Genomic DNA, 143656 nt, shown 5'->3' on the forward strand with positions numbered 1-143656 from the left:
AACCCCACCTCACTGCAGCCTCCTTTCAGGGAGTTGTGGAGAGCAATGAGGTCTCCCCTTGGCCCTCCTCCAGGCTGACCAATCCCAGTTCCCTCAGCAGTCGGATTTGGGGTGAAAAGCGAAGGCAGCTCAGAACTGCTGTGCTCTGTGGAGTTGGTACCTTGGCCATAAAGCAGTGATTTCATCTCAGAGTCTGATTTAACTTCTTACAGCATCTTCCCCTAACAGCTTCACAAACAAACTGAGTTATCAGAAGCCCTGGGCTCCTCTGGCCCCAGTCTCCAGCCATCCAACTTGGAAAGGACCAAAGTGCAGTTCCTGTAATTCCAAGGCATCGCTCCCTGCAGGGAGGGTGGCACTGGGTAATGACTGAAAGCAGATCTGATCAGAGCAGGGAGCTCACTCTGCTCAGTTCTGGGAGGGCTGAAGCAGGAGCTGTGATAAGGGTGGAAAAAAAACCCAAACACCCCTCCCCCCCTTTTTATTTATTGATGATAGTTTGCTGTTTAGCAGCTCAGATGGTGACACAGCAGGAAAGGAATCTCAGGGCAGTGTTTGTTGTTCTAGGGCTGTGGAAGCACCAAACTGAACATCTCTAGCACCCAGGCACAGAAGGGGTTCTCAGCACAGCTCCTTTAGCAGACACTTTTCCAGAGTTTGGGTCAGTTCTGGGCTGTTTGTTTGTTAATTGGAAAGTGACTCCCACGTTGTACAGGGTCCCAGCCTGCTGGCCCAAGGGCATTTCAACTCCTCAGACTGAATTCTCACAGCCCCCAGGATCCTGTCCCAACCCAGGAGCCCCAGTCCCACTTTCAAGCCTCTCAGGGGGCTTTATGAAGATGCCTCCACATGATGCAATCATACTCCCCTTCCCCCCCCCCACCAAACCACCCCTCTCCTGGGGCAGAGCTGCAACTCAAAGTACCCCATCTGCAAAAGGAGGCTTCAAAGGTCACTGAGGAGCAGCCACAGGCCCTTGAGGAGGCATCCACCAGCAGGCTGGGAAAGAGGGTGGCTGAGGACAAGAGAGCCACCACCATCCCCTTTTCTTACTGCTACACCATTTTAAGTTGCAATCAGGGCTAAATATCCAACTCCTGAATCAGTAAGGTTGGAAAAGACCTCAGAGATCATCAAGTCCAACCTATTACCCAATACCTAACACCTCCTGACAACTAAACCCTGGCTTCAAGTGCCACATCCAAGCCTTTTTTGAACACCTCCAGGGATGGGGACTCCACCACCTCCCTGGGCAGCACATTCCAATGGCCAATTACTCTTTCTGTGAAGAACTTTCTCCTCACCTCCAGTCTAAACTTCTCCTGGCACAGCTTGAGACTGTGTCCTCTTGTTCTGGTGCTGGTTGCCTGGGAGAAGAGACCAACCCCCACCTGGCTACAACCTCCATCGCCAAGCTGTAGCTGCTCCATTTACTTCTTTGATGCAGGTGCAGGGTAGGTGCAGGACAAATGGGGGTGGGAAAGGGGAAGATTTCCACCCAATTCTTTGTGGTGTTTTCCTTCCTTCACTAACCTTTTGGCAGAACCAGCTCCCTCCTTCTGCTGGCCACACTGCTTTCCATGCAGCCCAGGCTGCCATCGGCCTTCTGGGCAGCAAGAGCCATTGCTGGCTCATGCCCAGCTTCTCATCCAGCATCCTTAAATTCTTCTCCTCAAGGGCTGCTCTCAGTCTCATCAATCCCCCAGCCTGGCCCGACAGCAAGGGTTGCCCTGACCCAGGGGCAGGACCTTGCACTTTGCCTTATTGAACCTCCCGAGGTTCTCCTCAGCCCACCTCTCCAGGTCCAGCTGGAGAGCACCCATCCCCCCCTTCAAACTGCTGACTTTGGGGCCACCTACCACCCCCAACCAACCCAACTCCAATGTCAGCCCCAACCCTGCTGACTTTGGGGCCACCTAGGACCCCCAACCAACCCAACTCCAATGTCAGCCCCAACCCTGCTGACTTTGGGGCCACCTAGGACCCACAACCAACCCAACTCCAATGTCAGCCCCAACCCTGCTGCCTTTGGTGCCCCCTATGGCCCCCAACCAACCCAACAAATCCATTGTCAGACCCAACCCTACTGTGTTTGGTGCCCGCTATGACCCCCAACCAACCCAACAACTCCACTGTCAGCCCCAACCCTGCTGAGTTTGGGGGCACCTATGACCCCCAACCAACCCAACTCCATTGTCAGACCTAACCCTGCTGTGTTTGGTGCCAACTATGACCCCCAACCAACCCAACTCCAATGTCAGCCCCAACCCTGCTGCCTTTGGTGCCCCCTATGGCCCCCAACCAACCCAACAAATCCATTGTCAGACCCAACCCTACTGTGTTTGGTGCCCGCTATGACCCCCAACCAACCCAACAACTCCACTGTCAGCCCCAACCCTGCTGAGTTTGGGGGCACCTATGACCCCCAACCAACCCAACTCCATTGTCAGACCTAACCCTGCTGTGTTTGGTGCCAACTATGACCCCCAACCAACCCAACTCCATTGTCAGCCCCAACCCTGCTGTGTTTGGTGCCACCTATGACCCCCCAACCAACCCAACTCCATTGTCAGGCCCAACCCTGCTGTGTTTGGTGCCACCTAGGACCCCCAACCAACCCAACAACTCCATAGTCAGCCCCAACCCTGCTGCCTTTGGTTCTCCCTATGACCCCCAACCAACCCAACAACTCCATTGTCAGACCCAACCCTGCTGCCTTTGGTGCTCCCAACGCTCCCCAACCAACCAACTCCACTGTCAGACCCTGCTGACTTTGGTGCCACCTACGACCCCCAACCAACCCAACTACTCCATTGTCAGCCCCAACCCTGCTGGGTTTGGTGCCCCCTATGACCCCCAACCCACCCCCCGGCTGCACTGTCAGCCCCACACCTCTCCCAGGCCCCAGCCAAGCCAACTCCCCACAATCTTTTTGAAGCCATTTAATGAAAAAAAAAAAAACAAAAAAAGCAGGATTTTATTATATTTGTGGTTTTTTTTCTGTCCATTCTTCAGCATCGCTGTAAATGGGCTGACATTGACTGCAGCTTCTGTACAGAGGGGTGGCTTCAGTCAGGTGTGGTTGTAGGGGTTTTTTTTTTCCCTCTTATTTTTTTGCCTTTTTTTTTGCCTTTTTTTTTTTTTTTTCCATTTTTATTTTAATTTTTTTTTTTTTGGTATTTTTAACCCAGAACAGCCAAGAGAAAAATAAACCCACAAAACAAAACAAAAAAAAAAACCAAACCCAACCGAAAACGACGAAAAGGAAGTAAAAAAAAAACTGTTCCAACAATTCCACACAAGCTTTTACAGTCCCAACAGGTCACTGAGGAGGAGGAGGAGGAGGAGGAGGAGGAGAAGAAGGAGAAGGAGGAGGAGGAGGAGAAGAAGGAGAAGGAGGAGGAGGAGGAGAAGAAGGAGAAGGAGGAGGAGGAGGAGAAGAAGGAGAAGGAGGAGGAGGAGGAGGAGGAGGAGAAGGAGGAGGAGGAGGAGGAGGAGGAGGAGGAGGAGGAGGAGGAGGAGAAGAAGGAGAAGGAGGAGAAGAAGGAGGAGAAGAAGGAGAAGGAGGAGAAGAAGGAGGAGGAGGAGGAGGAGAAGAAGGAGGAGGAGGAGGGGGAGGAGAAGAAGGAGGAAGAGGAGAAGAAGGAGGAGGAGGAGAAGAAGGAGGAGGAGGAGGAGAAGAAGGAGGAGGAGGAGGAGAAGAAGGAGGAGGAGGAGGAGAAGAAGGAGGAGGAGAAGGAGAAGAAGGAGGAGGAGGAGAAGAAGGAGAAGGAGGAGGAGGAGGAGGAGGAGAAGGAGAAGGAGGAGAAGAAGGAGGAGGAGGAGAAGAAGGAGAAGGAGGAGGAGGAGGAGAAGAAGGAGAAGGAGGAGGAGGAGGAGAAGAAGGAGAAGGAGGAGGAGGAGGAGAAGAAGGAGAAGGAGGAGGAGGAGGAGGAGGAGAAGAAGGAGGAGGAGGAGAAGAAGGAGAAGGAGAAAGAGGAGGAGGAGGAGGAGGAGGGGGAGGCAAATAAAATGAACCCCCCCCCCCCCCCAACCAAACAAATCCAAACCCAACTCCAGAGTAGAGAATTATTCAGCATGAATAAAACCAAACCAAACCCACAACTTCTTTATTGATTTCTTTCTTTGTTTGCTTTAGTTCTCCTTCTGAAACAGGAGTCACTGCTTCCATTTTTATTCTCTTATTTTTTTTTTAATAGATATTTATTTTTTTACCCTTTTTTTTTTTTTCCTTTTAATGCTGTTTAAAATGACTGTGATAAAAATAATGACTTTTTTTTTTTTTTGGCCTTTTTTTTTCTTTTTTTAAACCTTTTTTTTTTTTTTTTCCTTTTCCTTTTCTTTTTAACAATGCCATACACAGGTATTGAGATACAACTTGTCCCCAGTATATACCCTTTAATATACAAAATAGAATAATGACACGTTGCTGACTCTAGGTGGTATGAGGGGGGGGGAAGGAGGAAGGAGGGGGTAGCTTGGAAGGGAGAGGGGATATAGTTCTTTTTGTCATACACACAGCCTTTTTCCTCAGGGGAATGAGGAGCTGGGGGGGCCAAGAAAGGCCCTGACCCCCCATCCTGAAAAATTTGGTTCCTATGTTAAGATGGATGGCTCAGCAACACCTGGTTGCAGAGTGGGCTAAGGATGGAGCGTCTCCGACCGGGTTCAAGGTGGAGCTTCTCCGTCCCTGGCTTGCAACCCGGCTCTAGGGTCCAACCCTGAAGTCCTCGCTGGCTGAAGATGGGACACAGGATTTGGCTGACGTTCATCCAGGCACTTCCTCCTCTTTTGCTACCTTTCTCTTCTCAGAACGGCAAGGGTCGTTTCTCAGCTTCAGTTGGCACCTTCTCCCCATCCCATCCCACCCTCCCTCCCCTCCTAACCTCCCCCCCCCGGCTGTCGCTGGGGCCGCGCCCAGGCAGCTCCCTCCCTCTCCATCCCCATTCCCACCTAAGGCCATTCCCAGCGCCGGTCCCAGCGGGCGCGGGGGAGCTGCGGCGCGGCCGTTCCTCGGATGCATGCACTTTGTGATAAGGCACTAAGAGACCAAGTCAGAATTCTCCCTGCTTTATCCAGAGTGCAGATTCTACCCACTGCTACAAGGACTAAGGACACACACACACGGACTTCTCACTGCCTACAGAAGCACCAGGGAGGGGGAAAGGGGAAGTTGAAACTCAACAGCACGCACAGGACGATTGCTTCCTTCTAGCATCAGAGTCTCCTCTTGTTTTTCCTTAAATCCACAAACTAAAACTGAACCTACAGGCAAACAGACAACAAGGGGTAGAGAGCCTCTCCTGTGCCACCAGGGTGGTGAGGACTTGTGCTCACTGCAGTCACTTCTCTGCTGGCCAAAAAGGGAAGTGTTGGAGCTTTGTGTGGCCAAATCGAGTGTTAGGGCGCCTGCAGGCACCCACACCTCCACCCACTCACCCACATAACAGAATCAGAGAATCATTTAAGGTTGGAGAAGACCTTTAAGATCATCAAGTCCAACCATAACCCCACTACCATGACCACTAAACCATATCCTGACACCTCCAGGTATCTGGGGATGCAACTCTTACATTGCCCTCTTGAAACAAACTCAGTTTTCCTCCTGCAAGCAGATGGTACCAAACTCCTGTCTGCATCTACCAAAGGGTCACCTTCCACTAGACCAGGCTGCACAAGGCCTTGAGGCCCAGGAGAGCAATGAGGCACTGGAACAGTTTGCCCAGGTTCCAAGCCTGGAAGCCTTCCAAGGGAGGTTGGATGAGGCCCCGAGTAAGGTGGTCTAGCAGGAGGCATCCAGTTCCAACCATGGCAGGGGTTAGAACTGGATGACCATTAAGGTCCCTTCCAACCCAAACCATTCTGTGATTCTATGTTCTCACTGAATTGGGCTGAGAGTTGGAATCAAACCCTGAGCTCCACCTTGTCCTTCACAGTCAGAAAGAGGAGAGTGATTCCCTCTTGTTTATTAAAGGTGTTTGACTCCAAAGCACTCAATAGAGGAAATTCTCTTCTCAAAAGCTGCAACATTCAAAAAGAGATTCAGACAAGGGTAAAAGTTTAGTTTCCTGTTTGGAAACAACCTTCTGCTGAGGACAGGAAGGTCTCAGTGCACTGCACCAGCCCCCACTCTGCATTTACAGATCACAGAATCCCAGGATGCCAGCTTGCAAGGGACCCCAAGGATCATCTGGCCAAACCTTCCTAAGTAACAGAAGAGTTGAGTTAAGCTGGCCCAGCACCCTGCCAAGCTGAGTCTTAAAACTGTCCCCTGTAGGGAACTCCACCACTTCCCTTGGGAGATGACTTCAGTGTCCAAATATTCTCATGGGGGAACCATTTTCTGCTGGAGTCCCATGGGAATCTCCCCAGCAGTAACTTGTCCCCATCACCCCTTGTGTTTTTCATGGGACTCCTTGTACACGGGGAGTCTCCATCCCCCTGGTAGCCAGACCTTTATGTACTGCTCCATGGTGCTGAGGTCCCCCCTAAGCCTGACCACCCCCAGCTCTCTCACACACCCGGGCTTGCAGCCATATTGCTGGGCCCAGTTTGCATGCTAGTGCCAGATTTCCACAGCTATCTTTGCTGTGCTGGGGGCGAGGCTGGGTGTGAAACCAACCCCGGGGACGGTGTGGGTCAAAGCTGGAGGTGTGGGTGCCACACGCCTCTCCCTGGTCACCTTTTTGGCAGCAGAGGTTGTGATTCAGCAGTGACTCCTGAGGGGGAACCATCCAGACAGGATGATCCCACCTCAGTTCCAACTTTTTTTGTTTTCTTTTTTTTTTTTTTGTTTCCACAGTGATTAAGCACAAAGCCAACCCCCCACCAAGTCCCCTGGGCACAGGTTCTCCTCTCTCTGCACTGAGCACTTCTTTGGGTACTGGACACCGACGCCTTCTTCAGCGCTGCCTCCAGGTGAAAGAACAAAGCACGACGTGATACCATTCAGCCTATTGGGTGACCCCCTACCAAAAATAGAACTACATGTATCATGATAAAGCAATCTGTCATCTAAAAATCATCCTTATTATACACTATACAAGCTATTTTACAATCATTTAATAAATTGGTTTTGTCTTTAAAGCTGCAGTAGCCCTTCCCTTCTCGTCTCGGGTCAGCGGAGCACACCGGTTATACACATTGGAAACTCTAACTAAATACAAAAATAGATTAGGGTTTGTGTTTGTTTGTTGGTTGGTTGGTTGGTTGGTGGGGGTTTTTTTATCTTCTCTCTCAGAGGATCTGGCTCATGATTTCTATTACACAAAGGATCTGGCCACTTGGGAGTAAAAATCGAGAGGTCTCTTTTGTTGTTGCTGTTGTTGTTTCTCTTTTTTCTCTTAGAGTGGCTCGAAGCAAATAGCTCATTTTCCAGGTACAGAAAATCGTTAAGGTGCAGGTAGAAAAGGCTACTACAGCTTCTAAACAGTTTAAAGTACAGTTCTTGATGGCAACCAGGAGAAGTTCACAAGAGCTATGGGAACCTTATGGCACGCTGGGGATTGTGTGAGGGGATGCAGCCTTACAAAGACAGAAAAGTGCCACGTACGACGCTAAGACCACGCAAATCAGTAGCGGCTCTTTCCTGCTCTCCAGGAAAGGGGGCTGGGGGAGATTGAAGCAGCTGGTGGCAGGTGGAGATGTGAAAACGGGTCTCTAACCCCACGGGGTGGGAGCTGGTGGGTCCAGCATGAGAGTCAGCCAGCTCCTGAGCTGCTGGGTCCAGAGTCGAGAGGAGTCAGCCAGCTTCTGAGCGGCTGGGTCCATCTTGGGAGGACTCGGCCAGCTCCTGAGCTGCTGGGTCCAGCCTGGGAGGAGCCAGCCAGCCCCCCGAGCTGCTGGGTCTAGCGTTGAGAGTCAGCCAGCTCCTCCTTCCCTGCCCCTGGCCCGCGGTGAACACCTCGCCGAGGAGGAGGAGGAGGAGGAGACTTCTTGAGGGCAGTAGGAGAGAAGAGACGAAACCCAAGGCGCTGGGGGCATCACCACAGGTCTGCCTCCGACGTCCCGGCTGTACTGTTTTCCGTCGAGACTCGCAGGGTGAGGAGAGTTGAGCGTATAGAAAATTCCACACAGAAGTAAACTTGTCTTAAGCTCTGCATATTTTTTTTTTCCTGAAAGATTTCCTGATGGGCAGTCAGGACTGATCTTCTTGGCAGCAGTGCAGCCCGTGACTCCTAGCGTTATGGCTGTTGCAATTCTATGCGAAAAAAACACACCCCCAACCCCCCCCCCCCCCTAAAATCAGGCTCTTTGCGTGTTTTGCTTTGTGTTCCAAGCTACAAAATAACCTGCTCATTTACATCCAAGTGAGGACTGGGTCGGTGAATTCTCTTGGAAATCTGCATATCCAATGCTTTGTTTTTTTTGCACCTAGACCAAAAGTTACTTCGTTTTGTTCACATCTATGTAAATTAGACTTCTTTTTGGAGAGTGTTCTCTCACTCACCCTGGCCCTTAAAGCGAAACAAAACCAAGCAAAACAGAACAGAACAAAACAAAAAGCAACACCCCACCCCCCCTCAAAAAAAACACCTCATCTCTGATGGTCACTTGGGACAGTTCAAAGCTCTTAGGTTAGAGAAGCCCAACCCATTTTCACGTGAATATACTCAAGGATTACTCTCTAGAGGTCACTGAGGAAAGCAAGGAGCTGCCCCACCTTAAAAAACAAAAGGAACAAACCCCAAACAAAGCAGCTGTACAATAGGCATCTTGAAGTAGTACAAAAAAAAAACCCACCCCCCCAAAACCAAACAAAACACCCAAACCACCCAAAATTATGTCAGAAAAAAACAAAGGAAAAAAAGACCAAGCTTAGGTTCAGGGTATATAAAGTTAAAGGAACTTGCTAAAACCAGACAGTAATAGCTATAAAAGGCACAACTTCCCTTTTCTGATATACACTTGTAAACTTTCTTCAGGTTACATGCATAAACCAAAATGCTACCTTAACTTTAAAAAGAAACCAAACCCAATAAAATCCAAACCACTTTGCTGAAAAAAAACCAACAACAACCCCAAACAAAACCAACCCCCCCTACAAAAACCCCCTCCCAAACAAAAAAAAACCCCAACAAAAAAACCCCTCCCAAATAACAAACCCCCAACTCCCCCCCAAAAAAAAAGTCCAAACTATGAAAAACCCTAATGCAACAAAAATAAAACAAACCCAAAACCAAACCCCTATACAACAAACCAAGCAAAAAGCCACCCCAAATGACACCCCCGCCCCCAAAAAACAACCCCCTCCAAAGCCCCCAAAATAAGGACATCCCCCCCTCCAAAAAATAACAACCCTGAGCAACCCCCTCAAAAATAACCAAAACACCCCAAGGGAAAATAAAACATATCCAAAATAATACAAGGAAAAAAACAACACCCCAAGCCTAACCCACCCCCCCCAAAATAACAAAGACTACCCCAAACAAAAAAATAGCTAAAATAATAAATTAAACCCCCCCCAAACCCCCAAAATAACAAAAAAATCCCAAACCCCCTCCAAAATAACAAACAACCCCCCCAAAAATCACAAAGAAAAGCCCAAACAAAACCCCTTCCAAAATAACAAACAACCCCCCCAAAAATAACAAAGAAAAGCCCAAACAAACCCCTTCCAAAATAACAAAGTAAAAACCCAACCCCCCAAAATAACCAAAACTACCCCAAACAAAAAAAATCCAACAAAAACCCCAACCCCCCCAAAAAAACCCCCAACCCAAACAAGAAACCCTCCAAAAGAACCAAATAAAAACCCAACCCCCCAAGAAGGACAAAAGAAACCCCAAACAAAAAGATATCCTACAACCCCCCCCCAATAAAACCAACCCAAACAAGAAACCCTCCAAAAGAACCAAATAAAAACCCCAAACCCCCCAAGAATAACAAAAGAAACCCCAAACAAAAAATATCCTACAACCCCCCCCAAAAGAAACCCAACCAAACAAGAAACCCTCCAAAAGAACCAAATAAAACCCCAAACCCCCCAAGAATGACAAAAGAAACCCCAAACAAAAAACATATCCTACAACACCCCCAAAATAAAACCAACCCAAACAAGAAACCCTCCAAAAGAACCAAATAAAAACCCAACACCCCAAGAATGACAAAAGGAACCCCAAACAAAAAGATATCCTACAACCCCCCCCAAAAGAAACCTAACCCCAACAAGAAACCCTCCAAAAGAACCAAATAAAAACCCCAACCCCCCAAGAATGACAAAAGAAACCCCAAACAAAAAGATATCCTACAACCCCCCCAAAATAAAACCAACCCCAACAAGAAACCCTCCAAAAGAACCAAATAAAACCCCAACCCCCCCAAGAAGGACAAAAAACCCCTCTCAAACAAAAAACCTCCAAGATAACAACCCCTCAACCCCCCTATAAATAACCCAAACCCCCCCCAAACAAAAAAAAAAACCACCTCCAAAGCAACAAAATAAAACCCACCCCAAAAATTACAAATCAAAACTTCCACGCAGAAAAAAACCTCCAAAATAAAATAAACCTCAACCCCAGAATAGTAAAAACTTCCCAAACAAAACCCCTCCAAAATAACACCCCCCCCCAAAAGGAGAAAGAACAACAAGAACAACCCCAGCCCTAACAACAAACACCCCCCCCACCAAAGCAACCCCAGCCTAACAAACTGTCTCCAGCCAACTGCAGAAAGGATTCAGCGGGAAGCCCATCCCACCGCCCCAGAGCTCCTCACTGGCGCTTCTGATGCGGCCATGGATGCTGCACACAAGGGGAGAGGAGCCGAATTTGTGGCCCCTCTGCCTCCTTTCCCTTTCCCTTTCCCTTCTCCCCCTTTCTTTCTGTTTCTCTCCCACCCAAGGTTGAGCCACCCGCCGCTCGGCCCGCCGAAATCTTGGCCCTCTGTAAACCACTGTAGTGCATCATTACAAAAGGTAACATCGCTGCAAGGACAACAGAAAAAAATCAACCCCTATCGACCAGTTCTGGAGGTTTTTACCTTTAGGAGAAAGAAAAAAAAAACCAAACCAAAACACAACCAAAACCCTTCCCCCCCAAAAAAAAAACCAACCCAATCCCCCCTCAAAATCCCCCCAAAGCTATCGTTTGACGTTTTCTTAAGGCAACCCTTTTGTGTTAAGGCAGTCACTTCTGGTGAAACAACAGCTTCTTGATGTTTCCGTTGGAGTATTTTGGTATCTGATTGCTGATGATTTCTGCCAACATCTCTGGGAACTCAATACTCATGGATTTATCCAAAAAGGTCTGGAAGCAAAAGCTCAGAAGGTTTTCAACCACCTACAAGCGAGAAAGCAAAGCGTTACTGACGGGAGCGAAGGCACGCGGCCACCACACAGCCCCAGAATGGCTAAGGGTGGGAAAGACCTCCAAGATCATGGAGGCCAACTGTAAGCTAGCACTGCCATGGCCACTAAACCACGTGCCCAAGGGCCATGGCCACAACTTTCTTGAACACCTCCAGGGATGGTGACTCCACCACCACCCTGGGCAGCCTATTCCAATGCCTGACCACTCTTGCAGCAAAGAAATTGCTCCTCATGCCCAGCCTAAACCTCCCCTGGCACAATTTCAGGCCATTTCCTCTCCTTCTAGCACCTGATACTAGGGAGAAGAGAACAACTCCCACCTCACTGCAACCTTCCTTCAAGGAGGTGTGGAGAGCAATGAGCTCTCTCCTTAGCCTTTTCTTCCCTGGACTAAACAACCCCAGCTCCCTCACCCAGTTTCTTGTATGCCCTCCAAACCCCTCACCAGCCTCACTGCTCTTCTCTGGACACCCTCCAGTATCCTTCCCATTCTGTGGCACCCAGAACTGAACACAGGACTCAAGCTGTGCCCTCACCAGGGCCAAGCGCAGAAGCACAATCATTTCCTTACTCCTGTTGGACACACTGGTTTTGATCCAGGCCAAGGTGCTGTTGGCCTTCTTGGCCACCTGGGCAGACTGCTGGCTCATCTTCAGCCACCCATCCACCAACACCCCCAGATCCTTTTCCACCAGGCTGCTTTCCAGACACCCTGCACCAAGCCTGTGGCATTGCTTGGGGCTGTTGTGACCAAAGTGCAAGACCCAGCACTTGGTCTTATTAAACCTCATCCCACTGGCCTCAGCCCACCCAAGGGACACCTCACACCCCACTGAGAGGATATGTGTGACAAGGGGCAGCCAGCCAGAGTCATCCTTATTTTAATGAGTAAGTCTGCAAATGACATTTTGATATACACCAAGTGAGGCACTGTGCCAGGCTCTACAAATGGTTTAATGCCCATGGTGATCTTAGGTTGATGGTTGGACTCAGTGATCTTGGAGGTATTTTCCAGCCACATCAGTTCCATGAGTCTACAAATACTGAAGAGATTTTGTGTCAGTTCATAGAATCACAGACTGGTTTGGGTTGGAAGGGACCTTAAAGATCATCTGTTTCCCACCCCCTGCCATGGGCAAGGACACCTTCCACTAGAACAGGCTGCTCAAGGTCCCATCTAACCTGGCTTTCAATACTGCCAGGCTCGAAGCCTCCACAGCTTCTCTGGGCAACCTGTTCCAGTGCCTCATCACCCTCATGGGGAACAATTTCTTCCTGATGTGTAATTTCCTCCTAATGCCTAATTCCCTCCTCATGTCTATTTCTCCTTCTAGCTTATCAATCACATACATATGGAGAAGCTTAATGAGATCTTTCCAGGTGCTTGGTAAGGTAACAAGGCAAAAAAAGAGATTATTTTGAGGTCTCAAAGTTTCTGCTGCCTTATCCAGCTTGAATACTACTCAGTCATATACAGCTCAGAGCACCCACAGCAAAAGGAGGCAGCCTGAAATTCCCTGCACAGCCAGACCCCTGCTAACCCCACAAATAGCACTGCTGCATTATTTTAACACCCTTTCAAACCACTCCAATGGGACTTCAACAGTTTGTCGCCAAGATAACCCTGCTTTTAAACCTCACATCTCTGCGCTACTGCAAAATGATTCCCACTTTCCAAGTTCCTCCATTTTTAATGGTTGGACTCCCTGGTCACAGACTCAACCCCACAGAATCCCAGAATAGACTAGACTAGAATAAACCAGGTTGGAAGAGACCTTCGAGATCATCGTGTCCAACCTATCATCCAACACCACCTAATCAACTAAACCATGGCACCAAGCACCCCATCCAGGCTCCTCCTAAACACCTCCAGTGATGGTGACTCCACCACCTCCCTGGGCAGCCCATTCCAATGGCCAATCTCTCTCTCTATGAAGAATTTCTTCCTCACTTCCAGCCTAAACCTCCCCTGGTGCAGCTTGAGACTGTGTCCTCTTGTTCTGGTGCTGGCTGCCTGGGAGAAGAGACCAACATCCACCTGTCTACAACCTCCCTTCAGGTAGTTGTAGACAGCAATAAGTTCACCCCTGAGTCTCCTCTTCTCCAGGCTAAGCAACCCCAGCTCCCTCAGCCTCTCCTCACAGGGCTGTGCTCCAAACCCCTCCCCAGCTTTGTTGCCCTTCTCTGGACACCTTCCAGCAAGTCAACCTCCTTCCTAAACTGAGGGGCCCAGAACTGGACACAGGACTCAAGGTGTGGCCTAACCAGTGCTGAGTCCAGGGGCAGAATGACCTCCCTGCTCCTGCTGGCCACACTGTTCCTGATCCAGGCCAGGATGCCATTGGCCCTCCTGGCTGCCTGGGCACACTGCTGGCTCTTGTTCAGCCTACTGTCCACCAGTAAATGCCAGCTTGGAAGGGACTCCAAGGATCACCTGGTCCAACCTTCCTAGGTAACAGGAGAGATGAAATGAGCTGGCCCAGCACCCTGTCAAGCTGAGCCTTAAAAACACCCAGTGTAGGAGACTCCACCAGTTCCCCTGGGAGATAATTCCAATGTCCAACTGGTCTCACGAGGAAACACTTTCTTCTGCAGTCCACTGGGGATCTCCCCAGGAGTAACTTGTTCCCATGATCAGCAATGTCTTTTCCAACCACAACAATCCTGTGATTCTCTCAGTTTAGAGCCACATTTTCACAAACTGAAGACACTTCACTGAGAGGGTCGTTAGCCATTGGAATGTGCTGCCCAGGGAGGTGGTGGAGTCACCATCCCTGGAGGTGTTCAAGAGGGGACTGGTGCCATGGTTTAGTCATGAGGTCTGTGGTGACAGGTTGGACTTGATGAGGTCTCTTCCAACCTTGGTGATCCTGTGATTATATTGATCATTACATGAATTGCAGCAGAATTCCACTGCAAAAGGAGTCTGCAAGCTCCACATTTGCCTCTTTAGGCTTCAGCCAGCACAGAGGAGCCTGACTGCTCGCTTGTCCCTGCTCACTGCAGGTGGATCGGACTGGATGATCTTTGGAGGCCCCTTCCAACTCAAATCACTCTATGATTCTACGACTGCCTCCACCCCACATTTATCCCTTTTAATAGAAGGGTAGAGGAGATCACTCTTAGATCCCCAAACTTCTTCATCTGGCAGGACTTACATCGTGCATAGAGTCCAACAGCTTCGTCAGTTGATAAAACCGCTGCCAGTTCTGGCTGGAGTTCCCTTCCCTCTTCACGATGGCCTTCCCCAGCTCTTTGATGTAGGTCATACGGATTTCTTCAAACAGAGATTGACTCTTCAGGCCCTCCTTGGGAACTGCAACATGGAGACAAACCTTTAAGACATTATACATCTATGAATTGAGTTGTTATTTGAGCTCTCTGGCACGAGTCACGCAAAAATGACCGCAAAAGAAAAGAACTTGGGCTCAATGACTGGGGAGAAACGAGGGGAGAGAGCAGGAACCAAGTCAGATGACTGGTTAACAAACAGCACAGGACTAAGAAACACCACAGGCAAAACAGAAGAATCCAAAGTTAACCCCCAAAAATTAGAAGGAAGGGAACTCGACCATGGAGGCAACAACACTGAGGCCAGGAAGTGCCCTGAGGAAGAACCACCAGGGCTGGCTCCTGTGTTTTAAGTGCCTGGGGAAATGTGACATTGGACAGATTCCACTAAAATCTTCTCTGTGCTGAGGGGAGAAAAGAGCAAGGATCACAGGGTGGCTTGGCTTGCAGGATCACAGGATGACCTGGTTTGTAGGGTCACAGGATGGCTTGGCTCAGAAAGGATCCTGAAAGATCATGGAGTTCCAAGTCTCCTGACACGGATCAAGTAACCTGTCCAGTCAAGGCAGGACAGAGACACTGGACAACAAGCTGCCTGCCCAAGGCAGGAGGGACTTGGGTCTCTGTAGAACTTCTTGGAATAGGGATGAATCATGGACAGATGAGGAACTGTGGGTTAGGAACCCAAGACATGGAGACTGAGGCCTGTATTCAGACTCAAATACCTGAAGGGATCCTACAGGAAGGCTGGAGAGGGACTTCTAATAAGGTTGTCCAGTAATAGGACACGGGGGAGTGGTTTCAAAATGAGGAAGAGAAGGGTTAGTTTGGATCTTAGGCAGAAGTTCTTCAGTATGAGGGTGGTGAGACTCTGGAATAGCCTGCCCAGAATGATTGTGGATGCTCCTTGCCTGGAAGATTTCAAGGCCAGGCTGGATGAGGCCTTGGGCAACAAAGTCTAGTTGAGAGGTATCCCTGCCTATGGCAGCAGGTTGAAGTAGATGATCTCTGAGCTCCCTTTCAACTCAAACTATTCTATGGTTCTATGAAATCCATGGTAAGTTCCTGTGTCTGTGCTCTCCTACTGGGATGGTCCTTCTAAACACCAAGGACTAGTAAACAAGTCAGGAGAAATCAGGGATATGAACTCCTGTGGTCCTTAAAAGAGGCTTGATTTGAAGCCTTTAATTACCTTGGTGAAGTGAATGGAAAGAGCAGAAGGTAGAGAAGAGAAAGAGCTGAGACAAAGCCAACTGAAAGCAAGAGAGGAGGAAAAGAGCCACTGAAGCACCCTCCCTTGCCTAAAAACTCCATCCCTGGCTACACTGTCAGCATCTGTGAGATGCTGGAGCATCCTGTCTGCCTTGTCTCCACAGGAGATGACAAGATGTCAGCTGGTGCTTCAGTGATTGAAGAGGTCTGCGAGCTCCGTCTGTGTGTCAGCTACGTGTCTAGACCCGCGTGGGATTCCTGTTTTACTCCTCCTCCTACTCCTTCTCCTCTCTTGGGAAACTCAACAGAGAAACACAATAAATAGAAACTGAAGCTGTGGATGACAAAGCTGCACAAATTTCAGCTTTCAACTTGCAGAAGTCCACAATGTTCCCCTCACACAATGTCTGTACTCAGAAAGGCATCTGAGAATTGGTTGTCTTTAGCTGTAAATACGACAGAGGAGCTGGTTAGCACCGGGGCTTCCACAGCTCCCTCATCAACAGGCTGCATTCCATGGCTGTTGCCTCTTCACCATTTCTGCCATGGAAATTCCTTAAAGGAAATTTCCAAGCTCTCTAAGGAAAGTTGGCTTCCACCACATCCAAAACACTTGAGGAATTTTTGGGAAAGATTTCAGAAACTTGCTTGAAATCTGCAGTTTTGGGGAAGGTTCAAGTCTAGCATAGCCCAGGGCAGCGTGGAGCTGAAAGTTCCCTCTGAAAAGAGCTCTTGTCCCAGTTCTGGGCTTGGCAGGTGAGGCTGAGCTGGTCCTTGCCAGGCCACCGAGGCGACAGGCATGGGGAGGAGCCAGTCATGGCACCTCTCCTGCCCACACACATCACCTGGCCTCCTACAGGGCCTCAGTGTTGGGCTACACCAGCCTCCTGCTTTCAGCTGGGAAAAGCCCAAAGCTATCGAGGTGTCCTTTCATTAGAAGAACTGATGCTATTATTGTCTGGGAACAGGAAAGCTGAGGGGTGTTTGAGCTCTTGCTATGATGAACTGACTACAGCTTTTAGAACTTCTAATCCTGGCCTTGAGCAACCAGTTCCAGTGGAAGGTGTCCCTGCCCAAGGCAGAGGAGTCGGAGCTGGATAATCTTCAAGGTCCCCTTCAACCTAAACCATTCTATGAATCTATACTAAAAATCCTTTCTATGTACTGTGGCTCTGACACTTCTAATCCACCCCCATGTCCCTGTCACTACACCCAACCAGAAACCATCCTCAGTCAAGCAGGAGCACAAAGGCTCCAGAAGAACTGCAGTCACTGCTTCACAACTTCCTCAGTCCTGTGGGCCCATGGGCAGCCTAGGCCAGACCTGGACAACCCTTCTGGGGAAGAAATTGTTCCTAATGTCCAACCTTCTCACAGTGAATGGCCCAAAACTGAACCCAGTACTCGAGGTGCAGCCTCACCAGGGACAATCTCTGCTCTGCTCCTCTGCCAGTTTGTGATCTATGCATTTTTGAAGCATTTCAAAGTGCAGTTGGGAGATAGGCCTCTCTGGTGATCTTGGGAAGTTCTGAACACCATTTGTAAGGCCTCAGCATTAATGTCTAAAAGCAGAAGTCATAGAGAAGTCATAGAATCCTAGAATGGTTGAGACTGAAAGGGACCTTAAGGGTCATCTAGTTCCACTCCCACTAGAACAGGCTGCTCAAGGCTTTATCCAACCTGGCCTTGAACACCTCTTCATTAACCCTGTATGATGAGGTACCCAGCAGAACATTTTCACTTTGATTTGCTATCAGACACCTCAAGACAATTTTAAATCACCCTTGTGATGCTGGTGAGCTGGAGGCACACTGCTGAATCATTTGTTTGCGCTGGAAGGGACCAAGGGAAAGATCATCTAGTCCATTGCCCTGCCATAAGCAAGGACATCTTCCACTGTATCAGCTTGCTCAGAGTTCCATTCAACCTGATTCAACACTTCCAGTGATGGGATATCCACAGCACCTCTGGGCGACCTATTCCAGTGCCTCACTAGCCTCATAACAAAGAATTTCTTTCTTATGTCTTATCTAAGCCTCCCTCTTCCAGTTTACAGCCATCACCCCTCCCTTGTCCTATCACTGCATGCTAATGAAAGTCCCCCTCTGCCTTTCTTGTAGACCCCTTTTAGATACTGGAAGGCTGAAATCAGGTCCTCCTGGAGCCTTCTCTTCTCTGGGCTGAACAACTCCACCTCTCTCAGCCTCTCCTCATAGGTGATGTTTCAGCCCTTCAGTCATGTCTGTGAACCTCAACTGTGGCTATCACTTCCCTGGTCCTGCTGGTCACACCACTGACAAGCCTCTAATGTGATGCTGTTCCAAATAAAAGGAGAGTTGAGGAAATATCTTAGAGGTAGGAATAGAGATAAACATAACAAAGGTTCACAGAGGCATTTAACTGTTAACCTACTTGTAGAGAGGAGAAGCAAGGTCTTCATGCAGAGATACTCTTCGTATGAGACTTGCAGGCGTGACAGCTCTCGGGCAACCATGAGCATGTGTTTGCATTGTTCATACATACAGGGTAGATTCATTCTCTGCCTGAGGAATAAAGAGTAGAGAAATTAGTTCAATGTACAGTCCCAAATCTAAGTCTTTTTTCCATGCTTCATTCATGCAGGGGTTTTAGAGACAGATGACAAGCTGGTACATGATCAAAACAATGTTTGGTCTGCCCACTGCCTCCATCGCCATGGGCACTGGCCCAGGACTGCAGCCCAGGAGAGTGATGTATGAAACCCCAGTGTAACAACAGCAGCCTGCTTTTACCAAAGACTGGTCAGCAAGTTCTGTTATCAAGAGACAACACAACATTTCATCACAAACTAGACCTAAATTTCAAGTTCAGGAACTTAGTAACCAACTGCTTGGAGTCTGGAAGTCCTGAAGTATTTAATCTGTGCAGAGAAACAAGACAAGTTTACTGCACTAACCATAGAAGGGTTTGGGAGGGAAGGGACCTTAAAGACTATCTAGTTCCCACCCCCTGGCATGGGCAGGGACACCTCCCACTAGCCCAGGTTGCTCAAGGCCTCACCCAACCTGGCCTTAAACACCTACAGGGAGGGGGCATCCACAACCTCTGTGGGCAACCTGTTCCAGAGTCTTACCATCCCCACCAAAGAATTTCTTCCTCCTCTCCATTCTAAATCTCCTCTCTTCCTGCTCAAAGCCATTGGCTCTCATCCTGTCACTCCAAGCCGTTGTATGAAGTCCCACCCCTACTCTCCTGTAGTCCCTTCAGGTACTGGAAGGTGGCTCTAAGGTCTCCCTGGAGTCTTCTCCAGGTTGAACAACCCCAACTTTTGTGGCTGTGTTAAACCAAATCAAACACAAGTCTAAACTCCCATCATTTCCAAACACATGGTGTTGGACAATTCCTTCTGAGTGTCACAGGACTCTCTGTGTGGCACTGCTTCCCACACAAACGTACCCACAGCTCACTCATGGTCCACAGACACTGGCATTCTGTTAGACCTCGAGAATCAAGGAGAAACAGCCAGGACACAAAGCACACTGGAGGTAAGCTGCATGGGTCATAGACTCATAGACTTGTTTGGGTTGGAAAAGTCCTCGAAGCTCCAACCACTGACCCAACACCACCATGGCCACTAAACCACATCCCAAAGTGCCATGTCCACAAGTTTCTTGAACACCTCCAGGGATGGTAACTCCACCACCTCCCTGGGCAGCCTGTTCCAATGCCTGACCACTCTTGCAGCAACGAAATTGTTCCTCATGTCCAACCTAGACCTCCCTCCTCTCCTTCTTCATCTGATACTAGAGAGAAGAGACCAGCCCCCACCTCACTGCAGCCTCCTTTCAGGGAGTTGTAGAGAGCAATGAGGTCTCTCCTCAGCCTCCTTTTCTCCAGACTAAACAATCCCAGGTCCCTCAGCCACTCCATGAAATCAGAGTTAAGTGCAGGATGTGCTGTTGGGGGATGTTTCTCAGGGCACTTGACACAGAGCCACTATTTGGCCCTTTGGTGTGTTCTCTCTGGGCCGTATCAAAGGGCATCTGACAGATCTCAAATTGAGTAATTTAAACACATTCCAGGCCAGGGCTCAGCAGTTTTCCTCCTGTAAAACTGTTGCCATTTCTGGGCAGAAGGTTAAAGCAAACATTATTAAATGGGTCAGCCTGGCATTTGGGTCTATCTGCTGCAGATGTGATGGCCATGGCAGGTCTGAGAAGCTACATGGAGACAGGCAAGGTTTTGGTAACACCAAGGCTATGGAAATTGCAGTCCTCAAAAAGGGAGAGTGAGGCAGAACTCCCTCCCTTGAGAGCAGGGGAACACAGCTGAGCTCTGCACTATGCCCTCTGAGGGCAGCGGATCCAGGCTGTATCAGAAGCAGAGGGAAGCTGATTCACTGGATAGCCCTGAACGCTGGCACAGGCTCTGGGAAGAGGTCCCAGGCACTGCCCTTGCTGATCTCCTGGCCAGAGCACATCAGATGACCTCAGCTGCCATGGGGCTGGGCGCGGGGAGGCTGTCCAAGGATCTGCGTCAAGTCACAGAGCAAAGAGCCTGCGAGGAGCAGAGGGTTTGGGGCTCTCTCCTTCCCTGTTCAGTTTCACCGGGCCCCCTCCCGACAGCGGGCATTCAGCAGCTCCATGAGTTAATGCAGCCACACATCAACCAGGTGTAACACTTAAATCAGGTGCTCTAATTAGATGATTAAAAGTGGTATTATACCTAGTAATGGCATGAGGGAACTGGGGTTGTTCAGTCTGGAGAAGAGGAAGCTGAAGTGAGACCTCATTGCTCTCTACAGCTTCCATTGGATCAGGCTGGCCAAGGCCCCATCCAGCCTAGCTTAGAACACTGCCAGACTTGGAGCCTCCACAGCTTCTCTGGGCAACCTGTTCCAGTGCCTCACCACCCTCATGGGGAAGAATGTCTTCCCAAAGTCTCATCTAAATTCAGCTCCTTCCAGTTTGAAGCCATCAGCCCTCATCCTGTCACTCCAAGCCTTTGTACAAAATCCCTCTCCAGCTCTCCTGCAGCCCATTTCAAAGCCTGGAAGGCTGCTCTAAGATCTCCCTGGAGCCTTCTCTTTTCTAGGCTGATGTGACCCTGCTTTAGTGATTGTAAATCTAAGTCTGTTTGGATTCACCTTGTTCTACAGGTATCAAACACTGCTCTGCCTCAGAGAAGAGGCAGAGCTGGAAGCTGCAGCTCCATGGAAGCCCGTGTCAGGTAGTGGGGCCGCAGGCATGCCTGCGGTGTGGGATGCGTGCTGCTGACAAAAGCCTGCCATGATTTTCCACACTGCTGTGAGTCACTCAGCTCTGCTAAGTCTATAAAAGAGGAAAAATCAGCAGCAAGATGCTGCTGGGCTGGGGAAAAAAAACACCCAACCCCCCCAAAAACAAAACCAGATGATCCTGACTCCACAGAATTAGTTACCAAAGAATGTTCAGAAATAGTTCCTGGAATCACAGAATCACAGAATGAGAGGGGTTGGGAGGGACCTCCAGAGGTCATCCAATCCATCCACCCTGCCAGAGCAGGATCATCCAGGGCAGGGCACACAGGAACACACCTAGATGGGTCTTTGAAAGTCTCCAGAGATGGGGCCACAACCACAACCCAGGGCAACCTGTTCCAGTATTTCACCACCCTCGTTGTGAAGAGCTTCCTCCTGATGTCCAGCCTAAACCTCCCCTGCTCCAGTTTCAAACCATTGCCCCTCATCCTATCCCCACAGGTCCTTCTAAACAGTCCCTCCCCAGCCTTCCTATAGGTCCCCTTCAGATGTTGAAACACAGCTCTAAGGTCTTCCTGAAGCCACCTCTTCTCCAGCCTGAACAGTCCCAAGTCCAGCAGGTCCATGTCCCTCTTGTGCTGGGGGTCCCAGAGATGGATGTAGTACTCCAGGTGAGGGCTCACCAGAGCAGAGGGGCAGAATCAGCTCTCTCCATTTGCTGGCCACACCGCTTTTGGTGCAGCCCAGGATGCCACTGGCTGGGCTGTAAGTGCCCATTGCTGGCTGCTGTCCAGCTTGTCATCCTCCAGAGCCCCTAAGTCCTTTTCTGCAGCGCTTGTCTCATCATCCCCCAGCCTGGACTGGTATCAAGGATGTCTATCTACATCTATATCTGTATCTATTTCTACCTGTACCTCCATCTATCTACACCTGCATCTATACCAGCCCTACAAGATCCATATATGGAAACTGCCAGCTGACACAGACGTAGCTCTGTTGGAAAAGCAAAAAGGAATTCTTGTTTTGCAGTGTGAAAGGCAGAGTCTAATGAACAATCCCACACTGCTCCATTAAAGGCTATTATCTCTGCCCAGAAATGAAGGAGAAAATGAAGCATAAGGAGATGAAATGAGAACAATTCTATAGATACATTTGGTGAACCTTTTTGCACCCAACAAATGCCATGGAAAAAGGGGTGGGTGGGGTGTGTTTCATCTCACAGCAACTCTAGGATCCACCCTTCCCATCCTTAGCTGATGTTCTCAGCCTAGAATATACACAATATGATGAACATCATTCAAATGTATTGCATTATTTTACTGCATTTTGTTTTCCCCCCAAATAAATGAATCACTAATCACAGCATGGCAGGTTGGAAGGGATCCCAAGGATCATCTGCTCCAATGACAGGAGCACAGACACAAAAGGGGAATATTCAATGCATATTCAATTTTTAGGAGAGGCCTGGTCAAATCACCAAGCTGCCAGCTTAAGACTCAAGAAGAGCAGAGTTTAATTCCCTTTCTCCCCACAGACTGTATTGATGATGCTTGGAAAATCAGTGCTGGTGGAATCAATAAACAGTAGTAATGAATGGTGGCAATCAACACTACCATGGCTACAGCTACCTGAGCACCAGGCCAAACAAGTCCTCTGCCTTCTGAGCAGCTCTGTGTTCAGTCAGGGGAAGAGATTTATCAGTGCCAAGGATCTGCTAGCTGGAGATGCAGCTTGACAAACCTCCTGACGGGTTAGACAGGTTTTTTGTGGGCAGCCCACTTGCCTGAAACCTGTCAACATGAGCTAGCAGATCTTGCTACTCTGTGTAAGTAATTAGTAACTGCAGAGGAATAATGGTGGACAGGGTTGGTGCAAGGATGAAGGTGTGCAAGGCTCGTGCTGCTCAGATGCTCGAGCAGATTACATGAAACCAAAGGAAGTTTTGTCATCAGAGAATCACAGAATGGATTGGAAGGGGCTTTAAAGATCATCCAGTTACAGCTCTCTGCCATGGGCAGGGAAACCTTCCCCATAAAGAATTCAATACTATCCAAATTATTTGGCAGTTATGTCCATCCAAATCACCCAGGCTTGGAGAATCATGGAATTGTTTGGGTTGGAAAAGCCCTCTATGATCACCAAGTCCAAACACCATGAGGGCCATTAAACCGTATCCCCTAGTGCTATGTCCACATGTTTCTTAATACCTCCAGAGAAACTCCATCACCTCCCTGGGCAACCTAAACCTCCCCTGACACAAATCCAGGCCATTTCCTCTTGTTTTAACACCTGATGCTAGGGCAAAGAGACCAACAACCCCCTCACTGCAACCTCCTTTCAGGGGATTGTAGAGAGCAATGAGAACTCTTCAAAGACAGAGTTTCTCTTCCTAAAGCTGAAGACAAGGGAGGTTTCAGTTGGACATTAGAATAAACTTCTGCACTGAAAGGGCTCTCAAGGACTGGCACAGGCTCCCCAGGGAGGTGGTTGAATGCCCATCCCTGGAGGTGCTGCAAAGAGGCAGAGACTACTCTTCCAGGAAAGAAATTTTTCCTACTATCCAACCTAAACCTTCCCACTTCAGAAGCTCCTGAGCAGTCAGCAGAGGGTTTCTGTCTTTGTCCAGTCTCACTCTGAGGTGCCTGCATTGTTTTTTTGATTAAAGGTACATCAAAAGCTACAACCAGAGAGTTCTGTGGAGAACCTGCAGCACACTGGAGGAGCACCTGCAGTGCTCTCAGACCACCAGCTTTACTGAAACCAAAAGTCATGTTGATAAACAACTTCTGTAGCAAAGCAGGGACTGGAATGAATTTGAGAATTACCCTTCCAGCTGGGATTCTTTAGGAGTAGCAGCACACCCTCAGCTCTCAGGCTCTGTGGCTTTGGCCCACTGATAAAACAGCAGGAGCCCTCTGACTGAAAGCAAATTAGATGTTGTTATGCTGCTCATTAGTGACAATAGTAATTATTTCAATCCTACTGCACTGAGACCATGTTACTCCAGAGAGGGAGAATCATAGAACCACAGAATAGTTCAGGTTGGAAGGGACCTCCAAAGGTCATCTCGTCCAAAACCCCTGCAGTCAGCAGGGAAATCCACTAGATCAGGTTGCTCAGAGGCCTGACCTTAAGTATCTCCAGGGATGGAAAATACTTGAAGAACTGTAATCAACAGCACACAGATTGGTCCCCATCTGCCAGATGCTCCTCACCTTTCTTTGAAAACCAATGATGATGCTGATCAATAAATGGTTGCAGTTTATAAAGCCTGCATAAACACTATGAAAAACATAAAGGGAATACATCAGTCACCTCGAATCCTGGGGTCACTTTTGGGCCCCTTGCTCCAAGAAGGACATTGGGGTACTAGAGCAGGTCCAGGAAAGGGTAACAGAGCTGGTGAAGGGTCTGGAGAAGAGCAGCTGAGGAAACAGGGCTTTTTCACTCTGGAGAAAAGGAGGCTGAGGGGAGACCTCACTGCTCTCTGCAACTCCCTGAAAGGAGGCTGCAGTGAGGTGGTTGTTGGTCTCTTCTCCCTAGTATCAGGTGATAGAATGAGAGGAAATGGTCTCAGGTTGCACCAGGGGAGGTTTAGGTTGGACATAAGGAACAGTTTCTTCTCCTTGAGGGTTGCTGAGCCCTGGCCCAGGCTGCCTGGGGCCACAGTGGAGCCCCCATTCCTTGGAGGGGTTTCAAAGCGGTGGAGATGTGGTGCTGAAGGACATGGACTAGTGGTGAGCTGGCAGTGCTGAAGTAAGGGCTGGCCTGGGTGATTTTGGAGGTGTTTTCCAACCACAACAATTCAAAGATTAAATAATGAATGGTGCAGGAGCAGTCACAATATGGCACATTTTAGTACAAACACCTCCCACAAGCCCTTCTTAATCTAAATACATTTAATATCTCAACCAGCAGCTTTTCATTTGTCTGATTTCAAACCATGAAGCATTCTGCTGAAAGACAAAAAGAAAACAAAAGAACAACCAACAAAGCCCCTTCCAAACCCAAGCTGCAAATGCCAGCCTGAGCTGTGATCTCTGCAGGACTTTGCTATCCAGTGATTCACCCCTCAAGTGCAACCCCCAGAAGGGCTCCGTAGAGGCTCATCTCACCCTGAGAAACCTGGGAAGTGACTCAGGTCTTAACTTACTCATTAATAATCAGATCTGGTGCAAAGCACAGGAGGCTTCCATTGGATTGTTTGTATGATCTCCATCCTAAAGCAAAAGCCATCAGGAACATCCAGGAGTACTGCAGAAGGGTCATTTGGTCATCCAGGTGTAAGTTTCGGAAACCTGGGAAAGGAAGAATGGAGGCTTGAGAGGGTTGGCTGCAAAAAAAGCCCCAAAGCTGGCACAGGACCATGGCTAGCAGCCGCACAACTTCTGCACATCCACCTTTAAAAATGCACCACATCAGCGTTTCTGTGACCACCACACCTGAAGCACCAACAGCATCTCTGCCACGCTATGAGCCTCTAACTCAGTCGAGGACTTTAGATTAGACTTTTGGTGAAAGAAGACACAGGGTTCAGAACAGCAGGAGCTGTCATGCTTGCTGGATGAAAAAAGAAAGCACAGTACCACAGTATGGTAGGGGTTGGAAGGGGCCTCTGCAGATCATTGAGTCCAACCCTTCTGCCAAAGCCGGGTCACCTAGAGAAGGTCACAGGAACACATCCAGGTGGGTTTTCAATGTCTCCAGAGAAGGAGACTCCACCACCTCTCTGGGTAGCTTACTCCTGTGCTCCAGCACCCTTAAATTAAAGAAGTTCCTTCTCATGATCAGATGGAACTTCTGATAGAATAGAATAGAATAGAATAGAATAGACCAGACCAGACCAGGTTGGAAGAGTCCTTCAAGATCATCACGTCCAACCTCTCACCGAACACCACCTAATCAACTAAACCATGGCACCAAGCACCACATCAATTCTCCTCCTGAACACTTCCAATGATGGTGACTCCACCACCTCCCTGGGCAGCCCATTCCAATGGCCAATCACTCTCTCTGTGTAGAACTTCTTCCGAACCTCCAGCCTAAACCTCCCCTGGTGCAGCCTGAGACTGTGTCCTCTGGATGTTCAAGTTTGTGTTCATTACCCTTTGCCCCATCACTGGGCACCACTGAACAAAGCCTGGCCCCATCCTCCTGACACCTACCCTTGAAATATTGGTCAACACTGATGAGATACCCTCTCAGTCTGCTCTCCTCCAGACTAAACAGCCCCAAGTCTCAGTCTTTCCTCACAAGAGAAATGTTAGAAGTGTTCCAAGCTAGACTGGATGAGGCCTTGAGCAGTCTGGTCCAGTTCTGGGCCCCTCAGTTTAAGAAGGACATTGAGACACTTGAACATGTCCAGAGAAGGGCAACGAGGCTGGGGAGAGGCCTTCAGCACAAGCCCTATGAGGAGAGGCTGAGGGAGCTGGGATTGTTTAGCCTGGACAAGAGGAGGCTCAGGGGAGACCTTATTGCTGTCTACAACTACCTGAAAGGTGGTTGTAGCCAGGAAGGGGTTGGTCTCTTCTCCCAGGCAACCAGCACCAGAACAAGAGGACACAGTCTCAAGCTGCACCAGGGCAAGTTTAGGCTGGAGGTGAGGAGAAAGTTCTTCACAGAGAGAGTTGTTAGCCATTGGAATGTGCTGCCCAGGGAGGTGGTGGAGTCCCCATCCCTGGAGGTGTTCAAGAGGAGACTGGACGTGGCACTTGGTGCCATGGTCTAGTCATGAGGTCTGTGGTGACAGGTTGGACTTGATGATCCTCGAGGTCCCTTCCAACCTTAGCGATACTGTGATACTGTGAAGGTGTCTCTACCATGGGCAGGAACTGGATGATCTTTAAGGTCCCTTTGAACCCAAACCATTCTATGAATCTACACTACAAATATTGATAGTATTGACATGCTATTAACACTCATTTCATATCTTTCTATATTAATAAGTCACTGAGCTCTCTTCCCAAGCTAACAGCATTGTTTACATTATTTGAGAGCACTCCACTGGACAACCAATGGTTTAGTGCCCAATTTGGGTCTGAACAAGAATTGTACCCTGAACCTACAAAATTTCTGCTGCACTAGCTACCATCATTAACTGCTTCTAATTGTACAAGGCCATGTGGCATGGACAGAGCCAATTAAAGAGTGAGGAAATGGGGGAAATCTGAAAATTGCTCCCTTAAACACCCTTCAAATGTAGGCAGCTTTTAATTGGCAACCCCAGTCCCTATTAGATCCTGCCTACATCTAGCCCAAAAAATACTGTGCAGCTTGAACTCAGGCTTTAATCATTATCAGATGTTAATGAAATTACACAAAACTGACTTGAATTCAGGCTTTAATCATTATTAAATTATTATTCATTGTGATGAAAGTCTGAATTCAAGTTGATTTGGTTTCATTTTATGAAGCATCTGACATCTAAAGGCCGTGCTCCAGCGCTGCCTCCTGGAGATCTGCAAATAGCATTCAGCAGATTAATAAATAGCATCACAGAATGGTTTGAGCTGGAAGGGACCTCCGAAGATCATCTAGTCCAACCCCCTTGCAGTGAGCAGGGACATTCTCCACTAGATTAGGCTGCTCAGAGCCTTGTCAAACCTGACCTTGAGTGTCTCCAGGGATCTGGCCTCAACTGCCTCCCTGGGCAACCTGCTGCATTGTTCCAGGACCCTCATGCTAAAGAACCTGTTCCTAACATCCAATCTACATCTACTCTTCTCTCATTTCAAACCATTGCCTCTTGTTCTGTCACTGCAGGCCTTTGTAAACAGTCCCTCTGCAGCCTTCTTGTAGGCCCCCTTGGGTACTGGAAGGCTGCTATTAGGTCTCCCTGCTGGGATGTCTAACTGCTCCCTCAAAAAAGCTTCTGGTTTTGGAGAGGCAGCAGGAGCCACCAGCTACCACTTCTAAAACACCAGCAAAGTGTTTCAAAGTCATTTCAAACTTACTGGGTCAAATCTTGAAATCTTTGCTCAAAGCCTCCTCCAGGAAAAGGCTATTTTGAAATCTCAGCTAGAGGGCTTGGCAACGAGAGCTGAGCTGGGTTACTGTTGGTGCCTGATCACCTACAGCCAGTTGTGGTTTATAGACATTAAATACTCCAGGAAGCACCTCAGCAACCCAAAAAAGATTAAAAGTTGATATGAAGACTTCCTTTTAATGCCATTATTAAGGAGAGGATTGGCATTAAGAGCATCTGTTGTAACCCGACGGCTCTGTCTAATTAGGGAAACTGTTCAGGAGTCAGAAGTGTTGCAGTGGTATCTAAATTTGTATTTGAGAATAGCAGATGGTCTCCTGAAGACTTGTCCCAGAAGAAAGTGTGTGATGAGAACTTCTCCTAACACACATCTCAGCTGCTTCAGCCTAAACTCCCCAATGCAGAGAAGCCCTGACAGACACAGGTCTCTCTGTTTGTATCTCTGCTGGACACTGATTTCATAGAGTCACAGAACGGTGGGGGGTGGAAGGGACCTCCCAGAGACTGAGTCCCAGCCCTGCCATGGCACCCATCCTCATGGGGCTTGCAAGTCTCCAGAGAAAGAAGACTCCACAGCCTCTCTGGGCAGCCTGCTCCAGGACTCCAGCACCCTCACACCAAACAAGCTGGTCCTCAAGTTAACATGGAACTTCCTGGGTTCCAGTTTGTATGCACTGCCCCTTGTCCTATCACAGGACACCACTGAAAAGAGACTGCCACCATCTTCTCAACACCCAACCCTTCAGATATTTGTAAGCTTTAATAAGACTCCCTCTCAGGCTGCTCTTCCTCAGGCTAAACAGCCCCAGATCTCTCAGCCTTTCCTCATCAGGCAGATGTTCTACTCCTTCATCAACCCTGTAGCCTCTGTTGGATACTTTCTGCTCTACCTCTGTCCCTCTTGAGCTGGGGAGCCCAGAACTGGACACACAGTGCTCCAGATGTGGTTTCACAAGCACAGAGTAGAGGGGGAGGAGAACTTCCCTTGTCCTGCTGGCCACATTCTTCTCAATGCACCCCAGGAGACCTTTGGCCTTCTTCACCACAAGCACACAGTGCTGTCCTGTGGATAACCCACTGTCCACCAGGAGTCCAAGGTCCTTCTCCATGGAGCTGCTTCCCAGCAGGTCAATCCCTAACCTGTACTGGTGCCTGGTGTTGTTCCTGCCCAGAGCTCAGCCTTTTTTTCTTGCTGTGAATTTATTTCCCCTGCCTCCAAAGAACCACGATGACAACTCATAAATAGCACTCTGAGACTCTTTTCCTTTGGCAGACCTGCTCCATGACGTTATTCTTGGCCAACAGAAGCAACAGGGAGGTGGCTTTTGAAAACAGGTAGCCAACAGTACTGACTAGAGGTGGAAAGGAGAAAACCACCAGCCTTTGTTCTGTCAGGATCAAACAGACACTCACCTTGACTTTCATGTCAGGCCTCTCCCAAAGGCATACAGTGACTTATGTCCAATGCTGGGGTTTGACATAATTTCTTCTGTAAGGGAACTGTTGACTGTATCTTCAGGTGGGAGCTAAAATAGCCCCAGCTACTCCCCAAGTGACATCTAGTCTAACTACAGTGCTTCAGAGAAAAGGAACATCTTGACTTCCACCCTGGAACTGACCGCTCAAATGCCTCTTGTTGCCAAGAAAGGTTGGACCAGATGATCCTTGAGGTCCCTTCCAATCTGAGCTTCTCTGACTCTAATCTCAGCCAAGAAAAAAACACTACAGATATGGTGAGGGGTTGTATAGAAAGAATCAGCCATGAATGCAGACCCAGACAAGCCAGTAGAGCAGCAGCAGCCCAGAAGTCAACAGAACCTCACTGCTAAAAATACTCTAGAAACAATTATCTAAGAGGTGGAGCCAGAGTGAGTAAAAATAGTTCTTTTGATTAGCTTTAAAAACAAACCTCTATTTTACTATCAATTTTAGCACTCAGTGTTTTCAGAATCCCAGCATGGTTGGGGTTGGAAAGGACCTCTGGAGATCACCCAGTCCACTGGCCCTGCTAAAGCAGGATCACCTAGGCCGGGTTACGTAGGACCACAATGTCCAGGTGGGTTTGGAAGCTCTCCAGAGAAGGAGACTCCACAAACTCTCTGGCAAGCCTGCTCCAGGGCTCCAGCACCCTCACACCAAACAAGTTTCTCCTCCTGTTCAGGTGGAACCTCCTGGGTTCCCATTTGTGGCTGGTGCCCCATGTCCTGTCACTGGGTACCACTGAAAACGACGATCGCAGAAACACAGAACTGCTGAAGTAGGAAGAGACCCTTGGGATCATCAAGTCCAAGTGCTCACCTAGAGCTCACAATCCCACCACTGCTGCTAAGCCACCAGCACTGAACCACATCCCTCAGCAGCACATTCAAGCAGTTTTTAAATACCAACATGGATGGGGACTCCACAACCTTCCTGAGCAGCCTGTTCCAAAGGGTTCAAACAGAATGATCTAATTTGTAATTGTAGTGGAGAACTTTTTGCATCTGCATTTTCCCCCACTATTGCACTCCAGATTTATCTGAGACATGAATAAGCCCAGGTAATACCAAACCTTCACCTGTGAAAGGTCTGAAGAACAGGTCTGGTGAGAAGCAGCTGAGGGAATTGGGGTTGTTTACTGAGGAGAAAAGGAGGTTGAGGGGAGACCTCATTGTTCTCTACAACTCCCTGGAAGGAGGTTGGAGTGAGGTGGGGGTTGGTCTCTTCTGCCTTGTATCAGGTGGTGGAACAAGAGGAAATGGCCTGAAATTGTGCCAGGGGAGGTTTAGGTTGGACATGAGGAATAATTTCTTTGCTGCAGAAGGGTCAGGGTGTGGGACAGGCTGCCCAGGGAGGTGGTGGAGTCACTGTCCCTGGAGGTGCTCAAGAAACTTGTGGACATGGAACACAGAGACAGGGTTTTACGGTCGTGGTGGTGCTGTGCTGACAGTTGGACTTGGTCATCTTAGAGGAGTTTTCCAACCAAAACAATTCTATGGTTCTCTGACACTTTGAATCCCAGAATGACAGGGTTTGGGAGGAACCTCTAGAGATCACCCAGTCCACTGCCCCCACCAGAGCAGCATGTGAAATAGCATTTGAAGTTGAAAAGCCTGCAGCTGGTGATGAAAGCAGTTGTGCCTTACCTGGTATTGCCTTTGCCCACTTGACTGCAGCCACCACTTGCCGTCCCCCCAGCATGTTGAGGGTGGAGAGGATGCGCCAGCTGGAGTCAGGCAGGGAGCTGTCATAGCCTGAGTACAGCACCTCGGGCTCGATCACCTCCAGCAGCGAGACCAGCGTGGGGGTGAGCTGGGGCAGGGTGGCAGGAACGATGCTCTTGTTGCCGGGGCTCTCGGAAGCATCCCGCGCCCCTGTGGCGCTCGCCTGCTGCATGCCTTTGATCTTCTTCTTTGTTTTTCGAGCTAGGAAAGTTTGGGTAAAGGCAGAGGTGAGATAATGGAATGTGACCACATGGCAACAGAAAGCCAGCAGAGGAAACCCAGCGCTGGATTTCCGGCAGCTGGAGACCAGGGAGGAGAAACTTCAAAGCTTTTTTTCCTTGAAATCTGTAATTAATTTCACATTACTGATTAACAGATTGCAATTGGTTGGAAGAGACCTTCAAAGGTCATCTTGTCCAACCTCCCCACGCTCAGCAGGGACACCCCCAACTAGATCAGGCTGCCCAGGGCCACACGGGGTCTCATCTTCAATGGAACCCGTTCGAGATGTCCCAGGGTTATCAGGGAAGTTGGAGTCAGTGATCTCCAGAGGTCCCTTCCAACCCCTACCATTCTATGATTGCACACTTGGCAAGTTCCTTAAAATCAGACTCACAGACTGGTTTGGGTGGGAAGGGACCTTTCAAGGTCATGCAGTCCAGTCCCCTTGCTGTCAGCAGGGACATCTGCAACTAGCGCAGGTTGCTCTGATCCACAAACAACCTCCCCTGCAATGGTTCCAGGGATGGGGCAGCTACCATCTCTCTGGGCAACCTGGGCCAGGCTCTCACCACCCTCAGTGGCAAACACTTCTCTCTGCTCTCCAATCTGAATCTGTCTCTTTGAGTTCAACCATCATCCCTTGTCCTGTCACAACAGACCCTGCTCAATGGTCTGTCCCCAGCTCTCTGACTGTCCTCTTTAAGTCCTGAAAGGCCACCAGAAGGTCTCCCTGAAGCCTTCTCTTCCCCAGGCTGAGCAAGCTCAACTCTCCCAGCCTAATACTATATTAAGTATAGAAACCATGCAGAAGAAAGGGGGGAAAAACAACCCAAATTGTCTTTAATGGGTAAGAAGTTACTCGATCTCTCAAGCCAGGGAAAACATTTTTTTGGAGAGGCTGGGCAGGAGGAGATTTTTCCCCTGCCAGCTCCCTTGCATATAAATCATTGCTGCGCAATTAAACCATAAAAACCTTGGCCAAATAAATAAAACATCACAGGGAGATGTTAACTGTAAACTACCAAAAGTTGGAACAAGCCTTTTATTAGCATCTTGTCTATACTGGAGGCTGGGCCATGGCTCCGGGCTCTGCTGGATGCAGTCCAGCACTGTTTAACCCTCACCAAAACCAAACTCAGCTCCTTGCCTGGGTCTCATTGAAGTAACTGAGTTTTCTGCTGGAACTTCTGAGATCAATCAGTAGTGCACCAAAGCATCCTGCAATATGGAGTTTCACATTCAGAGGTTCTACTGACCTGTGCAGAATCTATAGTCATAAAGTCATGGAATGGTAGGGGTTGGAAGGGACAAAGTTCAACCCCCCCCCTGCCAAAGCAGGATAACTTAGGGCAGGTTACCCAGGAACACATCCAGATGGCTCTTGAAAGTCTTCAGCGAAGGAGACTCCACAACCTCCCTGGGCAGCCTGCTCCAGGGCTCCAGCACCCTCACACCAAACAAGTTTCTCCTCGTGTTGACATGGAACTTCCTGGGTTTCAATTTGTGTCCATTGCCACTTGTCCTGTCACAGGACCCCACTGAAAGAGCCTGGCCCCTTCTTGACACCCACCCTTCAGATACTTATAGACTTTACTAAGATCCCCTCTCAGCCTTCTCTTCTCCAGGCTAAACAGCCCCAGGTCTCTCAGCCTTTCCTCATCAGATGTCCCACTCCCCTCATCAACTTTGCAGCATGCACTGGACACTCTCCCTGCCCCTCTTGAACTGGGGAGCACAGAACTGGACCCAAGACTCCAGATGTGGCCTCACTAGGGCAGAGCAGAGGGGCAGGAAAACCTCCTTCGATCTGCTGGCCACACTCTTCTTAATGTACCACAGGAGCCCCTTGGCCTTCTTGGACAGAAGGGCACATTGCTGGGAATGGATAACTCATTGTCTAACAGAAATCATCAGAAACACACCAACTCTGCAGCTTTGACAACTCATCAACCCCCTGTTTGTCCCTCTGGTGAGGACAGAGCCTTCAGAAAGCGCTAAAGAGACAAAATCCTCCCTGGGCTCTGTACAAACTGCAGTTTCCCAACGGTTTAGGCACTGGCCATGTTTGCCAGGACCGTCATGTGAGAACAGCAAATGTCATCTGCAACTTCCAAAGAGCTCCTTGTTATTCCCATCTGAATTTTGAAATCCTAGAACCATAGAATAGTTTGGGTTGGAAGGGACCTTTCGAGCTCATCCAGTCCAAGCCCACTGCAGTCAGCAAGGACATCCATTAACACGTCAGACGGCTCAGAGCCCCATCCAGCATGTTGAATGTTGCCACAGATGGGGCATCTACCACCTCTAAGTGCCTGTTCCACTGTTTCATAACCCTCAAGATAAAGAAGTTCTTCTGTAAATGGTTGCTCTCAAATTCTGGCTTTCTTTTTTCTTCTTGTTTTTGCCCAACCACCCTTGTTCTCCAAAGCAAAAGAGCTAATTTGACTTCAATTCCCATGCAGATGTCTTCAGCTCGAAGCAGACACCTGGTATGGAGCATTTCCAGCCCTGCATGTCTAGTAAAATGAGAAACAAAAGAAACCTGACAAGACAATGGATTATGCAAGGATTTTTATGAGGCTGTACTACCAGACCTGGCTCAGATCTACAGCTGTAACTCAGCAACAAAAAAAAAAAGAAAGGTTGAGAGAATGGATTTCTTTACCATTTCTCCTCAGATCTAAAATACCACCCATTTTAAGCCAGCTCCTTAGGGCAAATCACAGAAGATAATCCAGACAGATTAACTCAGCATGGCAAAAAAAACCCCACATTTTCTGTTAAAAAGAAACAAAAAGAACACCCCCCCCAGCCCCTGCAGTCTGGCACCCAGCAATGCCATGCAGGCTCTTTTGTACCACACAGGCTTCCTGCCCATGGGGCTGGCAGCCTGTGCACCTCAGCAGACACTGAGATAATTGTCTGGCTTGGAGAAGATCTCTAAGATAACCCAGTCCAACCATCAACCCAACACCACCATGACCATTAAACCATGTCCCCATGTCTCTTGAACACCTCCAGGGACAGTGACTCCACCACCTCCCTGGGCAGCCTGTTCCAGTGCCTGATCACTCTTGCAGCAGAGAAATTGTTTCTCATGCCTAACCTAAGCCTCCTCTGGCACAATTTCAGGCCATTTCTTCTTGTTCTATCACCTGATACTAGGCAGAAGAGACCAACCCCACCTCACTGCAACCTCCTTCAAGGGAGCTGTAGAGATCCAGAAGGTCTCCCCTCAGCCTCCTCTTCTCCAGACTGGACAACCCCAGTTCCCTCAGCTGCTCCTCACCAGATCTGTTCTCCAGACCTTCCACCATCTTTGTTGCCCTAGGATTTCATACATCACAGACCAAATAGATGCTCATATTTATACACCAAACAAATTCTCTTCTATTTGTTAACATCAGGCAAATTCTATTTGTAAAACTATTTTTCTCTTCTGTTTCTCAAAGCTACCTTCTTAAAGCATGTGTCTCGTTTTGCTCAGCACTCGTGAGGCCACACCTTGAATCCTGGCTTTGGCCCCTCACTCCAAGAAGGCCACAACAACCCCATGCAGAGCTACAGGCTGGGGTCAGAGTGGCTGGAGAGCTGCCAAACAGAAAAGGACCTGGGGGTACTGATTGACAGCTGGCTGAACATGAGCCAGCAGTGTGCCCAGGTGGCCAAGAAGGTCAATGGCATTCTGGCATGGATTAGGAATAGTGTGGCCAGCAGGAGCAGGGAAGTCATTGTGCCCCTGCACTCAGCATTGCTTAGGCCACACCTTGAGTCCTGTGTCCAGTTCTGGGCCCTTCAGTTTAAGAAGGACATTGAGACTCTTGAATGTGTCCAGAGAAGGGCAACGAGGCTGGGGAGAGGCCTCGAGCAGAAGCCCTATGAGGAGAGGCTGAGGGAGCTGGGGTTGTTTAGCCTGGAGAAGAGGAGGCTCAGGGGAGACCTTATTGCTGTCTACAGCTACCTGCAAGGAGGTTGTAGCCAGGAGGGGGTTGGTCTCTTCTCTCAGGCAACCAGCACCAGAACAAGAGGACACAGTCTCAAGCTGTACCAGGGGAAGTTTAGGCTCGAGGTAAGGAGAAAGTTCTTCACAGAGAGAGTGGTTAGCCATTGGAATGTGCTGCCCAGGGAGGTGGTGGAGTCACCATCCCTGAAGGGGTTCAAGAGAGGATTTGACATGGCATGACATTGAGCTACTGGAGCCTGTCCAGAGAAGGGCAACAAAGCTGGTGAAGGGTCTGGAGAAGAGGTCTGGTGAGGAGCAGGTGAGGGACGTTGGGATGTTCAGCCTGGAGAAGAGGAGGCAGTTGCAGAGAACCAGAAGATCTCCCCTCATCCTCCATGCTTCACTAACCTGGGAGAGGCCACGCACCTCACCTTTAAAGTGGGATTTGCAATGCCAGAACCCACTGCAGGTCCAGAGCAGGGCACACAGAGAGAGGAAGCCAGCCTTGGAAAAACTGCCATGAATTCATAAACGAAGAACAGCAGAAAAAAAAACCCTCTATAAACTGCCAAGAGTTTAACTATAAAATGCAGCATGAAAGGCTGAAAAAAATTAGAGATGATTTTTTACAAGCTTAAAAACTCAACAATAAATCTTTTGTTCAAAGACATCAGAAGGAGAAAGAGTGCCAGGGAATGCTGAGGGTCAATTAACGATGGGAGCGGAAATGAGAACTCAAAGAAATGAAGGCACAAAACATCCTCATTCTACTGAATAAATCTCTGCTACCTGCAGCTTCAGACTTTTATGCCTCTCCAGCCCCCTGTGTCCCAAAAAACATGCCATAAAGACACAGAAGTGGCAGAACAGGGTGATAAGAACGGCTTGAGGTATGAATGTACTAGACAATCTTCATGGCTCAATGTCCAGATGGAGATCAGTGACAAGTGGTGTCCCTCAGGGCTTCATACTAAGACCACCACTGTTTAATATTATCCATGCTACAGACAGCAGGACTGAGTGGCACCATCACCAGGTTTGCAGATGACACCAAGATGAGTGGTGCTGTTGATATGCTAGAAGGACAGGATGGTATTCAGAAGGACCTGGACTAGTTAGAGAGGTGGGCCCAGATAAGCTTCATAAGGTTCAGTAAGAAAGACCAAGTGCAGGGTCCTGCACCTGGGTCTGAGCAATCCTCATTATCAGTACAGGCTGGGAGATGAGGTGATAGAAAGCATCCCTGTGGAAAATGGCTTGGGAGTGCTGGTGGCTGAGAAGCTGGACATGATCCAGCAGTAGGCACTTACAGTCCAGAAGGCTAGTGGCATCGTGGGCTGCATCAAAAGCAGTGTGGCCAAGAGACAGAGAGAGGTGATTCTGCCCCTCTGCTCTGCTCTGGTGAGACCTCACCTGGAGTGCTGCATCCAGATATGGGACTCCCAGCATAAGAACAACATAGACCTGCTGGAGAGGGTCCAGAGGAGGCTGTGACGATGATCAGGGGGCTTGAGCACCTCCCTTACGGGGCCAGGCTGGGAGACTTGGGGTTGTTCAGCCTGTTGCATCAGAACTGGACACAGTACCGCAGGTGGGGTGACATGAGGGCATGGAAGAAGTCTCCCAGCAAGTAAGGTCAGGTGAAAGGAGCCTTTGGGGTGAGGTGCGAGGGCGTTTTGATCTCCTGCTAGTCATGAAGTGGCTGCTTCTAACCATTGTTTATGCACTGAGGAGCCACCTGATGACTAATTAGAAATTGCTGTTTAATTTGTATGCAAATTTAAACAACAGGCATTCCCGAACTCTAACTCCAAAACTCTGCCCTATTGAGACCACACCTGGAATACTGTACCCAGCTCTGGGGTTCTCAGTTCAAGGGCATATGGTGGGGAGAGTCTAATGGAGAGCTATAGGATGATGAAGGGACTCGGAACATCTCTCCTGTGAAGAAAGACTGAGAGGCCTAAGGCTCTTTAGTCTTGAGAAGAGAAGGCTGAGAGGGGATCTTATCAATGTCTATAAATATCTGAGGGGTGGGTTTCAGGATGAAGGTGCCAGGCTCTTTTCAGTGGTGCTCAGTGATACGACAAGGAACAATGGGTACAAGCTGGAACACAGGAGGCTCCACCTCAACAGGAAGGGACACTTCATTACTGTGAGGGTGCTGGAGCTCTGAAGCAGGCTGCCCAAAGCATCTGTGGAGTCTCCTTCTCTTAAGACTTTCAAGACTCATCTGGATGTGTCCCTGTGTGTCCTGCCCTAGGTGATGCTGCTTTTGCAGGGGGTTGGACTCAATGATCCTTCCCTTTAAACACCAGCCATTCTATGATTCTGTGGCAAGATAAAAGGAACAGTATCTTAGTCTCTTCTGCACTTCATGCTGTCTTCCAGTTTTCCTTTCTACCAGTCCTTCTGTAGGACCAGTCCACCATCTGTTCAGATCTGATAAATCATCTTTTCCATGGGTGTTTTTCACTGCTTTGCTCTACCCTGAGCTCTCCCATTTTTGCGCTGCTGAGATTCTAGTTCCCTTTTCCCTCTCAGTCCCCCCCTCCTCTTCCCAACAACTTATATAACAATATCCATCCTCCAGAAAGTCCCTCTTTTCTAGGATTCTCTGTGCCAAACTTCAGGCAAACAAACTATAGCTGGAAGGGCTCCAAGCTCCCTGTGGAAAGCGGCAAGTGTCCGACCTCATTCCATTTTCATTTTCTTTGGTGCAAAAGGCAGCTCCAAGAACACATCCCACAGCCTGACATAGCCACATTGGTATCTACTTGAAAAAGAGCTCACACAACTAGATGCTGGAATGGAAATATTTACTATTAGAGCAATATCCATAATGAGAAGCTTTATTTATGTGCACTTGCAGCCCAGAAGGCCCACAGCATCCAGGGCTGCATCAAAAGCAGACTGAGAGAGGTGATTCTGCCCCCTGCTCTGCTCCAGTGAGACCTCATCTGGAGTGCTGTGTCCAGATCTGAAGTCCTCAACAGGAGAAGGACATGGACATTCTGGAAGTCCAGAGGAGGCCATCAAGGTGATCAGAGGCCTGGAGAACATCTCCTGCAAGGATAGGTTGAGGGAGCTGTGGTTGTTCAGCCTTGACAAGAGAAGGCTGCGGAGAGACCTAATAGCAGCTTTCCAGTACCTGAAGGGGGCTACAAGAAGACTGCAGAAGGACTGTTTGCAAAGGTCTGCAGTGATAGGACAAGGGGCAATGGTTTGAAATTAGAAGAGATTCAGACTGGATGTTAGGAACAAATTCTTTGCCATGAGGGTGGTGAACACAGCTTACCCAGGGAGGTAGTTGAGGCCTCATCCCTGGAGATACTCGAGGTCAGGCATGGCAAGGCTCCCCTCTTTCAGCTCCAAGCCATTGCCCCTCATCCTAGCATCACAAGCCCTTGTCAAAAGTCCCTCCCCAGCTTTCTTTACCACTCACATTTTCCTCAAGGATATTATCCCTGATAGAAATAAAACTCTCTTCACATTTGTATCTGCCAAACACATTTCTGACATTTTCACTCTACCTGACCATTTTGATTACAAAGGTATGACCATGCTAACTATCCCAGCAAGTAGTGGTATTCCCCTCTACAGCTCAAGGAAAACAAAATATCATAGTATCAGCCAGGGTTGGAAGGGACCACAAGGATCATCTAGTTCCAACCCCCCTGCCATGGGCAGGGACACCCCACACTAGATCAGGCTGACCAGAGCCTCATCCAGCCTGGTCTTAAACACCTCCAGGGACGGGGCCTCGACCACCTCCCTGGACAACCCATTCCATTCAAGCATAAGCCACAGCTGACACTAATAAAAATGTCTGGTGCCATTTTACAACTGCTGCTAAATCTTTTGTTGATGTTGTCTTCAGCTTCTCATAAGCCATCCAGGATGCAGCAGAGAATATGCAATGGTACATCCCAATGTATTTGTTTAACCTGTCTTTATTCTAGAGATTCTGATAGAAGAATTCACAAGATGAACAAAATTGATTTTCCTTTTCTCCAGTCTGAAGACAATCAGTATCTGAAAGGGGCCTAGAAGAAAGCTGGGGAGGAACCTTCTTACAAGGGCTTGTAGTGACAGGACGAGAGGCAATGGCTTTGAGCTGGGGAAGGGGAGATTTAGACCGGAGATTAGGAAGAAATTCTTGACAATGAGGGTGGTGAGACACTGGAACAGGTTGCCCAGGGAGGCTGTGGATAGCCCCTCTCTGGAGGTGTTCAAGGCCAGGTTGGATGAGGCCTTGAGCAACCTGGTCTAGCAGAAGTTAGTATCATAGTATCAGTCAGGGTTGGAAGGGACCACAAGGATCATCTAGTTCCAACCCCCCTGCCATGGGCAGGGACACCCCACACTAGATCAGGCTGGCCAGAGCCTCATCCATCCTGGTCTTAATCACCTCCAGGGATGGTGCCCCAACCACCTCCCTGGATGATCCATTCCAGGGCTTCACCACTCTCATGGTGAAGAACCTTCTCCTCACATCCAGCCTAAATCTCCCCACCTCCAGCTTCATTCCATTCCCCCTAGTCCTATCACTACCTGATATCCTGAGAAGTCCCTCCCCAGCCTTCAGATACTGGAAGGCCACAATTAGGTCACCTTGGAGTTGTCCCTGCCCATGGCAAGGGGAATGGAACTAAATGATCTTTGGGGTCCCTTCTAACCCAAACCATTCTGGGATTGTATGAATCAGCCTCTCTTCAACTGTGTCTCTGGGCTTTCCCTCTGTTTGGTGGTTTCAGTGTCAGGGCACTCCCTGCCTAAGGAGGAGCAAGCGTAACGCTTCCCAACAGGAGCTCTTCTGAAGTTCTGCTGTCTCAGATTCAGTGAGAAAGCATCAAGATACGTGTGCTGACAGGAAGAAAAAATAACCCTCTTTTGTGTGGATGATTCACTTGTGCTGAATACACAGCGAGGGACAGAGCCACTGAGAATGGAGAGGAAAGGCCAGGAGAAGTATTAGCATTAAACCCCTTTGCTTTGCATTCAAACGCTCCTCCTCCCCCTGCCCCCCAGTGAAATGCATCACTTTCAACATATTGAAGTGCTGCTCAAATAATTGCTTCAGCTTCACAAGCAGCATGACCTTTATTGCCTAGGACTGGAAAATAAGGCAGATGTGAAGTTACCTTCGAGGTTCATGCCAGCCTGGAGACATTTGCGGTAGCGGCAGGCCGGGCAGTTTTTCCTTCGGATCTTGTCGATGATGCAGTCGTTCCTCCCCGCACACAGGTAGTTGTGCTGCCCTGTGGGCACAGAGACACACAACAGCTGTAAGCCCCACCACCAGAGCAGCAGACGAAGTCATTCCTTCAGTAGTGTTAAGGAGCTGGGGACTAAATAACATCTTCACTAACTGAACTTAATTTCTTGTGGAAACAAGATCGGTACCCAGAGCATCGGAGAATGGTTTGGGTTGGAAAAGCTAAGATCATCCAATCCAACCATCAACCCAACACCACCATGGCCACTAAACCAATGTCCCCAGGTGCCAGTCCACACATTTCTGCAACACCTCCAGGGATGGTGACTCCACCACCACCCTGGGCAGCCTAAATACCCAGCAAAGCTTCATGAAGAATCACACAATCACAGCAGCATTAAGGTTGGAAGAGCTCTCTAAGATCATCCAGTCCAATCATTGACACAACACCACCATGACCATTAAACCATGTCCCAAAGAGCCATGGCCACGGGTTTCTTGAACACCTCCAGGGATGGTGACTCCACCACCACCCTGGGCAGCTTGTTCCAGTGCCTGACCATTCTTGCAGCAAAGAAATTCTTCCTGATGTCCAACCTAAATCTCCCCCGGCACAATTTCAGGCCATTTCCTCTCCTTCTATCACCTGATACTAGGGAGAAGAGAACAACCCTCACCTCACAGTGACCTCCTTTCAGGGAGTTGTAGACAACAAGGAGGTTTCCCCTCAGCCTCCTCTTCTCCAGGCTAAACAATCCCAGTTCCCTTAGCTGCTCCTCATCAGACCTGTTCTCCAGACCCATCTGGATGTGTTCCTGTGGCTGGTCCTAGGTGATCCTGCTCTGGCAGTGGGCTTTGACTTCATGATCTCTGGGGGTCCCTTCCAAGCCCTACCACTCTGTGATTTAGGTTCACATCTGACTGCTGCCCAGAGGATGTGCCAGCTGCACAACGAAGGACATCAGTTACCTTTGCCTCTCAAAACCCAAAGATACTTCATTAACAATGCACTGGTGAAACTGGTAGTGAGCAAACAGAGCTGTTTCCAAGAGGATTTATGGCAGGAGATTCCTCCCAGAGAGGTTGGACACTCTCAGTTTTGCAGTGCCCATAGTACAAGTCGGTGCCTGAGGCTCTGAAGCACTGTGAGTCTTGGCCCACTTGAGGACAGCAGTGTGTAAAAAGGTTAGAAATTGAAGACAAAGGATTTGGGGAAACAGAATTAAAAATGCTGAAGGGCAACAACAATCTGGAGCAGAGCAGGAGGCAGAGGTGTTGGGGGTATGTGTGGAGGGGAGGTGTGAGGATCAGAAGCAAGGTGAGGAAGCGGAGGTGGGGAGGAGTGGTGAAGATCTGGGTTGGCAGCAGGGTGAGGGTAACATGCAGGGAGGTGAACTGGGTTGGGTCTGGGATGGGAGAGACTGAACCATCAAGGCTTCGAAGCACCACAAAAATAACAACTAGAACAGGATGGCTTTGTGCACTCTGGGCTCCTGAAGAGTCACAGAATCACCAAGGTTGGAAGAGGCCTCAAAGATCATCAAGTCCAACCTGCCCACAGACCTCATGACTAAAGAAGGTCCTGTTTGCATGAAGAATCACACAGAAGCATGTATTGTTGTCCCACCTTCATCCTTCCTCTTCTCCTCTGGAGTTCTACTCTTTGCTGAAGGACATACACTTTGGACTGATTTTCTAGATACTGCTACTTTCAGTTTCTGTGCTTATTTCCAGCACAGCACACGTGTGTGAAGGTACCAAGAAGGGCTGCAGGCTGCAGGCTGGGTAACCAACGTGCCGAGTCAGCTTGATCTGTACACTGACAGGTGTCTGGCAGCTACTAGTGGAAAGGATATTGCAGAAACAAATTCTCTTGACATATGTTCCTAATAAGAAACATGGCTGGAAGAGACAAAAGGGAATTATTTATTCCTTAAAGTAAATACTAGAACTAGGAGATCCTGGAAGAGCTCCTGAAAAGCTCCACCATGTCAAATGGGAAGGATTAAGGTTGGGCTCATCTGTGGGACAATAAAAATTAAAGCCTTGAGGAATTTATTGCAGTTTTTCACCATCAAGCCTGCTTATATTTTTAACACTACTACAGCTGACATATGATGGGGCAAGTAGCATCACTGATCTGAAGGAATCATTGGGATGATCTTGGATTTTGGTGATGTGATGCAGCTTGAGGATGGGCAAACCCATTGCCATCAGCTACATCTAGCTGGCACATATTGCTGCTTCTGAGGGAGAGCCACTGATCTAATTGTAACCAAACATTTAGAACCTGTGTCCTGGGCTGCATCAAAAGCAGTGTGACCTGCAGGATGAGGGAGGTGATTCTGCCCCTCTTCTCTGCTCTGGTGAGACCCTACCTGGAGCACTGTGTCCAGTTCTGGTGCCCACAGAACAAGAATGATATGGAACTGTTGGAGCAGGTCTAGAGGAGGCCAGGAAGGTGATCAGAGGGCTGGAGAACCTCCCTTATGGGGCCAGGCTGAGAGTTGGGGCTGTTCAGCCTGAAGAAGATAACACTCCAGGGACACCTTAGAGCAGCCTTCCAGTACCTGAAGGGGGCCAGAAGAAAGCTGGGGAGGACTTTTGACAAGGGTCTGTGGTGACAGGAAAAGGGGCAATTGCTTTGAGCTGGAAGAGAGGAGACTTAGACTGGAGGTTAGGAAGAAATTCCTTAGAGTGAGGGTGGTGAGACACTGAAAAAGGTTGCCCAGGGAGGTTGTGACCCTCCATGGAGGGCCAGGTTGGACAGAATAGAATAGAATTAACCAGGTTGGAAAAGACCTCTGAGATCATCGAGTCCAACCTATCATCCAACACTATCTAATCAACTAAACCATGGCACCAAGCAACACCATGACACCAAGCAATGAGGCCTTGAACAACCAAATTTAGTGAAGGTACCCCTGGCCATGGCAGAGGGCTTGGAACTAAATTCCTTCCAACCCCAACCATTCTATGAATCTATTTTGTGATTATTTGTCTCACATGAAGAGCCTGGCTCTAAACAGAAGTGTAACTCCAGTCAAGACCAGTTGGGAGTCCTGGAGAGCCCAAGCAGCACAGTACTTTTCCTTGGTGCTCCTACTGGCTTTCCATATCCTTCAGAAACAGCTTCAGCTTCCCACGCAAGTGACATCCTTCCCCTGTGACTAGCAGAGAGTGAAATGTGAGCTTGACTTTTCCAACCCCTCTGAGAGGCTCTGCAGTTCTGCAGTGCTCCCAACTGCATCCAGTGAGCTGGGAACTGGGAGAAAGTGCTGCCAGAGAGAATGATGGTTCGACTTGGTGACAATCTTCTTCTCCAGTGAACCCCAGAGCACAAAAACGTTAGCAAAAAAGGATGGTTTGATTCACTTCTAAATACCCAGCAAAGCTTCATGAAGAAGCACAAAACCACAGCAGCATTAAGGTTGGAAGAGCCCTCTAAGATCATCCAGTCCAATCATCGACACAACACCACCATAGCCATTAAACCACATCCCTAGGTGCCATGTCCACGGGTTTCTTGAACACCTCCAGGGATGGTGACTCCACCACCTCCCTGGGCAGCCTGTTCCAAAGCCTGACCACTCTTGCAGCAAAGAAATTGTTCCTCATGCCCAACCTCAGTCTCTCCTGGCACAATTTCAGGCCATTTCCTCTTGTTCCATAATCTCATACTAGGGAAAAGAGACCAATCCCCACCTCACTCCAACCTTCTTTAGGTAGCTGTAGAGACAAATGAGGTCTCCCCTCAGCCTCCTCTTTTCCAGGCTAAACAACCCCAGCTCCCTCAGCCTCTCCTCACCAGATCAGCTCTTCAGAGCCCTCCTCAAACCCATAAGGCTGTAACTAAAAAGTCACAATTCCAGAACAGAGGAACCATTGCCCTTCCAGAGACACTGAGGATGTGCTCTCAAGTTTTCTGCATCTCTGATACTGAAGTGTAAGACACAGAACTGCAACCCAGTTCATTATTAAATGGCTGCTTAAGCAGCCCCAAGAGCACAGATTACTTATTGCACATCTTCAGGTGTAGTTTTCCCATCATCTCTATTTTCCAGAATGATTTTCTTCCTGTGATCAGAGAGAAATCTCACAGATTCACAGACTGTATCAGGGTGGAAGGGACCCTCAAAGCTCATCTTGTCCAACCCCCCTGCACTCAGCAGGGACATCTCAAACTAAGAGCAGGCTGCCCAGGGCCACAGCAAGTCTGATCTTCAGTGTCTCCAAGTATCACAGTATCACTAAGGTTGGAAGAGACCTCGAGGATCATCGAGTCCAACCTATCAACACAGACCTCATGACTAGACCATGGCACCAAGTGCCACGTCCAATCTCCTCTTGAACACCTCCAGGGATGGTGACTCCACCACCACCCTGGGCAGCACATTCCAATGACGAACGACTCGCTCAGTGAAGAACTTTCTCCTCACCTTGAGTCTAAACCTCCCCTGGCACAGCTTGAGACTGTGTCCTCTTGTTCTGGTGCTGGTTGCCTGGGAGAAGAGACCAATCCCTTCCTGCCTACAACCACCTTTCAGGTAGTTGTAGAGGGCAATGAGGTCACCCCTGAGCCTCCTCTTCTCCAGGCTAAACAATCCCAGCTCCCTCAGCCTCTCCTCATAGGGCTTGTGCTCAAGGCCTCTCCCCAGCCTTGTTGCCCTTCTCTGGACACATTCAAGTGTTTCGATGTCCTTCTTAAACTGAGGGGCCCAGAACTGGACACAGTACTCAAGGTGCAGCCTAACCAATGCAGAGTCCAGGGGCACAATGACTTCCCTGCTCCTGCTGGCCACACTATTCCTAATGCAGGCCAGGATGCCATTGGCCTTTTTGGCCACCTGGGCACACTGCTGGCTCATGGTTAGGCAGTTGTCAATCAGCACCCCCAGGACCCTCTCTGTTTGGCAGCTCTCCAGCCACTCCAACCCCAGCCTGTAGCTCTGCATGGGGTTGCTGTGGCCAAAGTGCAGCACCTGGCACTTGGACTTGTTGAATGCCATCCCATTGGACTCTGCCCATCTGTCCAGTCGGTCGAGGTCCCTCTGCAGAGCCTTTCTACCCTCTAACTGACTAACATCTGCCCCTAACTTGGTGTCATCTGCAAACTTGCTGATGACTGACTCAATCCCCTCATCCAGATCATCAGCGAAGATGTTAAAGAGGATGGGGCCCAGCACTGATCCCTGGGGGATGCCACTGGTGACTGGCTGCCAGCTGGCTGTGGCACCATTCACCACCACTCTCTGGGCTCGGCCCTCCAGCCAGTTCCTAACCCAGCACAGAGTGTAGTGGTCCATGCCACGAGCTGACATCTTAGACATCAGTTTGCTATGGGGGACGGTGTCAAAGGCCTTGCTGAAGTCCAGGTAGACCACATCCACAGGCCTCCCCACGTCCACCAGACGGGTCACCTGATCATAGAAGGAGATCAGGTTGGAGAGGCAGGACCTGCCCTTCCTAAATCCATGCTGGCTGGACCTGAGCCCTTGGCCATCCTTCAGGTGCGCAGTTATTGCCGCCAGGATGATCTGCTCCATCACTTTCCCTGGCACTGAGGTCAGGCTGACTGGCCTGGAGTTTCCAGGTTCCTCCATCCGACCTTTCTTATGGATGGGGACCACACTGGCCCCAAGGATGGGGCCTTAACCACATCTCTGGGCAACCTGTTAAGAGTACTACAACACCCTCATTGTAAGAAACCTCCTCCTAATGTCCAGCCTAAATCTGCCCTGCTCCAGTTGAAAACCACTGCCCCTCATCCTGCCACTACAAGTGCTTCTAACCAGCCTCTCCCCAGCCTTCCCACAGATCCCCTTCAAATACTGAAATGCATCTCTGAGGTCTCCCTGTAGCCTTCTCTTCTCCAGGCTGAGCAGCCTCAAATCTTTCATGACCTCCATGACCCCAAGCCACACACATATTCTTGTGACCTAGTTACCCTGCAAAGAACATGCATGGAGATGGAATTCAGCCAATATTGCTTCAAGGGAAACCTGCCCAGCTCCCCTACCCTGACACACACCAGATATGCTGTACAGTTTTACACACAAACCAGCTAAAATAAAACCTTACAGATCACAAACCCCACAAATCTAATGCACACAAACAAGTGTCTGGATATAAATGGGACAAAGAAACAAAACCAACAGTCAGGGAGAAAAGAAAGTAAGTGAAAAAGCCAAGACAACAATAGAGCCTTTTGCACTGGGAGAAAATGGGAGCATTTGCTAAATGTAAATGGAATGGATAGTGCAGATAATGCACCATTATCAGAGAATCATGGAATGGCTTGGGAGGGACCTTAAAAATCATCTAGTTCCAACCCCCTGCTATGGGCAGGGACAACTCCCACCAGCCCAGGTTGCTCAAGGCCTCATCCAACCTGGCCTTGAACACCTCCAGGGAGGGGGCATCCACAACCTCCCTGGGCAACCTGTTCCAGTGTCTCACCACCCTGACTGTCAAGGATTCCATCCTAATCTCCTCCAGTCTAAATCTCCTCTCTTACAGCTTCAATCCATTTCCCCCTTGTCCTAGCATTACAAGGCCTTGTACAAAGTCACATCCTTGCTTCCCTCAATAAAGAAGCACTAGCAAAAGAGTAAGACAAAAGGCAGGACCTTTATACTGAAATAAAAACTTAATATAAAAAAAAACATAATCCTAGGATAGCCAAAAAAAATTGAATCACCCTGGTCCACCCTAATTCTTTCTGCTTTATGGATGACAAAAGAGGGTTTTGAGGTGCATATACTTACGGCCAGGCTGTGCATCATCTAAAACCCCACCAAACCAGCTTGCTCAAGGCCCCATCCAACCTGGCTTGGAACACAACCCAAACAGTATATTGCTATCAGGATACAAAGCTCAGGGAGGGCACTTCAATGCCCTTATCAATTCATTCTCAGTGGTATCCACCAGGAAAATGTCAGTGATAGAATGGATGGGATTTTAGAGTAGGATTCTAGGAACTGGTGTCCCTCTTCTAAGAAGAGCTGTTGGGGTGAGTCCAGAGGAGGCCACAAAGATGATCCAAGGGCTGGAGCACTTCTGCTATGAGAATAAGTTGAGAGAGCTGGGCTTGTTCAGCCTAGAGAAGAGAAGACTCCAGGGGGGCCTTAGAGCTGCCTTTTAATACCTGAGGGAAGGCCAGAGAGGGACTTTTCTTAAGGGTGTCTATAGATCTCTGAGGTCCTTTCCAACCTAAGCCATTCCATGCTTCAAACCCACGCACTCCAGTACGCCTCAAGAGACTGATCTGGACTGTGGATGGCATGGACGTGGATTTTATGTTTTCAACCAGCTCATCCATCCAAAGATGCCTTACCTTCCACAGCTCTTTTGAAGAAGACTTTGCAGCTGCCACAGGTCAGAACCCCGTAATGACAGCCAGAGGCCTCGTCCGAGCAAACCAGGCAGAGCTTGGGAGGTGGTCCCGTTGTCGCTGAGGTTGTGGATGGAGAAGAGCTGACATCTGATCTCATTCCAGGGCTACACAAAAGCAGAGAAGTACTTTGAGTGAGGAATGCTGAGATACCAGCAAACATAACATTCCTAACTGCAGGACATGGATTGTCCTCATCCTCCAACATCCCAGCTCTGCACACAAAGCTCACCAGTCTCTGAAAGAGTTAAAGAATGAAGTTTGCAAAATATAAGCAAAGCTGCACAGAATCTTCACAGCCTGTTTGGCCAGGTCAGGATTACTTCTCTCACACATCTCCCAAGCCAAGTTTCTTGCACAATTATCCTAAAATCCTTTAAATCCTTTAGAAGTGACTCTTAAAACATACTCTCATTCCATACTGTTTTCATTACTCTCACATTCCCAGCACTGAGCCCTGCAAGAGCTTAATTTCCAGTACCATCATGGAGTTGTCTACTAGGACATGCAAGAAGCTGTGCAAATTAAGTGACAGAATGCCAGGTTGGAAGGGACCCCAAAGACCATCTGGCCCAACCTTTCTAGGTAACAGGAGAGTTGAAATGAGCTGGCCCAGCACCCTGTCAAGCTGAGCCTTTAAACTGTCCGGTGTAGGGGAATCCACCACTTCCTTTGGGAGATGATTCCAGTGTCCAAATGTTCTCATAGGGAAACATTTTCTCTTGGAGTCTAATGGGAATCTCCCCAGCAGTAACTTGTCCCCATCACTCCTTGTCTTTTCCATGGAACTCCTTGTACAAAGGGAGTCTCCATCCTCCCGGTAGCCACTCTTTATGTACTGATCCGTAGGTACAAGAGGGAACATGTGCCCTCTTCAAGGTGCAAAAACCTAGACTCACAGGAATTCAGATGGGCTTTGAAAGACATAAAGAAATAGAAGGTATTGAATCATAGAATCATCACAAAATCATGGAATGGTTTGGTTTGGGAAGGACCTTCAAGATACTTAGTTCTGACCCACTGCCATGGGCAGGGACAACTCCCATCAGCCCAGGTTGCTCAAGGCCTCATCCAACCTGGCCTTGAACACCTCCAGGGAGGGGGCATCCACAACCTCCCTGAGCAACCTGTTCCAATGCATCCCCACCCTCACTGTCAAGAATTGCTTCCTAATCTCCAGTCTAAATCTCCCCACTTCCAGCTCAAAGCCATTGCCTCTCACCCTATCACAAGTCCTTGTACAAAGTCCTTCCCCAGCTCTCCTGTAGCCCCTGTCTGGTACCAGAAGGCTGCTTTAAGATCACCCTGAAGCCTTCTCTTCTCAAGGCTGAACAGCCCCAGCTCTCTCAGTCTCTTCCTCACATGGCAGGGCTTCCAGATGTTCACAGTAATTAATGATCATTTCACCCCACAACAAAAGGATACCAATTCCAAACTTCAGGATGGGGATTTCCTATGTAAACACACAGGCCATCTACAACTGCAGGGTTGGTTCTTGAACAAACCCCATCATTGTTAGGACACTAAACAATCCCTTGTAATCACCTTCAAGCTGCTTCTAATCAGAAGGGCTGAACCAAGAGTGGCTGTGCCAAAGTTCAGGGGCTAATCCCAGCCAGCACATGTAAACACGAGAGCCCAAACCTGACCCATCCCCACTCCACGGCTCTCTCAACACCTTGTCTTACAAGGCTCAGCTTGTTGAGTTTAGTTTCACCAACTTTTCAGCTTTTAAAATGACAATTTCTAGACTTTATGCATCACTTCAAGTCATTTTCACAGAAAATTTGCAACAGGGTTCCAGCCACTTCCCAGATGAAGAGAGAAAAATCACACTTCCATCCCCCCCAGAACTTTGGTGCCTTTATTGGAAACTCTCCAGAACATCCACGTTCCCTGATGTGGGCTTTAACATTTGCATGTGGGCTGGCTTTTGCATGGAAAATTCCTTCTCCTCTCCTCAAGAAGGTCCAACCAGATTGGGTCTCACATTGCAAAAAATGTATAGTTCCCAAACATTCTCAACCCCCTTAAAATTCCAGTCCCAACTGGAACCCTCCCAACACCTCGGAGGGCTTTGTTGTTGATGGGGTCACCTCCAGCTGCCCCATCCCCAGAAAGCAATGGAGAACTGCTTTGTCCAGCAACTCCAAGGACTTCTGCTGTCACGTTTGCTAGTACCTTGAGGGAGGTAGATAATAAAAGCAGACATGAAGAGTGGGAATCCTACCACTCAAATAGAGCAGGATAAAAGCTAAACCAGAATAAATGTGTCAATGGAGCCCACACTTTGACAAATATGGAACCAGAGGGCAGAGAAAAGTGACAATGACTTGTGCTAGAGAAAAGCTGACATGCCAGAGAGACACGAAGACCTAAGGAACATGTAAACCTTCCTGAAATACAGGATCTGATGTGAATAGGGGAGAATGTGACCTGTATCTGAGCTAGAGCAGAGAGAGCAGAGCAGAAAAGAATCAAGAGCACAGCAGCAGCTTGAACATGCTGGAACAACTGCAGGAAGGAAGAAAGAAGGTTAAGACCAGTACCTGAAAAGGCTCTACAAGAAAGCCAGGGAAGGACTTTTTACGAGGGCTTGTAGTAGTAGGACAAGGGGCAATGGTTTTGAGCAGGAGGAGGCAAGATTTAGACTGGAGATTAGGAAGGAATTCTTTACAGTGAGGGTGATGAGACACTGGAACAGGTTGCTTAGAGAGGTTGTGGATGTCCCCTCTCTGGAGTGTTCAAGGCCAGGTTGGATGAGGCAACCTGGGCTAGTGGGAGGTGTCCCTGCCCATGGCAGGGGGGTTGGAACTGTGAGATCCCTTCCAACTGAAACCATTCTGTGAATCTATGAATAGCTGTGGGAAGGAGAGAAGGTTAAGAGCAGAAGAAGGGCAGTGTGATGGCTTCAATAGGAAAGCCTGGCACTGAGAATGAAGTAGAATGAGGTGACCTTGAGGAGAAAGGGTAGAGAAAAAGCCCACCTTCTTCCCAGAACTTGGAAAAGAACTCAAATCCATCAAATCACTCCTTTGTGTTCAGAAAACACTGGTGAAGCGCTGCAGAACTTCTACTCTACCCCTCTCCAGCGGCTGCCAACCACCATTAGCTGTCTGTCAAGTGAAGCGGCAGTCACCGCTAGACTGTAATCCTGTTTGTGATCCATAGGATGGCTTTTCTGTGCTTCCTAATTAATTTGTCTTCCTTTGAAGAGCAAAGAAAGCTCTAACAAAATGCCAAGGTTGCACAATCCAGCACTTGATAGCCACATAATGGCAGAAGGTAATTCAAGCCAGTCACATTTATTTGCTGTCCTTACAAACATGCATCTTTAATTACAGGCTCAGCCTCACTTCTGCCCGGCACGTCTGTGCCCAGGCGCTCGAGGAATGAGCTCTGGAGGATGGGAGCTGCTATTTGCATGGCCCCATCTCCTCTGGTGATGAAATTGGCTGGAAGAAGCTAATGGATATGCGCTTATAGGTCACAAAACTGCGCGGTTAGGGAAGCGTCCCTGCTGACTGCAGTGGGGTTGGACAAGATGACCTCTGAGGGTCCCTTTCAACCCCAGGCAACCTGTGAAGCTGAGGATTCAAATCTCCTTCTGCCACTTCTCACAAAGCTGTCTGTGATTCACAGATTCATAGAATGGTTTGGCTTGAAATGGACTTTAAAGACCAACTAGTTCAAAACGCCCCTGCTGCGGGCAGGGACACTTCCCACCAGACCAAGGCCCCATCCAACCTGGCCTTGAACATACCTCCAGGGAGGAGGCACCCATAACCTCCCTGGGCAACCTGTGCCAGTATCTCACCACCCTCATGGTAAAGAACTTTTTCCTAACATCTGATCCAAATCTCCTCTTGTCTCATTTCAAACCATCCTATCACTGCAGGTCTCTACCAACAGTCCCTCCACAGCCTTCCTGTAGCTCCCTTCAGGTGCTGGAAGGCTGCTATTAGGTCTCCCCAGAGCCTTCTCTTCTCCAGGCTGAACTTGAGAACTTCATGACATTAAAATGATTAAAGGCAGATAAAGATGAAACATCTTTCTGTGCACAGTTTTAAAGGCAGCTAATTTAGATACAAAACTGTAACTCTTTCTCCCTTACAGATTTCGGACAACAGCATTTGTAAAGCAACACCCATCAGCTGTCACAGGAACTTAGGGCAGAGCCAAATACCATCTACTGCAACCACCTTGAATTTTTAAACAAGGCTCATGTTCTGTACCAGTGGCACAGAAAATGTACCAATAGGGGAGAGAAAAACCAGGAGAAATTACTCTGATATTATCCTGCTATCGGAAATCATTCTGATCCTGGCTTTAGTCTGAGGGAGAGTAGGTTCAGACTGGATCTTAGGAAGAAGTTCTTCAGTATGAGGGTGGTGAGACTCTGGAATGGGTTGCCCAGAGTGGTTGTGGATGCATCCTCCCTGGAGCTGTTCAAGGCCAGGCTGGATGAGCCTTTGAGCAACCAAGTCTAGTTCAAAGGCATCCCTGCCCATGGCAGGGGAGGGGGTTGGAACTGGATGATCTCTGAGGTCCCTTTCCAACCTAAACCACTGTAGGACTCTATGATTCTGTTAGGTTCAGCAACCTGTTCTAGCAGGAGGTGTCACCACCATAAATTGTCTTTAAGGTCCCTTCAAAACAAACCAGTCTGGGATTCTATAAAAACAGATGACATAACTTACTAAACTAAACATAAATTATTACATTAATTAATAAAGCAGTAGCCAGCAATTTAATCTAGGCTTCTGGCCTATCTCTTCCAGCCTGGCTTTATCAGATAAGGCTAATATTTACTAACTGTGTGGAGAGCTGCCAGCCACTGGCAGGCCCTGGCTGTGTCAAACATCATTTGCTTGCCCCAAAACGTGGAGAACTGGAGGAATTCTGGTGCAGGAGGACCCCTGGAAGAGCTACAACAGAATGCCTTGAGGTTTCCTAGAATCACAGAATGGTTTAAGTTGGGAAGGACCTCAGAGATCACCTACTCCAACCCCCCTGCCATGGGCAGGGACACCTCTCAACTAGACTTGGCTGTTCAAGGTCTCATCCAATCTGGGCTTAAGCACTTCTAGGGAAGAGGCATCCATAACCACGCTGGGCAGCCTATTTCAGAGTCTCACCACCCTCATGCTGAAGAACATCTTCCTAAGATCCAGTCCAAACCTACTCTCTCTCAGCTTCAAACCATTCCCCCTTGTCCTGTCACTAGACACCCTCATGAAAAGTCCCTCTCCAGCCTTCCTGTAGGATCCCTTCAGGTACTGCAAGGCAGCTCTAAGGTCCCCTCAGAGCCCTCTCTTCTCCAGGCTGAACAACCCCAGCTTCCTCAGCCTGTCCTCAAAGCAGTGGTGCTCCAGCCCTTGGGTCATCTTTGTGGCCTTCCTCTGGACTTGCTCCAACAGCTCTTTGTCGCTCTTACACTGGGGACACCAGAACTGGATGCACTACTTGAGGTGGGGTCTCATAAGAGCACAGTAAAGGGGCAGAATAACCTCTCATGCCCTGCTGGCTACACTCCTCTTGATGCAGCTGAGGACCCATTTTCATAAAGATCTTTTACTTCTTAAGTTCTAGGTAGTAAAAGACAACCCAAGGAAGAGGTGAGGGAGGGGAATTACACTCTGAGATAATAGTAGTGATAATAACAACAACAACTAAACCCCTAATAAACTCTGCTTCTTATTTCATTAAAAAGCCAAGAAGCACAGAGCAGAGAAGGAAATCTTAGAGGTCTTTTCCAACCAAAACTATTCTATGATTCTGTGGGGGGGAAAAAACAGAATCCAAATTTTAAGGGCTGCAAATTTACAAAACCTTAAATAAAATTTGCTTTGGGGAGGCAAGGAGTTGTTTGTTTCAGGGTCCTGAGCTCCACCCCCACCTCCCTTCAGAGATTCTTTATCCCTAATCGAATGTAATTCACTTCTCCAGGTGCACTTATTCTTTCCAGCCAAGGAAACATAGAGGGAAGGGAAAATGAAAGACTTAATGAAGATGCAGCCTCCACCACCCCAAGCTCTGTAGAAATCAAGTTGTTTAACCAAAGCCATTTCTGGGTTAATCATTTACCAGAGGTTTTCAATCCAGGCTCAAGGTTCAACCTTGACTAAAGCAGGTGTGGTAACGTTTATGGCAGTGTGAAGTTTTCCCTTCTTGGGGTCCCCATCCACCACAGGTCAGGCTGTCCTCCTGCAGGGGCTGGTGGCCAAGCCCAGGGGGCCACGTTTGCCCATTACAGCAGCTCTTGTTCCTCTGGTGAGGGCTTTACAGCCAGGAGAGCAGAATGGGGTGTTCAGCAAAGTCACCTGCGCTCAGGTACCAATGGCTGAGCAGAAAGAGATGGGGCAGAGGAAAATTCTTTATCCTTCTGAACATTCCAGGGAGGGGGCATCCACAACCTGTTGCACTGACTTTATCCTTCTTTATCCTCCAGCATCATCATCCCTTAGTGCAGAAAACATTTGCACTTTCCTCTTTCTTCTGGCTTTCTTCTGAAAATCATAAATCATCCCTGATGAAGCACAGAACCCACACGCTGCCATGCACCCAGCCTCCTAATGCTGCAATATTCTGTGTAAAATGCACAAATTCCTCTTACTTTAAATGATTAAATGGGAAAAAAACAAACAAACATTGAAATAATGAAGAAATGAACACTTTCAGCAACTCAAATCATGGACTGTTAGAGGCTGGGAGGGACCGCTGGAGATCATCCAGGCTAATCCCCCTGTCAGAGGAGGATCACCTAGGGCAGGTCACACAGGAAGACATCCAGACAGGTTTTTAAAGTCTCCAGAGAAGGAGACTTCACAATCTGTCTGGGCAGCCTGCTCCAGGGCTCTGTCAACCTCACAGTGAAAAAGTTTTCCCTTACGTTCACATGGAACTTCCTCTGCTCCAGCTTGCACCCCTTGCCCATTGTCCTATCACTGGACATCACTGAGCAGTGATCCATCCTCCAAACACTGCCCTTCACATCTTTACCAACATGAATGAGGTCACCCCTCAGTCTCTTCCCCAAGCTAGAGAGCCCCAGCTCCCTCAGACTTTTTTCATAAGGGAGATGTTCCACTCCTTTATCACTACTCATTTAATTACAGGCTACAGCTTGCGACTTTTCACCAGTGCAGGAAAGCTTTGGATGATCAACCTGATCATGATGTGTCCCCATCAGTGTTCCCCCACTTCTTTCTAACTACCATTTCAACATCTGATGGGGACCTACAGAAAGGCTGGGGAGGGGCTGTTTAGAAGGGCTGGTGGTGATAGGATGAGGGGCAATGGTTTGAAACTAGTGCAGGGCAGATTTAGGTCGGGCATTAGGAGGAAGTCCTTCACAATGCGGGTGGTGAGACACTAGAACAGGTTGCCTTGCGATGTGGTTGAGGCCCTATCCCTGGAGCCATTCAAGATGAGACTTGCTGTGGCCCTGGGCAGCCTGCTCTAGTTGGAGGTGTCCCTGCTGACTGCAGGGGGGGGTGTACATGATGAGCTTTGAGGCTCCCTTCCAATCTGATGCATTCTGTGAACCTTGATCACACTTTGACCAAAACCACGCCTGGCCCCAGCACACTTCTGCTGAAGGCTCCATTTTGTTTATAAAATACAAATCAAATTAGCACCCCCAGGGTGTAAGGAGAGAGAACTTGGTTAGCAGCTTAAAAAACAACTGCATGTAAGGAAAATGGCTGCAAGGTACAGACCAGGGGAAGGAACATGTGGCAAATTTAGTTGATTTAGACTAGAAGTTAGGAAGAAACCAAACACTTCTTTTCTTACCCAGCAATGAATAAAGAGTTAGGATGGCCCAAGGATGATTTTTTTTCCTTCTGTTTGTTTGTTTGTTCTGTGATTCTGTATTTCTGTATCCTGGCTTCTGTCTTACGCTTATTCTGCTGCCTCTCTATTGAGGGAAGCAAGGATGGGACTTCATACAAGGGCTTGTAGGGCTAGAACAAAGTGCAACGGATTCAAGATGGAAGAGGGCAGATTTAGACTGGGGATTGGGAAGAAATCCTTTACAATGAAGGTGGGGAGTCAATGCAACAGGGAGGTTGTGTATGTCCCCTCCCTGGAATGTTCAAGGCCAGGCTGGATGGGACCTTGAGCAACCTGGTCTAGTGGAAGGTGTCCCTGCCCATGGCCAGGTGTTGAAATTAGAGGATGTTTAAGGTCCCTTCCAACCCAAACCATTCTGTGATTCTTTGAAGTGCCTTGGGGAATTGTAACAGCAATAACCATGAAGAAAGTGCCTTTGTCACTTGTTGGAGGTGACACCATCTGCTTTCTGCAGATCAGTCTCTGAATCCATGAAATCTGTGGAGCTGAAGGCAAAGAGCAGGATGAGCTGTAGCAGTATTCACCTGTGAAACACATCCACCCTGCTGAAAAGTTGAGGGGAAATGCACAGTCCAAGTGTTTTCTCATCCATCCAGCTAAGGTATTGCCTAGTGCTGTCATAAATTACAGAAACAACATGCTCCTGGCTCCTATAAGCCTAAAGAAAATGCTGCTCACGTCCAACTGCCACCTCCAGGGAGAGAAATGGACGCAGAGTGTCTAGGGCGGGAAGAAACGGCTCAAAAATTGACTCTATTTATTGTTCAAGTTTAAAGCAGGGTAGAAAAATCTATTCATTTCCCCCCTCCTTGCAATCTGTTGCTTCCCAAAGAGGAGTTGCTTCCATTCTGCATGATACAGAGCACAAATTGCTGCACACCATAATGCTGCTCTCCAGCTGAAGTCACCTCAGCCTTCACAGAAGCCATTCAGTTATCTGTGTGTCACCGAACTCACAGTAAAGAAATGATTTTCAATGTCCTTGCCATCTGGGCCTTGTTCTTATCTTCCAGCCATGAGAATAATGTAAACACTCAGCTGCATACAACCAACTGATTACATTTTTGAAATTGCTTGCTTATTACTTCAGTAACCAGAGAAAATATTAATTATTTTTTATCCCCTCTCCGGCAGTTTTTCAGCTCAAGCAGGAAGGAAAACCAAGCCAAGGTGACTGATGCTCCACTTGTTTGTCACAATGTGAACAGAGAAGTGTGTTTGTCAACAGCAAATCACAGCATCACAGTATTACCAAGGTTGGAAGAGACCTCGAGGATCATCGAGTCCAACCTGTCACCACAGACCTCATGACTAGACCATGGCACCAAGTGCCACATCCAATCTCCTTTTGAACACCTCCAGGGATGGTGACTCCACCACCTCCCTGGGCAGCACATTCCAATGGCTAACAACTCTCTCTGTGAAGAACTTCCTCCTCACCTCGAGTCTAAACTTCCCCTGGCACAGCTTGAGACTGTGTCCTCTTGTTCTGGTGCTGGTTGCCTGGGAGAAGAGACCAACCCCCACCTGGCTGCAACCACCTTTCAGGTAGTTGTAGAGGGCAATGAGGTCACCCCTGAGCCTCCTCTTCTCCAGGCTAAACAATCCCAGCTCCCTCAGCCTCTCCTCACAGGGCTGTGCTCAAGGCCTCTCCCCAGCCTTGTTGCCCTTCTCTGGACACCTTCAAGTGTCTCGATGTCCTTCTTAAACTGAGGGGCCCAGAATTGGACACAGGACTCAAGGTGCAGCCTAACCAAAGCAGAGTACAGGGGCACAATGACTTCCCTGCTCCTGCTGGCCACACTATTCCTAATGCAGGCCAGGATGCCATTGGCCTTCTTGGCCACCTGGGCACACTGCTGGCTCATGTTTAGGCAGTTGTCGATCAGCATCCCCAGGTCCCTCTCTGTTTGGGAGCTCTCAGCCACTCTGACCCCAGCCTGTAGCTCTGCATGGGGCTGCTGTGGCCAAAGTGCAGCACCCGGCACTTGGACTTGTTGAATGCCATCCCGTTGGACTCCGCCAATCATATTTGGGATGCACTTTGCTGAGAACTTTCTTGGCTTTATTTTTGAGGATCTGAGATCTGATGCTTTGGTTATCAGGGAAACTGAGGAAAGTCCTCTAATTGTCCTTACCTGGTCTTGTGGAAGGTGTGCCTGCCCACAGCAGGAGGGTTGGAACAGGATGATCTTTAAGGTCCCTTCCAACCCAAGCCATTCTATTAATCTATGAATCTGAAACCCTGGTTACATTGGGCTCCTCTGGCTCTTGAAGTGTACCCACTGAAGTTTACAGCTTCACAGATCACACCAGGGTGGAAGGAACCTTCAAAGGTCATCTTGTCCAACACCCCTGCAGTCATCAGGGACACCTCCAACTAGATCAGGCTGTCCAGGGACACAGCAACTCTTTAAAAAGACTGAATTTATATGAGGTAGTGAGAACCAAGCTTTTCATAGATTCATAAAATGGTTTGTTTGGAAGGGACCTTGAAGCTCACCCAGTTCCAAGCCCCCTGTTCCCCCTGCCATGGGCATGGACACCTTCTGCTATCCCAGGTTGCTCAAGGCCTCATTCAGCCTGGCCTTGAACACCTCCAGAGAGGGGACATGCACGACCTCTCTGAGCAACCTTTTCCAGTCTCACCACCCTCACTGTAAAGAATTTCTCTCTAATTTCCACTCTAAATCTGCCCTCCTTCAAGCCCACTGGCAAACTCTAAGCAGAGACACACACAGCACTTAACTATAATCAGTGGGCAACAGCCACCCAGAGATCGACCCAAATCCTAAGATGTCCTGGGGTTTTCTTTCACGCTTTATGCTTAAAACAGAGACCTGGATTGCTTTGGGATTGCAGCTCTTGATCACAAGCACACCCCCAGTGATGCCACAATCAATTAAAACTCTCCTACAGGTTACAGCAAGTAACCCAACACCTGGTCCTGCTGTTTCACAACCCCTCTGGAAGCCAAGGTGATGAACATCATTTCTTTTATCATGCACCCAGATAAAGGCTGTATCATAAACTGAGAAACAAGGAAAGCAGCTCTAGTTCTGTGCACATGCTCATAACTCTAGCAAGGTAACACCAACATGGGGAATAGGACACATGGAAGAAAGGCCATGGCCAAATTTGCTTCCTTGCTGGACACCAGAACTCATGGCAGACACAGATGCTATTTTGCTACCAGTTGGCAGGCACCATTTTGACTCCTCCTGATGTTGTCTGCAGAACACCACACTTTACCACCCCTTTCGTACCACCTGGAGGATTCATGGTTTTGTGGAAAGTCACCTCAAAAACCATCAACATTTCTGCTCATGTTTCCAACAACTCAGGTTCATCATGTCAAGAACACTGACCCAAGTATCCAGGCTGAGTTCAGAACAAAATAGTGACTTCAGTTTGGACCAAGAGAAGGCTTCACATAACCATTATCAGAGATTTTGTGTATAAAAATGCACTTTGTGCTGGCAAACAAAACTGGGATGAATTCCTGTCCTGTCTGGATTGTTGTGCAGAACCAGTCAGACCTTGGCGCTGGCAAGGTTTTGATCCCCATACAACATTAGGGGTCTAAATAAGAACCTGGAGTGCAAACCTAAGCTCTATTCTCTCTTAAGAAGGACAAAACATAAGAAGGACAAGGACCTGTTGGAGTGGGGCCAGAGGAGGCCACAAAGATGATTGAAAGGCTGAAACACCTCAGCTATGAGGATAGGCCGAGGGACCTCAGGTTGCTCAGCCTGGACTGAAAAAGACTCTGGGGACGTTAGAGCTGCCTTCCAATTCCTGAAGGGAACCTACAGGAAGGCTGGAGAGGGACTTTTCATGAGGGTGTCTAGTGACAGGACAAAGGGGAATGGTTTGAAGCTGAGGGAGAGTAGGTTTAGACTGGATCTTAGGAAGAAGTTCTTTAGTATGAGGGTGGTGAGACCCTGCAACAGGCTACGCAGAGTGGTTATGGAATGCCTTCTCCCTGAAGCTGTTTAAGCCCAGGCTGGGTGAAGCCTTGAGCAACCAAGTCGAGCTGAGAGGTGTCCCTGTGCATGACAGCAGGGCTGGAGTAGATGATCTTTGAGGTCCCTTCCAACCTAAGCCATTCCATGACTTACGTGACACACCAGCGCTGCATGGGCTTGAAGGAGCCTTCAGAAGCTCCAGTGCTGCTGCCACCGAAGCCCCTCTGCTCCAAAATGGCATCTGCTACCATTTTGAGCCTGCAGAGCAGTAAGAGAGGGAACACTAACAGAAGGGAGCAAGCAGACTTGTTTTCCTTCTGGACCTTCTCCAGAACATCAAGGTTTCAAGGGCACAGGCAAAGCTTTCTTGGAATGGATAAATGGTAATTGATGGTGCAGCTGCAACCTTAGCGAGAGCTCTGGGGAGTTCAAATGCACTACAGCCCTGAAGTATTTATGACCAGAATATAATAATTAAATTCTGTGTTCTAAACTTTTACATTTCTGACAATGCTCCAGCAGAGCAGCCAAAAAAGCCTTACCTTCAAGGCTAGGACTTCACTTCGGCACGAATCAAATTAGACGTTTTTTCCCCAAATGGCTTTTTCCTTCATGCATTGCATTGGGCATGGAATAGCTTGGGTTGGAAGAGACCTTAAAGGTAATCCAGTTGCAACCACCTGCTGTGGACAGAGACACTTTCCACTAGCCCAGGTTGCTCAAGGCCTCATCCAACCTGGCCTTCAACACCTCCAGGGAGGGAGCATTCACAACCTCCCTGGGCAACCTGTTCCAGTGTCTCACCACCCTCACTGTAGAAAGCAATGAGATTTCTCCTCAGCCTTCTATTCTCCATACCAAACAACCCCAGTTCCCTCATTCTCTCCTCACCAGACCCCCTCATCTCCAGACACTTCACTGTCTTTGTCACCCTTCTCTGTACCCATCCCAACGCCTCAATGTCCTTCTTAAACTGCAGTGCCCAAAAGTCCAGTCTAAACCTACCCAGTCACAGCTTGAGGCCATTCCCTCTTGTTCTATCACTAATTAACTGTGAGAAGAGACCAGCACCAAGCTCTCCACAAGGTCCTTTCAGGTAGTAGTTGACTCTCAGCCTCTTCTTTTTCAAACCAACCATCTCCAGCTCCTTCAGTTGCTCTTCATCAGATTTATTCTCCAGGCCCTTCCCCATCAATTGTCAATAAAGAGTATTTTCCTTGGTTACAAAGGGAAAATATTTTCATATGTGTTTTTTAATCTCGACAATGGTCTCTGTATTGCCTCCCTATAGAAACACCCACACTGCTGTGAACTGCCCTAATATGATTTGTCTTCAAATCCAGTAGCTTGTTTCCCTTTGAAACAGGCATGCTCCTAAGGACAGGACTGGAGCCCTGAATGGGCCAGCTCTTCATGTCACTGGATCACTTCAGCTCGTGCCCAGGTTTTCATTTATGGAAGAGGCTGCTGGGCCACCTCATTTAAACTTACCAGGAAAAGTTGGACTAGATGATCCCTGAGGTCTCTTCCAACCTGGTATTCTATGAAACTCAACACAGTGCTCCAGGTGTGGTCTCCCCCATGCTGAGTCCAGGTTACTTGCTTAATTATCTCAATTAGAGCTCCTTTCACATAATAATTTCATTCACTAGCACACTGAATTCCACAGGACAGCAGAATCTTTGCCAAGTTCTTCTCTTTCTCAAGCAGAAGTATTTTGGTTTTAGAGCAGCCCCATGAGCTTAGAGCAGCCCACAGCGTTTTAGCTCAGCCTACAGAATCTGCACGGATCAGGAAAGCTCTTTACTCCTTATCACAGCACCTTGCTAATGTGGTACCAGAGCAACTGGACTTAAAATATCAAGCAGGATTTGTTCCATTAATGACCTCAGCCTGAGCTATGGACATGGCTCCGCTCGCCTGAACACGAGTGCTTGTGTCAGTCACAGGGCTGCAGACGCAGGCTGCCAAAACGCTGTTGCTAGGAAAGAAGTCAAGAGACATCTGGAAGGTGGACTCCAGAACACATGGAAAAATATCAGTAGTGCTGTAAGAAATGCAGAAAACTATTAAACTGCAAGAGTCACAGAAGAGACATTTTAAAAGCTGCAGTGTAATGGCTGCACAAACCGAGTCATGAAGTTATAATTACATTTTGATTGGAAACTTCATTTGGAATCACAGAATTAACTCAAAGAATTTAAGGTCAAAGGGACCTTAAAGACCATCTAGAATTAAGGTCAAGAATTTAAGGTCAAAGGGACCTTAAAGACCATCTAATTCCAAGCCCCTGCCATGGGCACAGACACCTTCCACTCGAACAGGTTGCTCAAGGTACCATCCAACCTGGCTTTCAACACTGCTAGGCTTGGAGCCTCCACAACTTCTCTGGGCAACCCCTTTCAGTGCCTCAGCACCTTCATGGGGAAGAGCTTCTCCCTAATACCTGATCTAAATCCACCTTCTTCCAGTTTGAAGCCATCACCCCATGTCCACTCACTCCATACCTTTGTACAGAGTCCCTCTCCATCCCTCCTGTAGCCCCCTTCAAAGACTGGAAGGCAAGAGGAGCAGAAAGGAATTTTTGTTCCTTAATTCTTTCTACAGATCTTCAGGGAAGCTCTGTTTCAAAGTGGAACTGACACTAAAAGGAAGTCAAGCTGGTAAATTCTTCAGTGCACCAAGTCCTATTTCCTTCTGGGGCTGTGTGAAGCCTTGCACAATGTGCCTTTACCCTTTCACACTTATTTTGTCAATGAAAAGAGCACATTTCCATGTGGAGCTGTTTATTATGGAATATTAAGCAATGTGTGGCATTCTGGGCTCTGCATCAGTGGAAAGAGATGGAGAGGAGGGACAGGGCAGGGTGCCAAGTTCAGGTTTTGGCCTCAGTCCATTTGATGCAGATCCAGGGTGACTTGGTTGACTGTTGAGTCATAGGTTGGTTCAATTGACATTATTTTACATTTGACTAGTTATTGTTCTTTAAACTTTGAACAGGAGTCCAGAAGCTCAAAAAACACCACTGAACCAAAAAGAGAGAGACCACAGCAGAGTTTAAACAAGACGCTGAAGCAAGAAAAAGGCCCTTCTTAAATGACATCTCTTTCGAGCAGAGACAGCTAAAAACCCAAATCTACCCCCTACTGTCAAATATTACTGCTGTGCTGCCATCCAACAGTGAGATGGAGAACTGAGCAAAGAAGAGCCTCATGAAGTTCAGCAAGGACAAGTGCAGAGTCCTGCACCTGGGTGGGAACAACACCAGGGCACCAGTACAGACCAGAGGCTGTCCTGCTGGACAATGAATTATCCATAGGACAGCAATGTGGAAGGCTGCTCTAAGGTCTCCCTGGAGCCTTCTCTTCTCCAGCCTGAACAGCCCCATCCCTCCCAGCCTGTCCCCACAGGGAAGATGCTCCAGCCCTCTGATATCTTTGTGGCCTCCCCTGGACCCACTTCAGCAATTCCATGTCCTTCTTGTGCTGGGGGCACCATAACCGGATGCATGGATGTGATCAGAACTGGCCTTGCTTTACAGATGCATCACATTTAGCAACAGCAACTTGGAGTGAACATTGAGTCCTCTTCTTTTCAAAATGTCCACCTGACTCATTCTATTCCACTCTATCTTCCCCCAATTTCAGACAGCAGATGTGTTTTCAGGAGGCTCTGATGTTCTGTGAGAGAAATTCAATGTTATGTATTTCAGTTCTCACAGAGGCCTCCAACAACTTCTCTGGGCAACCTGTTCCAGGACCTCACCACCCTCACTGTAAAGAATTTCTTCCTGAAGTCTCATCTCACTCCAGTTTCTTCCAGTTTGAAGCCATCACCCCTCATCCTGTCACACTGTGCCTTTGTACAAAGTCCCTCTCCACCTCTCCTGGAGCCCCCTTCAAATCCTGGAGGGCCAGAGATGCAGAAATGAATCAGATAAACGCAGCGTGAAGGGACACTGGGACCACAGCCTAGCAAGGAGGGAATCAGCTTCCCTAATAATTTCCAAAAGTATGAAAAACAAACCAACCCAATAAAAACATCACATCTTGGGTGCTCTGCTGGAAAACAAAAGTCCTTCTGATGATTTTGAGATCTGAGTCAGAGAGCAGGATGACTGCAAGATGTTCTGCTTGGTGCTGAAGGCCAGACTTGAGGTTCAGCGCCAGCTTAGCATCTAGAGTTGTGCAAGGTGCTACCTCCCCAATGCCCGTGGATTACGTTCCACTCTTAGTCATGAGCAGAAGCTTCACTTGAAAAGACTCTTTTAACACATTAGAGAGAGAACAAAAGTTCCTGCAGGAAAGATAACGAGTAGATGGAAAGTTCTTGGCGACACAAAAATCAGGAAGTTGCTGAAAGATGAAACGTGGAGGGGGAGGCCAAGACCTGCTACTCTGGACCCTACCAAAAGGTTTTCTTACGTGTTTTAAGTTCAGGTTTTGGGTTTCTGTTTTAGCCTTCCTCTGTGTGTGTGTGAACAGAGCTTACAACTGAGCAAAGCTACCTACAAGGTACTCTCCAGAGCCCTGCAAGCCTTTATAACCCCCATAAGAACATGATTTGCTTTCTTTTCAGCTGGCCTCTGACACATTTGAGGCATAGAGCACATGTGAAACCACTGTTCCCACATGCAAGCAGGAAGAGAAGCATGCAGTAAGTTGATTTACCGAAACAAAATCATCCATCTACACTTGGGTAGCATTTTCAGAAGGACAGGAGTGACCTCATTCATGTTTATAAAGATGTGAAGGGCAGTGTTGGGAGGATGGAGCCAGGCTCTGCTCAGTGATGTCCAAAGACAGGACAAGGGAGAAGGGGTGCAAGCTGGAGCAGAGAAGGTTCCACATAAACATAAGGAAAAACTTTTTCACTGTAAGGTTGATAGAGACCTGGAGCAGGCTGCCTAGAGAGGTTGTGGAGTCTCCTTCTCTGGAGACTTTCAAAACTTGCCTTCCTGTGTGACCAGCCCTAGGTGATCCTCCCCTGACAGGGGGATTGGCCTGGATGATCTCCAGCGGTTCCTTCCCACCACTAACACTCTGTGATTCTGTGGGCGATTGTATGTCATCTTCATGGCACTTTTAAGTCAACCTTATTGGATCATGCAGTGAAGGTTCCAATGACTTTTGTCAATACTTAAGCAATTACAGACACAATTTCTGTGGTAACTTGCAGTGGGTTATTATCTGCCTTTATTTCCACCTGGCATCCATGTCACCCACTCCAGACTACTGAGATGTTTCATCACAGCCCTCCTGTTGCATACTCTCAGGGCTTTACAAGCATTTCTTGCCTTGTTTGTTTTTGTTTTCTTGTCCCCACAATATATTAGGCCTTTGCCTTCTGTCTCTCTCCTGGAATTCTCATATGATTTTATCCACTTTCCTCTGTCCTCTTCCTCTACCCCTCCCCAGCAGATGAAGGAAGCTCTATTCCTTCCTCACTGAACCTCACACCGTTTCCTGGCCACATTGTTCATCTCTGCCTCTTTGTGTATTTTCTCTTCCTGAGCAGCACTGGGAACCCCTCCCAATTTCAGCTCCATCTGTAAACTTCATTAACAGGCTGTTTACCTCTCCCACAGAACTATCACGAAGGTGACTGGGCAGATCATCGGCACACACGGAGCTCCCCACCGCCCCTTTCCTCCAAGAGCATCTCCTGCAGGACTGCTCAGGAGGATGGGCACTCATTTCATCTTTCAACAGTGGGAATTCCCAATGTTCCTTCAGGAAAGCACTGAAAGCATTTCCTGGTGGGAAACTAAGGGTTTTTTTGCCCTGGATTTTCACAGAATCACAGTATTGTTTGGGCTGGAAAAGCCCTCCAAGATCATCAAGTCCAACCAGCAACCCAACACCACCATGGCCATTATACCACATCCCTAAGTGCAATGTCCACACATTTCTTGAACACCTCCAGGGATGGGGACTCCACCACTTCCCTGGGTGGCCTATTCATAGAACCACAGAATGATTTAGGTTGGGAGGGAACTTAAGGATTATCTAGTACCAACCCCCCTGCCAAGAGCAGGGACATCTTCCACGAGACCAGGTTGCTCAAGGCCTTGTCCAACCTGGCCTTGAGCACCTCCAGGGAGGGGACATCCACAACCTCCCTGGGCAACCTGTACCAGTGTCTCACCATCCTCACTGGAAAGAATTCCAGTGTCTGGTGTTCATTACAGTAAGCTGCCCTCTTATGAAGGTCCTGATGGGCTTTACAAATCTTCTACAAGCCATCATTATCTTTCAGCAATAACATGGTTACTCAAGAGCTGCCAGGAGAATAGGTCCTGGTATCTCAAATAGAAAACCTGAACGATGGTTGAAGCAGTATCAGCCTCTCATGGTGCAGACCCCATGGCAGTGCAAACAGAAACAAGCTTTTCACAGCGCATAAGTTACTGCTAAGGTTTTAGGTAGCTGAGCACACCTTCCATGACCATGACAGTGGACACACAGATGTTTCCTGCTCTGATGGACACTCAGGCAGCAGTGCCAGCTTTCTTGCAGCCTGGAGCCTTCTCTTCTCCAAGCTGAACAGTCCCAACTCTCTCAGCCTGTCCCCACAAGGGAGGTTCTTCAGCCCTCTGATCATCATGGTCTAGTCATGGGGTCTGTGTTGATAGGTTGGACTCGATGATCCTTGAGGTCCTTTCCAACCTAAGTTATACTGTGATACTGCGATCTCCATGGTCTCCTCTGGACCCATTCCATGTCTGTCATATACTGGGGGTTCAGCATACTTCAACACTCTGTGAGATTCTCTCTCCTACAAAAGCTTTTTTTTACCTTCCTTTACCTTCAGAATCATGGAGTTTCAGAGCTAGTAACTCAGTATCAGACCAGGGAAGTGGTTAATCTTTGTTTACTCGTCATAGAGGTTGAGACCAAAGCAGCAAATCAGCTTCCAGCCATGTCAACAAAACCAGGGTTCCAAAACCTGAGGGCAGCTGGGATCAGGAGGGTTCCTCCAGAGCACTGTGCTCCCAACCCAGGCTCTCAGTACCCCGATTAGATGCAAACACTGCAGGACTGGTCTGGAGGTGAAATCCATAACTGCATGATCAAAGACTCACATTATTTCCAGTCAGTGCTAAAATCTGTTAGACTGTACAGGCTTTGAAGTAGTGACCAAGCCCAGCATTTCATGTCACTTACATGTTCCATCTGAGAAACATTAAACAAAGGTCACATTGACAAACAAGCAAGTTTGCCAACAGGCACCAGCTGAGCCCTGATTGCACACTTAACTCTTTGCTGCAGCGAGCTCTTCTCAAAGTCTGGGGCTCAGCCTGTGTTTAGAAAGGGATTTGCTCTGCCCCAGTTCTGCAGTGCCACTGCTGTTGCACAATGAGGTCTAAGCTCTGAGTATCCTGTGCTGGTCCTTCCTAGCAGAAGAGAAGCTACTCCTTTTCAGGGGGTCAGCCACAGCGGGGTTTCTTTTCACCTTGTCTAGGGATGTTTCCCCAATTTAGTAGCATAGAATCATGGAACTGTTTGGGTTGGCCTCTGAGATCATCCAGTCCAACCATTAACCCAACACCACCATGGCCATCAAACCATGTCCCCAAATACCGATACCCTTGTGACAAGGTAACAATGGATCTAGCTGAGACACAAAGCTAATTGGAACAGGTATAGAAATACTTGAATGATGCAAACTGGACAGTCTGAACCTGCCTGTGTATCAAATAACATAGATTCACAGAATCACAGAATTGTTAGGCTTGGAAGGGACCTCAAGGATCATCTAGTTCCACCCCCCTGCCACGGGCAGGAGTATCAACAATAAACCTCCACCACAGAAAATGAAAAGTAAAAGTAACAAAGAACTTCCATATCCTAAGAAGAGAATTAAAAAAACATAAGAAATTTAGGCTCACACTTCACAGAATCATAGATTCATCAAATGGTTTTAGTTGGAAGGGACCTTAAAGATCATCTAGTTCCAAACCCCTGCCAAGGCCAGGGACACCTTCCACTAGCCCAGGTTGCTCAAGGCCCCATCCCACCTGGCCTTGGACACCTGCAGGGAGGGTACATCCACAACCTCCCTGGGCAACCTGTTCCAGTGTCTCACCACCCTCACTGGAAAGAATTTCTTCCTTATCTCCAGTCTAAATCTCCCCTCTTCCAGCTCAAAACCATTGGCCCTCATCCTGTCGCTACAAGCTCTTGTCAAAAGTGTCCCCCCTTCAATGCTGAGATATTGAAATGCTGCTCTAAGGTTTCCCCAGAGCTTTCGTGTTACCAGGCTGAACAACCCCAATTCCTTCAGACTCTCTTGACAGGGGAGGTTCTCCATCCCTCTGATCATCTTTGTGGCCTCCTCTGGACCCTCTCCAGCAGGTCTATCCTCCTCTTGTGTTTGGGGCCCCAGAGCTGGACACAGAGCTCCAGGTAGGGTCTGACTAGAGCAGAGGGGCAGAATCCCCTCTCTCCATCTCTGCTCACTCTGCTTTTGATGCAGTCCAGGATGCCATTGTCCATTGCTGGCTCATGTCCAGCTTCCACCACCATGCTCACTGAACCATATCCCAAGTACCATATCCACATGTTTTCTTACCAACTCTACAGAGAAAGTGACTCCACCACTTCCCTGGGCAGCCCATTCCAATGCCTGCCCAACTTAAGGCCATATCCTCTCATCCTACTACTAGTTACCTAGAAGAGACTGATGCCCACCTCACTCCAACCTCCCTTCATGTAGCTGCAGAGAGCTAAACAGCTGAACAACCCCAGATCCCTCAGCTGCTCCTCACCAGACCTCTTCTCCAGACCCTTCACTAATAAGAATTAGTTCTCCAAGGCGTCAACCTACTGTCACTTACCAGTGGCTCCTAGAGCTACAGATGCTGAGGACTCTCTAGTTCCAGAAGAAAAAATCCCAAAACAATGGCCACAAGAGAAACAGAATCATTGTCTGTAGGTGATAACACTACACCTACAAACCCACCAACTCCCATTATTTATGAGTCTTCTCTATTCCTTTTCTTTAAGTTGTAAGCGTTTCCAAAAGCTTGAAAGGGTCACAACTTAAACCCCAATCCATAAAGCAGTAACAACAGGATAGGATAGGATAGGATAGGATAGGATAGGATAGGATAGGATAGGATAGGATAGGATAGGATAGGATAGGATAGGATAGGATAGGATAGGATAGGATAGGATAGGATAGGATAGACCAGGTTGGAAGAGACCTCTGAGGTCATCTATTCCAACCTATGACAGACAGAGCTCGAGGTCTGCAGTCGCTCATCATAGTCACAGATGGCCTGAGTGGGGCCAAGAGATAAGCTGGCTGGCCTGTTCAAGGAGAGAAGGAGAAGGGTTTCCCTCTCTTGCTTGCTCTTGCAACTTTAATCACAAGTCCTGCAGCATCTGGCACTTTTCCTTCAGCTCCACTTCAGGGCTGACAGTTGGGAGAATCTCTCTTTTCTCAGGAAAGCTGCAGAGCTGCAAACTGCACCCAAGGGTTAAAAAAACACCCCAAAGCCACAGCACCTGGAGTGTTTGTCAGCATCTCCTGAGCCTGCAACCATGGTGCTGGTAAGGAGGCTTTTTAGGGTTTAAAAGGAAAATGTGAAATGTTTTAATGACTTTGATGAAGGAGGAAATAAATTCCACAGGTCATGGCTAGGGCTGTGGGAGAAATTCCAGCTGCAGAGGGACAGAGCAGGCTGCTGAGGGACCTCAAGTGGTTAAGGAGCAGCTGTGAGGACACATGGACACGGTACACCCCCTGCATCTACGTGCAGGTATTTTCCAGGGCCTGGTGGTATGAGAATAGAACAGGTTCAGAGGCCTGCAGCCCCATGGAGATTACACAGTGCAGGGCTTGGCAGAGGGCTAATTACAGCCTCAGCGGCATCCAGCAACCTCTGTGCTCATCTCCAGCTTGTTTCCCCTCAAACCTCTGAAGACATGGGATAAAATGATCTTTGCTGCTCTGCTAGAAGAGCAGCAAAGCTGGTGAAGGGTCTGGAGAATAGGTCTGGTGAAGAGCAGCTGAAGAAAGGCTGTTTACTGTGGAGGAAAGGATACTGTCTCTAGTTCCTCTCCAGCCTTCCTGTAAGATCCTTTCAGCTATCAGAAGGCAGCTTCAAGGTACCCCTGGAGTCTTCTCCTTTGCAGGCTGAACAACCCCAGCTCCCTCATTCTATCCTCACAGCAGAGGTGCTCCAGCCCTTGGATCATCGTTGGGGCCCACATTTGGACAACCTGTCCATGTCTTTATCCCAGACTGAAGGCTTCAGGAGCTGGAATGGATCATCTACACGTTGTTTTCCTTCTCTGTTCAGAGGCAGGAGACACAGCCATGAGCCTCAGTCCACGTGCAGAAGCTCTCCCAGCCTAAGTATTTTGTTTTGGAATATGTGAGCACGTTCAGAGGGGGGAAGGAAAGGGACAGGGGAAAGGAAGCAGCTTTCCTGGCAGATATTTATCCTAATTACCCAGGCTGAAAGATCAATTACAGGCATCCATTCAGACCAATTATTCTCCAGCTTACAGCACAGACAGATTTAAGCTAACACTACATTTGATCACTCAACTCTTGGAAGAAATCTACCCACACCAGTGCAAACTGCCAGGTTCTTCTGGCCAAGATCTGGCCTGCCACCTGGAGTGCTTCATGCAACGTTTGCAGTCTTCTGTCCCTGCCTTATAGTCCAAAATATGCAGAGAATACAACTGCAAAAGGTAACTTTCAAAGCAGAGGAAGCTCTCAGTCCCAGGTACATGGAAAGCAAGCATGAGTGTGTCCAATGATAGGACAAGGGGCAAGAGGTGCAAGCTGGAGCATAGGAGGTTCCAAGTGAACACAGGAAAAACTTTTTCCCTGCGAGGGTGACAAAACAGTGTAGCAGGCTACCCAGAGAGGCAGGCAGTGGAGCCTCCTTCTCTGGAGACATTCAAAACCCACATGGATGCATGCCTGCCCTAGGTGATCCTGCTCTGGCAGGGGGGTTGGACTGGATGACCTTTTGAGGTCCCTTCCAACCCCTAACATTTGATGATTCTCCACCATCTCCTACACCCAGACAGCTCACCCTGAGTCTCCATGTGCCTTGAACACCTCCCTTGGGGAAAGCACAGCTTCCACAAGCAACAAATGTCCAATCAGGGAATGAAAATTAGCCTCAAACTATTCCATGACTCAAAAAAAAACCCTCCCCACCAAACCCAACCCCCAAACAATTTCTAGACCAGCCACTTCTCAGCCCAACATTTGTAAGCCCACTTCTCGAAGGCTTCTAAGCAAAGGTCAGAGGCCACTTTCCAAAAGGCTCAGACCTGGTCTCTCAGCAGCTTGACTGTCCCTAATTTTAATATTTAGGCCAGGAAACCTATTTGAGGGGAGAAGGAGAGAAAAAAAATGTTGTATTTTCTTGTATCTGAAAGGAAAGGAAATGACCAAGTCAAAAGGCATTCTTCTGAGCCTGAATGCAAGTCACAAGTCCCAGGATTGCTGCAGGCCAGCTGGCTCCCAGCCCACTTACAGTAAGTTGTTTACTTGTTGTCCCACCACTGATAATGTCGAGTGTGGATCCACGGATCCGAAGAACAACTCAAATTTCGCTTCAGACAGGAAGGAAGCAGCAGACAACAATAAAAATATTCCCCCACTGATGGCTGCTGCAGTCACTTCTGACGAGGGATGATTCCATGTGAAATTCAGAGCCTGAATTTCAACTTCAAATTCAATGAAAATGAAAAGCCAAGCAAGGCAAAGCCACTTGAACCCACACAGGAGCTTTGCTGGTAAAGAGAAACAACGCTGCTACCACCAGCGCAACGCCAGCTCGGGGCTGTATGCTCCTCCAGCCAGCAGAACATAGAGCAGGTGCAAAGCTGAAGGAGATAAAGCTCAGAGGTGTTTAACAAGGCTACAAGTAAGGTCCTACATCTGGGTCAGGGCAATCCCATGCACAAAGCCAGGCTGGGTGAGAAGTGGCTTGAGAGTAGTCTGGAGGAGAAGGACTTGGCATGTCAGTTGATGATAAACTCACCATGAGCCAGCCATGGTCACTGGCAGCTCACAAGGCAGTTGTGTGCTGGACTGCATCAAAAGCAGTGAGAACAGCAGGACAGGGAGGGGATTCTGCCCCTCTGCTCTGCTCCAGTGAGACCCCTCCTGCAGCACTGCATCCAGTTCTGATGCCCCCAGCACAAGAAGGACCTGGAACTGTTGGAGAGGCTCCCGAGGAGAGCATGAAGATAATCAGAGGGCTGGAAAACCTCCCCTATAGGGACAGGCTAGGAGAGTGAGAGTGGTGAGACACTGGAACAGGTTGCCCAGGGATGCCCCTTCCCTGGAAGTGCTCAGGGCCATCCTGCTCTAGGGCTCCAGCACTCTGACACCAAAGAAGATTCTCCTCAATCCATGGCCATTGACAGCCCGGACTGAGGTAAACCAGCACCCAACCAATAGGACACTGTGTAACAACATCCCAGCTACTAAAAAAAAAAACCATTATTAATGTACAGTATTCTGTTAATGAGCTTAAGAGACACCACAGATGTAAGGAGATAGTGAGAAGATGTCTGATCTTTGTTACTCATTCATGGAGCAGCAGGTGCTGCTGTCTTCAATTCGCATCTGCATTTGACGTCCATCAGCAGGCACTAATCCCATGCCCGTGATTGCAGCCAGAGACCTTGTCCTGCTGGAGAGGTGATAAGTAGCTGAGAGGTGATACTTGCTTAGATCTCCTCTGGCTTCAGATGGATCATTCCAAAAGTGGTGCTTTGTTGAAGAGAAAGCCTTTACCTTTCACAGCAAGACACTCTCAACTCGTCCCACGTGCTGGGGACTGACCAAAGGGCTTCAAACTCATGATTCACACCGTTTGTCTCACATTTGCATGTCTACAGTGCTTCAGAACTGGTGAGTCACTTCTCTAACTAATAGTAACATAAAATAATCCCCCTGCTAATTAATTAAATCTCAGTTTCACTCTGAAAGGTTTAAAATACACTACCATAATGGGAACAGGCTTAGCATCAGGTGATGGGATGAGAGGAAATGGCCTGAAATTGTGTTAGGGGAGATTTATGTTGGACATGAGGAACAATTTGTTTGCTGCAGGAGGAGTCAGGCTGCCCAGGGAGGTGGTGGAGTCACCATCCCCAGAGGTGTTGAAGAAAAGTATGGCCATGGCACCTGGGGACATAGTTTAATGGCCATGATGGTGTTGGGTTAGTGGTTGGACTCGATTACCTCAGAGGGATTTTCCAACCTTAGTGATGCTATCACTCAGATGGGAACAAAGTCATTTTTGTTGGTGGAAATGCTGCCCAGATGAATTCCAGCATCCCTGTCCTGTCAACTGCATATCTGGAAATTGCTTGTGCAGAAAAATCATTAACAAAATCTAGACCAAACTGCCTGCAGAAAGCTGGAACTTGAGACTAGCAAAAAGAGATAAATTACACAGATAACAAAAGTGTCAAGAGGAAGAGGTGGAGCTGGATGCCTCAGTATGCATCCAGTTCTGGTGCCCCCTACACAAGAACATGGAACTGTTGGAGCAAGTCTAGAGGAGGCCATTAAGATGATCACAGGGTTGGAGCACCTGCCCTATGGGGACAGGGTGGGAGAGTTGGGCTTGTTCAGCCTGGAGAAGAAAAGCTCCAGAGAGACCTTGGAGCAGCCTCCTGGTACCTGAAGAGCTCCCACAGGAGAGCTGGGCAGGGTCTTTTTATGAGGGCTTGTAGTGACAGGATGAGAGGCAATGGCTTTGAGCTGGAAGAGGGAAGATTTAGGCTGGAGATTAGGAAGAAATTCTTTCCAGTGAGGGTGGTGAGACACTGGAACAGGTTGTCCAGGGAGGTTGTGGATGCCCCCTCCCTGGAGGTGTTCAAGGCCAGGTTGGATGAAACCTTGGTCTACTGGGAGGTGTTCCTGCCCATGGCAGGAGGTTGGAACTGGATGATCTTTAAGGTCCTTTCCAACCCAAACCATTCTATGGATCTATGAATATGCTGCAGCTGAGAAGAACAGATTCTGAATCCAGAAGCACAGGGAGCAAGCTCAGCAGAAGAGGAAGATGCAGAAGCCATCACCACAGTGTGCGGCTGGCTGTGGGACAGCCCAGGAGGTGACTCCAGGCTGCTGAATCCAGGAAGGCCAGGCTGGGTGATGGCTCAGCAGTGCATCCAGAGACACAGGGCAGCAATGGAACCAAGAGCTCAGAGCACAGCTGGCTGCTTGCTGACCTGGTATTTGCATTTCTGCACAGATCACAGACAGAGGAAGCTGCCTATGCAAAACCCCTGTTGTCTGAATGCTCAGCATGGCTCCAACTTTCTGAATCAGTGATCTGCATGGTTCTAAATTTTTAAGGCTGGTTTTCTGGACTGAGACCTCCCTGCAGCCCAAGGGTTCACCTGCCTGCACACCTGGCAGAGCAGAAATCACAAATGACTCCTGCCTTGGGTCCATTTTCTATGAGATACCAACTTATCTTCTTGCCTTTCTCTTGCCATCTTTCTCCATTCCACCTTTCCACTCTCCTTCTCCAAATCATTCTGGTTTGTCTTGATTTTAAAGCACTGGCTGCTGCACACCTGGCTCATACCTCCTAACAACGTTCCCCCACCACCACCATCTGTGCTTCAACAAGCTGGCAAATCCTGATTAAGCCACCAGCCTGCCCCGTACCAAACACCCACTGCTGAGTTCTCAAAGACCTTCTGCAAGACAGGATTTATTAGGAGTATTTTTATCTTACTTTCATGAGTACATAAAAGGAGATACAATTAATCTCAATTTCCATTTGTCTTTCTCAGTAGCACCATGAAGATGAAAAATAGAAACCTTTAGTTAGCTTTTAAATGTGGCTGAACTCATCAACAGTAGGAAGGAACAACAGTAGCCTTTCATAGGCATCTCCACACATTTTGACGTTTTCCTCCACCTTTCCTTGTCCATATGAACTATGAACTGTCTACAACTACCTGAAGGGAGGTTGTAGCCAGGTGGGGATTGGTCTCTTCTCCCAGGCAACCAGCACCAGAACAAGAGGACACAGTCTCAAGCTCCATCAGGGGAGGTTTAGGCTGGACGTTAGGAAGAAGTTCTTCAAAGAAGAATGAGTGATTGGCCATTGGAATGTGCTACCCAGGGAGGTGGTGGAGTCACCATCACTGGAGGTGTTTAGGAAGAGGCTGGATGGGGAGCTTGGTGCCATGGTTTAGTTGATTAGATGGTGTTGGATGATAGGTTGGACTTGATGATCTCAAAGGTCTTTTCCAACCTGGTTAATTCTATTCTATTCTATTCTATTCTATTCTATTCTATTCTATTCTATTCTATTCTATTCTATTCTATTCTATTCTATTCTATTCTATTCTATTCTATTCTATTCTATTCTATTCTATTCTATTCTTGTCAACAGCTTCCAGAAGAATTAGAAAAGCCACTGAAATGAACTAAACCTGGCATCCCCCCACCTGCAAGAGGCACAAAGTGCATGCACTGAGGTGATCTTGTCTTCATCATGCCACCAACAACAGAAAAAGGAAGCAGAGGTTTGATTACCTCAGGTATCACAGAATCACAGACTGGTTGGGTTGAAGAGACCTTTGGAGGTCATCCAGTCCAACCCCCTGCAGTCAGCAGGAAGATCTGCAACTACAGCAGGTTGTCCAAAGCCCCAAACAACCTGACCTGCAATGGTTCCCAGGATGGGGCATCTCCCACCTCTCTGGGATCCAACATAAAAGATGAATGTGTCAATGAGCATTCCAAAATGATAATCAACCCCTTGGTCCTGATTGTTGAGATGCACCCCCCCCACTCCAAACATCAACCATTAGCTGAGCCTCACGCTACACAAAGCAGATGACACCAGACACCTGCAGAAAGAGGAAATCAAGAAATCAAGGATGTTCTCTGGTTTGCAATCATCTCACTCAGCGACATAAATGGAAAATAATGGAGACAAACCAACATCAACAACACCTACTGCTGCAGAAATCCTAAGAAGCTGGATTTAGATCAGACATTAAAAAAGAATTCTTCCCCATGAGGGTTTGTGGCACTGTAGCAGGTTAGGCAGAGAAGCTGTAGAGGTTCCAAGCCTGGGAATGCTCAAAAGCAGCTTGCCTGGGGCCTCGAGCAACCTGGTCTAGTAGGTGATGTCCCTGGCTATGGCAGGGGGGTTGGAGATGATCTCTGAGGTCCCTTCCAACCTAAGCCATTCTATGATTCTATGGTGAGTGCTGGGAATGGATAGCAGTCAGGATCCCATGGCAACAAGCTGCTGTCGACCTGCTGACAGCCCCTCAGATACAACCCAAACCTCTGAGCACACTCAGAGCTGTGCCACTGAAACAGCCCAGGACAAGCTCCATCCCAACAGCCCACCTTCTCACCATCTAGAAACCCCTAAGGTTGGATGCACCTCCTAAAGGAGCTCAGGAGAGCAGGAAGCACAACCAACGAAGGAAGGAGGGAGGGGAAGAGGAACGGGTGACTAAAGATATAAGCAGCAGGGAATGCCATCCTTTGCTGTCAGAAAATCAGAGAATGGTTGGGGCTGGAAGGGATCTCCAAAGTTCATCTAGTCCAACCCCCTTGCTGTCAGCACGAACATCCTGCACTAGATCAGGTTGCTCAGAGCCTTGTTGAGCCTGGCCTTGAATATCTCCAGGGATGAGGGGGCCTTAACTACAGTATCACAGTATCACTAAGGTTGGAAGAGACCGCGAGGATCATCGAGTCCAACCTGTCACCACAGACCTCATGACTAGACCACGGCACCAAGTGCTACGTCCAATCTCCTCTTGAACACATCCAGGGATGGTGACTCCACCACCTCCCTGGGCAGCACATTCCAATGGCTAACAACTCTCTCTGTGAAGAACTTCCTCCTCACCTCGAGTCTAAACCTCTCCTGGTGCAGCTTGAGACTGTGTCCCCTTGTTCTGGTGCTGGTTGCCTGGGAGAAGAGACCAACTTCCTCCTGGCTACAACCACCTTTCAGGCAGTTGTAGAGGGCAATGAGGTCTCCCCTGAACCTCCTCTTCTCCAGGCTAAACAATCCCAGCTCCCTCAGCCTCTCCTCATAGGGCTTGTGCTCAAGGCCTCTCCCCAGCCTTGTTGCCCTTCTCTGGACACGTTCAAGTGTCTCAATATCCTTCTTAAACTGAGAGGCCCAGAACTGGACACAGGACTCAAGGTGCAGCCTAACCAATGCAGAGTACAGGGGCACAATGACTTCCCTGCTCCTGCTGGCCACACTATTCCTAATGCAGGCCAGGATGCCATTGGCCTTCTTGGCCACCTCCCTGGGCAACCTGTTGCAGCGTTCCAGCAGCCTGGAGGTAAAGAACTTGTTAGTAGCATCCAATCTAAAGCTCCTCTTCTCTAATTGCAAACCACTGCCCCTCAATAAAATATTTTCATTATATAAAATGAATAACAAAACAGAATTAAAATTATTATAGCGAAAGAAACTTAAAATAGATGATCTAGAACATATGCAATTATATATTTCTCTGTAGTTAGACACAACCTGTATTTATATACCAAATACATAAGTGTAGATAATTATAATACATATCATTATTGTAATTGCACATAATAATAGATATTAAAACAAAGAAATAAAAGCAGAAAAGAAAATAAATAGAAGTAGAAGCAACAAATTCATAAATAACAGAGCAGCAAATCCCTATAACTAATATCTATTATAAATAAATAGGGGGGGGAAAAATTCTCCTTAAATGCCTAAACATGAACTATTGGAAGGATTGAAACAGTGTCAGGGTCCAGCTCATCTTGGATTTGCAGCAAGCACTATATGGAACCTCACAGTGTTTGATTTGTAAAGCTGGGCCCTAGTTGCATTGGTTTTCCCCTTCCTCCCCTCCCCTCCAATGCACTGCTGGAAGGTGGGAAGCCAGCAGGGCAGGTCTGGGGCTCCGGCTGCCCTGCCGGTGTGGCTCTGCGGCACAGGAGTCACCAGAAGGTTGTGAGAGCATCTGAGCAGGTGTTTGTGTGAGGGGGGCTTGGTGCTGCTGCGTGGCAGGGACAGCTGGGGCACACCACTGACGGCAGCACCCGCACCAGGGCAACCACCTCTGTAACAGAGGAGTTTAATTTCCCAGCTGTCTTTGGAGCTCCGAGGAGCGTTGGGAGAGGAGAAGGATGGCTTTCAAGCAGGCAGAAATTTCCCCAGGCAGCAGTTTGGAGAGGCTGCTTCCTATAATTACCTTGATTTATTGGTCATTTGGAAGACAAAGTGAAGCATGGAATTTAACACATGGGTGGGGGGGAACTCTTTAATATACCAATATTAACAGTGAGGAGAAAAAAATATATATGCAAGAAGACATCCCTGCAAGCACTGTGGATTCACTCCTGTCTAACACTGTCAGAGGCTGCATTCTCTTTGCTGAGCCTTTTTCCCTCCAGCTTGGTGATATCTGGGGCTGAACTGGGTTTGGTCATCCTTCAGAAGAGAAGGCTTAGGGGGCACCTTACATACAGTACATAAAGGATAGCTACCAGGAGGATGGAGACTCCCTTTTCACAAGGAGTCCTGAGGCAAAAACATGGAGATGAGGAAGAAATTCTTTAGAGTGAGGGTGGTGAGACACTGAAACAGGTTGCCCAGGGAAGCTGTGGTTGTCCCCTCCTTGGAGATGCTCAAGGCCAGGTTGGATGAGGCCTTGAGCAACCTGGTCTGGTGGGAGGTAAACCTCCCCATGGCAGGGAGCTTGGAGCTAGGTGACCACTTAATTTAAGATCCCTTCCAACCCAAACCATCCCATGAAACATTCCTGAGACTCAGCCTTACATTTCCCCATCAGCTTGCCTCTGTGCTTTCAAAGAGCATCCCAGCCTGGCAGTGTGCTATCATCTAACCCAGAAATGGCTCCACGTGCTCCCTGCTCAGGTCCCATCTCAGCAGCCATCTGCAGGGATCCAGGCTGTCAGCTCCTCCTGAAAAGCAACCACTAAATCCTGCCCTTCACTTCCTATTCTCTAGCCAGCAGCTCTCCAGCCCACAAAAGAACCACTCTTCCAGTCCCATGACAACCTGGGGAGGGAGTGGGGGGGGGATTGGTGGTGTCTTTCTTTTGAAATGGTCCCTGGCAAGGAAGCGAGTCAAAGACTTGGAAGCAAAAGCAGCAATTCAGAGAGAATCAGGTCAGTTGGATTTCCCTGTCCACAGGCTCACAGAAACCCAGGACAGCGGATGAGGTGGTGGTTTCCTTCCAGGAGCAAGGACAGCTCTTTCCCAAGAAACTCACATGCTCAGTGACCTTACAGCTTTACAATCTGCCACCGTGCCAAGGCCAGAAGTTGGACTCTCAAACCCCCGCAGCTCCATCGTTTGAACGGAAGGCACACCAGCAGCCCTGTCACAGTGGCTGGCTTGGCAGAGAGGACATCTTTGCTGGCTGGTAGGTCCTTCAAGCTCCCAGATCAATGTCACCCAGGTCCCCTGCACTGATTTACCCATCCAACTGCCCCCTACCCCACATGTCCCTCAGCCTTGAGCTCCCTGTCCTGCATCAAGGGGCTGCTGGTTGGGTCTGCAGAGCTTCCTGCCAGCTTGGGCATCTCTCCCAAGTCACTTTACCAACTTCTTTCTTGAATCCCTCTCAATTTCCTCTTTAAGGTTGAACTTGCCTCTTTTATGGGATTCACCACAGGTGGGCCTTTTCCTGGTTTAAAATGGTGATTTGATTTTATGACATTAAATTGAGCTACTTGGAGCTATCAGTGCATCACAAAGGGATACCTTCTGATACTCTGCTTTTGTCAGCCAGGCTTCAGGCTCTTTAGGGGGGTCCCTGGGTGTTGGTGCTGTTTCTATGAGTTTTGGCTTTGGGGAGTTTGGGGGTTTTAAGCCAATTGCCTCATTTAGATGTAGTTCCCTCTTTTACAATTGTCTGCACACTGCTCTTGACTTGCTCTCTCCATCAGCAGCCTTCTGGTGGCCACTGCAATGCAGATCTCCCACCAGGACCCTCTTCAGCCAGCTGATGATCTCTCTTGAAATCTAATCTGGAAGCCTACAACCTTTCCTTGTTGCATTACAGATGGACTTTTGGGGCACCTCAAGCAAGCTGCACCAAATGAGGCCATGCCAGTTCCAGCTTGGTGACACAACATTGAGGTAAGACAACTATAACCATAGAATGGTTTGGGTTGGAAAGGACTTTAAAGATCATCTAGTTCCAACCCCCTGCCATGGGCAGGGACCCCTTCCACTAGACCAGATTGCTCCAAACCTCATCCAACCTTGCCTTGAAAACCTCAGACAGAAACTGCCCAGAAATACAAAGCCACCCATATGTCTGCTGACCCCTCCAGAGGCTCTGGATTCCTCTTAACTTCCAAACCCCATAAACATCCTGGTAGAGATTACAATTTAGTTCTGGAGTTTCTTACAATCTGATGGTGAATCACTGTTGCTAAACCATCAGATTTGAAAACAGAACATGGAAAAAAAATCTACCCTACCATCAGCTCCCAGGCATCAGCCAGTGAGTCAGCCATGTGTGTTGAGAAGGGATACTTCAATATCGTGTGTGGCTCCAAGCCACCTTCTGCATCTCTAAGGATCTATAAAACTCTACAGAACTTTGGTTCCACAGCCAAACCAAATGCCCAAATCTGATTCCATCCTGCAGAAGAATATTGTCCTGGAGCTCTCAATGGAGAAACAGATAGAACAGGTTCAGAGAAGGTCCACTCAGATGATCACAGAACCACACAGAATGACCAAGGTTGGAAGAGACCTCAAAGATCCTCGACTTCAACCTGTCACCACAGACCTCAGGACTAGACCATGGCACCAAGTGCCACATCCAATCCCCTCTTGAACACCTCCAGGGATGGTGACTCCACCATCTCCCTGGGCAGCCCATTGCTGGAGCACCTCTCCTATGAGGGCAGACTGAGGGAGCTGGGGTTGTTCAGCCTGGAGAAGAGAAGGCTCCAGGGAGACCTAACAGCAGCCTTCCAGTACCTGAACAGAGCCTACAAGAAGGCTGCAGAGGGACTGTTTACAAATGCCTGCAGGGATAGGATGAGGGGCAATGGTTGGAAATCAGAAAAGAGTAGATTTAGATTAGATGTTAGGAACAAAGTCTTTACCATGAGGCTGCTGGAACACTGCAACAGGTTGCCCAGGGAGGGAGTGGAGGCCTCATCCCTGCAGATATTCAAGATCAGGCTCAACAAGGCTCTGAGCAACCTGATCTAGTGGAGAGTGTCCCTGTCCACTGCAGAGGGATTGGACTAGATGAGTTTTGGAGGTGCCTTGCAGCCCAAACCATTCTATGACTTTATGATACAGGTCATACTGCACAGGGACATGTGTTGGTTACGCCCAGGGCACGTTTTCAGAGTCATTATTTCACGTCCCAAAGCACGCACGAGGAGTTGCGCCATCTTCACAAAAGCAGAACCATTAGAAAGAGCCTTGAGTAGGAAAGGCACAAGAGAGGAAAAACATCTGCTGCACTCATTTCCCTCTTTTAACACAGAACCTAGAAAGAGACTCTTGGATGGGGTCTTTTTAGCCTGGTATATAGCAGACTGAGGAGGGGTCTCATCAATGCTGATCAATACTGAAAGGGTGGGTGTCAGGAGGACGGGACCAGGCTTTGTGCAGTGGTGCCCAGTGACAGGATAAAGGGCAACAGGCACAAACCTGAACATCCAAAATTCTGTCTGAACATGAGGAGGAACTTCTTTAATTTAAGGGTGCTGGAGCACTTGAACAGGCTGCCCAGAGAGGGGGAGTCTCCATCTCTGGAGACATTCCAAATTCACCTGGACGTGTTTCTGTGTGACCTTCTTTAGGTGGCCTTGCCTGGGCAGGGGAGGGTGACTCAATATCCAGAGGTCACTTCCAGCCCCTACCATTCTATGACTGTGATCCAGAGAGGAACCCAAGTTTGCTCTTCATCAGAGAATGGGCCAAAGGAATACACACCCACCCCACCCCCCCAAGACACCAGCAGCAGCTGTGTGCCAATCAAACATCTCTCTGAATGCTGCCACCAAACGTTTTGGATAAAGGTTGGATTTTTGCTGCCTATTCCCACGAAGTTTTAGGGCTTCCCTCATCAGTTTGTGCTCTGCTTCATTTCTAAACCAGGACAGCAGTTTGAAGATGTCCACATCTTGAAGTGCTTTGTACAGGAAGAGAGTTGGTAGCACTTCTGAATGCTTGGAAAGATTCAATGAGCTAAATGCTGCATTTCCTTTAAAGCTCTTCCTCGGTTTAGAGGCTGGGGTCAGCCAGGAATAGAAACCTCAGTCACTTCCTCCCTCCCCATGGTATGTTCTGCAGCCTCACCAGAGACTTCTCATCTGCAAGATGGAGCAAGGCAAGGCACATAAAGAAGAGGGCTACCAGCAATATTCCAGCCTCCTGATGGCTATTTCCTCAAATATCAGCTGTTCCAACCTCTAACGTGGTGAAAGAGCCTTTAGAGGAGAATCTTTTAAGTGATAAAATAGGTCCACAAGCTCATTTGTCAAACCAGTTGCTCTGGTTGGAAAGTAGCTGTCAAATATCTGGTGTGACTAAGAATGGAATCTTGCAGGGATCTGAACTGCTCACTTCAAGAAGGAATAAAAAAAGAATGCTCTGCTACTCCAAATAAAGAGCTCCGAGCGTTCAGCTCTTCACAACGTTTACATCTGAGGAGCTCTATCACTACATTTCATCTTTATTAAATCCTGAACAGCACTTGCCAATAACCTGGCACCTCATTTGAGCAGACTTGTCTCCTCCAAGGAGAGGCTGATGCCTTACAAAACTCGTTGGATGGGTTCTGTCGAAGACGAAGGTGTCAGAGCAGCTTCCTCGGCGGCTCAGAAACACGACAGATGTGTGGGGCTCCGCAGAGCTGAGGGAGGGCAGAATGCACAAGGAGGCCTGAAAACGAAACCAAGGTACTTCACAACAGAGCAGGGCTCAGATTTTGAAGAAGATTAGACCCCGCTGAAATCAGCGTGGCCAGATGACCTTTAAGAAGCCTGAGCTGGGCTGCAACAAAGTAGAACAGGTCAGAAAAAAGGAGGCTTTTGAAGCCTGTCTCTGGTGCCCACAGACAGCACCAAGGGAGGCTGCATTTGTGACACAGGACCTCTGCCATAATTTGTGCTACTTCAAATGACCAAGAGCACCAATTTAATGCTCATTCACATTTCTTAAGCACATGCAATCCCAGCATGATAGGGTTGGAAGGGACCTCTGGAGATCATCCAGTCCAACCTCCCTGCCAAAACAGGGGCACCCACAGCAGCTTGTACAGGATCACAATGACCAGGTGGGTTTGGAAGCTCTCCAGAAAAGGAAACTCTACAACCTCTCTGGGCAGCCTGCTCCAGGGCTCCAGCAACCTCACACACAAAGAATTTTCTCCTCCTGTTCAGATGGAACCTCCTGGATTCCAGTTTGTGCTCACTGCCGTTGTCCTGTCCCTGGGCACCACTGACCAGAGTCTGGTTCCATCCTCTTGCCCCTCTCACTTTAGTTCTTGCTGAGCACTGATCTCAGGCTGCTCTTCTCCAGCCATTCCTCCTCACAGAGATTCATAGATTGCATTGGATTGGAAGGGACTCTCAAAAGGTTATCTTCTCCAGCCGCCCTACAGCCAGCAGGGACACCTTCAACTAGACCAGGTGGCCAAGGACCACATCAAGTCTCAGATTGAATGCCTCCAGGTACAGGGCCTCAACCACCTCTCTGGGCCACCTGTTCCAGTATTTCACCACTCATTGCAAAGAACTTCTTCCTTACATCCAGCCTAAAGCTACCCTGCTCCAGGCCCCTCAGCAGCTTGGTAGCCTCCACTGGACTCGGTAATTTGGTGAAAGCAGCACAAAAAGCACTACCAGTCTCCCCTTTTCCTCCAAAAGGGGCTTACATAATTTCTGAAATTAACAGGCAAACCCAGCCCTGCTCTTCTGCTCCATCTCCTCCGTATGGTTCCAATTTTAGTGCCTGCACTCCCTTCAGCAGCACAGACGCTAAAATTGGCAGGGCAGGGAGGAGATGCGCACAGCTCCCGCGCCAGGGCGACACGCTGCCTCACGAGCTGCTCCACATTAGCTTCCTGCTCCTGCAGCTCTTCTCCATGGACCACAAGGCCTTTAGAGATACACCTGCTCCAGCCTGGCCTTGCTCACAGCCACAGGAGTGACCCTTCTCCAACACGCTCCCAGCCACGGCTGAAGGCCCTGATCCTCAGACCTGCCCTGGCCACACACACTGAGGTACCGCAGCATGTCCTCCTGCACAGCCACTGCTGTGGTGCACCTGCTTCAACGTGGATTTATCCACAGATGCTTCAAGGGGTACCCTCTCCAGTGCTGACTTAGCCTTTGGCCATGGTCCCCTTCAGATTAACACCTGCCTTAGAAGCTTCAAGATGTACCTGCTGCACTAGTATGGGAGCTTATCCATGGCTTCAGATGCTTCAAGACTGCTTGTTCAGAGAGGTGATGGATGCCCCCTCTCTGGAGGTATCATAGTATCATTCAGGGTTGGAAGGGACCACAAGGATCATCTAGTTCCAACCCCCCTGCCATGGGCAGGGACACCTCACACTAGATCAGGCTGGACAGAGCCTCATCCAGCCTGGGCTTAAACACCTCCAGGGATGGGGCCCCGACCACCTCCCTGGACAACCCATTCCAGGGCTTCACCACTCTCATGGTGAAGAGCCTCCTCCTCACATCCAGCCTGAATCTCCCCACCTCCAGCTTCATTCCATTCCCCCTAGTCCTATCACTACCTGAGATCCTGAGAAGTCCCTCCCCAGCCTTCCTGTAGGCCCCCTTCAGATACTGGAAGGCCACAATTAGGTCACCTCGGAGCCTTCTCTTCTCCAGATTGAACAGCCCCAACTCCTTCACTCTGTCCTCATAGGAGAGGTGCTCCAGCCCTCTGATCATCCTCGTGGCCCTTCTCTGGACACGTTCCAGCACCTCCACATCCCTCTTGTAACAGGGGCTCCAGAACTGGACACAGTACTCCAGGTGGGGTCTCACCAGGGCTGAGTAGAGGGGGAGGATCACCTCCCTCGACCTGCTAGCCACACTTCTCCTGATGCAGCCCAGGATCTGATTGGGTTTGCGGGCTGCAAGTGCACACTGAGAGCTCATGTTGAGCTTTTTGTCCACCAGCACCCCCAAGTCTCTCTCCTCAGGGCTACTTTCCAGCCAGTCACTGCCCAGCCTGTATTTGTGCCTGGGATTGCCTCGACCCAGATGCAGGACCCTGCACTTGCTCTTATTGAACTTCATGAGGTTGGCTTGTGCCCACCTCTCCAGCCTGTCAAGGTCCCTCTGGATGGCCTCCCTTCCCTCCAGCGTGTCTGCTGCACCACACAGCTTGGTGTCATCAGCAAACTTGCTGAGGGTGCACTCAATGCCACTGTCCATGTCCCCCACAAAGATGTTGAACAAGCCTGGTCCCAGGACTGATCCCTGAGGGACTCCGCTTGTCCCTGGCCTCCACTGGGACATGGAGCCATTGACAACCACTCTTTGAGTGCGGCCATCAAGCCAGTTCCTTATCCATCTAGTGGTCCACCCATCAAACCCATGTGTCACCAGTTTGGAGACCAGGATGTGGTGTGGGACAGTGTCGAAGGCTTTGCTCAGGTCCAGGTAAACGACATCAGTTGCTCGCCCCTCATCTATTAATTTTGTCACCTGCTCATAGAAGGCCACCAGGTTGGTCAGGCAGGATTTGCCCTTGGCAAAGCCATGCTGACTGCTCCCAATCACCTCTTCACTATTCTTTTGAGCGAGTAGTGACTCTAGGAGGATCTGCTCCATGATCTTTCCAGGCACAGAGGTGAGACTGACTGGCCTGTAGTTCCCTGGTTCCTCCTTCTTACCCTTTTTGAAGATGGGGGCAGTGCTTCCCCGTTTCCAGTCTGTGGGGACTTCCCCAGATTGCCATGACTTTTGAAATATAATAGAGAGGGGTTTAGCAACCTCATCTGCCAGTTCTCTCAGTACCCGTGGGTGTATCCCGTCAGGTCCCATGGACTTGAACACTTTCAGGTTCTTCAGATGATCACGAACCTGATCTGCACTTACAATGGGCAGTTCTTCCTCCCTGTCCCTGGCATTGTCTTCCATAACATCAGGAGTGTGAAAGAGGTGTTCAAGGCCAGGTTGGATGAGACCCTGAGCAACTGACCTAGTAGAGGGTGTCCCTGCCCATGGTATGAGGGCTGGAACTGGTTGTTTTCAACCCAATTCTGTGCATCTAAGATGTACCTGCTGCTATGGCACAGACTTTTCCAAGGCCTTGGAAGCTTCAAGATGTATGTTCTGCTCCAGTATAGGCTTATCCATGGCCACAGACACTTCAGGCTCTTCTGCTCCCACATGGACTCATCCACAGGTGCCCCTTCAACTGAAGTTCACACTGGAGTTTCAGCCTGTCCAGTACAGCAGCAATGCCCTAGCCATCTGCCAGTCCAGCAGATCACCACTACTGTTATCAGAAGGTTCCCAGACACAGGAGGTGGGATGATAAGCACCACAGCAAGGAGGAAAAAACAAAGAGCAGCCACCAACGAGCACCAGACAAGCACAGGAGCCTGCTGGTTACCAGCTGAACAGCAGCAACAGCTCTAAATTCCACCCAGCACATTACAATCAACCTGTCCTTACCTCAAACCCAACATGGGGCTGGGGCCGTCATGGTTTAACCTCAGCTGACAACTCATCCCCACACAGCTCTCACTCACTACCCCCTGGTGGGATGGGGGAGAGGACTGGAAGGGTAGAAGTGAACTTGTGGGTTGAGGGAAAGTGTTCCATGGGTAGAGCAAAAGCACAAGGAATTCATCCACTCCTTCCCATGGTGAGGCAGGTGTTCAGCCACCTTCTGGAGAGCAGGGCTCTATCACACGTAACAGTGACTTGGGAGGACAAAGACCATCACTCCAAGTGTCCCCTCCTTCTTTTCTCTTCCCCAGTGTTATATGCTGACCATACCATAGGTTCACAGAATGGTTTGGATTGGAAGGGACCTTGAAGATCATCTAGTTCCAGAGCCCCCTGACATAGGCAGGGACACCTTCCACTAGACCAAGTTGCTCAAGGCCTCATCCAGCCTGGCTTTGAACACCTCCAGGAAGGAGGCATTTGTGACATCTCTGGGCAACCTGTTCCAGTGTCTCACCACCCTCACTGTAAAGAGTATCTTTCTAATATCTTTTCCCTCCTCTGTTGGTTCTTAGTTTCTGCACTCAGTGTCCATACTACCTGGGTTCCATAAACTGCTGGTGCTAGCCTGAGAAACCAGCACCCTGCCCAAAGGAGAGGTCTCCTTCACCTGCTCAGAATCACAGAACATATTTGGTTGGAAGAGCCCTTCAAGCTCATCCAGTCAACCACCTCAGTCATCCAGTCCCCAACCAGTCAGCCACCTCAACCCAGCACTGAAGGGTCAACACTAAACCATGTCCCTAAGCACAGGTCTACACACTGCTTGAACACCCCCAGGGATGATGCCTCCACTGCTACCCTGGGCAGACCATTCCAGTGTTTGATAACCCTTTCAGTGAAGAAATATTTCCTAATATTGAGCCTGAACCTCCCCTGGCTCAGCTTGTAACCAAGGAGAGAAGAAAGCTCCCAGCTTCTCGTCTGCAACCCATGCTGATTTCGTCCAACTCTCCTGCTATTTATCTCCCTTTTAAGTCCAGTTTTCCCCACTGATTAAAGACCACTTTAGGAGGATTTCTAGCACTCAGGATCTGGTCATTCCACATGCAGCCTGCTATTACTTCAATAAACATTTATTCTCTTACTCAAATTAAGCCATGAAGTTAAATTCCACCTTCCTTCACTCATTTCCAGCGCCCAAAAGCTTTCTGGATACCGAGCTGAAGAGCTCTGATTTTTAAAGCCTTTTGAAATGCTTGTTCTCAGGTATGATTGTTCTTCTTCAATATTTTATATTGACTGATATTCTGATCTGTTACATGTCTGCAGAGAAGCAAGATGCAGGGCTCTTAAAAAAAGAAAGTCTAATTATATCTGCAAGCACATCACCCTCATCCTGGCAATTCATCCTTGGAGCAATTCAAAGGGAACACAAGACTAACAGAAATTCAACAGGCAAAACAATCCATCCAAGGACCTGGCACCAGAAGTAACTCACAAAAAAAAAGACCCCAAAACTCACAAGAGAGGAATAAAAAACCCAGCTAGGTATTGTAGCAACTGCAATCAGGAGATGGAACTAGGAAGTCTGCAACCACAGAACAGCAGGGGTTGGAATGGGACCTCTGGAGACCATAAAGTCCAAGCCCCCCTGGGCAGGTAGGGTCACCTAGAGAAGGTCTCACAGAAACATGCCCAGGTGGGGTTTGAATGTCTCCAGAGATGGAGACTCCATCACCTCTCTGGGCAGCTTGCTCTAGTGCTCCATCAACCTTAAAGCAAAGAAACTCCTCTTCACGTTTAATAATAATAATAAACAACCAGGTTGGAAGAGACCTTCAAGATCACTGCATCCAACCCATCAACCAATCCAACCCACCCAAACAACTAAACCATGGCACCAAGCACCCCATCCTGAACACCTCCAGTGATGGTGACTCCACCACCTCCCTGGGCAGCCCATTCCAATGGGCAATCACTCATCTCCTGTTCAGGTTTGTGCCTGTTACCCCTTGTCCTGTCACTGGGCACCACTGCACAAAGCTTGCTCCCATCCTCCTGACACCCACCCTTTCAGTGCTGATGAGCATTGATGAGATCCCCCCCTCAGGCTGCCCTTCTCCAAACTAAAAGCCCCAATTCCCTCAGTCTTTCCTCATCAGACACATGTTCCAGTCCCCTCAGCATCTCTACTGTATCCTCTCCAGCAAGGTCCTGTCCTTCTTGAACTGGGGAGCCCAGAACTAGACTCAGCACTCCAGATGTGGCCTCATCAGGGCAGACTAGGGGGGCAGGAAAAGCTCGCTCCCTCAACCTGTTGGCCACACTCTTCTTAATGCACCCCAGGCTGCCACTGGCCTTCTTGGCCACAAGGGCACATTGCTGGCTTGTGGTCACCCTGCTGTCCACCAGGACTCCCAGGTCCTTCCCACAGGGCTGCTCTCAATCTTGTCATCCCCCCAGCCCGGACTGATGTCGAGGATTGTTCTCCACAATCTTTTCCTGACTGTTCACACAATCCTTTCCTGACAAGGCATCAGTTTGACAGCCAGCCTCCTTCAGAGCCCCACCACGTGTCCTCAGTTCTTAGAAGTGTCAGTGAATGAATTAAAAGCAGTTCAAAACTGCTGAGGAGAGCAGGAAGGACAGGCTCCAGCAGGGACTGCTGAAGCCCAGTGGCACACCACATCCAGCTTGCCACGAGGAACACCCCAAGCATGGCTCCTCTCCTCTGCCACAAAGCGACTGCCATCCGACGTGGCCTGGCAGCACTTGGCGGGCAGAGCTCTGGCTCCACATGAAGTCACAGCAAAGCCTCCCAGACCCTGCTACTCCATCATTACAGAGGATCACACACACACACCAGGCGAGCAGGTTCTCCGAGTGATGACAACCAGAACAAACTGCATCAGCTGCTCTTTTCTGTCACAGATACCAGACTCTGCTCAGCAGGCACAACAGCCCTTCACAAGCTTGGCAGCAGAAATGGTGAAGAACCCCAGAACTTCACACTTGTGCTCTCAAGGAGCCAGTTATGAGTGTGTGGGAAGGTTCAGAGACACCACAGAGGGTCTGGAGCACTTACAGATGCTCTGAAGTCACAAGCAAAGCCAGACACCCATGCACAGGAGCAGGCTGCCCACCAAGGTTGTGGAGTCTCCTTCTCCGGATGCATTCAAAACACGCCTGGGTGCGTTCCTGCAGGACATACTTTAGCTGATCCTGCTCTGGCAGGGGGCTGGACTCAAATCATTCCAGGTCCCTTCCAAGCCCCTAACATTCTGTGATCCTGTGATCCTGTAGCCCAAGCAGCAGAGCCCTCTCTGAAGGTGCAGCTGGGAAGGAAGTGAGCGAGCGAGCAAAGCCTCTCCCAGCACAATTCCCAGAGCTGGAAAGGAGCCAAGTCATGGATGGCTGCAGGATTCTCATCCAAGTCCAAAACCTCACTTGCTAAAAATTCCACAGAACTTCCAACCACAGACGTCCTGTTTCCACACCCTTCTCACCCTACCAGAGATGCAGCCAAGCTCCTGCCTACTTATGAACCAAGAGGTCATCCACCTTCAAACCTCTCTTCTCAATGGGTGCTTCCAGGAGAAGCTGGTATCCAAGTACTCAGAGACAGGGGCACTCATATAAAAAAACCCAAAGCAACACACCCCACACTCCAAGTTTCTAATCCAAGGCAAGACCAAAGTCCACGATGCAGCTGGAACCCACCACAACAGAGCTCTGAGATTCATAGAATGGTTTGATTGGAAGGGAGCCCAAAACATCATCTAGTTCTGACCCCCCTGCCATGGGCAGGAACACCTTCTGCCAAATAAGGACAATTAGAGGACTTTCCTCCATTTTCCTGATACTCAAAGCATCAGATCTCAGAGCCTCAAAAATAAAACCAAGGCAAACAAAACCCCAAGCCCCAAAGCTATAAAATCAGCTTCATCAGCTGAGTATTGAGTAAACTACACAGAACCACAGAATCCCAGGCTGGTTGGGGTGGGAAGGAGCCTTAAAGATCAGCTAGTTATAACCCCCTGCCGTGGGCAGGGACACCTCTCACTAGACCAGGTTGATCCAAGGCCTCATCCAACCTGGCCTTGGACACCTCCAGGGAGGGGGCTTCCACAACCTCCCTGGGCAACTTGTTCCAGCATCTCACCACCCTCACAGGCAGGAATTCCTTCTCAATGTCTCATTTAAATCAAGCTTCTTCCAGTTTGAAGCCATTCCCCCTCATGCTGTCACTCCATGCCTTTGTACAAAGTCCCTCCCCATCTCTCCTGTAGCCCTTTCAGGTATCTGAAGGCTGCTCTAAGGTCTCTAAGGTCTCCCTGGAGCCTTCTCTTCTCCATCCAGAACAGCCCCACCTCTCCTAGCCTGTCTCCATAGGGCAGGTGTTCCAGCCCTCTGATCATCTTCATGGCCTCCTCTGGACTCTCTCCAGCAGTTCAGTGCCCAGCAGTAGGCTGGTAGAGCCATACACTCCACTCAAGATGTCAAGACAAACTCTGAGGAGCACAATTTCCTCCAGAAATCCACACAATCACAGTGATTATTGATTTAAGGAACCATTATTACAGAACTCTACATGATATCCTGGATCAGTAACATTGTGTCCTGGAATCTAAACTGAAGTTTCACACACAGCAAGACAAGTTGACATCACCTGCATTACAAAACTGAAGGCCAGGTGGTGGCCCTGGGCAAGAACTTGGGAAGCTGTGGGTTACACCTCATGGTGACTGCCAGAGCACACCTCTGGCACACGTGAGCAGCCGTGGGATGAATCATGGAGCTGTTTTAGCTGGAAAAGCCCTTCAAGATCAGAGTCCAACTGTTGACCCAACACCAACACAGCCATCAAACCATGTCCCCACGTGCCATGTTCACAGGTTTCTTGAACACCTCCAGTGATGAAGACTCCACCACCTCCCTGGGCAGCCTGTTCCAATGCCTGACCACTCTTGCAGCAAAGAAATTGCTCCTAATCTTCAAACTAAACCTCCCCTGGCACAATTTCAGGTCATTTTCTCTTGCTCTGACACCTCATACTATGGAGAAGAGCCCAATCCCCACTTGACTCCAATCTCCTTTCAGGGAGCTGCAGAGAACCAGAAGGTCTCCCTTCAGCCTCCTCTTCTCCAGACTAAACAACCCCAGTTCCCTCAGCTGCTCCTCACCAGCCCTGTTCTCCAGACCTTTCATCAGCTTTGTTGCCCTTCTCTGGACCTGCTCCAGCCCCTCAATGCCCTTCTTGGAGTGAGGGCCCCAAAACTGAACCCAGGATTTGAGCTGTGGCCTCAACAATGCCCAGTCCAGAGGCACAGTCACTTCCCTGCTCCTGCTGGCCACACCACTGCTGATCCAAGCCAGGATGCTGGTGGCCTTCTTGGCTACCTGAGCACACTGCTGGCTCATGGGGGTTGTTGTGACCCAAGTGCAGGACTCACCACTTGGCCCTGCTGAACCCCATCCCACTGACCTCAGCCCATTGATCCAGCCTGGCCAGACCCTTCTGCAGAGCGTTCCTCCCTTCCAGCAGCAGAGCAGATGTGCTTCTGCCACAGCTCACACACTTCCATTTCAAGCAGCTCAGCAGCTCACACACAGGGAGACTTTGCTGCAGCCAGGAGCAGAAGCCTGCCAGAGAACGTCACGGCAGAGGTTAGCCCAAGCTGAGTCAGGCGAGGATGTAGGAGGCCATGTGCACAACATTACACCTTCTTTGGAGTGAAGATGAGGTAGGGAGAAAAACCTCCAGGAGAGACAAAGTAATTGCACTAAATTGTTTTCCCAAGCCAACACACTGCTGCTGGAAGCACCATTACTCACCCCTCCAGCAACCACCATCATCCAAGGTGCTGGACTCGTTAAGCAGGGGGGGACAAGCCACCCCTCCTGGTCCTGCTGTGGGAAGGCAGCCAGAGCTGCACATCCAATCTTTCAGTTTCCTTTTAATTAAGTCTGTGACACTGAAGTGCTCCACAACACAGATGGGTTACACTTCATGCTGGTTGCCCTCACACTTCTGCAGATTCACAGACTGCATCAGGTTGGAAGGGACCCTCAAAGGGCATCTTGTCCAAACCCTTCCTGCACTCAGCAGGGACACCTCCAACTAGATCAGGTTTCCCAGGGCCATATCAAGTCTGATCCTGAATGTCTCCAGGGATGGGACCTCTTCCAGTATTTCACCACCCTCATTGAAAAGAACTTGCCCTCCTGATGTCCAACCTAAACCTACCCTGCTCCAGTTTCAAACCATTCCTCCTCATCCTGTCACCACAGGCCCTTCTAAACAGTCCCTCCCCAGCCTTTCTGTAGATCCTCTTCAGGTACTGGAAGGCTGTGCTAAGGTCTCTCCAAAGCCTTGTCTTCTCCAGGCTGAACAGCCCCAACTCCCTTAACCTGTCCCCATAGGGGAGGTGCTCTGGAACCACTCCAGCAGATCCATGTCCCTCTTGCGTTGGGGATCCCAGAGCTGGACATAGCACTGCAGGCGAGGTATCACCAGAGCAGCAGAATCAGCTCTCTCCATCTGTTTGCCATGCTGCTTTTGATGCAGCCCAGACTGCCACTGGCCTTCTGGGCTGCAAGAGCCATTGCTGGCTCACATCTAGCTTCTCATCCACCAGCACCACCAAGTTTTTTTCTGCAGGGCTGCTCTCAACCTCATCATCCCCCAGCCTGGGTTGCTATCAAGGGTTGCCCTGATCCTCTGTCCTGGTTCCTCTGCAGGTGCCCAGTGAAGACCCAGTTTGAACTGTAAGCAGCTGGATTTAGCCATCTCAGCCTCACACACAGCCCAGAGGAGCTGCAATGGTTGCATTGAATTTTTTCCCCCCACAGATACGTGAGGCTGGTGCCTGTGAATTCAGCACCAAGACAATGAGCTGACATTATTCTGTTTTGTGAGGGTCATCTATTCCAGCTGTACTGGTTCACTTTTGTCCCACAGGGATGAGGCTGTCTACTGACACTATCTGCCTAGTATGTCCAGAACCCAGGGCTGGGAATAGGATTAACCCCTGGGATCTGAGTGTCCTGGCTGCTCAAGTATGGACTGCATTAGAAATGGCTGTCACAGAACCACAGAATGCATTGGGTTGGAAGGCACCCTCCAAGCTCATCTTGTACAAACCCCATGCAGGCAGCAGTGACACTTTCAACTAGATCAGGCTGCCCAGGGCCACATCAAGTCTGATCCTGAATATCATCAGGGTAGGATGTCAACCACATCCCTGGGCAACCTGTAACGGTGTCTCATTACCCTCTCACTGTGAAGAACTTCCTCCTGCTGTCCAACCTCAATCTGCCCTGCTCTAGCTACAAACCATTGCCCCTCATCCTACCCCCACAGGCCCTTCTAAACAGTCCCTCCCCAGCTTTCATGGAGGTCCCTGTCAGATATTAAACTACAGCTCTAAGGTCTCCCCAGAGCCTTCTCATTTCCAGGCTGAACATCCCCAACTCTCCCAAGCCTGACCCCACAGGGGAAGTTTTCCAGCCCTCTGACCATCTTCATGGCCTCCTCTGGACCCTGCCCAGCAGGTCCATGATCCTCTTGTATTGGGAGCCCCAGAGCACTCCGGCGAGGACTCACCAGAGCAGAGAGGCAGAATTACCTCTCTCTGTCTCTTGGCCACTCTATTTTTGATGCTGCCCAGGATGCCATTTGCCTTCTGGGCTGCAGGTCCCCATTGCTGGCTGATGTCCAGCTTCCACCTCGATATGAAAAGGAACTTCTTTGTTGTGGGGGTGCTGGAGCCCAGCAGCAGGCTGCCCAGAGAGGTTGTGGAGTCTCCTTCTCCGGAGACTTTCAAGACAGCTCTGGATGCATTCCTGTGTGACCTGCCCTAGGTGACCCTGCTTTGGAAAGGGGGCTGGAGCTGCTGCTCTCCAGAGGTCCCTTCCAACCCCTAGCACTCAATGATTCTGTGATCCCAGTGATGACACTTGGAACCATCTGCAGAACACACATTTTATGCTGCACTGGCCCACCAGTGGTAGGACATCAGCTTAGGCAGCCTTCCTCTACCCCAGAAAATTCATGGAGATTTATTTGTGTTTAGCAGTACTCCACAAACAAGGGGGTTGTGAGAAGAAGTCACCACCAAGGCACAGATGTTCATTTTCTCTCAGGCAAATTTCTGAGGGCTGAGTATTTGCTCTCCTCTTATAAGTAGAGAAGACACTGATGGTAGCATCCAGTGGTGTGGGAACCAATGCTTCCCAGGACAGTGGTAAGGAGATTTAACACAATGTCCTAAGAAAAAGACTCCAAATCACATGTTTCACTCAAGTGTCAACACTGCTGCTTTTTGGAGCAAATGAGGGATCCACTGTGAAGAAAACCAGAAGCCACAGGCTACTAAAAAACAGAACTAGTCAAAACACTTACTAGCTTATTACAACCAGCTTACACTAGGTGAGAGGTTAAGGAGTTGGAAGTCTTCTCTCAAGTGAATATTGCACATCAATTAAAAAGGAAAACAGAAAGATGTGTGCCTGAAAGTTCTGCTACCACCCTACTAGAGCAGTCAAGTTGTCAGACCAGCCACTACCCAAGCAAAAAATGATGAATAGAATAGAATAGACCAGACCAGGTTGGAAGAGACCTTCAAGATCATCGCATCCAATCCTTCAACCAATCCAACCCACCTAAACAACTAAACCATAGCACCAAGCACCCCATCAAGTCTCCTCCTGAACACCTCCAATGATGGTGACTCCACCACCTATCACCCAACACCACCTAATCAACTAAACCAAGGCACCAAGTGCCTCATTCAGTCTCTTCCAAAACACCTCCAGTGATGGTGACTCCACCACCTCCCCAGGCAGCCCATTCCAATGGGCAATCACTCTCTCTGTATAGAACTTCCTCCTAACCTCCAGCCTAAACCTCCCCTGGCGCAGCCTGGGACTGTGTCCTCTTGTTCTGGTGCTGGCTGCCTGGGAGAAGAGACCAACCACCACCTGTCTACAACCTCCCTTCAGGAAGTTGTAGAGAGCAATAAGGTCACCCCTGAGTCTCCTCCTCTCCAGGCTAAGCAGCCCCAGCTCCCTCAGCCTCTCTTCATAGGACTTGTATTCCAAGCCCCTCACCAACTTGTTGCCCTTCTCTGGACACCTTCCAGCAACTCAACCTCCTTCCTAAACTGAGGGGCCCAGAACTGGACACAGAACTCGAGGTGTGGCTTAACCAGTGCAGTGTACAGGGGCAGAATGACCTCCCTGCTCCTGCTGGCCACACTGTTCCTGATGCAGGCCAGGATGCCATTGGCCCTCCTGGCTGCCTGGACACACTGCAGGCTCATGTTCAGCCTCCCATCAACCAGTACCCCCAGGTCCCTCTCTGCCTGGCTGCTCTCCAGCCACTCTGACCCCAGCCTGCATGGGGTTGTTGTGGCCAATGTGCAGAACCCAGCACTTGGATGTGTTCAATCTCCTGCCCTTGGACTCTGCCCATCTGCCCAGCCTGTCGAGGTCTCTCTGCAGAGCCTCTCTACCCTCCAGCAGATCAATTCCTGCCTCCAGCTTGGTGTTGTCTGCAAATTTACTGATGAAAATTTGCATCCTCCAGACCAATTTGTTCTCACAGTGTAAAAGTAACCTGTGACAGAGTAAATACCTGATGTAGGAGTGGAAAAATACACAGTGGTGTTCAAGAAGTGTGTGGACATGGCCCTTGGCAACATGGTTTAATGGCCATGATGGTTTTAGGTGGATGGATGGACTGGATGATCTTAGAGAGTTTTTCCAACCAAAACAATTCCATGATTCCTTTGTCTTCTCCATGCTGGGCATCTTCACCTTGGTACTCCCTGCCTGATAAAGTCACTTCAACCATTTTCCAAAGCTGGTGCCCCTTTTGAATCCCATCCATCATCCAATCTCGTCCATCTCAAAACATGGTTTAGTTGCCATGGTGGTGTTGGACTTGACGAGGTCTTTTCCAACCTTAATGATCCCCTGAGTCTATATATTTCACATTTATGAGCAGATCTGTGAGTTGATTCAGAGGAGGCTCAGAGGAGACCTCATCACTGTCTACAACTACCTGAAGGGAGGTTGTAGCCAGGTGGGGGTTGGTCTCTTCTCCCAGGCAGCCAGTATCAGAACAAGAGGACACAGTCTCAAGCTGTACCAGGGGACGTTTAAGCTGGATGTTAGGAAGAAGTTTTTCATGGAAAGAGCGATTGCCCATTGGAATGAGCTGCCCAGGGAGGTGGTGGAGTCACCATCACTGGAGGTGTTTTGGAAGAGACTGAATGAGGCACTTGGTGCCTTGGTTTAGTTGATTAGGTGGTGTTGGGTGATAGGTTGGACTTGATGACCTCAAAGGTCTTTTCCAACCTGGTTAATTCTATTCTATTCTAACTCTAGTTTTGCTCTCGCCACCAGCAGAAGAGCAGAAGGGGTTCAACCTTAGAGCAGCCTTAGCAGGCGCTACAAGAAAGCCAGGAAGAGTCATTTAACAAGGGTTTGTAGACATAGGATGAGAGGCCATGGATTGAAACTGGAAGAGAGGAGATGCAGACTAGAGATTAGGAAGAAATTCTTGACAGTGATGGTGGGGAGGCACTGAAACAGGCTGCCCAGGGAGGCTGTGGATGCCCCCTCCCTCGAAGTGTTGAAGGCCAGGTTGGATGAGGCCTTGAGCAACCTGGGCTAGTGGAAGGTGTCTCTGTCCACAGCAGGTGGTTGGAACTGGATGATCTTTAAGGTCTATTCCAACCCAAACTATTGCATGCCCAATGCAATGCATGAAGGAAAAAGCCATTTGGGGAAAAAACGTCTAATTTGATTCGTGCCGAAGTGAAGTCCTAGCCTTGAAGGTAAGGCTGTTTTGGCTGCTCTGCTGGAGCATTGTCAGAAATGTAAAAGTGTTGAAGGCCAGGCTGGATGGGGCCTTGAGCAGCCTGGTCTAGTGAAAGGTGGCCCTGCCCTCGGCAGGGGGTTGGAACTAATAATCTTTAAGGTCCCTTCCAATCCCAACCATGCCATAACTCTATGAAACACTCAGGAGTTCTTTTTTCTTGCACAAACAAGACAGAACATCTGAGCCTTGCTTTGTGGGGCAGGACCTTGAGGTCCAGGTTCTCCAACAGAGATGGTGCCAAGGAAAGGGCCACAAAAGTGAATTTGTGTTTTACAAGCTCTGTTTAAAATTGAGATCATTGTAGGGGGAAACAAATCAGCAGAAATCACCAATTTGGGTTGGAATTGTGAAAACACTCCTCAGCCATCAGGCAGCTGAACGGCTCAGCCACAGCTGGAAGCAGCGGGCTCCATCTTACACCACTATCATTTCTCAAGCTGCCTCTCCATGGCACCTCAGAGGATGTTCTGCAGGACATTCCCAGCTCCCCACTTTCTGCCAGAACCATTAGATTTTGTGCTGGGCATGTCCAAGACCCAAACCCCAAGTACAGTATTACATTAAGCTGACAAATCACAACACAGACGGCTGAAACCCCGAGCACTCCCTCCAAATAACAAGTCTGGTTTCTGTATCAAAATAGAATGATTAAAAAAGGCCCATTTCCATATGGCCCATACATTATATACTGCTGAGTCAGACAACACTTAAAGCACAACATCCAGCCCTGCCAAACCACCGGCCTTGGCCAAGGGCCAAGCTGGAACAATGCAGTAAGATAAACGGACAACTGACCTTTACCATTTCTAGCAAATGATCACTTTTCCCCCCTTCCTTCTAGTAAAATATCCCAGTCCAAGGAGAATCCCAGCTGCAGAGTGACAGCAGAAAGGTAACAGCTCCTGTGAGCACAGCTTTGGACTGTGACCGACCAGCAACAGCCGCTCCCCCTTCCAGCCTCTCCTCCTCTTTCGAGGCTTCACTCAGCTCTTGCCCTTTCTTAAACTTCCTTAATGATCCTTATCCCCCACAAGCTTAAGTACTAGGAACGATGTCAAATGTAACAAGAGAAGTCCTAACACTGCCAGTGGGGCCCAGTTGCTGCAGATTCCAGCTGCTGGCTGAGGTTTTTCCCTCACTCAGAAACCCCTGTGTGGCTGCCTTGTTTCTCAGCAGCCTTCACTCCCCCCATAACAAGCCACATCTCCAGGAAGTGGGAGGAATGAAAAGGTTGAGTGTTGGATTTAATGTATATACCACACAAGAGTCCTAGGGGTGTGTGCATTGCTAAAATAATTTCCTTGAAATTTAACAGTTTGCTCTGGAGTTTTTGTTGTAAATCACAAAGAACATCCCATCGGAGACAGACAGCATCAAACCCTCTCATTCTTCAGCAAAGCATTTCCCAAATGCTCCCAGCCTGTTGTACTCCTCTTCCAGATGCTGGCTTGCTTCTGCCATTGAAGAAAATCTAAGGCAAATTGTATCAGTCTCCCTTCTTCCCCCCTCCGTCCTTATTCCATCCACCTGAGCTGGGCCCACTGCAATTGATCAGCCACTGGAAGACCTCACTAAAGCAACCCCACCACAAAGCTGACCTGTTGGCTTTGGAGTTTCGCTGCTGCTCCAGAGGATTTTGAGTACCAGCTGCTGAAACCCTGAGCTGCAGCTCCAAACCCTGCCCATCAGCACAAGCCCTGGCAGACTCCTGCAACCCCCAGCTGCAGGCGGCGATTTATCGACTATTGCCAATCCATTCACATCGAACAAGCCTCTGAAGTTCAATACTCTCCTTTTTAATTTCCAAGTGAGCCCTGCCATCCCCTGGAAAATTGATTAGTTTTCTCAGTCCTGATTATCACTAGTCTCATTAAAGCCAACACGTTGTGCCTCGCTCAAGACCTGCACAGCATCAGCTCTAAAGTGTGCGTCTACAAAGAGGCACCATCACACCCTTTGCATCAAACCAGATTAAACACTGCCTGAACACCAGCACAGGCAGCTTTCCTTCCCTGTGCTCACTACATAATTAATGGTAGGAAGAGCCAAATCATTCCACCAAGAAATATTTCCCACTGGAAATGAAAATTTAGCAATTCCTTGCTCTCCAAATCCCAGCCTTCACCTCACACAATAAAAGAGAAACCACCACAGGAACCTGGCAGGATAATCCTTGCTTTGTTTCTAAAACAAATGCCAATTTTGTTAAGTCTCCTGTAAGAGAAAACAAACAGATCCACAATGCAGCACCTTAGACTAAGCCAGTTGAAACCAAAATATCTCTGCCCGAGGTTCAGGAAGAAAGAGAATTGCCTCTTCAAACCCCGAGTCCATTTAGTATCTCCAATATTTTTACACAGAAAATGGAGTTGCCTGCATTTTGTGAGCCATAACAAAAAATAAACCCAACTGATGTCGGGTTTAGAATTGGGCTTGGTAGCTTCAGTGTGCAGAAATCCTTAGGAAGCAAGGACAGGAGCCATAAAAGCTGGGAATGCCGAATTTTAATGCAAAACTCAACTTGGAGCCACCCCAAAATTCTTTACACATTTCTTAAATTAAGGAAAAAAAAACCCAACACAAAAAACAAACGTAAATCCATTCTCTTAAGGCAAAAGAAAGCAAGAAGATGGAGGGCGAGCTTGCAGAAAGCAAGAAGGCAAACACTTGTAGCAGCACAGCGTTGTTAACGCTGTCCCGCGGTGCAGGCTGATCCCTGCCCGCCGTGCCCGGGATGCTCCCCCACCAGCGCTGCCTGCTTAGCTCCAACACAAACACCCCCAGCACAAACCTGCTTCTTAATAGCCACCAGAACCTCAGGCACTGCTGGCTGGCCTCTCCTCCCTGGGATCAGAGGGATTCTGTAGTATTCAGTGGGCTTTTCCTGACACTACAGCAGAATTAAATTGTTGATGGAATTCCCCCAAAGTCGGGCAAAGCTTCACACGCAGAGCACCCCTGCCTGGGACTCTCCTTGGAGCTACTTCAGTAACTCCACAAAATAAAAACAAGGCATGAACTTCACAGAGGTATTTTCCCAAGTGATGTTTCCACAGCTAGGAGGAATCTGCTCATTTCAACAGTCACTGAAATTCACCTCCCAGACCCGGGAAGGGTTCATCTTCCTTTGACACAGTTTTTATGGTGCTTGCCGTTAAAGTGAGAGCAAAATAAAAACATGCTACCAAAAAAACACCCCCAGGAGACAAACTACAAACAAGGTGGACTGCAAAAGGTTAGCACAAAGGATTTCTACTCAGTCAAAATAAATAAGTCACATTCAACAGCCAAGAATTGAAGCCGAATCGATCCACAAACCCTGATTTTTCTTACATTAAAAATGGCTTTAAATGCTTCACAGGCAAAAAAAAAAGCCAACCCAAACAAAACACCACACCACCAAAACCCAACCATGCCTTCACACTGCAGAAATCAACAATTATGAAAGAAATCTCGAATGCAAGCAGGCAAAAAAAGTTGCCTTCCCGAAACAAAGAAGAAATGCTCACACACCTCATTCCACCCGTGGGAAAAGGGAACAAACACTGGGTAGGGAGAGCCCCGGGACTGGTGGTGAACACCCCAGGGATCAATTCTCAGTGGGGCAACAAAAAAAAAACCCAAACCAAACTTAAACCAGATCCTTCATGAAAAGGCTACAATTACTTGGACATATTAGGACTCTAAGAGCCATTTCTAACCAAGACCCCACAACAAAATCCTCCTCCTCCATTGCGATCGAATGCTGTGCTGGAGCGAGCGCACGTGAAACAAAGAGCAGAGGCAGGGAAAACATACAACCAGGTGCAGACACACATCAGAACCTGTCCTCACTGCAAGGAGATGGGACACTGAGAAGCTGCCACCATCCCCCTCGCTCCTGAAGGGCTGAGGAAAAGTGATTTGGTTGAACATCAGCACCATGGAACCACTCGTAGTAAACACTACTCCAGAGTCACTCACAACACGTACTAACCAGCTCCCCCAAAATACCCTGCTCTCAAGAACCACCTACAAAGCAAGCCCTCCTGCAGCCCTGTTTAAAGAGTTAAATTCCAGGTATGTTTAAATCTCCCTGCAAACATCCTTATCTCTTTAAATGCAGTTATTAAACAAACTGCTGAGTGCTTCCTACGCGGAATCTTCTTCGCCATGTAAGGCAAATGCAAAACCCAGCAAAGCTAAAACTCCACTGCAGCTTAAATGCAATTCTAGAAATTTACCCAGCAACCCAAGTTATTTTTGTGCATAACATTTGAGTAACACTAGGGAGGAAAAAAAAAAACACCAAAACCAACCACCCCAGAGCAATCGATCCCCTAACTCTTGAGAAAGAAGCAGCTTTTGCATACACAGAAATTACTTCCTTCTAGACCTCTTCCTTCTGCATGGATCCTTCTGCCACGCACTCAGTTTTCACTCTAGGTTGTGTCTTAGAATTGGTACAGAGCTATTTCTCTTTTCAAGCATGCCAGCTCCCCTCCTCTTTTTTTCTCCCCTTTAATCCCAGTAGTTGAGCACTGTGTTCAAACTACTACCCCGCTGTAAAATACTCACACCCCAGCGCTGTCTGACCGGACAAACGGGCAAGAGATGACACCCCCTCTCCTCCCCCCCCCCCGCCCCCAAACCAAGGGGCATGCACACAGCCATGCTAAACATCCTTGTAGCATTTTAATAAAGAGCAAGGAAAAACCAATTACCTTGAATAGCCATTAGAGAAAGCAGGTCTGCCAGAGAGGTTGAGCGTTCCCAAAGGAGCTAACGTCTCATCCCCAGATCCCTGGCACCTATTCCAATTTTCTGAACCGGCAGGAAGAGATGGAATGATATTAAAAATTGGTTTCTGATCCTGCTGCTGAGAGAGCGATGCAGTATTTAAATCATAGTGATACATCTGTCCCCCAGAGGTACTGACACCATGGATAGAGATGGCAGAGACTTTAGTACCCAGCAGATTCGACCCAGAGAAGTTTGCCTGACAATAAATTGGGCCCATGTTTTCTTGCTTTATGCCAGGAGTACAGAGTTCAATGAAGTCTTCCTTTTCTGTTTTCACTTGAGGCATTGGCATTTTGGAACTGGGTAAAAGGTCACCACGGTCATTAATTTTAGGTTTAGTGTCAGATAAAATAGGAGGCTTGCAGTCTTCAGCAAGGGTTCCTTCCAGGAGGAATGCATCATCTGCAGATATAGGGGACAGCAAGCCACCGTCATCGAGCAAGGGGTCAAGCCTCCACGGGCTCCCATTGGGCTCTTTGCCAGGAGACACCGGCGGCAATTCTAAATCCTGGAGGATATCCAGGGTGCTTTGGTCTTCAGAGAACAACTTCAAGTTGCCACCATTCGAGCCAACCTGGCTTTGGACTGCAGTTCCTGACTCCAGAGGGACATTGCGGGCAGCCATGCCTGGGAAATCCGGCTCAAGAGGCACCTCAGAAGATCCGGCTCCCTTCGAGTCCTCGGCCAGGCTCGAGGACTTGTTCAAGTTGGCAATACTTTCTTCCAGGAGCCTGAAGTCCGTTTCCCCAGAAGAGACGGTGATTTGGCCCTGCTGTGAAAATCCAAGGTCGTTTCCCATCACTTTGGAGTCTGTTTCACACATGTACAGTCCCATCGAGAGCGACACCGCCTTGGAGAGGTCTGGCTGAGGCACATTGTTTACTAATCCTTTTGAAAAGTCAGCCAAAGCAGGTTGCTGACTGGAATCGGACTGAGAAGATGCAGGGAGAGGAGATGTAGACACAGGGCCTTGGACAGTAGCTCCACCCCTGAAGGGTGGATGGAAGTCCATCACAATCCCTCCTTTGGTACTGAGGAGCGCATTTTTCCTCGTGTCGTCTTGATCAGACGAGTGAAGCAATTCTTTGGAATCCATTACTGTAACATTAGCTATAAAAAGATCAGAAGCACTCAAAGTTAGCACAGCAAGGATATTTTAATAACAGCTTTAAAAATAAAAAAGTCTAAATCATTAGCCTGGAGAACCTGGTTTAACTGCTCTCTTAACAAAACACAGCAAATCACGCTACCAGCTGGCATGTGCCACGTCCTTCTCAGCCCCAAATGGGCTTTGGTTTTAATGGTTCTGACTGGTAACAAGGATGCTTATGTTTTGAAAGCTTGCTATACCCAAAGTGGCAATTCTGCCTGCATACAGCTCTGAATCATGCTACAGCACATCTTTCTCATCACTCTCTAACTCTGTACCCATCCCAGCAAGAAACAGAATGGTTAAAAATACCCAATGCACACATTTTGGAAGGCAGCTTTCCCTGGTATTCAATTACCTCTTGAGCAGGGCTGGGGAGAAAGACATTTATCACCTTTGCTGAGCCTGTTCTCTCTTTTCTGCAGGTAAGGATTCATCCCAACAGGTACTGAACCTCCAGAGCCTCCCAAACCAGCCAGACAAAATCCAAGTGGTTTGTTCTCGTCCAGGAGCTACACAACCTCTCCACCACAAAACACGCAGCCTGCTATCTTTGCACAGGTTCAGCTTAAAAATGCAGCTGCTGAACCTTGAAATTAGCTCAAGACAATTCCTTAAATTAATCTGAAGTTTATAAATAAAAGATATGTAAAATTAGAGTTGAATTTTCACTAGCTTGAAACACCCTTAACAGCTCACAGCCATCCTCCAAACACACTGAACTCTGAAAACAAATCCCCCAAGTTTCATCTGTTTGTTATTTATTTTCAGCACAGAACATAAATATTTGGAGAATCACTGTAAATTCTTCCTATACTGTTTGTCTATGGCCCAACACTACGAGCAAACAGCCAGCAGCCGTCAGCTCACACCCCCCCTCCAACCCATCAGAGGAGGCAATGCCTAAGTTAAAGCCTGGCGATGGAATTATCCATTAAACAGAGAGACCCAAGAGCGCTCACAACAACTTCATGGTCGTCTTAATTATAAACCTGCCGTCTCCGCCACCCATTTTCTCCAGCCTGCTGATGAAGGATGGAGGCTGCTGCCGTCTCCATGCCAAAGTTAAAGCTGCGATCAACAAGAAGTCCCCACGTGTAAAAAAATTTAAGGTGGCCCCAGCGAGCTTTGGCCTGGGTGAAATGTCCCGAGCTGGAGAAGCTCAACACGAAAACCCTTCACAGTCCTTGGACATGGTTCTGTGCGGCTCCTCTGCGTCTCCCAGCAGAGGGTCCCTCACCCGAGGGGCCAGGTCTTGGTGGGCCACGCTTAAGGGAGCTAAGCTCCCATCAAGCCAACTGGGACCACGGCTCAAGGTGCAGGACAGGGCTGAGGCAGCCCCTCCAAACCTTACAGATTGCTGAGAAATCTCACTGGGCTGTTTAAGGTGGACACTGCAACAGTGACTGGAAAACAAATCCTAACTATCTACCTCCAGTTTTAGCTCTGGGGGTGTTTTGTTTGTTTATGACTTTTTTGTCCTAAAATTTATTTCTTTACAAGCAGGGGAGGGAAAATGCAGTTATTCCATCTGACAAGTTGCCCAGCGTCCAAAAACACACCAAAAAAAACCCAGCAGCGAACCACCCAGCGTAGGAAACGTGTCAGAAATCAGCGAGTCTGCTCAAAGTGGGGAGGTAGAAGTGGGGGGAGGAAAGCTGCGGACACTTAAACCTGCCGGATTACACCCAATTCTGCTGTGCAAAGTAGAGTTTTCAGAGCAATGTGCCGAGACCTGTTGAGCTGTCTCCTTGGCACACCCACTTCTGCAAAACCAGACCAGCCCACGGCTGCGCTACGGGCTCCGCTCCCCCTTTTCTCGCCCCCCCGGCCCCGGCCCTGCAGACCCCGCTTTCCCCGGCCAACACCCCGGGACGAAGAGCAGGAGCGGCCGGGCAGCCGGACCGGAGCTGGGGTGGGGAGGGGGCCCCCGCCTCCCGCAGCTCGGAGATTGGGTATGGGGATCCCCGCAGCCTCGCCGCTTCCCTCCGTGAACACCCACCTCGGGGGCAGCTCCGGGCTCCGCCGCGTCCCCTCCTGTCCCACCCCAGGATCCTTCCGGGGGCGGCTCGGCTCAGCTAGGCTCGGCTTCCCCTCACCCCCCCGCCCCGCGATCGGGGCATTCCTGCGGGGGCACCGCTGCCTCCCCCGCGGCCGCCTCCCGGGAACTTCCCAGGGTTAAGGCTGAGCTGGGCTTGGCCGCTGCCCCCCGCGGGACCCCTCGGTTCGCTTACCTCGTCCAGGGGAGGGCGCTGGGGCTCCTTCAGCCGCCAACTGCCATCGCGCCCCGAGGGCGGCAGTGGCTGGAAGGGGCAAAGAAGCGGGCGGGGGCGAGGAAGTCAACAGCCGCCCCTCCGGGAGCCGCGGCGGCGGCCAGCACCTTTCCCCACGCTCCTCCTCCTGCCGCCGGACCGAGACCCTGACCTACTCCTCGCCCGCCACCGCCGCGGCGCCCCCTCCGTTAATTAGCACTAATTGCCTCCGCGGACTTCGCCCCCCGCCCCCCCGCTTCTTCTTCTCCTCCTCCTGCCTTCCCTCCGCGCCTCCCCGTCCCGTCCCTCCGCCGGGCAGCGCCGCGCTCGGCAGTGCTCTGTCCCCGCCACAAAATGGAGGACGGCGGCGGCCTCCTCCTCCTCCCCTTCCCCCTCCCTCTCTCCCTCCCTCCTCCCGCCTCCCCGACGTGGAGAGGGAGTGGAGACAGCCGCGGCACGGCGAGGGGCGGCCGCCGCAGCCTGCCAGCTCCCGCTGCCCCGGCGCACTTCGCCCCGACACGGCTGGGCACGGCTCGGCACAGCGCAGCCCGCCGGCACTCGCAGCCCCTAGCCCAGCACCGCGGGGCAGCGGCCGCCGGGGCTCAAGCGAGGGGGAACGGTGCAACCTGTTGGCTGAGACGGGCAACTGCAGCCGGCGGGGGGCTGCCGACCGCGCCGCTTGTCGCCTCTCTTACCGGACGGCCCCGGCTCTCCGTCCCCGCCGCATTACTTCTGTTGCCGGCGGGCGCCAGCCCTGGGTGACCGCCGAGGTCGCCCCGCTTCTTTCCTCTTTCGGTTCCTCAGCTTCCTACCCAGAGGGACGGCGCTGAGCCAGAGGAAGGCTCACCCTCATCCTCGGTCACCTCCACCCGGGGTTCTTGCCCCCGGCCTGGCCATCGCGAACCTCACAGCGGTGCTGTGATGGTGGGGTAGGGTCTGCCTGGGCTCTCCCTTCGCCCCGAGGTGGGCTCCAGGGGGGAGAAGCCGCTCCCCCGTGGGCAGCTTCCGAGGAGAGTCCTGCGCTGGAGAGAGGCAAAAAGACACGGGAAAGCTGACCAGGAGCTTGGGGGGCAGTTCTAAAGAAGGGTGGAAGCTGGGATGGATGGTTTGGGGCAAATCCTTGGGGGGGGAGGGGAAGAAAAAGGCAAAAAACTCACTCCAAATAGGTGAGGAAGGGAGACCCTAAGCGAACAGGGACAGACACGGTTGTCCTCTGGCAAGCACCGAAGGGATGGATGTTTTCATTGAGAAATAGGAGTGAACGCCACAAAATTATAGTAGCCTTTTAGTGAGAAGTTAACAGATTTTTGTCATTGTTTTAAATCAAAAAAGCAACTGAGTAGTGCACTGCTCTGGAGCTCTGTGTTTAGAGGCATGGGAGAAGGAAGAGCTGATGGTGGGACGTCGCCAGCAGCTGGGTTTGTCTGCTCCTGGGACAGCCCAGCTTCACCAGCTGCTCCTGTGTGACAACACATTTCTGGAGAAGAAAAGATCAGAAGTTGTCAGTACCGAAGCAGACATGGAGTTAAAAATACTAATGGAGTAAAACAGCAAAGGAGAAAAGTTTTCTGCCTTGGAGAAGTGGAGGGGGAGGAGATGGCCCTTTGGCTGTAGAACATCATGGGTTTGGTTTTCCCTGGAACTGACAGAAATCCACGTGATGGAGGGAAGAGAAATGGGGATTGTCTTCCTCTGAATCCCATAATTGTTTCGGTTGGAAAATATCTCCAAGATCATTGAGTCCAACCTCACACCACCATGGCCATTAAACCATGTCCCCAAGTGCCATGGCCACACATTTCAACACCTCCAGGGATGGAGACTCCACCACCTCCCTGGGCAGCCTGTTCCAACGTCTAACCACTCTTGCAGTGAAGAAATTGTTCCTCGTGTCCAACCTAAACCTCCCCAGCACACTTTCAGGCTATTTTCTCCCATTCTGTCACTGGATAGAAGGGAGAGGAGACCAACCCCCACCTGTCTCCAACCCCCTTTCAGGGACTTGTAGGTAACAACTCATCATCCAGATTAGAGACAATTAAGTGAACTTGGAGATAACAAGCAGGCAATGCTTGCACTGGGTCTGTGCTGAGGAGCAGCATCAAGAATTGGTTATCATGGCACCTCATAAATTCCTTTCCACGATCCAGCTTACATCCTTGAGAGGGGTTCTTTCCAGCACCTCAAAGGCAGGTTTGGGGATTCTTCCATAAGGAAAGGCTGAGTAAAAGCTCAGATTTTTAAAGCCCAATTAATCTGCCCCTGTTTTATTTGAAGTTACACCGTTTTTACACGCCACATTGACTTTTGGAAGCTATCGATTTGCCTTTAAAAATGCAAAATAAATGCATGCAACGTTAGCTTAATGTTCATTGATGTTCCACAAACGATGAAAAATGGCTCTACATTTCTTGCTATTTCTCTGCAGTCTCCCTTCATCTAATGGGTTTTTGAAGGATGGATTTAAACCGGCTCTTCAAAGTGTCTTCTGATGTTTCTGGAGTGAAGTGATCAATTTACAGCTAGCAGGGAACCCTTCTTCACATGCAAGGAAAACGGAACATCAGCAGGTCCAGTTCCGGTGCCCTCAGCATGAGAAGGACATAGAACTGCTAGAGTGGGTCCAGAGGAGGCCACAAAGATGACCAGAGGGCTGGAGCACCTCCCACATAGGGGCAGGCTAGGAGAGTTTGCTCCGTTCAGGCTGGGGAAGAGAAGGCTCTAGGAAGACCTTCCAGGACCTGAAGTGGGCTACAGGAGAGCTGGGGAGGAACTTTTTACAAGGGTTTGTAGTGACAGGATGAGGGGCAATGGGTTTGAGCTGGAAGATGGGAGATTTAGACTGGAGAGTAGGAAGAAATTCTTTACAGTGAGGGTGGTGAGACACAGGAATAGGATGCCCAGAGAGGTGGAGTTGCCACCATCCCTGGAAGTGTTCAAGAAATGCATGGACATGGCCCCTGGGGAGATGGTTTTATGACCATGGTGGTGTCAGGTTGATGGTTGGACTGGATGATCTTAGAGGTCTTTTCCACCCGAAGCAATCCTGTGTGCTTCTGGGACTAGACCTGGAAAATTTGTTTCACTTTCTGTAGTAGAATATTCACAGAACAATAAAGTGTCTTGCTTTTGGGGACCCTTCTGCCTCTGAGGCTAGGTATACTCACATTTGGGGTATATACAGGGGAGACATCAGCCTACCGTGACACTATGAAGTGCTACTTTCCCTGAACTTCTGCAGTTTGAGGGAGCTCATCTACCAAAGCTGTTTATTTCTAAGACATTTAGATGAGAACATCTGTTTATAAACACACACTCAGATGGTTAATTACAGCTGGTTTCACACGGTAATGGGAAGGACATTCCTTTCCTAATGAATAACTCCATAGCTTCATATCATCTTTAATCCAAAAGGACCCCAGTTTAGACAGCAATACAGAATTTATTCACCAGCATCAGCCAGGGACATGACACAGCAGTGCAGAAGAGCAAGCAGAGGACATCATACAGGCTTCCCATCCCGGGAATATTAGGAAGAAAATCTGGAGATGGAGAAGAAATTCTTGACAGTGAGGGTGGTGAGACACTGGAATAGGTGGCTCAGAGAGGTTGTGGATGCCCCTCCCTGGAGGTGTTCAGGGCCAGGTTGGATGAAGCCTTGAGCAACCTGATCTAGCAGAAGGTGTCCCTGCCCATGGCAGGGGGGTTGGAACTGGATGATCTTTAAGATCCCTTCCAACCAAAACCATTCTGTGATTCTATGAATCTATGAATACTGGGGCAGGACAGTATGTACAGAAGTGGGCTGTGGCCAGGGCAGAGCCATTCACCTTCTTACTCTCCTGAAGGATGTTTCTCACTTGTGGCTAAGCACAGCAGCATTCATAAAGTCCTTTAGGCTGGAAAAGCCCCTTCAGATCATCCACTCCGACCATGAATCCAACACTACCAAGTCTGCTGCTGAACTGTGGCCCTTAGCACCACACATACACATCTTTCAAATCCCTCCAAGAGTGGAGCCTCCAACACTAACCCAGGCAGCCTTTTCTGGGGCTTGACAACCTTTCCAGGGAAGAAGTAGTTCCAGAGCAAGTTTAGGTTGGACATTAGAAGAAACTTCTTCGCTGAAAGGGCTCTCAAATACTGGAGGCAGGCTGCCCAGGGAGGTGGTTGAATCCTCATCCCTGGAGGGGTTTCCAAGAAGCAAGGATGTCATGCTGAGGGTCATGGTTTAGCACTAGCCTTGGTAAAGTTGAACTCCATGATCTTAGAGGTCTTTTTGAACCCAAACAATTCTATGAATCTTTTCTTTGCTTATGTGAATAACATCAAAATGTTTTAATTACCAATTTTGATCTGTTTCTTGCGTTCACCCTGGGTTATTTTATATCCACATTTAAAATACAGAACTGCTTACAGTCAGATGAGATGAAGGTTTATGCACTGTTGTGATAGTGTCATCAAAATCCTCTGCTAACAAATTTCCCACCCCTGATATCAAGATATCTCGAGGCTGATCAGACAGCAGAGCTCATCCCCCCTGCGCAGGGCTGCTCAGTTTCTTACCACAGGAACGTTGTTAGGCCCCAGAAGAAAAGCTATGAAGAAAATTCTTTCTACAGCTTATGGTTCATCTTCAATCATAGAATGGTTTGCGTTGGAAGGGACTTTGAAGATCGTTAAGTTCCAACCCCTGGCACAATTCCAGGCCATTTCCTTTTGTTCTGTCACCTGATACTGGGGACAGTTCTTCTCCTGAAAACCCCCCTCATGACCCTCTTAGACACATCCATGGGTAAAGCCTTTGAGCCCTCTATGACTGCAACAACTTCATGTCAAGGAAGGCAGCCTGCACATCCAACCTTCAACTTAAGACCACCATGGCCATCAAACCATAGAATCAATAAGGTTGGAAAAGACCTCAAAGATCATCGAGCCCAACCTGTCACCCAACACCTCATGACTACTAAACCATGGCACCAAGTGCCACATCCAATTCCCTCTTGAACACCTCCAGGGACGGTGACTCCACCACCTCCCTGGGCAGCCCATTCCAACGGCTGACAACTCTCTCTGTGAAGAACTTTCTCCTCACCTCGAGCCTAAACCATCCCCTGAAGGGCTATGTCCACACAATTCTTGAACACCCAAATCTATTAACGCTCTGTGTAAATAATACCTGATGTCTGTCCTTAAAGGGAAGAATTCTTTCCACATTTTGAATTTGAGGAAGAACTAATAAATATCCTGAAAAAAACATGACTAAGATAAGGCCTGACAGAGAGTTTCAGCTACAAAGGCAGTTCTGGCTGCTGCACTGTATTGATGATGGAACCTTTGGCTGCAGGTCAGTGCCTAATTTGGAAGGAGAACTTCAGTGATCTGGACTGCAAGCCTGGGAGGTGTCCAGCAGATCTGTGGAGCCACAGGAGGAGAAGAGTGGGATGAATTGTCATGTAATAGATTTTAAAATGTAGAATAGAATAGAAATAGAAATAGAATAGAAATAGAAGTAGAATAGAATAGAAGTAGAATAGAATAGAAGTAGAATAGAATAGAAGTAGAATAGAATAGAAGTAGAATAGAATAGAATAGACCAGATCAGGTTGGAAGAGACCTTCAAGATCATCGTGTCCAACCTATCAACCAATCCAACCCACCTAATCAACTAAACCATGGCACCAAGCACCCCATCAAGTCTCCTCCTGAACTGATGGTGACTCCACCACCTCCCTGGGCAGCCCATTCCAATGGGCAATCACTCTCTCTGTATAGAACTTCTTCCTAACATCCAGCCTAAACCTCCCCTGGCGCAGCCTGAGACTGTGTCCTCTTGTTCTGGTACTGGCTGCCTGGGAGAAGAGACCAAATGTACTATGTAAATGACTACACAATCCTGTGCCACAACTTGATGATATTTCAAAGATAATTACCCTCAACCTTAACAATGCCTAAATATAGGCATTGAAATAGATTGAATGATAGAACTGTTTAATTTGGAAGAGACCCTTAAGATCATTGAGTCCAACCATCAACCCAACACCACCGTGGCCATTAAACCACGTCCCCAAGGGCCATGTCCAAAGGTTTCTTTAACACCTTCCAGGAATGGTGACTCCACCACCTGCCTGGGCAGCCAATTCTAAATGCTGAAGATACAGTTCTGACTTTCAGAGAGGAGCATGGAAACTAAGACCAAACTTCAGATTTGTGTGCAGCCTTCCAAACTAAACATCAGCAAGAAACATCTGAAGCACCGAAGGGAGCTCTCATGGCTGCCAGATGCAGACATAAATCTGCCTGGGCTTAGCATGGACAATGCAGAGGACCTGAAGATAAGCAGATCATGCCACGCACGGCTTTGAAGTGAGTGCGGATAACGTAATCCCCAGGAAGCATGGAGGTATAAAAATGATCTGGAGTCATGCTGGGGGGAAAATTAACCCCCTCTAGACTGAAGGAAACAGCTAACTGTAAAATGATGGAGAGGTTTTTGTTGGTTATGAACTGCTGACAGGCCCAGGAAGAGTGGAACTGACACATGGGTCCCTGCTGGCAAACATATCTAGGCCACTGTGGATCTCCACTAAATCATTTTTAGTGCTAAAAGCAGGCTAGGGGAAAAAAAAAAGATGATTGAAGTTTTTCCAGATGAAGTGCAACAGAAAAGCAACAAGTTTCTCTGTAACCTTCCAGAAATTAGCGTATGAAACGGTGGCAGCAGAGCAGGTTCAATCAGTTGGATCTACTTTACCTTGGTAGGACAGAGTAGTTTGCAAGCTAAGGGATTGATTTACCAGTATTTCCCTCAAAGTGCTGAAATGGACACAAATGATGTCTTTGATCTCTGAAGCAGTTAATCAAGATAAGCTAAGGGAAGAAAACAAAACAAGATACTGAAGAGCTACACAGCAAGACAACAGGGAATGAAAAGAATTGACTCAACCCAAGGACAGGGTAGCACCAGTGACCAAAGGTCAGGTCAATGAAATAAAATCTTACTAAATAAATATTTGCAGAAATAGCAGAAATGGGAAGATAGAATCATAGAATGGTTTGGATTGGATTGGAAGGTCACTTAGTCCAACCCCCCCTGCAGTCAGCAGGGCCATCCTCCTCTAGGTCAGGTTGCTCAGAGCCTTGTCAAACCTGACTTGGAAGATCTGTAGGGATGGGGCCTCAAGCAGCTCCCTGGAAAGCCTGTTGCAGTACCCTCATGGTAAAGAACTTGTGCCTAACATCCAATCTACATCTACTCTTCTCTCATTTCAAGCCATTGTCCCTCATACAAGTGCAGGCATTTGTAAACAGTCCCTCTGCAGCCTTCTTGTAGGTCCCCTTCAGGTACAGGAAGGCTGCTCTTAGCTCTCCCTGAAGCTTCCTCTTCTCCAGGCTGAACAACCCCAGCTCCCTCAGCCTGTCCTCATAGGAGAGGTGCTCTAACCCCCTGATCATCTTTGTGGTCTCTGGACCTGTTTCATCAGGTCTAGAACTAGAGCAAAGAATTTTCACTTGTGAAATAAATCCTCTTTGGAGCCCACAAGTAAGGAATGAGAAAGTTCTCAAGCCTGTTTGAAAGTGCTTCCAAAAAGAAGGGTTGCTTTGCCTTCTCCTATGAAATGCTAATTCTGGAGCTGTGCATCAAAGCCACCTCTTGTGAAACTACAGGAAGATCTCTTCCTCCCTTTGCAGTCTCTTGTCTCTCCACAAAAAGGCAGAAAAATGCCCAGTGTCTCACACTCTTCACAAACAGAAGTATTGGTTGACTTTTAAGGAGGTCATTTTTGCTTCCTATCAGCTTGTAAGAAACTGTTGGATTCTTGAAAATACATCAAAGTCATTCATCCAGCCTGTCAGAGTTTTCCAGCTAAGCCAGAATGGAAAAACAACGTTCCCCAGCTGCTCAGAGGCGTGCTTCCCTTCCTCCACGATGTGATGAGCAGCATCTTTACTGCAGCCCTTCAGGGATTCAAGAGCCCCATAGAAAGCTGGGGACAGACTTTTGAGCAGGGTCTCTTGTGACAGGACAAAGGGGTCCTAAAAGAGGGAGATTCAGACTGGAGAGGAGGAAGAATTTTTTTCCACTGAGGGTGCCCAGGGAGGTGGTGGAGTCACCGCCCCTGGAGGTGTTCAAGAGGGGATTGAACGTGGCACTTGGTGCCATGGTCTAGTCATGAGGTCTGTGGTGACAGGTTGGACTCCATGACCTTTGAGGTCTCTTCCAACCTTGGTGATACTGTGGTGAGACCCTGAGAAAGGTTGCCCAGAGGTATGAGATGCCCTATGCCTGGACCCATTCCAGGTCAGGTTGTTTGGGGCTCTAAGCAAGCTGCCAGGAGCTGTGCTTAGGTTGTGGGTAGAAAACTTGTGAACCTGCTAATTAGGAGTGAACTGTGAAGCACTGCAGGGGCATTGCTAATTGCAATTGCATTCAGTGTGGAGAAGGGAAGTCTGTTTACCCTTCTCAGGCCTGAACAGAATGATAGAAACATTTTGCTTCAAAAGTCCTCTAAGACCATGCAGTCCAACCATCAATCCAGCACCACAATGGCCATTAAAGCATATCCTCAAGTGCCATGGCCACACATTTCTTGAACACCGCCAGAGATGGTGACTCCACCACTCCCTGGGCAGCCTGTTCCACTGCCTGACCACTCTTGCAGCAAAGAAAATGTTCATGTCCAACCTAAGCCTTCCCTGGCAGAATTTCAGGCCATTTCCTCTTGTTCTATCACCTGATGCTAGGGAGAAGAGACCAACCCCCACCTCACTGCAGCCTCCTTTCAGGGAGTTATAAAGAGCAAGGAGGTCTCCCCTAAACATCTTAAAAGGGAGCAGAGCACAGAGGGAAGCTGTGTGAGGAATGGTGAAATAAAACTCATGGCAAACTCCTGATGAAATCACACCTCCAAATTTCATCATAAACTGGCAAAACCTGAAGCCTGCATCCAGCTGATGAAGCCCCACATAGGGTTAAATGTCTTTCTGGCACAATGTTCTATCAAGTCCTCTGAGTTCCATCAGTGGAGAGTTTGACTTTTGGTGTTCATTGAAGCCATCAGAGCAACTGTGAGTGCTGAATTCCCCCACTCTGGGTCTGCATTGACAAAACATTGAGGGCTGCTTTCTTGTGCAGCTGGTTTGTGTAAAAAAGAAATCACCACTGCAACTGGAAATTAGTCTGAGGAGGTTATGGTCCTCTTGAGCTGTTCTGAATGCCAGGAGGTAGATCTGTAACAAATGGCTGAGGTTCTGCAGTGCTGCGGCAAACAGACAATGGAAACGGGGAGAATTAATTGGGTTAATTGAGGAGGAGGAGGAGCACTTTGAGACAAGCATTGGGGTGAAGTCATGTGTAAGTACACACAAACGACTTTGTTTGGTTTATGCTTTGCAGAAACATCTGGCAACAACATGCAAGGAAGAGGAAACTTTTGGTTTATGCATCAAGACCTCTCTATGAAGAGAATAAAGCTGTAGCTAATGACAGGATGCCTGTGAGCAGAGAGCCACCTTTGATTCCACCAGGATTTTTTCCTGCAACACAATGCCTCATAAAATCAGTAGTCAGTGGCACACAGGCTCTGAGGCAGCCTGAGTTAGGTGGCATGATCACTGTGGGAAGGTTGTGCAGGCTCCTCAGGTTATAGAAGAGAAGCCTGCATGGAAGAGTCCTCTCCCTGTGGGGCAGAGCAGGGGCTGTGGACAAGGGTTTGCATCCCTCTGCTTGCTTGTGATCCCACGTGGCACAAAGAGGGGTTCCAGAGGAGGACAATGAAGCTGGTGAAGGGTCTGGAGAACAGGTCTGGTGGAGAGCAGCTGAGGGAATTGGGGTTGTTTAGTCTGGAGGAGGCTGAGGGTAGACCTTGTGGCTCTCTAAAACTTCCTGAAAGGTTGGAGCCAGCTGGGGGTTGGTCTCTTCTCCCAAGGAACAAGTGGTAGGACAAAAAGAAACAGCCTCAAGTTGCACTAGGGGAGGTTTAGGGTGGACACTGGGAACTATTTCTTCCCAGAAGGGTTCTCCAAGCCTGTCCCAGGCTACCCAGGGCAGTGGTGGAGTCCCCATCCCTGGAGGGGTTTCAAAGCCATGGAGTTGTGGTGCTGAGGGGCATGATTTAGTGGTGACCCGGCAGTGCTGGGTTCATGGCTGCGCTGGATGATGTTAAAGGTCTCTTCCAGCCTAAACCATTCTGTGATTCTGTGCAAACAGCTCCATGATTCCAACTCTGCCCTAGCATGCTGATATGTACAGAACAAACACACCTGCACTCAGACATGAAATATAAAGCCATGAACATTTCTCACCTGTCTAGCAGAACAGACACTACAATTCCATGTCTCAAAGATGGTCAATGGGACCATGGTCTCACAGTCAACAGGTACAGACTTTTCCCTGAGCTGCTCCATTTGTTTCCTAACAAAGAACTTGATGTTTGTGAAGACACCAGTTAGTTGTTTGTAGTTACTACTGACTTGTTCTTGCCTTTTTGAGGTGAGAGCTGCACTCTTTCTTTCTGTTACATCATTGTCTGTCCTTTAGAACCAGCAGATGATTGCCCCCTGTCCTGACAGAACTTGCTTAGCGGTCTGTTCTCTTACAGACCTCCCATGGCCACTCCTTGTCACCTCTGGAGCTTCCCTTCTTTTCATGAACTCTTCTTTTGCTTTCATTCTATTTCTTGACCTTTTCTATACCTTTCTTTAGCTCTGGACTAAACCTGCTGAGATGGGTGACCAGAGGTGCACCCAATACACAAGATAGGGTGACACAAGAATGGTCTCTGTTTTGTACTCTCTTCCTTCCCTCATCTTTCCTAATATTCCACTTGATTTTTTTGGTGACACCCAGCAGTGATTCCACGTTCCCATACAACTACATCTCCCCAGTAAGTCTTTTCTTGGTGCTAAAACCCAACTGACAGCTTCTCATTGCTCAAATTCAGACACTTTTAATTTGTGCATTCTGCTTTTCCTTGTGCATGTTGGAATTTACTGGCAGCATGTCTAGCTTGGCATCTTATCCCATAGTCATTCAGGATGATGGGATGCTCCTGCAGCTCCTTACAGCCAGGTTCTGGGTTTACAGAATCAGAATGGTTTGGGGTTTAAGTGACTTCTAAGGGCCATCTAGTCCAACCCCCCTGCAGTCAGCAGGGACATCCTGCACTAGATCAGGTTGCTCAGAGCCTTGTCCAGCCTGAGCTGGATGTGGCCTCAACTACCTCCCTGGGCAACCTGTTTCTTTCCCTCATGGTAAAGAACTTGCTCCTAACATCCAATCTCTCTCTCCTCATCTCTAATTTCAAAACAATGCCCCTCAACCTATTACTCAGAATAATTTCTGTTCAGCAGCCAACTTTGTCCCCTTCTGCCACCTCCTCCCTTTCCCCAAGGCTTTTATTGGTATTTGGAATGGCACAGTGGGACTCCACTAAAAAGAAAACAAATCTCCTTTTACTGTGAAATCGTTTCTCCCTACCTTTTTCTTCCATAGTTTAACCTCTTTGTGACCCTTTAACACATCATCTCACTTCCTCTGATAGCTCAGTTGGTCTTACATGAAGCAGTCTTGAAGCAGCAAGAAATAGAAAGCGGAGGAACGACTCTGACCTTTTATTAAGCAAGCAGCAAAGCGTCAGTGTGAAGCTGGCGCAGCTTGGAGGAGATCACCAGATGCATGCTGAGATGAACAGGAGCCTGACATGCCCCTGCAGACACACGACAGCAATTCTCAGCTCCTGGCTAATGAGGAGGCATTGGATGTTGTGGCCAAGCACAGACTGGCTGGCAGGATTGAAACCCTTGAATTTGCAAACCTCTGCAGCAGAGTGCCTTGGGGAGGTTGATTTGATTACCAACACTAAGCAAGCTGGAAGCCTGGGTTCTCCTCAGCTGTGCAAAGCTTTCTAGAATCAAATGCTTCTCTCACCAAACAAGTTTTCTAAGGTATTTGTTGTTTGGTTTGTTGTTTTTCTGTTGTTTGGGGTTTTTCCCCCCCTTCCCCTCAGATATGGATTGAAACTGCTCATTAAGTTGCAGGTAACAGCCAGACACACCCAAGCTTGTCACAACAGAGGAGGTCATGCAATGGCAGATGCGCTGCAAATGGGATGATTTATGGGGCTTGCCACAGCTAAAGAGAAGTTGAGGGTTGTCACCATAGAATCAGAGAGTGGTTTGGGTTGGAAGGGACTTTTAAAAGTCACCCAGCAGGGACATCTGCAGCTAGAGCAGGTTGCTCAGACCCCCCAAACAACCTGACCTGGAGTGATTCCAGGGATGGGGCATCTCCTGTCTCTCTGGGCAAGCTGGTCCAGGCTCTCACCACTCTCAGTGTAAAAAATTTCTTCCCTTCTCTCCAGTCTAAATCTCCCTCTTTTAGTTCAAACCATCACCCCTTGTCTTGTCACTTAAGATCCACAGCTCAGGAATCGCTGTACTAGTCACATCTCTTTGTTAGAGCCTTTTTGTTTTGGCAGTGCTGGTTAATGGTTGGACTCAATGATCTTAAAGGGCTCTTCCAACCAAAGCCATTCTGTGACTCTATCGGTTTCCAAATGGAGCACATCAAATGACTGAGGCAGAATGCAGAGGGGCCTCAGCTGTCCCTTTCACAAGCTTGCATTGCCTCACAGGGCTAAAAGAAGATTTAGAGTAGTTTTGAGTTGTGAAGCTCCACAGAAGGTTGAGACTAGAGAAATATTTATTAATTAGCCAACAAATGCTGTTTATAATTATGAAGCCTTTTGTGATCCACAGAACCATAGAACTGTTTGGATGTGAAAAGCCCTCTAAGATCATCGAGGCCAGCCATGAACCTAACACCATCAGGGCCATCAAACCATATCCCCAGGTGCCATGTCCATAGGTTTCTTGAAACACCTCCCTGGGCAGCCTGTTCCAGTACCTGACCACTCTTGCAGCAAAGACATTGTTCCTCATGTCCAACCTAAACCTCCCCTGACACAATTGCAGGCTGTTTCCTCTTGTTCTAGAGAAACTGGGGAGAAGAGACCAACACCCACCTGGCTCTGACTTCCTTTCAGGGAGTTGTAGAGAGCAATGAGGTCTCCACTCAGCCTCTTCTTCTCCAGACTAAACAACCCCAGCTCTCTCAGCTGCTCCTCACCAGCCCTGTTCTCCGGACCTTTCACCAGCTTTCTTGCCCTCCTCTGGACCTGCTCCAGCCCCTCAATGTCCTTGGAGTGAGAGGCCCAAAATGAACCCAGGGTTCAATGTGTAGCCTTGCCAGAAGGTTGAGGATAGAGGAATATTTATTAATAACATAATACCTACAAATTTTAGAGTAACTTTCAGTCACCATCAAAGAGGAAGGAAAGAGCAGGTTATGACCTGTAACTTTTACACAAACTTATGCAGGTACTGCAGGAATCATTGAGCTGTTTTGGTTGGAAGAGACCTCTGAGATCATGGAGGCCAACCATCAACCTAAGACCACCAAGGCCATTAAAGCATATCCTGAAGCTCCATATGCAAAGTTGTGTTTGAACACCAAAAAGCTCTTCTGTGCTACATAAAGTCACAACTGGACCTCTCCCATCACTGCACAGCGAGGCACAACACTTGAAACAATTGCACAAGGGAAAAAATAATACCAGGCATGACATTATCTTCCTTGCCAAAGTGCTGTTGTGCCTGTAGACCTCAAAGAGCCGAGATAAAGAGACAAGAAGATGAGAGGCCGGATGACAGCAGATGCCATCACTGCTGCGATCAGCCTGACTCAGAGCTGGCTGGGGCTTGGGCTTTCTGCCTCCCACCCGCCTCCGCCGCAGCCCTGCCACACGCTCTGAAGCTCTAACTCAGCCCATGCCTGGGGTTTGGGTGGCTTTATTAAGGTCCTTCTACAAAGCTGAGAGCATCTATCCTTCTCATCACTCAGAACGAAAGCGAAACTCCAAAGGGTTATTTTTGTCCTGGCCCTGATCCCAGCAGGGTGAGAAGCCGCCCTGCTGCGTACAGAGGAACACACAGCCCCTGTGTCATTGGCAGCAGGTTCCCTCTAGCATGTGGGACTGTTGGAGGAAGCATCTCATCATCTATCAACAAAAATAACCCATTTGTGATGAGAGACCTTTCTAAATAACTGACAAAGCAACAGGAAACCACAGCGCTGTGGAGCAGAGCATCTTAAAGATGCTGTTGAGCTGCTCCATGACCCCGAGGCAACAGCACCCAATGGATGCTCGTGAAATGGAACAAACACCTTATATTGACCTTTTCACCTGTATTGCTGCTGCCCAAGGGGAATACACCCTCCAAATTCATGACACTCATGCAGGCCAGCCCTCAGGAGTCAGCGTTTCAGACAGCGTCCCCAGTCATAGTATCATAGTATCATTCAGGGTTGGAAGGGACCACAAGGATCATCTAGTTCCAACCCCCCTGCCATGGGCAGGGACACCCCACACTAGATCAGGCTGGACAGAGCCTCATCCAGCCTGCTCTTAAACACCCCCAGGGACAGGGCCTCAACCACCTCCCTGGACAACCCATTCCAGGGTTTCACCACTCTCATGGTGAAGAACTTCCTCCTCACATCCAGCCTGAATCTCCCCACCTCCAGCTTCATTCCATTCCCCTAGTCCTATCACTACCTGAGATCCTGAGAAATCCTTCCCCAGCCTTCCTGTAGGCCCCCTTCAGATACTGGAAGGCCACAATGAGGTCACCTCGGAGCCTTCTCTTCTGCAGACTGAACAGCCCCAACTCCTTCAGTCTGTCCTCATAGGAGAGGTGCTCCAGCCCTCTGATCATCCTTGTGGCCCCCAGTCTGTCATCAAGAAACAGAACTGAAGGGTAAGGAAAAGCTAGAGTGGACACACTGCAGCTTGGCTGAGCTGAAGTGATCCTTAGATTCACAGAATGGTTCAGACTGGAAGGGACCTTAAAGATCATCTAGTTCCAGCCCCCCTGCCATGGGCACAGACACCTTCCATGGGCAGGGGCACCTTCCACCAGACCAGGTTGCTCAAGGCTTCATCTTGCCTGGCCTTGAACACCTCCATGAAGGGGTCATCTACCACCTCTCTGGGCAACCTATTCCTGTGCCTCACCACTCTCACTCTGAAGAATTTCTTCCTAATATCTGGGCTGCATTAAAGCAGAAAGCAATTTGCTGTTGGTGTCTTCACCATGCACTTGGTGTTTTCTAAAGAGTTCATCATAAGTGGTCAGGAGAATGCTAACACCAATCAATGAACAAATTCAATTAGGAAAGGAAAATCAAAATACAAGGTGAATTACTAAGCTAATCTGATCCATTTGAGCCTTGGGTTCAGAAGCTGTTTGCTTTAGATGAGAAGTTCTAATCAGATTTAAAGGAGGCTTCCAAAAATGAGCAGCAGATGTGGCTGAAATAGAGAACGATTTTCCTTCTGGATTGTGTGACTGGGGTTATAAACAGGGGGAGGGAGTTTAATGGCCATAATTTGCCCCATGTTCTGATAAAGACTAACACTTCACAGCTGTCCCTCGCTTTGGGAGGTGAGGAGTGACCAGTCCCCAGCTGATCTAAACAGACAGGAAAACTGACAGCCTGAATGTCCTTCTGCTTTCCTCAGAACTCCATCAGCAGCCAAATGATGTGATTTCCTTCTCTAGAAAGACAAAATACATTCTGTGGAAGGACACCTCATCAGGGTTATCCCTCAACATGAGAGGATGTTAAATCTTCAAGAGAGTGCAGCATGAAGAGCTGCCTAATGCTGAGATGGTCAGCAAGGCAGCTTGGTGACACGTAAAAGGCAAAGTGAGAAAATCTGGGTCAGATCCTTAGAGAGGGTTAATCACTGCATGAAGGGTCTGGAGAACAGGTCTGGTGAGGAGCAGTGAAGAGACCTGGGGTGGTTTATTCTGGAGAAGAGGAGGCTGAGGGGAGACCTCATTGCTCTCTGCAAGTCCCTGAAAGAAGGTTGGAGTGAGGTGGGGGTGCACTTTGATCCATCCATGGGCAAAGCCCTGGAGCCCTCTATGACTGCAATGACTTGATGGCAAGGACAGCAGCCTGCACTTGAGAGAACAAGACCAAGCCCTGCATTTTCAGACTACTTCAGGTTATTTTTACCAATTGTTTTTTTCAGATGCTGTGTCTAGTTTTTGGAATGTTCAAACCTACAGGAGAAATGTAGAGAAATAACTCAGATCATCTTGTTAGACCTTGGCCAAGCTAATAGGCTGAGGGAAAGAGATTTCCACCTTCTCTTCCTCAACCATCTCACACTTTTTTAGTTGCCTTTAAGGTCTTTAAATGGCTTTGAGCTGGAAGAGGGGAGATTTTGACTGGAGATTAGGAAGAAATTCTTTCCAGTGAGGGTAGTGAGACGCTAGAACAGGTTGCCCAGGGAAGTTGTGGATGCCCAGGGAGGTTGTGGATGTTCAAGGCCTCATTGGATGATGCCTTGAGCAACCTGGTCTAGTGGAAGGTGTCCCTGCCCATGGCAGGAGGGTTGGAACTGGATGATCTTCAATGTCCCTTCCATTGATCCTGTGATTCTATGAGCTTTAAGCATCAGAGTGAAGAGAGAGCACATGGGCAAAGATGTTTGTTTTCCCAAGGCCAGATGGATGGATTCAATTTTCAGATTCTTTAAACTGCCAGCACTGGAAAGGCAAGGCAAGGCAAAAAGGCAAGGCAAGGCAAAAAGGCAAGGCAAGGCAAAAAGGCAAGGCAAGGCAAAAAGGCAAGGCAAGGCAAAAAGGCAAGGCAAGGCAAAAAGGCAAGGCAAGGCAAAAAGGCAAGGCAAGGCAAAAAGGCAAGGCAAGGCAAAAAGGCAAGGCAAGGCAAAAAGGCAAGGCAAGGCAAAAAGGCAAGGCAAGGCAAAAAGGCAAGGCAAGGCAAAAAGGCAAGGCAAGGCAAAAAGGCAAGGCAAGGCAAAAAGGCAAGGCAAGGCAAAAAGGCAAGGCAAGGCAAAAAGGCAAGGCAAGGCAAAAAGGCAAGGCAAGGCAAAAAGGCAAGGCAAGGCAAAAAGGCAAGGCAAGGCAAAAAGGCAAGGCAAGGCAAAAAGGCAAGGCAAGGCAAAAAGGCAAGGCAAGGCAAAAAGGCAAGGCAAGGCAAAAAGGCAAGGCAAGGCAAAAAGGCAAGGCAAGGCAGAAAGGCAAGGCAAGGCAGAAAGGCAAGGCAAGGCAAAAAGGCAAGGCAAGGCAAAAAGGCAAGGCAAGGCAAAAAGGCAAGGCAAGGCAGAAAGGCAAGGCAAGGCAAAAAGGCAAGGCAAGGCAGAAAGGCAAGGCAAGGCAGAAAGGCAAGGCAAAAGCATTTGTTTTAAAGATCTGTCATGGCTTCTATAAACTGCACAGAGAGATTTTGGCACTCAGCACACAGCTGATGTCACCTTCTCTCACTTGCATCTGATGAGGTTCTATTAGTGAGAAGTTTAAGTATGGTAAAAGAGAAGTAATTGTAGTTCTTCTCTCTTTCCTACCACCTTCATTTTAACCACAGGGACAACTCTGTCCAAGACCTGCTGCACCCCACAGGCAGCTCTGTCCTCGCATTGAGCTGGCATCTCGCAGAGAAGGGAAAAATGGGTTAAACATATCCAACTCTGTTTCAAAATGAAGAAGGGAAGAGAGATGAGGGCAAAGGACATGGAGACCCTTGAACGTGTCCAGAGAAGGGCAGCAAGGCTGGGGAGAGGCCTTGAGCACAAGCCCTACGAGGAGAGGCTGAGGGAGCTGGGGTTGTTTAGCCTGGAGAAGAGGAGGCTCAGGGGAGAACTTATTGCTCTCTACAACTACCTGAAGGGAGGTTGCAGCCAGGTGGGGGTTGGTCTCTTCTCCCAGGCAACCAGCACCAGAACAAGAGGACACAGTCTCAAGCTGCACCAGGGGAGGTTTATGCTGGAGGTGAGGAGAAAGTTTTTCATAGGGAGAGTTGTTAGCCCTTGGAATGTGCTGTCCAGCGAGGTGGTGGAGTCACCATCCCTGGAGGTGTTCAAGAGGGGATTGGATGCGGCACTTGGTGCCATGGTTTACTAGCCATGAGGTGTTGTGTGACAGGTTGGACTTGATGATCTTTGAGGTCTTTTCCAGCCTTGTTGATTCTGTGATTCTCTGAAAGGCCATACCTCCTTCTATGAGGCTACCATAAACCATGCAGCTAATTACAGAGGGATTAATGAACATGGTTGGAGGGGATTTTAAAAAGAGCAGTTTGGAGGAAGCAGCAATTGGTGCCTTGGTACCAGTTGGCCTGTGTATTTCAGCCAGCATATGTGACCTGCCTCATCACCTCCCTGTCATTCCGACTGGCTGTCCCCATCCTTGGAAGTGCTCAAAGCTAGCCTAGATGGGGCTCTGAGCAACCTGACCTAGTAGGTGTCCCTGCCCATGGTAGGGGTGTTGGAACTAGATGATTTTTAAGGTGTCTTCCAACACCAACCATTCTGTGATTCTATGATTTCCAGTCTCTCTGCCCAGCTGTTTGGCCTCCATCCATGCTAGGTACCCATCCATCCTCCTATGGAGTGGCCTAACCTCTAGAAGAGCCCAAGCTTCAGAAGAGCCCAAAAGTGCTCAGCCCCTGGGCTAATCACCCCACTCAGCACTTCTGGCCTCAGCTTTCTCTTTGCCCTGCCAAGAGCAGAGTTGGCAGCTCCTGCCTTGCTCCTCACCACCACCCAGCTCTCTCTTTTGATGGCGCATTGCCGTGCCGCTGCCTGTTCCCTCCTGTCCCCAGCCACCTCTCATGGACCACTCGTGGTAGCAATGGGTGCACCAAGAGTGGCTCCTTCCAAGCGTGAGAACATTTTTCTCTGCAGCACAGCACCAGCCTGATCTTGTAGAGCACAACAAAAGATGTTGAAGGTGCAAACATTTGGTCTGTTACTGTTTTTGTTGAGCAGAGGGTTTGGTAAATATTTCTCCTCCCTGCCCACCCCAGCAAACCACAACAAGCAGTTCCTCACCTCCAGCCTGCTTTGCTGTGTGTAAACTCTGTAGGAACAAGTCAATTTCCACCCCGGGGATAAATCCCTGCCCTGTGGGTGTCACCAGGAGCACTTCCTATTTTCCAAGCAAATTCAAGTGTTGTTTGAGAAACATTCTGTACCCATCACAGAGCTCAATTCTCTATTAACAGGGATTACTTGGGTCTTTTCTACATGAATTCTCCTGCCTTAAAAAGAAGATAAGAAAATGTTTTACCTCCTCTTATCTTCCTTTCTCCTTTAGCTGCTTAACCCCGTGGCACTCGGCAGAGCCCTGTTAATCCCACGGTCGCTGCAGCTCAGCCTGACGAGGGCTGTGCTAATGACACCTCCTTATCTGCAGGCACACACTGGCAGCTGAGACCTCCTCTGCTTCTACCTGGGCTAGGCACCAAAGAGCTTGGAAAGGATGTGACAGTTTCAGGAAGAAGCCTCAGGAGTTAAGGTGGGAAGGTGATTGCTTTCTTCCACAGGCATTGGAACATGCCCAGGGAGGTGGTGGAGTCACCCTGGAGGTGTTCAAGAAATGTGTGGACATGGCACTTGGGGACAGGGTTTAGTGGCTGTGGTGGTGTTGGGTTGATGGCTGGACTCAGAGATCTTAGAGGTCCATGATCTGGATTTGCCATAACCCAGACTTTTTCCTCTGTCTAGAGAAAACTCCTGAGTGTGTAGGTCTGCAGGATCAGGCCCTTTTACAATAAGGAGGAGATCAAGCAAAGGAAGCAGAACTCATCTGGAATATTGTGTCCAGTTCTGTTCTTCCCAGTTCAAGAGAGACACCAACTGCTAGAGAGAGTCTAGTGGAGGCTGTGAGGATGATGCAAGAACTGGAACATCTGTCTGATGAGGAAAGGCTGAGAGCCCTGGGGCTGTTGAGCCTGGAGAAGAGCAGCCTGAGAGAGAATCTGCTCAGTGTTTACAAATACCTCTCTTGGCAGCCTGCTCCAGCACCCTCACACCACAGAATTTTCTCCTGTTGAGCTGGAACCTCCTGTGTTCCAGTTTGTGCCTGTTGCCCCCCATCACTGGGAACCACTGACAAGACTGTCTCCATCCTCTTGCCCTCCAACCTTAGCTCTTGCTGAGCATTGAGCAGATCCCCTCACAGGCTGCTCTTCTCCAGGCTCAACAGCCCCAGGGCTCTCAGCCTTTCTTCCTCACAGAGATGCTCCAGGCCCCTCAGCATCTTTGTTCCATGTGCAGAGTGAAGTGACACTCAACAGGCACACTGGGACACAATCATCAAGTGTCCTAGGAAAGAGATATCAGTGCTAGAATGGCAGGCAGCAGGTGGCTGCAGAAGGTCAAGGTGGGATCAGTGATACCTTCTGGTCACGCAGCCCTTCTCAGCTCCTGGAGAATTTAGTGGGTGGTGAAAAGAGTTAGCAAAATGAAAGTACAAGAAGGTCACTGGGGAGGAGCAGTTGGACTGCAGTTATTTCGTTGATGGGAGTTTAAATAGTTGCTGGATGACTTTGTGGACTGTTAATTGCCCAAGTGACCGTCTGGAAAATGTGTAAACTGCTTTGGGAAGGAGCAACTTGAAAAGCAGCCTGAGCAACACAGATGCATCTATGCATTTATGTACGTCAGGGGACTGCAGCTAACAATAGATGGACGTGCTGGACCCATCCAGAGTGACCCAGCTGGTGCAGGGGACCTGATCCCCTACCCCACCATGGCACTGGGGACTCTCCAATGCTGGTGGCTCTGCCCCAGGACTTTGGGCAGTGTCTTCTCATGGCTCCTCTTCTAGAATACATTCCCTCTGAGATTAGATGAAAACTACTCCCTGCACACCAACTGTCAGGAGGAAATGGTAGTGTTCTGGAAAAGTACAGCATTTCCACCAGAAAAGTCTCCTGTTGTCTTTACCAAGTGTGGACTGAAAATGTCACAGCTTAATGCTAGGTGGCCATGGGTCTCAGACTACTTTCCCACTAAGATCAGGTTGAGATCACTTTGCTTTCAGTGACAGCTTTGCATGCAACTTCATCCTCAGCAAAGTTACAAGGCAGAAAGGAGTCAGGGCCACAGAATCAGAAAGTGAGCTACCACCAGGACAACCTGGGACATTTTCTATGACTGGAACATTTTGAATGAAATCAAACAGGCTGCCCAGAGAGGCTGTGGAGTCTCCTTCTCTGGAGAGCTTCCAAACCCACCTGGAGACAGTGATCCTGGCAAGCTGCTGTAGGTGACCCCGCTTTAGCAGGGGGGTTGGCCTGGATCATGGAGTTGTTTGGGTTGGAAAAGACCTCTAAGATCATTGAGTCCAACCTTCAACCTAAGACCACCATGGCCATCAAACACGTTCCTGAGTGCTGTGTCCACAGGTTTCTTGAACATTTCCAGAGATGGTGACTCCACCACCTCCCTGGGCAGCCTGTCCCAGTGCCTGACCACTCCTGCAGCAGAGAAATTGTTCTTAATCTCCAATCTAAATGATCTCCAGAGGTCCCTTCCAACTCCACCATGCTAAGAATCTGTGAAAGCTCCCAGCATTTTAGATCAGGAAGCTGAGGATGCTTTCAGCTGGGAGTTCAAAAAGAGTTAAGTCAAATTCTCAGGCAGGTCCTGGAGGGCTGAGCTACCAGAGTGCAAATTGCTGGCACAGCCACTCACTGCTTCTGAAGCAGAGCTCCAGGAGCAGATTGATGTCTCTATAATCATATCCTGGTGCCAGGTCTAAGGTGCTCACAGGCTGTTTGTAGATACAAAGAGGAGTTTATTCCCCCTGTGAGGAGAAGTAGAACAGAACAGAAGTCTGATTGGTGCTGAAGCTCCTCTGGCCACTCTGAAGCTACGTGAGGAGCTCTTTGGGGTTTGGGTTTGTGTTGTAATTCCTGAATCTGCAAGGCAAAGGAAGCCAAACTGGATTTCAGTGACTTTGCTTAAATATAAGAGTTGAATATCATGGAATGGTTTGGGTTGTAAGGGATCTTAAAGATCATCCAGTTCCAAACCCCCACCACAGGCAGGGACACCTTTCAGCAGACCAGGTTGCTCAAGGCCTCATCCAGCCTGGCCTTGAGCGCCTCCAGGGAGGGGGCATCCACAACCTCCCTGGTCTTACCACCCTCACTGTCAAGAATCTGAATCAGAGAATCATGGAATTGTTTGGGTTGGAAAAACCACCTAACATCGAGTCCAACCTTCAGCCCAACACCTCCATGGCCATCAAACCGTGTCCCCAAGAGCCATGCCCACAGGTATCTTGAACACCTCTGGGGATGGTGTCTCCACCACCTCCCAGGGTAACCTGTTGCAGTGTTCCCCACTTTCACTGCAAAGAATTTCCTCCTGATCCTCAGTCTAAGTCTCCCCTCTTCCAGCTCAATTCTATTCCCCCCTCTTCCTACACTACAACCTCATCCAGCTCAGGGTGTTTTTACACCCTAAAAGCTTCCCTTAGCAGAGAGGGGTGAGTACTGCCTTGGGCAGGAGTAACTCCTGAGCCAGCCTTACGTGGTTTAGTCACTTATTTTCCCTGATTACATTAAAAAAGGAGAAAGAAAGAAAAAAAAAGACATCTTTGCCATAGCAACCTCTCCATTCCATGTCAGGATACCAATTCAAACACAAAGGGCTTCTCTTCCAGAGACCCCCTCTAAGGTCACTGCTGCATAAAACCTTTCAGGCACAGAATGTACACAATGCACTGAGAGAGGGCCTTCTTGATGTGCTTTAAAAGCAAGATGGTCCCTTCCCTGCAGAAGAAATGCACTAAGATGCCTCTTTTGGTAGAAGGTTTTTGTTTTTATTTCCTCCCACCCCCAAATACAGTAGGAGAATATCTGTAAAGGCTCCTGCCTGGCTAAAACACAACTGAAATTGTATGAACTCCAAAGGTGTAGAGAGGCATTAATTAGAGCTGGGAAAGAGAAGAAAGAAAAGAACAGGTCATATAATTAGTACCTTAACCCACCTTGATTTACGGTGGGAATATCTGATAGGATCTCGAACGTTTGATCTGGGTGTCAGGTTTGTTTTCTCTTTAAGGAGCTCCAATAATTGCAGTTCATCCTTGCCAAATCAAGATGCTGTCAGCAAATCATCTGTGGCTGGGGGAGCCTGAACCTGGCTTGATGCACAACTCCTGCTTCTGCAAAGATCTTCTCCAAGAGATGAAGTTATGATGGATCGGCTGCCAATGGGCAATGGCCCAACACAATAAGCAAGAGGAGACTTCACCCTGCAGCTGAAATAGTTCTTCTGCAGGGCACATTTAACTGTGGTAAAATTAGCTGTAGAATACAGACAAGAGGGTCAGGAACAAAGGGTGCCTACAGGAAAGCGGAGGAGGGACTTTTTACAAGGGCCTGTAGTGATAGGACAAGGAGCAGTGGCTTTGAGCTGAAAGAGGGGAGATTTAGACTGGAGATGAGGAAGAAATTCTTGACAGTGAGGGTGGTGAGACACTGGGACAGGTTGTCCAGGGAGGTTGTGGATGCCCCCTCCCTGGAAGCACTGGCTGGTTCTTGCAGCTCAGCACGTTATTGTGATTCCCTGCACACACCTCTCCTGCTGGGCAGCCACAGAACCATCTGGTTTTCCCTTCTGTGCCCAGTCTGTCCCGACAATCTGTTTCCTTAGGTACAAACCAGCTGATGTCCAAGTCCAAGCAGCACCTTGGCACATCACAGAGATGTCCTGGCCACCACGAAACACACAGAGAGAGCAAAGGGCAGCCCATCACCAAGTCCAGCTCCACTTGGGACACATGGGCATTCCAGATAGGCCCTGCCTTGTGCAGAGACCTCACCCTGCAGTTACCAGCTGGGGCAGATTCTCTGAGCACTGCTCCTGTCATGACTCAGCTGATTCTCTAACTGTGCGACCATAGGAACAATCCCAACAGCTTCATCCAGAGTTTTCCCAGATCTTACACCTCCATCTTCCTTTCTGCCCTGTGTCCTGCACAGAGATTTCCCATTCCTTGTGCTGTGTGGTTGGTTGGTTCTTGCCCTGGTCCATTCACTATGGGAGGGAAAAACAACAAATGCTTGAAGAAGTAGCCTGGCTTTGTGTCATGTGCATTACAGCCTCTCTGCCCTCATGAGACTACATCTGGAGTCTTGTGTCCAGTTCTTGGCTCCCCAGATCAAGAGGGACAGGGTGATACTGGAGAGAGTTCAATGGAGGCTACAAGGATGACAAAGGAACTGGAACATCTGTCTGATGAGGAAAGTCTGAGAGACCTGGGGCTGCTGAGCCTGGAGAAGAGAAAGCTGAGAAGAGGTCTCATGAATGTCTATAAATATCTGAAGGGTCAATGTTGAGAAGAAGGGCCCAGGCTCTTCTCAATGGTGTCCTGTAATAGGACAATGGACACAAGCTGGGACCCAGGAAATTCCACCTCAACACAAGGAGAAACTTGTTTGGTGTGAGGATGCTGGAGCCCTGGAACAGGCTGCCCAAAGAGGTTGTGGAGTCCCCTTCTCTGGAGACTTTCAAGACTCATCTGGCTGTGTTCCTGTGTGACCTGCCCCAGGTGACCCTTCTTTGGCTGGGGGGGTTGGACTGGATGACCTTCAGAGGTCCCTTCCAACCCTTCCCATTCTGTGATTCTATAAAATCCCATTCCAGCTTCCCTGGGCCACAAACCAAGAGCAAACAGCCTACAGCACACAGAACACTGCAAAAGTTGAAGCACTTTGTAGATGGAACGTGAACAAATGCACGTTGAAAGGCTGAACAGGCTGGAAGGAAGATGGTTTTGCTCAACAAGATTATGCATTTAATAAGGAACTTCTGAAGAAGCTGCTCTTTTCATCTTCCAGCAACCAGCCTGTGTGTCAGTGTAACCAGGCTCCGCTGCAGACAGCTCTGCACTAGATGGGAAGAGCTGAGGCAGGTGCACGCTGTGGGATGCTTCAGATCTGGAAACAACATCACTGGGTAATGAAAAGAGTAAACATAGCCATGACAGGTCTCAGTGCTTCAGAAGATGTTTCAGGGATGGGAACATCAGCACCTGAGAGCATCATCACAGCGATGTTTGTGCTGTAAGATGTTCCACAACGTTCAAAGTGCAGTGAGAGCAGTCAGACACTGCAACAGGTTGCCCAGGGATGTGCTTGAGGCCCCATCCCTGGAGACATTCAAGATCAGACTTGATGTGGCCTTGATCTGGTTGGAGATGTCCCTGCTGAATGCAGGAGGGATGAACGTGATGACCATTGCAGGTCCCTTACAATCCACCTAGTTGATGTCCCTGCTCACTGCAGGAGGGTTGGACAAGATGGCCTATGGGGGTCCCTTCTAATCCATCTAGTTGTTGTTCCTTCTCACTGCAAAGGATGACCTTTGAGCATCCCTTCCAACCCAACTCATTCTGTGTGTGATTCAGGTGCCTGAGGTACAGAGCCTCCCCCTACACAACTCATCAGATAGACCTCAGCCAGAAGCTTGTCTGGAGGTTCAATTGGGCATGAAATCTGTATGTAGGATTCCAGAACCTGAAACAAAGGAGAATTAACTCCTTATGCACGTGTGGCTCCAGCCAACAGGAGTAATTTGCCTTTGGAAGAGAGCAGGCAGGACCTTGGGTGATGCTGGTGAAGAGACAACGCCCAGGTTTCAGGAGGATGCTTGCATAGCAAAGGAGTTTCTCAGAAGCCCTTGGAGACCTTGGTCTGTTAACATTTAACACATTTTGCACATTTCCTTTCACCCCTGCTCTGCTTCAGCTGCTAAGGCTGAGTCTATTTGGTATTTCTCCTTCGTTTGTACTTACAGCTTAGCTTCTAATTAGGAAATTGAGCTTGTGGGAACCAGGAAACTGGCCCAGAATATGACTGCAGTGTTCCTGTACGCAGACACTGAGAGAAAACAACTTTTAAACTGAGCCTAGCTACAATTTGGGCTTCAGAAAGCAAACCCAAGTGTTTTGAAATAACATCTGGCACTGGCCATAGGCTGACATTAATCCTAGTGTGTTGGAAAACAAACAAACAAAAAAAAAAGGTATTTCAAGCTGAAGCCTGAGCCCAGGCTGCAAACCCTCCTCTGCTCAGAGCCACATCGATGTTTTAGAGATAATAAATCAATGACAGATCATCGTTCTGCTCCTCCCTCTGCTCCCTGAGCCTGCACAGTTATCTAGCTTCATTTTCCCTTTTCCAATCCTGCCTAAAAAACAAGCCAGCAGGGAAGCACAGAGCAGATCCAAAGGGCTGAGACAGGAAGAGTTGAGGCTGTGTCTCTGGGGGGTCAGGACCACCCCACCCTACCACCCCCTGCCAAGCTCTTCTCACCCTCCACACTGGAGCTGCCACTGCAAGGGATGAGCTCCTGCACATCACCAGGGTGGGTGCACCACAAGAATGATGCTCTTGGCATTTTCTGGTGACTCTCAAAGATGTGATGGTCAGGGAAATAACTCTCCTCACCACTACTTAGGGTGGCAATAACTTGTAGAACATTTTGTCCATCAGCCCCAGAACAGACAAATACAAAGTACATGGGTTTGATCTTTTTGGCTTCTCTCTGAAGCCACTGAGAACAGAGATGATTCACAGAATCACAGAACTGTTTTGGTATGAAAAGACCTCCTAGGTCATCAGGTCCAACCATCACCCAGCTCTACAAGGCTGGTGCTAACCCATGGCTCTCAGCACCACATCTCTGCCCTTTTGAAGCACCTCCAGGGATGGTGATTCAACCACCTCCCTGGGCAGCCTGTTCCAGTCTTTGAGAACCCTTTCAGTGGAGAAGTTTCTTTTTATGTCCAACCTAAACCTCCCCTGACACAACTTAGGCCACTTGTCCTGCCACTTGTTACTAGGGCAAAGAGGTTGCTTTGCTCTTGCCTTACCCTTCTGACTCATCACATGCGTCCTGGAGAGAGAAGCAACCAGTATCACCAGTGCTGAGACACCAACCTGTGGTAGCTGGGGCACCACGACAGGGACAACCACACTGGACCTAGACTGCAGTTACTCCTTGTCCCATCCAGGGTCCAGCACTTGGGAGAGCACAGGGCTGAGACTCCACTCTGCAGTGGGGAGCTGCAAAACAATGGCACCATTCCCCTGGGATCAGCGCTGGGTGCCTCAGCAGTTGGCACAGTCACAGCAGAAGAATGTGGGAGAAGACTTGGACACTGGCTTGTGTGTGTCACCAGCACCTCTGCAGCCTGTCCATTCAGTGCTAGGCACAGCTCAGGCCACCAGCCAAGCCTGGGCTCCTCATCAGTCAGGATCATCTCTCTCTGCCACTGAATGTTTGTTTGTACAAGCGTAACGGGTCCAGAAGACACAGAGAAGCTTTAACTCCAGTGGCCCAAAGCCCAGTTTTGGGAATGCTTGTTTACTCTCAGCTGTGTGTTATGGGCTTCAGCCTTTCCAGGATGCTGGTTTCCTCTGCATCTGCTGTGGTGAGGAGCACTTTAGATGGCAAAGGCAGAACCCCTGGGTCCCAGCACCCTGTCAACCTCAAGTCCCCTCTGGGTGCTGCTTGGTACCACAGGGCTCTGCAGAGGACGACCCAAGTCTTTTCCTGAACTTAGAATCACAGAGTACTTTGGATTAGAAGGCTCCTCCAAGACCATATAGTTCCAACCCCCTGACATGGGCAGGGACATGTAGGACATAGTAGGACACCTTCTACCAGACCAGGTCACTCAAGGCTCCATCCAACCTGGCTTTGGACACCTCCAGGGAGGAGACATCCACAGCCTCCCAGGGCAACCTGTTCCAGCATCTCACCACCCTGACTGGAAAGAATTTCTTACTCCTGTCTCACCTAAATCCAGCTCCTTCCAGTTTGAAGCCATCACCCCATGCTCTATCACTCCATACCTTTGTACAAAGTCCTTCCCCAGCTCTCTTGTAGCCCCCTTCAGGTACTGGGAGGCTGCTCTAAGGTCTCCCTGGAGCCTTCTCTTCTGCAGGCTGAACAACCCCAACTCTCTCAGCCTGGCCTCGAGGCAGAGGGCTTACAGTCCTCTCATTATTACTATGGCTTCCTCTGGACCTGCTTCAACAGTTCTATGCCCTTCTTGTGTTGGGGCACTCCAGAGGTGACCCCAGCACTGCAGGTGGAGTCTCATGAATATAGAGCAGGAGTATCCCCAACTTGTTGGTCCCTCCCTGAGGTCCTCCCTGTTCTTAAAAAGGAAGAAAAAGAAGCTGCATTGATGTGCTGTCCCCAGTGCAGTGCCACAAGATGGAGGTGCCCACCCATGCTTCCCCCCTGGTGCATCTCCCCAGGGCAGAGGTGTGGGGGGTGCCAGGTACCAGCACTGTGTGATATGTTATTGACCATAAAAAGTGGATTTTGAACAGTTGCTTCGGGAATAATTAATTTCTGGCACATTAGGAAGTGACTGAATGGGACCATGCTGGAGAGGTAATTGCCTTCCACCCAAATAAAGCTGCACCAGTAAGGAACTATGGTATTTAAGGATATTCTGGTGTCACATAAATAGAGCTGCTGCTAGAGACAGAGCCTCCAAATCACTCCTTTGGGTTAGGAGCTGGAATAAAACTTTGCCTGTAACAGTGATACCAACACCAAAGAAACAAGGCTGGTGCCCCATCCCTGGAACCAATCCAGGTCAGGCTGTTTGGGGCTCTGAGCAACTTGCTTGAGTTGCAGATGTCCCTGCTAACTGCAGGAGGGTAGACTGGATGACCTTGGAAGGTCCCTTCCCATCCAAACCATTCATAGATTCATCAAAGCCAGGCTGGAGGAGGCTTTGAGCAACGTGACCTAGTGGAAGGTGTCCCTGCCCATGGCAGTGAGGTTGAAACTCAGTGGTCTTCATGGTCCCTTCCAACCCAAACCATTCTGTGATGCTTCTATGAACGAGGTTTGATTTCTCTGCAGCACAGAGGAATTTGCTGCAACCAGGCCCAGCACTCACATGTTTGCCTCCAGCTCTCCAGCACTGGGAGAGGCTGATGCCCAAAACATTTCCATAGGAGCCAGTCCCCACTGGAAGAGGGGATTTGGAACCGACAGCCAAGAAGGTCATGCTGACAGGACCAGCACAAGAAATCCAGGCAGACAACACAGGGATCAAACCCAACAGAAGGCACAGTCTCTAAATGCAGCTCAGCTGGGGTCACCCACATAAATCCTCTCAAGTAAAGACTGCTGTTTGCTAAATCAGATGGGATCCTCCCACACAGGCAGATCCTGATCCCAACGCCCTGCATCCTGACACCTCACAGTGAGGACCCTGCTCCTCTTCCCCACACCCAGCACAGCTCACTTGCCCTCAAGCCTCTGTGCATTGCACTGGTTTGAGGAAGGCTGTGAAGACATTCCCGTGGATTCCAGCTCCTGGCTTTGATCCCAGGCGCTCCCTAGGCCAGCAGCCAACCTCCCTCCCGCCCCAGGCTGGAGAAACCTCCACTGCATTTCTCTGTCACAACATCTTTCTGTCAAGCAGGAAGCCCTATGTGAGCCCTAAACCCCAGCTAAACCTGAGCCTCAACCCCCCCCAAACATGAGTCCTAAACACCCAAAGAGATGTGGAGGTCCCATCCCTGGAGATATTCAAACATGGTGGAGCCCTGAGCCATCTGATCTAGTTGGAGGTGTCCTTGCTCACTGCAGAGGGGTTGGACAAGATGACCTTCAAGAGCCCCTTCCAACCCAAACCATTTTATGGTTCAAACCTGAGCCCTAAGCAACCAAGCCTGGGTGTTTATTAACAGTCACCAGCTAGGGTGCCAGTGGGCTTGATTCTCCAGCAGGTTTACCCCTGCTGCACCAACCTCTGCTTCTAGCAGAGGACATTGCTGTTTGCTGCTGCCCTGCTCCTCACTGCCCAGCTCTGGTGAGATGAGGAGGTTACCAAATGGTCCCAGATTTGTTGCAATAGTTTACTGGTAGCTTGTGAAAAGAGCTCAAGTGCATTAAATGGGAAGCTTTCATCACAACAGGAAACACAGCTGCAAGCTGAACCAGGAATTGCTTTAATTTAGACTCACTTAGGGGATTTTTCCCCCATCCCCCACCCCCCATTTCAACCTCTTCCCCCCCCCCCCCCATTTGGGCCACAAAGTTTGTAAACCCTGTGCATGGAGCTCTGGTCCATGGCTCAGATCACACACAGGGAGGGATGCAGCATCTCCCAGTCACAGCCAGTCACCGTGGAGGGGCTCCTCAGCTGCTTTCCTGCTGGCAGGGAAAGCATTTCCCCAGTGACCACTGGCCAGGGTCATGTCACCACTGCCCTCGTTCCTGCAGTGAGAAACAAGGTGTGGAGGGGGGGGGGGGGGGGGACTCGGGTACCTGCTCATTTCACCTCAGTGCTGGCAAAGCCCTTGGCATACTTTTCAATCCCAGGATGTTCTTAAATTATTTCCTTAATTAGAGCTTGGAATTTATTATTTATTATTGCTTTAAAATGCTTTCTGGCTGCCTGGGAGATTTCTTCATAAGAGAAGAAAAAAAATACAGAGAAAGAAACAAAAATCTTTACATCTACAGTGAGGTGCTGCACAAATTTATTGACTTGGTGGGGGTGGGTTTTTTTTTTGTGTGTCTATTACCTGCCTCCAGCAAGGCTGCAGAGGGAATTACAAGTCAGGCCAGAACGTGTTTCCAGCTGAGGCAAGTGTAAGAACTCTTGAAAAATACATAAAAAAACCCAAACATCAATTCAATACTAAATGCATCATTGCCAGAGAGCTCCAACAATTAGCTGAGAGGGGGGGAAAAAGCTTCAGAGCAAGAGCTGGAGCAGCAGTGCCCCAGAAATCAATGGTTGTGCTGCAGGAGTGGTGGGGGTAAGGGGTGGCGGTTTAGGCAGTGTTTAAGCAAGCCTTCACACATGGATGGATTGAAATAGGGTGAAGCAAAGCTCTGTGGTCACCAAAGATGACCAGACTGAACTTAGAACAGGATCCAGAGAATCACCTGGGTTGGAAAAGGCCTTTGAGATCATCAAGTCCAACCACTCTCTAACTCTACCAAGGCTGGTGCTAAACCATGTCCCTCAGCACCATATCTCTGCCTCTTTGAAACGCCTCCAGGGATGGAGATTCAACCACCTCCCTTGGCAGCCTGGTCCAGGGTTTGAGAACCCTATCAGTGAAGGATTTTCTCCTAATGGCCAACCTAAACCTGCCCTGGTGCATCTCCTATCACTTGTTCATGGGGAGAAGAGGCCAGCCTACACAGCTTTACAGAAGTTCCTTCCTAATGTCAAGTTCAGTGGTCAGTGTCACAGCCCAGCCTGGAGCTTCTCCAGCCTTCTGCCAGAAGCAGCAGGCAGCAGCTGCCAAAGGGGCTTCTCACAGAACGCTTAGGGTTGAAAAGGACCACTGAATCTTAGCCAGTCCAACCCTCTGCAGTCAACAGCAACATCTACAACTAGAGCAGGTTCCTCAGCCCCAAACCACCTGCCCTGCAATGGTTCCAAGGATGGGGCATCTAGTACCACTCTAGGCAACCTGGGCCAAGCTCTCACCACCCTCAGCATCAAACATTTCTTCCTTCTCTGCAGCCTGAATCTCTCTTCTCCCCTCTTGCATGTGAGACACACTGGGACCAGCCTGGCCCACGTGGGCTTTATCATAGCAAGCACGAAGCACGTCTTAATAAACCATCTCCACATCAGCTTCAGCAAAAACAAACACCAAAAAAATTAACCTGATTTATGCTGTCCAAATTGCAAGCCCAAATACCCCAGAAACAGAGTTCCACCAAGAGAAGTGGTCAATAGCTACCTGAAAGTTCAGCTGCATCTTCCGTATCACAGAATCACCAAGGTTGGAAGAGACCTCAAAGATCATCGAGTCCAACATGTCACCACAGACCTCATGACTGCTAAACCATGGCACCAAGTGCCACGTCCAATCCCCTCTTGAACACCTCCAGGGATGGTGACTCCACCACCTCCCTGGGCAGCACAATCCAATGACCAATGACTCTCTCCGTGAAGAACTTTCTCCTCACCTCGAGCCTAAGCTTCCCCTGGTGCAGCTTGAGACTGTGTCCTCTTGTTCTGGTGCTGGTTGCCTGGGAGAAGAGACCAACTTCCTCCTGGCTACAACCCCCCTTCAGGTAGTTGTAGAGAGCAATAAGGTCTCCTCTGAGTCTCCTCTTCTCCAGGCTAAACAATCCCAGCTCCCTCAGCCTCTCCTCATAGGGCTTGTGCTCAAGGCCTCTCACCACCCTTGTTGCCCTTCTCTGGACACATTCAAGCTGCTTCACAGGTCAAGGGGTGACTGGGAAAGCACTCCCCTCAGTAGAGCCTTGCTGCAGGAAAAAACAGGTCACCACAGCCACCAAAAGGGAGAGCTGAGTCACTTAGCAGCATCTCCTCTGTGAGCTGCTCCCTGTGAGCACCAGCTCTGGTTGCAGCTTCGGTGGCACGGTGCTGACCAGAAGCACGGCCACCAGCATCACGTTCCTGCCTTCTCACAAGACAGACTAAAGGGGCAGCATTGGAGCTGCTCACAACCAGCTCTTGATGCCAGGCTAAGGATGACAAAGTGGAGATACTCATCTCAGCAGGGAGTTGTCTTTACTGCTCCAAGGACTTCTCAAGAAGCTGCTGGTATGAATCACGCGATGAGACTTCATCATTTAAGGACTATAAAATTACTCTGCAGTGCAAAAGTGACTATTAATGAGGAGAGTGTGTGTGGGGGTGGTGTTTGTTTGGGTTTCTTGGTGTTGTCTGGTTGGGGTTTTTAAGTAATTAAGGACTTTCCCCAAGCTAAGAGGGGCAATTAGATAACGAAGATGGGAACAACCTAACCACACTGCCCATCTCCAGGACAACAGCTTTGTGTTTGAGCAGTGGGAGGTGTTGGGGTGTCCTGCCCATCACAGGCTGATTTTACCTCCAGCTCCTCCAGGCTCCAACACATATATGCTCTTTCTTTCCCCAGGGATCAGTAACAGCCAAGCAAAGCTCAGACCCATCTCCATGGCCACCCTTGTCTCTCACCATGTTCTGGCCAAGGCTCCCAGAAATCCTTTAATAGGTATTTTACTTGTTCCTTGAGCTGCTTCTGCTGCCTTGCAGTGAAAAATCTGCTGTCTGGAGGAGCTGCTTGCTGGAATTTGGGAGGACAGCTCTTTAACAGAGAGTTTCTGGGGATGAGAACATGGTCTCCAATCACAGAGGGCTTTGTGGTATTTAAAGGTCAATTCTCAGTTCAGAGTTTTGACTAAAGTAGAGCTTCAGTTCTTAATTCAGGAGAACTCTTCTACTCAATTAGTGAGCATGTTACTGCTGTTGTGCAAACAAAACTAGAAATCCAGCTCTCAGCTGAGTGGGCTGGCAGCACCTAACTCGGAGCAAAAAGGCTTTTTCTCATCAAAAGAGAAAGCACAGAGCTTTTACATACAAAAAAAAGCTGATAAAAAGTTATTGCCTGGCCTCATTTCTGAGGCTTTTAACTGTCCCAGGGGGAATAAACATTTTATCAGCCCCAATCTTTAACACACAACAAGGCATTTCCTCTTCTTCTCCAGTGAGGCTCAAATCCCATGGTAGAAGCAAACCCTTCACAGGCCAGGCAGATGAGGAGCAAGTGGATGTGTGAAGCCTCTCTGGCAACACCTTGTGCCACGGCATCTAGCAATGCCACAAAGTATTTAGCAACCTGGGCTTGGTTGCTCCTCTCCTTGCAAGAGCTTCCTCCATCTGGGGCAGCTGGAGAGAAGAATGTGGGTTTGCTTACAGTGGAAGAGCTCTTGCCCTTGAAGCAAAGCCACGCTGGGTGTCTCACATTGATAGCACTCGGCTTTGGGTTCAGTCAACAGGTTCCATCCTGCCCACGCCACAGCAGGAGGGTCCTGTCCCCCTCAAAAATCATTGAGGGGCTGGTTGGTGACTGGTGCTTGGGTCAGGAGTTTCTGCCCTACAGCTGAAACATTCCCCACATAGTTCTCTACAAGCTGCTTTACCAGACTGCCAGAATTTCAGCCTGTCTCCAGTAGCTGCAAACCCCTGCTCACCCAGCTTTGCTTTGGTGGTACTTTGCCTATTTACAAGACCAGGGGGGAGGGGGGCAGGGCTTCAGGATGATTTCCTATCTCTCTTGGCACCAGTTCAGTAAAGAGCACCAAACCTGCCACTTGGGTTTCTCCTGCCTCTTGTACCTGGTCGTCAGAGCAAGGGAAATAAATGAATACCAGAGTAGTTACCTGAGTAGCAGGAATGAAGCTTACACAGCTGAGGAGACTCCTCTTGTTTCCACCTTCCAGCAGTGGCACCAGTCAGCTTCCTTGCCTTGGGTGATTTATCCATACAGCTCTCTGCATTTGTCTCCAAATGCACCAACCATCACAGAGTGGTTTGAGTGGGAAGGGACCTTCCAAGGTCATCAAGTCCAACCCCCCCTGCAATCAGAAGGGACACCTGCAACTAGAGCAGGTTGATCAGAGCCCCAAGCAACCTCAGGTGGAATGATTCATGGGGTGGGGCATCTCCCACCTTTCTGGGCAACTTGGGCCATGGTCTCACCACCCTCAGTTGTGACAAATTTCTTCCTTCTCTCCAGTCTGAATCGCCTTCTTTTTGTTTAAGCCATCACCCCTTGTCTGGTCACAACAGGACAGCAAAATCACTTTAGATTTTAATGATCAGTGGCAGAAAATAAGAGCAAATGACAACTCCTGCGCTTCCTGGGGTTTTCAAAAGCAGCTTACAATGAAGTTTTGGTGCCAGGCCTGCCCTGTGCAGGCGTAGCAGAGAGGCAGGGTAAGGAGAGGCAGCAAGGAAAGCGACTCAGCTTAAAAGCAAACCAGAGAACCAAACAACTCTTCAGTATTCCACTGAATACACAAACACATTTTTTTCAAGCTAAAAGAAATTGTCTGGAAAAGGCAGAGACTTGGAACAAACCTCCCTTGCCTGACATCGGGCAGTGCAAGGCTCAAGACCCTCTTAGCATCACTCGCTTGACTCCGTGCCAAGCTATGAGGTCAGCCTGCTGAGCTTCCCAGAGAGTTCATCGAGTTGGAAGGGACCTTAAAGTTTCAAACCCACTGCCATGGGCAGGGACACCTTCCACTAGATCAGCATGCTCAAGGTCTCATTCAACCTGGCCTTGAACACCTCCAGGGAGGGGGCATCCACCACCTCCCTGGGCAACCTGTTCCAGTGTCTCACCACCCTCACTGTAAGGAATTCCTTCCTAATCTCCAGTCTAAATCTCCCCTCTTCCAACTCAAAGCCATTGCTCTTCATCCTGTCACTACAAGCCCTTGTAAAATGTCCCTCCCCAGGTTTCTTGTAGGCTCCCTTCAAGTACTGGAAGTCCTGAAGTTCTTCATGTTTCCAAAGCACAGAGGCAGGGGAACCAGCTTGGCCCCAGAGGATGGACACTCTAGGTCATGTCCAGCAGAAGCTGTGGTTGGGGAGCTGTGGACAGCCCTGCCATGCTCTGTTCTGTGGGATGTGACTCAGGGATGTGTATCCACATTTCTCATCTTCTTTCCCCCCCCTAGTTGTGTTCAATATGCATTGAAACCAAGTTTCAAAGTTTCATTTTCCCCCCAAGTGTCATTCTCGTGCTGTAGCCAGCCCAGCAAACAGAGTGTTTTGATAACGCGGTTGGGGCTTAGCATGGCTGGGTGAGTAATAAGTTGGGCAAGCAATGAAAGCAATTTGAACATCACCCCTCTGAAGAAATTTCTGATGTTCTCCTCAGAGCTGAAGAAGTGACTCTAATTCCCTATCAGTTCCATGGCTTTAGGCAGGCAGAGAGAGCCCCGAGCCATTTCTGCAGGCAGGGATGATCACCTCGATGGAAGCGGATGCCGAAAGGCATGTTCGCGAACCTTTCTCATGGGAGGAGTGGAGCAGCAGCTTTGCAGCACCTCCCTTGGGCTCCCCCATCTTCCTCTCTGCAAAGATTGAACTGCAGATAGCTGGGAAAAAAATAAAATTGACAAGAATAGTTTGTGCTGAGCAAAGCACAGCAGAGGCATTGGTTGCAGATAGCAGATATGGTTACTGGTGAGCGAGGGAAAGCCAGCACTGAACGTCCCAGAGCTAGCTTGGCAAGAAAGGCAAGCATGGTGGGCAGGAGAACTGGCCAGAAGGAGGATCCAGGATAAAAGTTCTCAGATACAGAGCAGGAAAATGCATCTCCAAGCAGTAAGAAAGTAACATTTATCTATCTTCTGCCTGGTAGGGTGAGGTCTCCTGCTAGTGATGATTTGCTTCACATCTGGAGGGGCAGATTCCATTTGCCTGTCCCCTTTAAGCTTGTGCTAACACACAAGGTGCTCCCATGGGAGCTGCAGACTTGCAGAGGCAAGCACTTGCCCTGGAGGAAAACACAATTTGACAGAGAGAAAATCCTGCAGAGAATGGTTTGGGTTGGAAGGGACCTGAAAGATCAGCTGGGAAACCTGTTCCAATATCTCACCACCCTCACTATCAAGAATTTCTTCCTAATTTCCAGTCTAAATTCCCCTTCTTCCAGCTCAAAGCCATTTCCCCTCGTCCTGTCACAAAAAGCCCTTGTCAGAAGTCCCTCCCCAGCTTTATTGTGACCCCTTTCAGGTACTGCAAGGTTGCTCTAAGGTTTCCCCAGAGCTTGGGGAGGTTTGAAAAGGTTTGGTGGATGAGGTTTTTAAAACCAGATTAGTGGGAACAACTCCCCTCCTCCCCACCCCAGCACCCTGACAACAACCTGCTCCAGACCCTGGAGTCAGTCCTCTTCCAGCCTTAGCTCTCTGGAACATGAGAGAAGTTGCAGAGTTATAAATCCTCATTGCTTTGTGGTCCGCAGCCCCCAGCGACGCTGAGCTCCTGCTCCCTCGCATTTGCCTATACATGGCTTGGGCTGAGGAGGCACAGACCTGGAAGGAGAAGGGGATTAAGACAGGACAGGAGACTTTACAGCTGAGCTCAGTGAACCTGGCATGGGTGATACACTCCAGACCCTGCTGTGCCCCATCCCCGCAGAGCTGGTGGGATGTGCAGGGGCTGCAGAGCTCACGGCCCTGAGCCCAGCGCAGCTGAATCTTTCTGGAGGCTGTACAGTGCGCAGGCTGGCCTCTGCCAAGGGCTGAGGTCATCTTGGAAGGAATTTTATTTATTCAGGAAATATTTCTGGAAATATTTACATGTCAAGATTACATGTTTAAATTCCTTGACAAAGCAAGCTCTGGGCCACAGGCAGGGTTTCTAAAGAGCTTTGCAAGTAGCGCTGTTGGGTCCTCCTGCACACAAAAGGGTTTTACACCGTCACCACTCTGCTGACAACCACGCATCACAGAATGGTTTGCATGGGAAGGCTCCTTGAGGACCACCCAGTTCCAACCCCCATGCCATGGGCAGGGACACATTCCACTAGACCAGGTGGCTCAAGGCCTCATCCAACCTGGCCTTGAACACCTCCAGGGAGGGGGCATCCAGAACCTCCCTGGGCAACCTGTTCCAGTGTCTCACCATCCTCACTGTAAGGAATTTCTTCCTGATCTCCAGTCTAAATCTCCCCTCTTCCAGCTCAGAGCCATTGCTCCTCATCCTGTCACTACTACCTCTTGTAAAAAATCCCTCACCACCTTTCTTGTAGCCCCTTTCAGGTACTGGAGGGCTGCTCTGAGGTTTCCCCAGAGCATTCTCTTCTCCAGGCTGAACAGCCCTAATACTCTCAGCCTGTTGCTCTAGTGAAGGTGCTCCATCCCTCTGATCATCTTTGTGGCTTCCTGTGGGCCCATTCTAACAGTTCCAAGTCCTTCTTGTGCTGGGTGCACCAGAACTGGATGCAGTGCTCCAGGTGGGGTCTCACCAGAGCAGAGGGGCAGAGTCCCCTCCCTGTCCTGCTGCTCTCACTGTTTTTGATGCAGCCCAGCACACGGTTGGCTTTTTGAGCTGCGAGCAACCATTGCTGGCTCACATTGAGTTTTTCAGCAACAGACACCCCCAAGACATCCTCCTCAAGACTGCTTTCAATATGTGCAGTCAAGATTCTGCAGTGAAGCCTCCAGGCTGAGCAGGGGGCTGCAATTCCTGGTCACTGCAGAGACAAGGAAAGAGTTTCTTCATGTGCTCAGGCTCAGAATGATGCACACAGCCAGGTCCTTCTTATTAGCAGGTAAATTAAGTGAAGCTCTTGAATAGGAAGGAACCTGCCAGAGTCAGTGTCTCCAGGCAGAAGAGCACTGGGAAGATCCCCTCACCCCAGCCATGGCTAA

General features: G+C 49.0%; 1 protein-coding gene across 2 annotated transcripts; it reads right to left on the reverse strand.

The window, feature by feature from the left end:
* Nucleotides 1–9466: 9466 nt before the first annotated feature.
* NR3C1 (nuclear receptor subfamily 3 group C member 1) lies at nt 9467–105914 on the reverse strand. Of its 2 annotated transcripts, none has more exons than XM_068159053.1 (9): nt 105326–105459; nt 102095–103283; nt 47937–48100; nt 40527–40643; nt 31140–31418; nt 25183–25327; nt 18224–18354; nt 14467–14624; nt 9467–11279 (listed from the first exon to the last, which is right to left on the reverse strand). In XM_068159053.1, exons 2-9 carry the CDS (start codon nt 103267–103269, stop codon nt 11127–11129), a joined length of 2322 nt encoding a protein of 773 aa, XP_068015154.1. In that variant the 5' UTR covers nt 103270–103283; nt 105326–105459; the 3' UTR covers nt 9467–11126. The 2 variants fall into 2 exon arrangements, with proteins under 2 accessions (XP_068015154.1, XP_068015146.1); XM_068159045.1 differs by lacking the exon at nt 105326–105459 and adding an exon at nt 105558–105914 and having other exon boundaries at nt 9468–11279.
* Between the last annotated feature and the right edge of the window lie 37742 nt (nt 105915–143656).

The sequence above is a fragment of the Melanerpes formicivorus genome, unplaced genomic scaffold, assembly GCF_026170545.1.
Source record: "Melanerpes formicivorus ecotype bairdi unplaced genomic scaffold, bMelFor1.0.p_v2 SCAF_2, whole genome shotgun sequence".
Classification (NCBI taxonomy): domain Eukaryota; kingdom Metazoa; phylum Chordata; class Aves; order Piciformes; family Picidae; genus Melanerpes; species Melanerpes formicivorus.

Excerpts from the sequence above, each read along its gene's own strand:
- NR3C1 (XM_068159053.1), bottom strand. The coding sequence starts at position 103,269 with ATGGATTCCAAAGAATTGCTTCACTCGTCTGATCAAGACGACACGAGG. Across the intron at positions 48,101-102,094 it reads TTCTCTAATGGCTATTCAAG|CCCTGGAATGAGATCAGATG; the intron begins GTAATTGGTTTT and ends GCTTTTGTGTAG. Across the intron at positions 25,328-31,139 it reads GTGGGCAAAGGCAATACCAG|GTTTCCGAAACTTACACCTG; the intron begins GTAAGGCACAAC and ends TTCCTTTCCCAG.